Source organism: Serinus canaria, chromosome 2 (assembly GCF_022539315.1).
Source record: "Serinus canaria isolate serCan28SL12 chromosome 2, serCan2020, whole genome shotgun sequence".
Lineage (NCBI taxonomy): Eukaryota > Metazoa > Chordata > Aves > Passeriformes > Fringillidae > Serinus > Serinus canaria.
The window spans coordinates 984,991-1,119,452 of NC_066315.1; the positions used below are offsets into that span (position 1 = coordinate 984,991).

Sequence of the window (134,462 nt, forward strand, 5' to 3'; positions counted from 1 at the left end):
TGAGGAAACCTGTGTGAGTGTGCTGTGGGATCAAAGAGGGACCCATGGGCTCACAGGAGCCGGTCCCAGCTCAGGTAATGCTCAGCTGTGACTCCACACTGGTTCCTGGATGGGCATGCAAGGAAATTTCCTTACTAGCCACACATCCAGCAAGGGGAATCTTATCCCTAGAGCCAGAATAATGGCCTGGATATTCACATTCCAGCTGATTCTTGTCAACAATTAATAAAAATTTTTAATAGACACGGGTGCACAATATCCAGTATTAACATAGCAGCATGCTGGCGTAGGACCCGGAGGGCAAAGAGTTAAAAATCCCTGGAGCAAATCCCCCGGTGCCAAACGGCTCAGGGTAATTTATGGCTCCTGGGTGAGAAGCAGGAATCTGCCAACCTTAACCCCAAAAGAATTCCAGAGGCTACAGGGCACCGACTCCCCGCAGCACCTGCACTCCTTGATTTAAAATTAAAGTGCCACAATGGCAAATTCCAGACGTGGCAGGAATGGGAATTTCTGGAGCTGCAGCTGAACTGGCCCCAGTAAGAGTTGTGGGTTCCCAACACCTTGTGGGCAGTGCCCTGGGGTTCACCATCCCGGGCACCAAGGAGTTAAAGTGCTGCTGTGTCCCAAACCTGGGTAACAAGGGACAAACTGGAATAAGGTGTGGCTGCAGAGGGGGAACCTCTGAAATTTTCAGCCCCTCTGATTTTTCCAGTTTTGGGCTTGTCTTCCTCCTTTTCTTCCTTAACTCTGCAGTTGCTCAGTTTTCACTGACAGCAATAATTCATCTCTTTTCCTCCCTTTCATTTCCCCTCTGGGGTCTTTTTTCTCTCTACCATGCTTTTTCCTACCTAAACTCTCAAATAATTCTCTTTCCCTGCATTCTGCTGAAGCAAGTAGAGTCTGGTCATTTTTCAGGCCCAGGTTTATCACTTTGGATTCTGTAGAAGGCCAGGAGATAAAGAGCTGTGTCTCAGCTGTGGAGCCAACCAAGGACTGTTGTGTGAGACATTGAATGGGGAAGGACAGGATGTGGCTGGAAAAGGGGGGCACATGGAGCAGGGACAGCTCTTTTTGGGGACAAACACCCTTGTTCTGGCTCATGGAGATAAGCACAGCATGCACAGCACAGGGAGTGTCCAACAAAGGCTGATCAATCAGGGGGATCAAAACGTCCAGAGACCCCCGATCCACTTCTAAGAGGATCCAGCAGCATGGACTGTGTCTGCTGACTTGTTTGCATCAAAAGTGAAAAAAGTAGTCCCAGGGTGTGGAAAACTGGGAGGTAAAAGGGTGATCCAGGGCTCACAGGGCACCTCTGGTATCCTGAACACAGCTGGATTGCTGCTGGAGCCAGGACTGGTGATGTCCTTCCCCTTGTCTCTCTGATCTCCCTCTTTTCTTTAACCTTTCTATTTCTCTTCCTACCAGAAGATAAGGGCAAAAATACCAATTCCCATGCTGAGAGTGGAATTTGCTGTTAGAACTTTGTGAGCTTTTTTGGACTCTTCTGACACCTGTCATTCCTTTTTGACCATGGGCATCTACAAACCTTGGGAGGTTCTTTCCTCCCGGGAGTGGGGCACACAGAGCTGGGGAGGAGGCTGGAGGAGCAGAGCTGCCCTACCTCCACACAGCCTCCTCTCCAGCAGATCCTCTTATCAGTGCTTGGGACACAGCAGCTCATTAACTCTGTGTTTCCCAGGTTTCTGCAGCATCTCCATGTGCTGCTTTCAAAGGGTTTGGAAAACTGAACAAACACAGAAGTCTGAGAACAATGTGGGAAAAGAAATGCAACACAACTTTAAGGCTATGCAGAATTAAAACCATATTCCAGGCTCCCTGGCCATCTTACAACTCCCAGGAAGGATCTCAGCCTTCAAGAATTCTCCCTTGGGGCTCAGCAGAGAGGAGCCCCAGGATTTAAGAGCAGGAATAAGCTGCCTCCCAGCTGTGCAGCCTTCTTTCTGTTTGCCACAGAAGAAAGAGGCTTCCTCCTACAGCCACAGGGGCAACACTTCCTTTCCCAAAGCACCTCGCCCAAGTTGTGTTTCTTGACACGTTTCACTGGTTAGTAGACAATTAATACCTTTAACTCACTTGTTCCCAGCCCAGTCCAAGGACTCCGGATTCCTGGGATAACATTTTGGATACATTTTGGATAATTTCTCTCTATTCGGACAACTCTTCTTTGTAACACACATCACAAATTGTTCCATGTCAACGTGGTTTCTCTCCCACATGGACTCACGGCCAGCAGTACCTCCAAACCCCACCTCCCCAAATCCACAGGCACTGGTGAATGCTGTCTAACACAAAATAAGCCCCAGCCAGCTCCCTTTGCCTGGGAGGGGCTCGGGATGGCTGCACCACAGCCTCCTCCTGCCATCAGGGTCTGGCACAGAGCTGGGGGTGCTGCCCTGGGGGATGCCCAGGGGGGTGTGGGGGATGCCCTATATGGAATGCATCACAGAGTCCCTGATGTTCCTGCAGGGCCAGCTGACCAGCGGCATGTGGCTGTCCTGCATGTGCCCTTCCTGATGCTTCAGCAGGCTCCTCTTGAGCACAAATCTCTTGCTGCAGAGAGGACACTGGAAAAGCCTCTCTCCCGTGTGCCGGCGCTGGTGGTTCAGCAGGTAATCCTTCCTCCTGTAGGTTTTGTCACACTTGGAGCACTTGTAGGGCCTCTCTCCCGTGTGACTTGTCTGGTGCCTAACGAGCCACGAATGGCAAACAAAGTTTTTCCCACAGTCGCTGCAAATGTAGGATTTGCCCCGGCCCTGGCTCTGCTGCTGGGCAGGGCTGCCCCGGGCCAGGGGTGGCTCCCAGCAGGGGCTGGATCCCGATGTGTCCGTGGGGAAGCTCTCCTCGTTTTCAGCAGCTTCATCTGTGCCCAGGCTGTCCTGCTCACGGGGCCTGCCTGTGCCTGGGGGAGTCTCTCCACACTCAGAGTGGGGCCCTGGCCCCTCACAGGAGGGGGGAGCAGCTCCAGGGCCCATTCCCTTCTCTCCCAGACCCATTCCAGTCTCTCCTGGGTGTGGGTGCAGCAGAGGGAACATCCTCTCATATGTGGGGCCTGGAAACATGTCCCCTTCTCCCTGCAGTGCCTGCTGAGGCTGGTCCTGCTGTGGGCAATTTCTTTCACACTTGTACATACAGGGCCTCTTTTCCTGAGCACTAAAGAAATCATACTGAACATCACCCCCAAGGCTGTTCCCATTCCCCGTGGTGGCTGTTTCCATCATTTCTGAATTCCACTGACTGTCCCATGTCACTCCATGGCTGGGATCTTTGGGGAACACTTCTCCTGGCCTTCCTGGTACCTCTAAGTCACAGGTCTTGCTCTCCAAGGAATTTGCTGGATGGTCCCTCTTCAAATTTTCATCTGAAACAGAGATTTCAGAGATTTTTAAATTCAGGAGTCCTCTTAGGAATGTGCCTCCCAGCCCAAAGCCACATCTTTAATACTGAGGGAGGAACAAAGTACCAGCATCCACTGAAACAAAAGTTCTAGGAAAATAGAAGGACTTTTTTTCAACTGTATTTTTTAAAAAATGACTGCTGCAGTCTCAGATTCTCACTCAGATAACAGAGCAGACACTGTCCCACCTCAGTGTTCCCAGCTGCTCTCCAGACATTCTCCTGAGCATCTCCAGGAGCAGAGTCCAAGCAGGGCCCTGAGCTAGCTCAGCAAGTCACAGAACTGTGGGCTCTCCTGAGCTGGGAGACACCCACAAGGATGGAGTCCAACCCCTGGCTCTGCATGGACACACCAACAATCCCACCCCATTCCTGAGAGAGTTGTCCAAATGCTCCCTGAGCTCTGGCAGCCTTGGGCCGTGCCCATTCCTTGGGGAGCCTGTTTGGTGCCCAACCACCCTCTGGGGGAAGAACATCTTCCTGATATCCAACCTAAACCACCCCTCCTGAGCTTATCAGAAGCACTCTCCTCCCAGGAACTTGTGCTGTCCAATGAGCACCTTTTCTTTAGTGAACAGCCTCACAACCTATCTGTCTTGCCTAAATAACTACCCAAGGGGGAGTAACATTTTTGTTAGGGAACTTTCAAAGAAAGTCACTGACTTGAATTGCAGCAGGATGGAAAATCACTGATTAAAGCCCTGTGACCCTAAAAAATGAGGTCCAAAGTGAGATCCACTGAGCTCCAAATTCCCAGAAAACCAAGGAATGTGTGTCCCAAACACTGGTAACTAGATGGCCATGGAGCCATGAGAAAGAGCAAGATGTGGCTGGAGAAGGGGGTGCCATGTGGAGACAGGGCAGCAATTTCTGGGACAAACACCCTTGTTGTAGCTCCTGGAGAAAAGCACAATACAGACCAAAGGCAGGAATGAGATCAAGAAGTGGGAATGGATTACAGGGGTGGTGATCAAGACCACCAAAAATCCCCAAAGCCTCCAAACCATTTCCAGAAAGGCCTGGAAGAACTGATAGCACGGGAAGTCAGAAACTTGTCCTCAGGGTAGGGAATCCTGGCCATAAAAAGGACTGAGGGTGCCCTCCATCCCCTCATCCACACTGCTGATAAAGACATCAAACACAATGGCCCCAGTATGTCCCCAACCCTGGGGACACCACTGGCAACTGGCCACCAGCCCCACCAGCCGATGTCACTCCCTTGCCCAGCACTGTGGGCCCAGCCGTGAGCCAGGTTTTTATCCAGACAAAAGCAGCATAAACTTGATCCATGCAGCTCTGGGCTTGCCTCAACACAAGCCCAAGCCAGTGCCTCTGACAGCTTTTGGCCGGCTCAAGAGGGAAGGAGCCTCTTCAGCTGACAGAACCCAAAATTTTTGTGACATAACATTAACCAGCAAACTGAGGTTTGTCCCAGATCTCTCATGGTTAACATTGTAAGGTTGTGACATTTCATACAGTATTAAAAAATACTCTAAACTGGATTTACTGTCCCCAAAATCCCAGCTGAAATCCATTACTGACCTGTACTTGGATCTGCAGAGATTTCCTCTTTCTGCAAGTCTGGTTGTTCAGAGCAGGGTGGCTCCTCCTCTTGTTTAATCCATGATGAAACATCCCTTGCATAAGTCTGCAATCCTGTTCATTGAGGAGAATTTACACAACTGAGAAACACCAGGGGAAGACACCAAGCCTGGAAAATTTGGGAATGCACAACAGTAACAAAGCAGCAGGGAAGGCACAACAGGAAGAGCCATTGAGGGGTAATTCCTGCAGTGGAGCTTTTGGCAGATCCTCACCTGTGGCAGGATCTCTCTGGAGGTGCTCACTCTGTGTGCCTGGCAGCTCCCTGGCATCCACCTCGCTGCCTTTCCTGGTCTGACTGGATGCCTCAGGCTCGCAAGATCCTTGCTCTGCTGAGGGAGGAAGTCCAGGAGAAGTGTATCATACCTGCCTAAACTCAGGATTTCACAAGGCTGAAAACCTGCTCTGCTCTGGGCTTTCTTTCGAGGTTGTTACCCCAAGCCAAGCTCCCCTAAGCCCAGTTTCTTAAGGAAACCTTTGGAAAGGTCTAAAAATCCCAGCTGGCTACAAACACAGGAAGCCAAGTACAGTTCTAGTGGAGTCAACAGGCAGCACCACTACTTTTGTAAAGAATGAGGAAAATCTGCAAAGCAGAGCAGCTGATTTGTAAAACAAAGACCTTCCAAGTGAGAGGGTAAAGAACAGGGCCCTGGGCTCTGCAGCCTTTCAGAGGAGTCTGTGTGCTCCTCCCTACCTTAGAAAACCTCTGAAGGGAAGGGAGGAGGGAAAAGGCAACCTGAAGGAATTTAGGGAGAGCCACACTTGGATAAAAACCAGCCATGCAGCCACAAACTCCAAAATGTCCATGAGAAGGGAGAGGGGCAACACCAGCCCTCACCTGGGGGATCTGCTGGCAAGTCTGCTCAGAACTTCTTAAAGATTTGGAATACATGAGCAGAGGTGGGGAATTTAATCACACAACCTGAAATTTAATCCCTCTGTTTCATTTTCCCTCTGAGGTATGCAGTTACTCACCTGGGCAGGGCTCTCCAGGAGCTTCTGCAGCCTCCTCCTTCCGATCTGCAGCGCACAACTCTTCCTCTTGCTTAATCTGGATTATGCTGTCTTCTGTTAACAAGAACCAGTGGTATTTTAACACCATACAAAATTAATTCCAATTGTCAGCCCAGCCCAGGCAGATCTGCTCTGTTCTAGATCACATTCCAGAGAAAACCTTGTTCCAGTTCTAGTTCCTGCTGACCAAGGCCTCTTGAACAGACCTGAAATGTTGGTTACAAAACCCTCAGCAGATTTTTGAGCCTGAGAAATGCACAAAATTTTCATGCAAGTGGAAACACGTTCTCCATGGCCCCAGGAGAGGCCAGAGCCACTTGAATTCTTGTCCTTGAGTTTAGTTTCTCTTGGGGCTGCCAGAGTTCTGTTGTTTTCTTTTCAATCCCTCTCAGTCACACACCACTTCTCACCCATCAGAGAAACACTCATGAGAACAGAGTTCTTAAAGAAATTCATTCAAGTAATGAGAAAAGAAAAAAAGAAAACAAAAGTCTGTAGAGTAAATAAAGAAAAGTAGATGGGCCAGTGCTCTGCACCCTTACAGTGCAGATCTGGCCAAAGGACTGGAGGATTTCCCAGGAGAGGGAAAAGAAGGGTGTGATGGAAGGTCCTGGAAAGGCTGGTGGGGATGGAATGCCTGACAGCAGCAGTTGGAAGACCAAACTCAGCACAGTAAGTGCCTTGGAGAAATGCTGATCATAGAATTGTGGAATTGCTGAAGTTGGGAAAGCCCTTTAAGGTCATTGAGTCAAACCATTCCCCCAGCACTGCCAAGGCCATCCCGACCATGTCCCCAAGTGCCACAGCCACAGGGATTTTAAATCCCTCCAGGAATGGGGACTCTCCCCTGCCCTGGGCAGCTGAGCCAGGGCTGGACAGACTTTTTGGGGAAGGAATTTTCCCAATATCCACCCTGAGCCTGCCCTGGCCCAGCCTGAGGCCGTTCCCTCTCTCCTGTCCCTGTTCCCTGGAGCAGAGCCTGACCCCCCCGGCTGTCCCCTCCTGGCAGGAGCTGTGCAGAGCCACAAGGGCCCCCTGAGCCTCCTTTGCTCCAGGCCAAAACACCACCCACACCCCAGATGTCCCCAGATCCTGGCAGGTACTCAGTGTCCCCCATCCCTCTCCCACCACTGGCCCTGACACCACTCACCGGAGCTGGTCTCTGTAGGATTCCCTCTCACATCCCGGTCCTGGCAGCTCCGGGCCCCCGGCCGGTTCCCGCCCTCTGCCGGGGCCTGGGCCTTGTGTGCAGCGGCGTCCGGCCCTGCGCGGAATGGCGGCTGAGGGGCGGCCGGGGGCACCATGGGGCTCCTTTGCTGCCCACCGTGACCCCAGCCACCCTTACTGCATCCTGGCCACATGCACACCTGCACCTTGTCCACAGCACTCCATGAGGGAACAGGGTCCCCCTCAGAGCCGTGAGGGAACAGGGTTCACCCAGAGCCATGAGGGGACAGGACCTTCAGAGCTGTGAGGGATCGGGGTCCCCCTCAGAGCTGTGAGGGATCAGGGTCCACCCAGAGCAATGATGGAACACGATCCCCCTCAGAACCATGAGGGAACAGGGTTCAGCCAGAGCTGTGATGGAACACAATCCCCCTCAGAGCTGTGAGGGATCAGGGTCCACCCAGAGCCATGATGGAACACGATCCCCCTCAGAGCTGTGAGGGAACAGGATCCCCCTCAGAACCATGAGGGAACAGGGTCCACCCAGAGCTGTGATGGAACACAATCCCCCTCAGAGCTGTGAGGGAATGGGGTCCAGCCGGATCCATGAGGGAACAGGGTCCCCCTCAGAGCCATGAGGGAACAGGGTCCCCCTCAGAGCCATGAGGGAACAGGGCCCCCCTCAGAGCTGTGAGAGATTGAGGTTCCACCTGGAGCCATGAGGGGACAGGATCCTCAGAGAGCTGTGAGGGATCAGGGTCCACCCAGAGCCATGAGGGAACAGGATCCTCCTAAGAGCTGTGAGACATTGGGGTCCCCCCCAGAGCCACGAGGGGACAGGGTCCTCAGAGCCATGAGGGATCAGGGCTCCACCCAGAGCCATGACAGAACATGGTCTTCAAAGCCATCAGGGATCCTCTCAGAGCCAGGAGGGAACAGGGGCCCACTTAGAGCTGTGAGGGATCAGGGTCCCATCCGAACCGTGAGGGGATTGGGGATCCTCTCAGATCTGTGAGGGACTGAGGATCCTCTCGGAGCCATGAGGGAACAGGGTCTCCTCACAGCAGTGAAGTATCCCTTTCTGTGTCACTTCACATTTTGTCTTGAATTCAGGATTCTATTTTGCAATTCAAACAACACAAATCCCAAAATAGCTCAGAGATTTGCCACAAATACATGTATTTGTCTCTGAAATTCAGGAGAGCTGGGCTGGAACAGAGAAACTGTGACTGACTGTAAAATATTGCATCATCTCTGATATCAAAGGCAGCTTCAAAAAGTGATGAAACATGGAGCATGTAAGATACAGAAACAGCCCAGAAAGGGCACCTCAGGTTGTTTGTAGAATAATCCAGCAGTGCTGCTGAGATTATCCCAAACAGAACTCAGGATATTCTGGTCACAAGGGAATCACAAATTCCACTGCTTCACAGGGCCACAACTTTCCGTCTTTATCCCAGAACACATCCTGCTCTTATGGAATCCTGGAATGGTTTGGGTGAGACCTTAAAGCTCATCCAGTGCCACTCCCTGCCACGGGCAGGGACACCTCCCACCATCCCAGGCTGCTCCAAACCCTGTCCAACTTTTCCTTGAACACTTCCAGGGATCCAGGGGCAGCCACAGCTTCTCTGGGCACCCTGTGCCAGGGCCTGCTCACCCTCAGCCAGGAATTCCTTCCCAATAACCCACCTAACCCAGCCCTCTGCCAGCAGGAAGCCTTTGCCTCATTATTATCCTGCAATTTAGGGCACAAAGAATATTTTAAAAAATGAAGCTATAAAATGTTTTAATCCAAGTTCTAACTGGACCAAAACACAGAGTGTAATTTTCCCTCTTTCTGTACTAAACCAAAATTTTAGGGAGAGTTCTAAACTCATTTTTTCCTGAGTGAGATCTGACCAGGCACATTGTGACTGGAAGTTGGTTTCTGTCTCAAACCATTAAATCCACAGGAGATGAAATGCAGCAGGAACCCCAACAGCTCCATTGTCATGACACCATTGAGTCAAGAGTTTGATGTCTTCATGACATTTTTATGCAAGATGAACTGTTGATTTCATGGATTTCCTCAGGAGAGAAAAACTCCATTCAAATAATCTGGCAGTCCACAGAACCCATGGATTCTTGGATAAGAACAAGCTAAAAATGCTCTTCACAACTGAGCATTTTGACTGAAAGCCCTAATTTTATGCTGAACCAGAAAGCATAAACTTTTCCATGGGAAACTGATTTCTGTGTGACCTAAACAATAATGAGGTCATTATTATTTAGGTGTTTTGATTTGTTAGTTCTGTTTATTTTCAAGGTCTTTCTTCTCCACCCTCCATATTTGGGTCCAAATTTCTCTATAAATTGCAATATTCTACCACTCTTGTGACAGCACTCACAGGGACTGGAGGGCAACAACCCCCCTGAACTCATGCTCCAGAAAAACAGCTGCTATCAAAACACAAGTGAAATTCACCACGAAAAAAAAAAAAAAACAAACCAAACTCAAAACAAACCACAAACTAAACATTTTTTCTCTTCCTGGACTCAACCCATCACAACCACAACACTGAAAATGTTTTGCTGGCTGCAGGATTGACGTGATCTGGGTAAGAATTGTACTGTGAGCTTATTTACACCCTATTTTTAGACATTTTTACACTTCAAACCTGTTTGGATCTTGGTTACACACATGGAGAACCATTCTCCTGCTCAGGTTCCACCACAGTATTGAAAAGCAATTAAAAATTATTGAATACCATGGAATTTTTTTAGATTTGATGTCAACTTTTGTCTCTCCATCCATAAGGTACAATACTACAAACTACCATTTACAGCAGGTAAAATGATGTGAAAAATTAAAAAAAATTGAAAGAAAGCATTTAGAACTTCACAGGCTTACTGTTATTTTTATCAAAAATCAAGTCTTTACTGCTGCAAATTTAATCAACATTTTTTAAATAGACAGAAACAAGCTCCCTGCCCTGAACTCTTCTCAACTTAATGATTGCTTGTATTCCGAGGGATTCATTCCAGGTGTGCCAGAATCCTCACCTGCAGTGCCTCATCCTCCCAGCTCTTTCACCTTCCCAAAAATAAACCTCTCCCCAGGCTTCCTGCCCACTCCCCACCTCAGCAGGGCTCCTGCTCTCTCCCCACTGCCTCCCCTCAGCCCCCACATCCCAGCACACTGTCCCACAGCAGGAATGTCAGGGATTCCCACACCCCCAGCAGCACAGGACGCTGTGGGATCGCTCGGAACTCACCCAGACCAAGCTCAGAGAACTCCACACCCTCCATGGCTCCCTGCTCCTTTGCATATGGCTCTTCCTCCTCTTCCTGCTTCACTGTGACAGCAAAGCTCTGCTCTGGAATGCTGCAGTCTGCTGAGGAAAAGAGGAAACTCCTTTACTGGGAAAGAGGAAACCCCTTTACTGGTTATCACAGCCCCACTGGACTCCTCCCCTGCTGTCCCAGAAGTTTGTGCCCGCTCACCCACCCTGCTGCCACACACAGCCTCTCCAGCACCTTCCATTCCTGCTCCTGGGAGCTCTGCTCTGCCCTGCAGAGAAGTGGTTCCTCCTGTTCCCCCCAGTTCCAGAGGGTTCTCCACACCCTCGAGCCCAGTCCCTTCCACAACACTCACCAGGGCCAGGTTCAGCCAGCCCTGCTCTTCCCTCCTGGTTTTCCTGCGCTTCTCTGCTGTCCCAGCTGCTCACATTGAGGTCAAACAGCAGAGCCTCTGCCAATGCCAGAAATCATGGAATCAGATCACAGAATCCTAGGAAAGTTTGGGTTAAACTTGTTCCACCCTCTGCTGTGGACAGGGACACCTCCCACTATCCCAGATTGCTCCAAGCCTTATGCAACCTGGCCTTGGACATTTCCAGGGATCCAGGGGAAGCCACAGGGTAATGGGCCTCACCATCCTCACAGCCAAGAATTTCTTCCTGACTTGTAATCCTAAAAATCAAACCCATTACATTTTATTATCACCCTCTGTTTTTCCCCCTGACCCTGCTCCTTTTGAGATCCAAGAAGTTCCGTCCGAGCAAACCAGGACCATCACCTTGTGCCAGCCTCTGTCTGGTGACAGCACCACACGACCCTCACCCACAGGACCACATGACCCTCACCCTCAGGATTAAAGCTTTAATTCATCCCTGGCCTGCACCTGGTTCTGCTGGGATCTCTCCAGGAGCTGCCTCCTCCTCGCTGCAGGGTGCTTCTCCTCCCTGGAGCCGGGACAGGAGGGCAGGTTCGGAGATGACATCGTCTGACAAGGAACAGAGAAAGGAATGAATGTTTCTGTGCTGCATCCACAGGGAGGAACACACCCAGCAGCGCTCCCCAAACCAGCTCCAGCAGCTACAACACATGGCTGGGCAGCACACAGAGTCCTCAAACACAGGCAGAAGTCTCATTGTGTTCCCACAAATCTGCTTCCCAAGATTGGGAAAGACTCCCTAACCAGAAAGTGCTGATAACTGACGCAACAGCAACACTCACCCAGCAGGACCAGGGCTTCTCTCTTCCCTGTCAGCACCTTTCCATACAGCTCCCTCTGCCACTCCTCCAGGTTTTCCCACTCCTGAGTGGAAAAGCTGGGGGCATCGTTTTCCACCGGCACAGCTGGGGCCTGCAATCCCAAAAGTGACACTCAGCACCACTCCTGGAACACAGAGAATCCTACTCCCTACTTATCCTTGCTACCAGGTGTCAGGGAAAGAAAATTCCTGCCTTGGGGCATCCTCTGGACACTGAGAGTAACACTTTGGATCTTTGCTACACTTTAGGAGATGAACTGTGTATTCCACAATATTCTTACTTCCCCCTGGAGCCTGATCCCACTGGGGACCTCAGAGTGGGGAAGAACTTCCCGCTGTTGGTAAAAACGTGACAGCCCATCCTTTTGTAGGGAAAACCAGCTGAATCTAACAATACACAGGAGAACACTTCCTGGTTCGTGCCTTGGCACGACAGGCGACAGAAGAAATCTTGGCAGAGATTGTGGAATGATTTCCATGGTGGAAGGCTGCCGGGAGAGGTGAGGAGCGGAGGAACCTCTGCGCTGTCCCTGTCCCTCCCCCAGGCCCCTTAAAGACCCATCCGTTACCTTTGGGCCCTCCACCCCGGGGGGCAGCCTCAGGATCCAGAGATTCCTGTTCTTCAGCAGGTTCTCCATGTTCTCCAGGCGCCGCTGGAGCTGCCCGTACTCCTGGATGAGGGTGCCCAGCGCCGCGCACTTGCTCTCCAGCTGGTTCCCGAACTCCCCGACCATTTTCTCGCAGTCCAGGTGCTTCTTCTCGCTGTTCCCGGCGCGGTGTTCCAGGCTGAAGAGGCGGGACGCGTGTGCGGCCACGCTGCGCTCCAGCGCCTGCACGGCCGCCACCACGGTCCACAGCGAGATGGTGCTGCCGCCCGCCAGCTCCATCCCCGCACCGGGAGCGGCGGAGCGCAGGGACGGGCTGCGGCACCGGGGCTAGCGAAGGCACACGGCGGGCCAGGAGAGCCTCGCTTCGGCCGCCGCACACCGGGGCCGGCCCGCTCCTTCCCGTGCCTCCCGCACCGGAGCTGGAGCTCTCCGCTTGGACCAGCCCTTGCCCGCCGCCGCTCCTGCCCTGCCTCGCCGCCGCCTTTCCTTTCCTTGCCGCCAAGAAGCGCCGCTTCCTCTTCCTCCTCCGCTTCCGCCGCCGCCACAGCGGCCCCCGCCGGCCGGCAGCCCCCGCAGTGATTGACAGCTGTCAGTCACCGGGAAGGAGCTGATGCTGATCAGAGTGGCAGGAAACCCTCCCGAGGTTCCACCGCAGCAGCGCTTCCCCGCAGGACACAGAATTCCAGAATTCCTGAATGGAAGGGACCACAGTGCGTCACTGGTGGCATCTCCCTGCTCCAGCAGGGCCACCCCAGAGCATAGGGCACAGGATTACATCCTGACAGGTCCGGAATATCCCCGGTGAGGGAGATCCCACAGCCTCCCTGGTCTCTGCTCAGGGCTGGGCACTCTGCCCAGGGCAGAAGTTCTGCCTCCTGTGCCGGGGGAATTGCTGGGATCAGCCCCTGTCGGTGGCTCTGGTGCCATCGCTGGGCCCCGGAGCAGAGCCTGACCCTGCTCTGACCCTCCCTGCACACAGGGACACCCAGGGACACCCCACGGCTGAGGGCCCCTCTCAGCTGGGGCTCCTCTCCAGGCTGAGCAGCCCCAACTCCCTCAGCCTTTCCTGGGCACCGAGATGCTCCAGGCCCTTGCTCAGCTCCAGGAGCTCCTGTCCCTGCTGTGCTGAGATTCCAGAGCTGGACACAGCACCCAGAGGTGCCCCTAGGGCTGGGCACAGGGGCAGGATCATCCCTGACCTGCTGGGAATGCTCTTCCCAATGCACCCCAGGATCTCACTGGCCTCTTTTCCCCAGCACACTCTGTTGGCTCAGGGACAGCTCATTGTTACCCAGGACCCCCCAGTTCCTTTCCCACGGAGCTGCTCCAGCAGGTCACCCCCAGCCTGTGCAGGTACCTGGGGTTGTTCCTCCCCAGGTACAGCACCTGTGGTTGCCCTTGTTGAATTCCAGCAGTTTCCTCTCTGCCCACCACTCCAACTGCCGAGGTCCCTCTGAAGGGCCACACAGCCCTCGGGGTGATCAGCCACTCATCCCAGCTTTGAGCCTCAGCGACCCCTTCACCCAGCCAGTGATGAACCAGGCAAACAACATCGAGCTCAGCCGCACCCGTCCTGCAGCCACACCCCCTGCCATCGACCCCGACCCTCCGGGAGCTGCCACTCAGCCGCTTCCAACCCATCCCTCCATTCATCCAACCAACCAACCCATCCCTCCGGGAGCTCGGTGCCGCCCTCCCAACCCATCCCTCCGTCCATCCAAGCCAGCCCTCCGGGAGCTCGGTGCCGCCCCTCCGGCGGCGTGTCCGGTGCGGTCCCGCCCCGGCCGCGGCGGCGCGGGGCCATGGCGGAGCTCCAGGCGCGCCTCGAGGCGCTGGAGCGGCGGATGGAGCGGGCGGAGGCGGCGCTGCGGGAGCGGCCCCTCGCCGCCCTGCAGCTCCACGGGGTGAGCGCCGCGATGGGCGAACCGGGGGAGCCTCGGAGGGGGCGAGAGGGGATCGTTTGTGGGGCTGAGGGTGAGACTGAGGGCGCTTAGGGGAGTGATGCGGGGCGAGGAGGGCTGGGAGTGGCATGGGGGAGTCACTTATTGGGGTCATTGTGGGGCTAGAGGTTGGGAGTGAGCCTTGGGGGGCACTGAGGGGCTGGTGGGAGGTTGAAGGGGAGGCTGGGGGTCGCTTATGGGGCTGTTGGAAGGAGGGTTTGTGGCTGGGAGAGGGCCTAGGGATCTCCCATGGGGCTCTTGAGGGCTGGGAGCGTTTTGGGGGGCTCCTGAGGGGGCTGCGGTGGGTTTCAGGAGATGGGATGGGAATCCAGTGGATTCCCGGCTGGCCGGGAGCAGCTCTAGTGGCTCATCAGGGGGCAGCAGTGGGTTTCAGGCAACTGGGGATGAATCCGTTTGACTCCTGGGGATCTGGGAGCTGTTTGAGGGAGCTGTGGTGGGTTTCAGGAGACTGGGGATGAATCCAGTGGGGTGCTGGGAGCAGACTGGTTTAGGAGGCTGGGAATAAACAAGGGGGGTTTTGGAGCTATTGAAGGGCTGGGGGGTCTGAGGGTCTGGGAGTTGTTCGGGGTAGCTGCCCTGTCCCCCATCCCAGCCGGTGCTGCAGGTCCCGGTGCTGTTCGAGGATGTGGCAGTGCGGTTCAGCCAGCAGGAGTGGGCAATCCTGGACGAGGGACAGAAGGAAATGTACCGGAGCGTCATGGAAGGCAACTACGAGATGCTGGTGTCCCTGTGTAGGCTGCGTTTGCGCCGGTTTGGCAGCCCCAGGGAACTCTCTTGGGGTCATTTCTCTGCCTCTTTGCCTTTCGCTGCAATCTCCAGCTCTCAAATAATCCTCCCTTTCCCCTGTCCCATCCGGCAGCATTTGGAGCGTGGCAGGGAGTCGCAGGACAGGGTAGTAAGTGCTTGGTGTCTTTTCCTCGTGGAGAACAGGTACATTGTTGGTGTTATCATCTCCCTGGGTTGTCACCTCCAAAATTCTCTGCCTGGGACACCCCTTTCCATGAGAATTTTCCCTACAATCCAACCTCAGTTTCCCCTTGAAGCTGTTTCCTCTTGTCCTGTTCCCTGGGAGCAGGTCCTGATTCCCTCCTGGCTTCACCCTCCTGTCAGGGAGTTGTGGAGAGCCACAAGGTCCCCTCTGAGCGTCCCTTTCTCCAGGCTGAGTCCCCCAGCTCCTGGTGCTCTGTTCCCCTGGTCCCCAGGGTCCCTTCCCTGGACATGCTCCAGCCCCTCAATGTCTTCCTTGGCATGAGGGGCCCAGAATTGCCCCCAGGATTCAAGGTGCTCTCATGCAGTCAGGAGCCTCACAATTCCCTTCCCGTCATTCAGGGTATTTTCCTATCTGCAAGGTGAATTTCTGGGAGAACAGGGAATTCTAGCAGGGGCAGAGCAGGGATGAGGTTTCTTGCAGTTGTTCCCAGGGGACTGTCAGAGGCTGCTTTCCATATTCCCCTGTCAGCTCTGGCTGTTGTTTCCTGTCTGTATCCATAACTCCCGTCGTGGCTGCGGTTGGAGATGAAGTTTCCTGGGTTGGGACTGGCTCTGTTGCCCAGCTGTGGGTGCAGAGTCCCTGTCTCATCATATTCCTGATGTCTGTCCTGCTCTTGCCCAGACTCTGCCCTGTCCAAGCCTGAACTGTTACTGCAGCTGGAAAGAGAAGAGCTGAGCACACCCCTGGAATCGGAGCCAGAGGCAGCAGAGGTGTTCCCAGAGCTGGCTGTAGGTGGGTGACACTGGTGACACTGGGTTCCTTCTGTGCCACCAGCTTTCTGGCTGCTGGGACTGTGAATCCCAGAATCCCAGAATTTTGTGTTTGGGTTGAGAAGAATCTTAAAGCTCATCTCTTTCCAAGCTCCTGCCATGGGCAGGGACACCTTGCACTAGTGCAGGTTGCTCCAAGCCTTTTCCAACCTGGGACACTCCCAGGGATTGGGAGGTGTCCACTGTGAGGGAACACCTGCTGGGACACATGGATAGCCTGGAAGCCCCTGCCCCAGCAGCTGCTGGGTGTGAGAGACCCTGACACCCTCTGGAATGGGATTTTTCACTGGCTGATGGTGAATCCAAATGTCCTTGATCTCCACAGAGCCAGCCCTTCAGAACTGCACCAGCAATGATGCACCGCTGGAGACAGAGACAGTGGAGAGGGGCTGCAGGGAGCCAGAGGAAAGTGGGAATGTGGCAGAGAAAAGTGGGAACTTGGTAGAGGAAAGCGAGAACTTGCTGGAGGAAAGCTGGAGCCTAGTGGAGATAAGTGGGAACCTGATAAAGGAAATGTGGGATGTGACAGAAGAAAACAGGAGCTCGGCAGAGGAAAACAGGAGCCCAAGAGAGGAAAACAGGAGCACAGCAAAGGAAAGTGGGAACCCAGCAGAAGAAAGTGGGAACCTGGTGGAAGAAAGCAGGAGCCCAGCGGTCCCAGAGAACTGCAGCACACGTGAGTGCCTGGCAAATCCTGCTGCTGCTGTAAGGGGTCCTGGATCCCTGCCTGCCTGTTCCTTACCCACCTTCATCACTGCTCTTGCCCTCACAGCACCTGTCCCTCTGGAAGCCACCGCTGTCCTGGCGGATGTCAGCCAGCCGACCCCATCCCCTCCCCACCCGCTCTCTGTGCACTGCCAGGAAGCCGTGGGTCAGAACTGTTCTCCCCCTGCAGCAGGTACTGGGGCAGAACCCTTAGCCCTCCTTGGTGGGACCAGCAGCTTGGGGATGTCTATTGGGCCTTTCTCCAGGCTTGGGGCTTCCAGGAAAGGGAAGCAAATCCTGTTACCAGCCCTGAAACTGTTAGGGATATGGCATGGCATTGGTGCACCTGCCCAGACAAGCCCCAGGGAGTTTTGAGAGTCCCCTGTCCTCCTGGGTGATGTATTCCACCTCAAACTGCTCCTGGGATGTCTACAGGGATCAGCTGTGGCTGTTCCTGGCTTTTACACAGTCCAGAGACTGAACTGGAAGAGTAGAGTGGGGCCGGGATTTGTGCTGGGTGGGAAGTGAGGGAGGGAGGGTGGGAGCAAAGCCCTTTGCTGTTCATACCTTAAAACCATGTGGAAAGTGATGTTTGGATTCTAACAAATTCCCAGGAGATGCTGAAGTGGGGATCCCAATGGAGGTGCCGCAGGAGGAGGTTGCCTCAGAGAAGCTGTCAATGCCCAAAACACCCTCTAAGGGCCTGGAAGAGGACAAGGGTCAGGAAGAGGAGGCTGTGAAAGATTCACGGAATACTGGCCAAGATCTGGTGGCCGACATCCCTGAAGAGCCAGGAAAGGAGGTGACACCAAATGTCCACAAAATGACAGAACAGGCAGATTCCAGCCCAGAGGAGCCAGAGAAGGACTCCTGCGTGGGCCGGCCCATGGCCTGGCAGCGAAATTCTGCCCGGGAATTTTACTCCTGCCCCATCTGCAGGAAAACCTTCCTGCTGAAGATCAACCTTCTGATCCACCAGCGTGGCCACAACAACTGGGTGCCCTATGTCTGTGTCCACTGCGACCGCAAGTTCATGTCCAAGAAGAAAATCAGGCGGCACCTCCGTGCCTGGGCAGCCAACGGGACGTGCCAGCCCTCGGAGGTGGAGGTGTGTCCCAGCCAGATGCCATTCCCAGCATCCCATCCCCAAACCTGGCCAGCTAACGGGACGTACCAGGCCTCAAAGCCAGAGGAGTGTCCCAATAGGACGCCGTGCCCAACATCCCAGCCTCAAGCCTGGGTACCCAATGGCACCTGCCAGCCCTTGGATGCAAAGGCATGTCCCAGCCAAGGGACATCGTGCCCAACGTCCCAGCCCCAAACCTGGGCACCCAATGGCACCTGCCAGCCCTTGGATGCAAAGGCATGTCCCAGCCAAGGGACACCATGCCCAACGTCCCAGCCCCAAACCTGGGCACCCAATGGCACCTGCCAGCCCTTGGATGCAAAGGCATGTCCCAGCCAAGGGACATCGTGCCCAACATCCCAGCCCCAAACCTGGGCACCCAATGGCACCTGCCAGCCCTTGGATGCAAAGGCATGTCCCAGCCAAGGGACATCGTGCCCAACATCCCAGCCCCAAACCTGGGCACCCAATGGCAACTGCCAGCCCTTGGATGCAAAGGCATGTCCCAGCCAAGGGACATCGTGCCCAACGTCCCAGCCCCAAACCTGGGCACCCAATGGCACCTGCCAGCCCTTGGATGCAAAGGCATGTCCCAGCCAAGGGACATCGTGCCCAACATCCCAGCCCCAAACCTGGGCACCCAATGGCACCTGCCAGCCCTTGGATGCAAAGGCATGTCCCAGCCAAGGGACACCGTGCCCAACGTCCCAGCCCCAAACCTGGGCACCCAATGGCACCTGCCAGCCCTTGGATGCAAAGGCATGTCCCAGCCAGGGGCCATGCCCAACATCCCAGTGCCCAACATCCCAGCCCCAGACCTGGGAAGCCAATGGGACCTACCAGGCCTCGATGCCGGAGGAATGTCCCAGCCAGACCCTGTGCCCGTCCTCCCAGCCACAAGCCCCGAGCAGGGACTGTGGCACGGTGTGGCAGGAGCCTGGCCCCGCCAGGTGCTCGCTGCCACCTGGAAAAGTGATGTACACGTGCACCGAGTGCCCGGAAACCTTCTCCAACCAGGTCTTCCTGACGGTGCACCAGCGCCGGCACTCCGGCCACCACCTCATCCTGTGTCCCTGCTGCAACCGCAGCTTCACCTGGGTCTCGGACTTCGTCCGGCAGCACTGGATGCACATGGGCGTCCGGCCCCACCAGTGCGGCATCTGCCAGAAGACCTTCAAGAGGTTCTCCCACCTCAAGGCGCACCAGAGGATCCACAGGCGGCAGGAGCGGCCGTTCACCTGCGCCAACCCGGGGCCCGTCGTGGCGGCACCCGCAGCAGGAGACGGGGTGGGAAGCCAGGCTGTGACCCCCCAGGGATGGGGTGCTGCTGTCGGACCTTGAGGTGTCCTCCCGGGAATGGGGGGCTGCTGTTGGATTTCAGGGTGTACACCCAGGGGTGGGAAGCTGCTGCTGAAATTTGAGGTGACCTCCCAGAGATTTGAGGTGATCTCCCATGATGCTGCTGATGGACTTTGAGGTGATGCCCCGGACACAGGGTGCTGCTGATGGACTTTAGGTTGTCCTCCCTAGGATAGGAGGCTGCTGTCTGATCTTGAGGTGAAGAATGGGATGCTGCTGCTGATGGGCATTAAGGTGTCCTCTCAGGAATGGGATACATGATGAATTTTGAGGTGTCTTCCCAGAAATAAGATGGTGCTGTTGAACCTTGAGGTGACCTCCCGAGAACAGGATGGTGCTACTGGATCTTGAAGTGACTCCCAGGGATGCAATGCTGCTGCTGGATTTTGAAGTGACCTCCTGGGGACCGGAGGCCACTGTCAGACCTTCTCCCCTCTATCCCTCTCCAGATGAAGGCTGGAACATGGACAACATTTTCTGGCTCCCCTGCCCTGGTGTGGGGATGGGGGGCACCTGCCCAGCCCATGTGAGGGGCTCCTGGTTCCCAAGCCCTGGTGGGGTGGGTGGGATGCTGGGAGTGGGTCCCTTTTCTGGAGAGTGCCAATAGATGCTGTAGAAACCAGGATGCTGCACGTGGATTCCTTGAGGGGGCTCTGGGGGGGTTCTGCTGGGTCCAGCTGGGTGGGCAGCACCAGAAATGGGATCTGTGGAATGGAATGATGGAAGAGTGAGAACAGAACACTGGGTGGGGGGTGTCAGCTGCTGCTGGGGGGCTGCAGTCCCAGTCTGAGATGGGGTGGGATGGGACTGGGGGTCTGGATGGGCCTCTGGAATGGCACTGGGGATTGCTGGGCATTGGGGATTTGAGGGCTGTGGTCCTCATGCACGGGTGGGGATGGATGGGATGAGGATGGAATGGGTGGGATGAGGGTGAGAGGGGATACGGATGGATGGAATGGGGGTGGATAGGAATGGGATGGATGTAGGGATGGGATTGGGGTGGGGTGGGATGTGACAAATGGGATGGGGATGTGGATGTTATAGAAATTAGGATGGGGATGGAGATAGGATGGGACTGATAGAGCTTGGCTCTTTGCTGTGGGACCTGGCAACAGGACAAGAGGAACAGGCAGGAAACTGATGCTCAGGAAGTTCCACCTGGACAGGAGGAAGAACTTTCACCCTGGGCAGTGACTGAGCCCTGGAACAGATTGTCCAGAGAGGGAGTCTCCCTCACTGGAGATATTCCAGAATGGTCTGGACACAATCCTGTGCCATATCGTCTGGGTTAACCCTGACTGAACAGGGAGGTGAGCCCAGAGGAGCCACTGACCCATCCTGGGATGGGATGGGGATGGTGTGGGGTCTGGCTGTCGATGGGATGGGGCTGTAGATGGGCTGGGGCTGGGGCTGTAACCGGGCCGGGCCGGGGTCTCTCGGCGCAGCGCCGCGGGCGGGGCGGCGCGGGCTGCGCGGGGCCGGCAGGGGGCGCTGCGGCGGAGGCGGTGAGGGGCGGCCATGGCCCAGTGGGGCCGCGCGCAGGTACCGGCGGGACCCCCCGGCACCGGCACCCCCGTACCCCCCGCGGGACCCCGGGCCCGGCCGCCCCTCACCGCCCTCTTCCCCCCACAGCAGGACCCCGAGTGGGCGCCCGAGGCCTGGCAGAGCGCGGGCCCCGATCCCGGCGCGGGCCCCGGCGGGACGGCTCCGGCGGGGCTGTCGCTGCGGGCGGTGGCGGTGGCGGAGCGGCGGCTGGAGCGGAGCGTGGAGGCGGCGGAGCGGCGGCTGGAGCGGCTGGAGCGGCGCGTGGCGGGGCTGGAGCGCACGGTGCGGGCCGGCGGGGCCCGGCTGGCCGCGCTCCTCAGGGACAACTCCCGCCGCCTCCGCCGCATCCAGCGCCAGCTCCGCCGCTGCCGCTGCGGGGGCAACCGCACCGGCACCGGGACCGGCACCGGGACCGCCCGGGAGCGGACACAGGTAACCACCACGGGGTCGGGGCCCAGGGAACCGGGACGGACCCTCACGGGGGCAGGATGGGGCCGGGGGACGGGAACCAACCCCAGGGTATGAGGAAAGGAACGGGCACCGGGGAATGGGGATCGGGCTGAGCCCACGGGGACAGAGACAAGCCCTGAGGAGTGGGAACGGGGACGTGCCAGCGGTGGCAGGGACAAGTTCTGGGTAATGGGATGGGGATGAGCCCATGGTAATGAGTCCCAGGGAAAGAGATGTGATCTCAATGACAGGGATGGGGTGCAGGTAATTGGGACAAGCCCCAGCTGATGTGGACAAGCCCCAGATATCAGGGACATGCCAGCGGTGACAAACGGGGACAATCACCAGCTAATGGGAATGTGCCGAAGATGGTCAGGGATGTGTCCCAGCTTTCAGGGATGTGCTCAGTGTGACACGGACAGGCCACAGGTGACAGAGATGTGCCTAAAGCAGTGGGAAAGTGCCCCAGGTGACCATGTGGGAAATGCTGTTGGCTCTCAAGAGCTGCATGAAGCCAGATGGACATGGCTGGTCTGGTGCTTGTCCCTGTCCCCAGGGAAGAGGGGGCCAGGACACCTGCCCCAAGTGTTTCAGTCATATTTCAGGGCCCTGTTGAGGTGATGTAGGATGGTGCCATTGTCCCACTCCCACCTGAGGTGTCACTGGCTGCCAAGATGGATTCTGGCAAACTGCCCCTGCTCTGGGGAGGAACAGCTGAGCCTTGCTGGGATGTCTGGGGATGTCCCCCCTGTCATGGCTCTGTCCATAGGAGCTCCAGACCCCCAGGGGCTCAGGGAGGGGCTCAATGGGGACCCCCAGGTGGAGCCTCCTGTACTTCCAGGTGCCAGCGGCGGGCGAGGCTGAGGAGGCCACTCTGCTGGAGCAGGAGCTGGGGAGCGTGGGCAACCAGGAGCTCCGTGGGATTGCCAGGAAGGGGAACTACGAGGCCATGGTCCCTCCCGGTGAGGATCACTCAGATCATGTCAGAAACATCATCATCTCTGGGCTGATGCAGCCTCCAAACCCTCCACACATGGAACTTGGGGGATTCCAGGTGACATGTCCTGTGGCCAGTGTTCCTGCACTGTTTTTTCCTGGGATATGGCCTGTACATGGATCACCCTGCAGGGATTTGCTGGAGAGCATCCTCCATTTTAGTACTCATTCATTTTGGGCTGAAATTTTAGGGCTTGAGTGTCCATCAGGCACTTCCTGGGATAAGCAAAAATCCCGTGCCTGGTTTGGTTACCAGTGGCCTGTGTGATCAGATGTCCTGGAATTCCAGGACCCCGCTTTGGGCTGTCAGCAGTTCATCCCATTGCTCCCTCCTTCCCAGGGCCCGAGGATGCTGGTTCCAAACCTGCACTGCTGCCACCAGCCGAGGACAGGGAGGATCCAGGGAGCCCTGGGCTGCTGGAGAAGGGAGCGGTGCCAGGACAGCTTGGTGACAGTGAGTGACAGCGAGGGGGGCTGAGGATGGGCACTGACAACCTGCCCAGACTGGGCAGAGTTCTTAAGGAGGGAAAATGGGAAAACCTGTGGCAAGGTTCAGTGAGGGTGGCTCTGGAGCTAGGTACCTGCGGGTGGATGCTCCCTCCTGTTTTGGGGGGGCTTTGCTTTGATCCTTTTCCCTGGATTCATACTCTTAAACTCTGCCATTCCTGATGGGGTTCTTTCCAGGATGGAGGACTCTGCACCTCAGCTTTGCCTTCACATTCTCTCTGGTTTGGTTTTTTTGTGAGGATTGTATTGTCAGTCCATAGTGTCATTGAGTCCAGCATGCCCAGGGCAGTGGTGAAGTCTCCATTCCTGGAAGGACTTAAAAGCTGGGTGGATGTGGCTGTTGGGGACACGGGACAGTGGTGGCCTTGGGAGTGCTTGGTTGATGATTGGACTTGATGATCTTGAAGGGCTTTGCAAACCTCCCTAATTCCATGATTCCATTATGTCCCTGAGGTCCAACAAGCTGCCAGGTCAACCCCCTTCACCTCATCCCCTCCTGGGAATTCCTTCCCTGCTCCCTTTTGTTCTTTGCCAGTTCCTTTCTCCTCTGCTCCCGCTCCCACTCTGGAGCAGCAGGCACGGGAGGCCTTCCCTTCCCGGGAATGAACTCCGCTCTCTCCACAGGTGAGATGATCGTGATCAAGACGGAAGAGCAGCAGCCGCAGGAGGATGGAGCCGAGCTCCTGGCGCTGCCGATGGTGCCCGCGGTCAGGCTGGACGAGGAGGTTCCCCTCAGCCAGGAGCAGCCGGTTTCCTGGGAGAGCCACGGCGTGGCCGGGCCGAAGGCGGCCGGAGAGGGCTTGGGGGAATTCTGCCTGGGGGAATTCAAGCCGGTGGTGGTGCCGGTGGAGGCTCACCCTGCCCCGGGGCTGCCCTTCCCAACGGAGCACGCGCTGGGCGCGGGCACGGAGCAGCCGTTCGCGCTCGCCCAGGGAATGCCGCTGGGAGAAGACCCCGCGGCCGAGGTGGCGTCGCCGCGGCCCGGCTGGGAGCAGCCGAGTGCCCAGGACGATCCCCGGGCGCTGCCGCCGGGCTGGAAGAGCGTCCGGCTGACGCGGAACCTCCTGGCCCGGCAGCAGAGCCGGGAGAGGAAGAGCAACGGCTCCTTCATCTGCACATCCTGCGGGAAGAGCCTGGCCCACCACGCCGCGCTGCTGCGGCACCAGCGCCTGCACACGGGCGAGCGGCCCTTCCAGTGCCCGGCCTGCGGCAAGAGCTTCAACGAAAAGTCCAACCTCAACAAGCACTACCGGATCCACACCGGGGAGCGGCCGTACCGCTGCCCCGCCTGCGGCAAGGGCTTCGTGCAGAAGCACCACCTGCAGAAGCACCAGCGCATCCACGGGCCGCAACTCCGCAGCGCCTGGCCGGGCCGGCCGGCGCGGGGCAGCACCGCCGGGGAGCGGCTCTACCGCTGCATCGAGTGCGCTGAGAGCTTCCCCCAGAAAGCGTCGCTGGAGGAGCACCAGCGCCGGCACACGCAGCAGCGCCCCTTCCAGTGCCACGGCTGCACCAAGAGCTTCCGGCACCGGCAGTCGCTGAACCACCACCAGAAGGTGCACGCCGTGGCCGCCTCTCCGGCCGGCAGCTTGCCGGGACACGAGCCGGAGCTGGAGCCCTGCGAGGCTCTGAGCCAGGACAATCGGTAGCCAGAGGGCTGGAGAAGGCGAGGAACAGCGGTTCTTCAGCGAGGAACACACCGGGCAGCTGGGGCTTGTGGCAGCACCGGGAGTTTGTGCACGATGCTGTGGGACTTGTGGCACCACCTGGGTCTCGGGAGGAGGAGGAGGGAGCCTGCTGGGCTGTTCGGCGTGGAAGAGCTCAGGGTGGGATGGGACTGGCCCCGAGGCAGCAGAGGAGGGTCAGTGACTGTTGCTGACCCGGTGGTGCCGCTGCCCCGTGGATTCAGCAGAGAGTGACTGTGTCAGATCCCATGGTGGAACTCGGGTTGTTTGAACACCACCACTGTGCAGGGAGGGGGGCTGGGAGTGCTCAGTGGCCTGGGGGCAGCTGATAGCCCCGGGAAGGCTGTGCTGGCTGGGTGGCCGGACCAGAGAATCAGATAAAAGACTGAGCTGACTGGTCTCCTGTTGTGCTCCGGGGAAGCTGGGGGGTGACATCCCAGGCTCAACAGGGATGGGGCCATCAGGGGAGGAATGCAGAGCTACCTGCTGGGAATGTGGAGCAGTCCCACAGGAATCCCCCACAGGATTCTCAGTAGGATCTGGGCACGAGGGACTCCCTGGCAGTGCTGAGAGACATGTCCCACCCATGGTGGCCAGGGCTACTCCATCCCCTGCCCTTCCCTGCTTCCTTCCTGGCTGGCATTCCACAACTCTCCGATGGCTTGGGGGCTCTGCAGCTGCTGGCAGTGACTCCCGAAACCCTCCTGCTGAGAGCTGTCCTGGCTGATCCCAGTTCTGTGCCCACAAGCACCAGTGCAGCCCCCAAAGCAGCCAGACATAGAGACAAATACTTTATTGATTCCACAGCCTGAGAAAGGGATCGGGAATGTCGCACGAAACTGCTCCCAGTCACAGCAGATTTAGAAATGCCAGGCTGGGGCTGCTGGCCTGCTCTTCTGCTGGCCTTCAGCACCAGCACACCAGCTCAGCCATGCCCCTGGGATCAACTGGGGAGCACTGGGATCTCAACCTGGGCAGGGATAACAGGGATAACCAGCCACTGGCTCACTGCCAGATCCATGGTCATGTGTCTGCCAGTGGCACCCCTCCCAGCTCCTGCTGCAGGCTGGGAATGCTCCACACTGTAATCCCAGGGGCAGGAAGTGTGAGACACCAGCCCAGAGGAGCAGTGGGATGTTGTGTGTATTCTTATTGAGCAGCTCAGACGCTGCTGTCCATCCCATGGAGCAGGAGGTGGCTGAGGATCTCACCTGGATGTGGCACAGGTGTTCCCCCAGCTCCCAAAGCTTCCCCCAGCAGCACCATCACACCTTGGGAGTGACTCGGAATGGAAGATGGGAAAAGCCTACCAGTGCTCACTGCTCAAGGAGGGACAGAGATCTCACAATATCAAATAATTCCATTGAACAACTCGAAACAAAAACCCTGAAAAACAAAATGCAAGAGTCCCAACAGCTGCTCCACCGTGTCCGTGTGGCGCTGGCTCCGGGCGGGAGGTGCTCCCTGTGCACACCCAGCACGTGGGAGGCACGTGGGGCTCTGGCCACGGACACTGCTCTGGTGGCTCCAGGGGACACTGGGGCAGTGCCAGGCCTGGCTTCCACTGGCTGCCTCTGGGTAGGTCCCCTCTCCCTGACTGAGGTAGCTGCAGAACTGTTTTCCCATAGGATTCATTAAGGTGGGATTTTGGGCAAAAGGGGACAAGCTGCGGTTGGGAGAGTGGGAGTTTCCTCCAGAGCTGAGGGGCTGCTCCGTGCAGGCAGATCCACGGGGATCCAGGTGCTGCTGCAGCATGGGGCTGGCTGACCCGTCAAGTATTCCTAAAATCACTCTGCACCCGTGCAGGATGGTCCTGAGGGTGCCTGTGGCCTTCCTCATGGACCTGCCGGCATCCCTGGAATATGCCAGCACAGAATATTGGGGTTTGGTTTGTCATATGGATCTTCCAGTGCAAAGCTCCAGTGTTCCCAGTCTGCTGGAGGGGCTGTTGGCTGATCTCCTCTCCAGGGTGGGGGTGGCAATGATGGCCAGGACGCGGTGGGGTCTCAGAGATGTCACTCTCCATCTGGTGTCTCAGTCAGGACGCTTGTTCCATGGAGCAAAGGGCTGCACGGGAATGCTGCCAGCTCCATCCCCTTCTCCCTGCCCTCTTCAGTTGTGTTTCCGAATGCAAGGGATCAGCTCCAACATCAAAGAATGCAAAACCTCTGCTCCTGTTTGACCAGGATTCACCTGGTCATCTCCCAGGAATGTCAGCTTGGGAAAATTCCAAGTATCAGCCAACAGGAACAAGTCAGTGGAATGGTGAAGCATTATGGATCACTGGAGACTTCTGCAATTTGCTCTCTGTTGTGGTTTCCAAGCTTCCCATTCTTTCTACAACCAGGAAGCTCCTAAAACACAGCAGATTTCCATTCTCAGTGTCCCACCAGTTGCAAACCCAACAAACTCGCAGCTTCCTTCCAGGGACACGCACAGCTCAGATCTGTCCTGGCTTCTGCCATCTGTCATTTCTCTGTCATCTCCGAAGCCACTGCCCTGGATCCCAGCTGGACCACGGGCTGCACGGCTTTCCTGATGCAGTCAGGGAGCGGGGAGCCTTTGCCCGGGAGCCCCAGTGGCGTTGTCCCCAACAGCAGCACATTGGGCAGGCTCGCTTTTGCAGCCTCAGGGCTCCCATTCTCTTCGGAAGGCCTCCTCTGAGTCTCGGGAGCTTGCTGCTGCAGGGATGCCGGGATAGCAGCGGCGGGCTGGGCCTTGGCCTCCCGCTGGAGCGCGGCCAGAGCCCTCTCGTGGATCTTCTTGTGGCGCAGCAGGTGATTGCTGCGGGTGAAGCACTTGTTGCAGGAGCTGCAGCAGTAGGGCCGGTCCCGCGCGTGGGTCTGCAGGTGCCGCCGCATCGACGTGGTGCAGGACAGGAACTTCTTGCAGTGGGGGCACTTCTGCCTGGGGTTGGGCGGCTGCACGACCCCGGAGCCCGACAGGCCCTCTCTGTCTGGCTCCTCCTTGGGCTGGCCCAGCCAGGCCCCCCCGGCGTGGCCGGCGCCGCACAGGTCGCGGCGCGGGCGGACGCGCAGCTCGGGGTGCACGTTGCCCCAGACCTTGGCGCCGAAGGCTCTGTCCTTGATGTGGATGCTGCGGTGGAGGTCCAGGTGCCGTTTGGTGCTGAAGCCGATCTCGCACACCGGGCACTCGTAGGGCCCCTCCTTGGCGTGGCTGCGCTGGTGGATGATGAGGTTGATCTTGAGGCGGAAGCGCTTCCCGCACTCCGTGCAGGGGTGGGACCATTCCCGCACGTACCCGCGCCGGCAGTTGCCCATCAGGAGGTTGCTGGCCTCGCACCGGTTTGGCTTCTTCTTCATCTTGGCTTTCACCAGCTCGTTTTTGGGACACTTCTGGATCTCTGAGCCGGGAGAGGGTGTGGATTCCTCTGCCAGCAGCTCAGGCTCCTCTTCCTTCACCTTGATGTCCTCGGGAGAAGCGCCTTCGCACGGTGTTTCATCTTCCATGGATAAGGCTTCCTCTGGAACAGAGAGACACCGTGCTGGTGTCAGCACCAGTGTGACACAGCACCAGGGCCCCTCCCTGTGCTGGCACTGCCAGGGCACTTCCAGTCCCTGAGGCAGCTCTGGGCTTCTCATGACAAGAAAGACATTGAGGGGCTGGAGTGTGTCCAGGGAAGGGAACAGAACTGGGGAAAGGTCTGGAGCCCCAGGAGTGGCTGAGGGAGCTGGGAAGGGGTTCAGCCTGGAGGAGGCTCATGGGGGGCCCTTGTGGCTCTGCACAACTCCCTGACAGGAGGGGACAGCCGGGGGGTTCAGGCTCTGCTCCCACGGAACAGGGATAGGGCAAGGGGAAATGGCCTCAAGCTGTGCCAGGGGAAGTTCAGGTTGGATACTGGGAAAATTCCTTCCCCAAAAGGGTTGCCCAGCTGTGGCACAGTGGCCCAGGGCAGGGATGGAGTGCCCATCCCTGGAGGACTCCCAGGCTGAGCCCTCCGTGGGTGCCATTGGGACCAGTGCCACAAGGGACCCACCTCTAAACCCACGTGATGTTGCAGGAAAAAATAAAAAGAACCCCTGAAGCTTCATTTTTCCTCCCTATTTCAAGCCCATCAGCTCTGGAAGCTGCTTCCCACCCACCTGCCAAGCCCGTGCCCCCAGCACAAGGTGACTCACCAGTGTCAGGCTCTGCCAGGTCCTCCTCCATCTCCATGTCCTCCTCTGCCACCGTCCCCAGCTGATGGTCCCCCAGGGACATCACATTCATCATCAGGATTGGGAGCTCTGTTTGCAGGGAACAGGGATTTGAAAGACCCATGGGGACCTCCCAGGTCCCCACTCCAGCAGTATGAACCAGAGATTGCTGGGAGTGTGTGGAAAAGCTGGAGAAAGCTGCAGCTCAAGAGCCAGGATGTGGATCAGCTACCAGGAAAATTCCTTCTGGAAAGGGCTGTCCAGCCCTGGAACAGGCAGTGCTGGAGTCCCTGTTCTGCAGGATGTGTGGATGTGGCACCTGGGGACATGGGGCCTTGGCAGTGCTGGGGGACAGTTGGACCCAGTGATCTCAGAGGACTTTCCCAACCCCAGCAATTCTGTGGAAGGGCTGGAAGGTGTCAGGAGGAACTGGAGTGAAGCCACACATGGGCCAAAAGCAGAGGGAGGGCTGGGAGGGAAGGACACAAGGTGCCACATGCCACCACCTCACAGAGCAGCCTCACCCCACCAGCTCCACAGGCTGCATTCCTGTGTCCAGACCCTCTTCCACTGTCCTGTGACAGCATCCCAAGGCTCCCTGGCGATGCCTCTCCAAGCACCAGGGCCATGCACCTCTGCCCTGGACACTGCCAGAGCTCCAGAGAGCTGGGGAAGGGGAAGCACATCCTCTCTGGCACGCGTGGAACTCACCTGGGCCAGCTTCCATGGGCATGGGATCCTCTCCCAAAGCCTCTTCCTGCTGTTCCATCTCTCCTGCTGTCTGTGGGGGCTTCTGATTGTTGGGGACACCTGTCTGGAGGGGGTTCTGACTGTCCCCAGTCTGTGTCTGAGGCAGTGTCTGGCTGTCCCCACTGTGTGCCTGTGGGGACTTGGGGCTGTTCCCAGTCTGTGTCTGCAGGGGGTTTGGGCTGTTCCCACTCTGTGTCCTTGGGGACTTTGGGCCGTTCCCACTCTGTGTCCTTGAAGACTTTGGGCTATTCCCACTCTCTGTCCTTGGAGACTTTGGGCTATTCCCACTCTCTGTCCTTGAAGACTTTGGGCTATTCCCACTCTCTGTCCTTGGAGACTTTGGGCTATTCCCACTCCGTGTCCTTGGGGACTCTGGGCTGTTCCCACTTCGTGTCCATGAGGATTTTGAGCTGTCCCCAGTCTCTGTCTGTGGGGAGTTCCAGCTGTCCCCAGTCTGCATCTGTGGGGTTTTCTGGCTGTTCCCACTTCGTGTCCATGAGGATTTTGGGCTGTCCCCAGTCTCTATCTGTGATGGGTTCTGGCTGTCCAAATTCTGTGTTTGTGGGGTTTTCTGGCTGTTCCCACTTCGTGTCCATAAGGATTTTGGGCTGTCCCCAGTCTCTGTCTGTGGGAGGCTCTGGCTGTCCCCAGTCTGCATCTGTGGGGTTTTGTGGCTGTTCCCACTTCGTGTCCATGAGGATTTTGGGCTGTCCCCAGTCTCTGTCTGTGGGGGGTTCTGGCTGTCGCCATTCTGTGTCTGTGGGGTTTTCTGGCTGTTCCCACTTCGTGTCCATGAGGATTTTGGGCTGTCCCCAGTCTCTGTCTGTGGGGGGTTCTGGCTGTTCCCACTCCGTGTCCGTGGGGATTTCGGGCTGTTCCCAATCTGTGTCTCTGGGGGTTTCTGGCTGTCCCCACTCTGTATCTGTGAGGTTTTCTGGCTGTCCCCATTCTGTGTCCATGAGGGCTCAGGACCCTTTTCATTGCTGGGCTCTTCATCCCTCTCGCTGCAGGTTGGGCTGTTAGGCTTGGACTTGGCACCATCTGTTCCCAGGGCACAGAACAGGGGCTTTATTAGGATCTGCACTTTTATCCTGCCAGATTCCCAAAGTGAGCCTTGTCCCCTCTCCCAGCCCCAGCAGAGACACAAACACCTCCAAACCCAATGGCAGAGCTGCCTCCTTGGCCCTGGGCAGGATCCACAAGAGAGAAGCTCTGAGTAACAGAACATGAACCCCAAAGATGTCCCTCTGTGTCCCTTTTCCTCTCCTCCAGTCCAACTCCTAAACTCCCCCCTGGACTCCAGGTGAGTTTTCCCATGGGACAGCACCTGCCCAGCTTCTCCTGGCGTGTCTTTAAGCTTCCCAGCTCCTCAGTCCTGCAGGAAAGAGCCCTCAAACACGGCTCTTCCCACATCTCCGCTGCTCCCAGCTCTGTCTGGGTCTGTCCCTTTCCAGCACCTCCCACCTTCCGGCCCAGCCCTCCCACTCTAAATCCACGCCCCAGGGCTCCCCACACTCCTCTGTTCCCCCAGGACAAGCAGAGCAGCTCCAGCCTCCTCCTCCCACCTCAGCTCCCAGTTCCTCACTTCCCAGCACGTTTCCTGTCCCTCCACAGCAGGCAGGAATGTCCCTGGAAGCCCCACTCTTACAGGAGGCCTTTCCCACTGCTCCAGACCCTCCTGCAAGGCTCTGATCACTCTTCTCCACGGGATTCATCCCACCAAGCACAACCATTCCTCTCGGAATGAAGATTCAGGTGCTCTGGGGTGCTTTAGTCCATGGAGCAAGCCCTTCCTTCCTCAGGAAGGGGAGATCTCCAGGAACAGCCACCTCCTCCCGGCACCCACCTGGGGCAGCTCCCATGGGGCTTCCATCTCCTGCAGCCTTGTCTGCCTCGTCCCTCTCTTCTGCTGCCCAGAGGGGCTCCTGACCATCCCCAGTCTGTGCCCATGGGTGCTCCTGACCCTCTTTGTCACTGAGCTCTTCATCTCTCTCCATCTGGGACAGGATCTCGGGCTTGGACACGGCGTAGTCTGGTCGTGGGGCAGAGGATGGGGGGTTGATTAGGATTTGGCTGTGTCTTTAGTCTGGCACATTCCAACAGTGACCCTTGTCCCCTGTCCCAGTCCTGGGGAGACACAAACACCTCATCCCTACTCCAAACACCTCCTTGGCCCCAAGGCAAGACCCACCCCCAAGCACAGAGGCAGCTGAGGCGGAGAGGATCTTAACCAGCAGAACATGAACTAAAATCCCAAAGGAGGGAAAAGCTTTGGCTGGAACATTTCCCTCTAGTGGAAGTCAGGGAAACCTCCCACTATCCCAGGTTGCTTCAAGCCCCATCCAGCCTGGCTCTGGACCCTGCCAGCGATGTGGGCAACCTGGGCCAGGACCTCACAGCCTTCCAACCCAGGCTATTCCACGATTCCATGAGCTCCAGCTCCCCAAGCCTTACCCAGGGACACCAAGGTCTCATAGTTGCCCCTCATCACGGCCCTGTACAGATCCTTCTGCCAGCGCTCCAGCGTCTCCCACTCCAGCTCGTTGAAATACACCGAGATATCATCGAAGGTGAGCGGCACCTGGAATCACAGGGAACTCCCTGGAACCACGCCTGGCTCGGGACACATCCAGACCCGCTGTGGGGACACGCAGGAGCTCGGCCCCCAGCCCTTGCACGGTCCCAAGATCCCTCGGAAACGTCGCTGCTACCTTGGGGATCTCTCCGCCGGAGGCGGGGGGCAGGCGCAGGATCCAGAAGTTCCTGTTCTTGAGGATGTTCTCCAGGTTGAGCAGGCGCTGCTGCAGCTGCCCGTAGCCCTGCAGGAGGGTGCTCAGGGCGGCCAGGCCGCTGCCCAGCTCCCCGACCAGGTTCTCGCAGGCCAGCAGCCGCCGCTCCGCCCGCTCCGTGCGGCTCCGCAGCTCCTGCAGCTCCGACGGGGCCGTGCCCGGCGCCGCCTTCCGCCGGAGGCTGCCCGACACCTGCGGGGGATGCAGGGTCAGGGGCCTGGCCACGGCCCTGGCCACAGGGTGGTCAGGGAATGGGGACCGGCTCGGGACCCCCGGTAGCCCCGAGGGATGCCCCAGACCCCAAATCCGCAGGGATCTGCCAGAGCCTGGCCGCCACCCCTGCGACCCCGTCCCCACCTTCCCACGGAGCAAAGGGAGACCCCCTGAGCAGACACCCCAGGGGAACCCCCCCGGAGCAGCACCTTTGGGGGGTGCCCCCATTCCACCGGTCCCAGGAGCAGCGTCCCTGGGAGATCCCCTCACCCCCGTGACCGGCGTCCCCGAGGCAGCCCCATCCTCCCGAGCTGTCACCCACTGCCAGGATCCAGAGGGACACCCCTGGCTCCCAGACCCCGCACCCCTGGGGACTCCGCCAGCACCCCCCTCCCCTGGGGGACCCCTCAACCCCCAGAACCAGCTTTCCCGGAGACCCCCGAGCTGTCACCCCCCCAAGGACCGCCCCGTGCCACCTCCTTCCCCCCATCCCCAGGACCCTGAGGGACCCCCCTGACCCCCAGTGCCACTTCCCCCTGGGACCCCCGCACGCCCCTGACCCAGCACCGCTGCGGCCCGCCCCGTCCCGTGTCCCGTCGCGCATCCCGGCCCGTGGCCCGTGGCTCGGGCGGGCCCTGACCTGCGCGGGCCCCCGGCGGGACATGGCCGCGGCCGCCACCGCCGCCTCGGGCCCCGCGCCCGCGCCGCCACCGGGCCCGCAGAGGGCGCCGTCCGCCAGAGCGGCACCGCGCGGGGAGCGGCGCCCCCTGGCGGGCGGGAGGAGCAAGAGCGGGCGGGGCGGGGCCACGTTGGGGGCGGGACCGGAACAGGGGCGGGGTCGGGTAAGGGGTGGGGTCATGACTGGGGGCGGGGCCGGGCCCAGGGTCACCGAGGCGGGGGTCACCGGGGCCGGGGCCACCAAGGCCGGACCTCCGGCCACTCCCCGGGCCCTTAACTGGGAGCCCTGCGGGACCCCTGGACTAGCCCCACGTCCTCTGGGAGCAGCATTCCCGGGAGATCTCCCCATCCCTGTGATCCAGCATCCTTGGGGGTCCGCCATTTCCCTGAACTGGGAGCCCTGAGGGACCACCAGGGCCGGCACTGCTGGGGGATCCTCCAGCCCCACCTCCCCCGGGACCAGCATTCCTGGGGGATGTCCCCATCCCTGTGATCCAGTATTCCTGGGGAATCTCACCATCCCTGTGATCCAGCATTCTGAGGAACCTCCCATGCCCTTGGACTGACATTCCTGAGGGAGCCCCAGGACCAGCACCCCTGGGGTTCCCCCGCAGTCCCCCTGTGCAGACACCCCACGGGTTGGCTCCGACCCCCGGTGTCCCCGGTGCCCCCACACTGCCACCCTGCCCAGCCCAGCACCGGGCGGCTCTGTCGGGGCTCACCCACCCAGCGTGTGTCCCCCCCAAACGCATCCGCTCCCTCCGGTGTGCCGGCTTTATTTGGGGGCTTGGCAAGGCCGGGGCGGCTGCCCCAGAAGCATTTTGGGGGGTGGGAAGGGCGGGGGGCTCAGCGCAGAGGAGGGAGCGGGCGGCTGAGCTCTCTGCTGCCGTGGGGCTGCTCCTGCTGTCCAGCGGCATTCCCAGGTTCAGGCATCGCTCCCGCCGCGCTCTCGGCTGCTCGGGGACTCCTGCAACGCCCCGCGGGGGCTGTCGGGGGGTCCCTGCCGGGCCCGGGCTCCTGCCGGGGCTCCGTTGTCACCTGTCACAGCAGCGGGATGCGCCCGGGGTGTCCGGCGGGCTGGGCCGGCTCCGGGCTCTCCCTCCTGGCTCTGCCCTGCGGGAGTGAGCGCGGCGTCACACGGAGCCCGGGATACGGAGATCCCATCCCATCGCATCCCATTCAGACCCCGTCCCGTCGCGTCCCGTCCCACCCCGTCCCATCCCATTCAGACCCCGTCCTGTCCCGTCCCACCCCACCCCCATGCCATGCCATGCCATGCCATGCCATGCCATGCCATGCCATGCCATGCCATGCCATGCCATGCCATGCCATGCCAATCTCCATTCCCACCCCATTCCCGGGCAGCCCCGGGCACGCTCCGGTACCTCCAGTCCCTTCCCGCTCCGTGCCCGCCTGCCCGGCTGAGCAGCCTCCTCCTCCCGGGAATTCCAGGGCATCGACTGCGACTCCTGCGGGACACACGCGGGTGTGGGAGCCCCATCCCCCGACCCCATTCCCGCATTCCCGCATTCCCGCAACCCGGCTCACCTCGCTCAGCACGGAGAAGCAGCCGGAGCAGGGTCTGTGCGGCCGCCGCCGGCCCTGCGGGGGGAAGGCGGGATCGGCATCTCCCGGAGCGCAGCGGGGAATGCGGGCAGGACCGGGAATGCCGGTGAGCCCCTCGGTCCCGCCGTGCCCTCCCCGGGATCTCCCGCGGCTGCGGGGGGCCCGGGAGCGCCGAGCCCATCCCCGCATGGACGGGGAGTCTGGAAAAGCTGCACCCCGGGATTTGCCCGGGTTCGGTGCTGGAACAGCCCCGAAGGGCGGGAGGGGGCACGGGCTGCTGCCCGCCGAGCCAGGGCCGTGCCCAGCTCTGGCATTCCCGGCCGCGTTATTCCCAGTTTTACCCCTCTCCGCACACCACCGACCTCTCTCCCGCGTGCCGCCATCCCGGAGCCGCCGTGCTCAGCTCCGGCCACTCCGGCCACGGCCACGGCCACGGCGCAGAGCAGCCACAGCCTCATGGTGTCCCCGCGGCTGTGCCGGGCCCGCGGCCACTGCCCTGCCTGGACATTGGCCCCGATGTCACCACGGTGACCCCGGAAAGGTCACTCGGGGCCGAAGCTGCCGGACACAGGGAGAGGAAAGGGCCGGCTCTGGATAAGGGATGAGCTGGAGGAAACTTCTCCCCAAAACTCTGCCTTGGGGGTCCTGCTCTTGCTGCACCCCTCTCACAGGGTCCTGGAATCCTGGCATGGCCTGGGCTGGCAGGGGATTCAAGGATCATCCTGCCAACAGCAATTCCAGATCCTGCTGCTGTTGCTGCAATAACCCCACAATTCCAGGTTCTGGGATTGTTGTTAAACCAAACCAGGCTCACTGTATCCATTTAGTGATGAGCAATTAGTCCTGGCCACTCCTGAGAATCCCTAGGATACAATGGAATTTGATTAATTCCAAATTTCTGGCTTTTGGTGGTGCAGATGTGAAGAGCAGAGGAATTCCATAGGGAATTCCAGGGGGTAGATGGAGGTTGCTTGCAGGGGGTTGGTGGAAAGGGAATCATGGACAAGCTGCACACAGGAAATACAGAATCGTCGGGAAATTTACACAGAAGCAGGAAATCTGGAGGAGGCGAATTTGGGAGGCGGCAGGGAGGGAATGTGCGGGCAGCAGGGAACAAGAGCGCAGGCCTCAGGCAAGGCCATGGGAAATCCCGGAGTCGGGACCAGATCTGAGAGATCTCTGGTGGAAAACCTGAGGATTCTCACGCTAAATTTGGGATTTGGGGAGAATCGGTGACTCTGGAGACCAAACGGGATGCGAGCGGGCTGCATCCGGGAAGGGCTCGGCCTGCGCTCGCAGGGAACGGGGACAGGACGGGAGGGAACGGCTTCAGGGGAGGGACACCGGGACAATCCCTCCAGGGAAGGGCTGGGCCGCGTTCGCGTTCGCATTCCCGTTCCCGTTCCCGTTGCCATCTGACCCCGGCCCTGCCTCACGTGCCGGGGTCACCGCAGCGCTTCCGGGCGCCGCTTCCGGCTGGGCCATGGCGGCGCTTCCGCTGTGGGCGGGGCCTTTGCCGGAAGCGCGTGCGGGAGAGGCGGCGGGAGGCGCCGGGACCCCCCCGGAGCCCCCGGGCCCCCCGAGACCCACGGGGCACCCCGGCCGCCATGGCGGGGCAGGCGCAGGTAGGAGCCGGGAGCTGCCAGGGGGAGCCCCGGGCCGCCCTCGCCCTCGATGTGCGGACCCCCAACCCCCCTCCCCCCCCCGGATCCAGGGGGGTCCCGCAGCGCCCCCTCAGCAGCTGCTGGCGGGGCTCGGCCTCCAATGGCCAGAGACCCCCTACCCCCATCACCCCCCCAGCCCCATCCCGAAATCCCAAATCATCCCCCCAAATCACCCCCGATCCCACCCCATCACCCCCTCCATTGCCCCCATGAAATTCCGCCCTGAGGATCCCCCTCACCCCCACCCCATCCCTCCCCACCCCCCAAAATCCTCATCATTCCCCAAATCCCCACCAGCCCCTAAAAACCCCCATTCCATGCCCCCAATCCCACCCCCATCACCCCCAGCCCAAAACCCCTCTCACCCCCACATTCCCCCCACATCCCTCCCCTCCCTCTCTCTGCCCCTGTTCCCCCATCCCCACTGGGATTTCCTGGGATGGGCCCTGGGGGCCACAGGGGCCTCTGGGAATGTCCCCAGCCCAGCTCCAGGTGGCCTGGGGTCCTGGACTATCCCAGTCCCACAGGAATCCCGGAGTGCTCCTGGTAGGAATGGTAAAACACATCTCAAGGCGTTGGATTCCTGTGTTTGGCGCTGGATTCCAGCCTGTCCTTCTCCCAAATCCATAATTCCCACCCCAGTGGGGAACACACCTTCTTGGGACAGCCCCATCCGTGGCCTCACGTCCTGGGAGCTCCTTTGGGCGAGGAAAGGCTTCTCCTGCTGGGAGGGATGGGGTGATCCCTGTGGAGGGGGTGATCCCTGAGGGAGGATTAGATCTGTGAGGGAGGTTTAAATCCTGAGGGACGATTTGATCCCTGAGGAAGCTGTGATCCGTGAGGAGGGTGGGATCCCTGAGGGAGGATTAGATCCCTGAGGAGGGTATGAACCCTGAGGGAGGATTAGATCCCTGAGGGAGGATTAGATCTGAGAGAGAAGGTGTGATCTCTGATGGAGGATTTGATCCCTGAGGGGGTGTGTGATCCCTGAGGGACACTGTGTTCCCTGAGGATTTGATGCCTGAGGGAAGGTGTGATCCGTGAGGAGGGTGGGATCCCGGAGGGAGGATTAGATCCCCGAGGAGGGTGTGATCCCTGAGGGAGGATTAGATCTGTGAGGGAAGGTGTGATCTCTGAGGGAAGCTGTGATCCGTGAGGAGGGTGGGATCCCGGAGGAGGGTGTGATCCATGAGGGAAGCTGTGATCCCTGAGGGAAAATTTGATGCCTGAGGAGGATTTGATCCCTGAGGGAAGCTGTGATCCATGAGAGAAAGTGTGATCTCTGAGGAGGGTGCTGTCCCTGAGGGAAGATTAGATCCTGAGGAAGAATTGATCGCCAAGGTAAGCTGAGATCCCTGAGGGAGGATTAGATCCCTGAGGAGGATTTGATCTCTGAGGAGGGTGTGATCCCTGAGGGAGGATTAGATACTTGAAGGAGAATTAGATCCCTGAGGGAAGCTACGATCCCTGAGGAGGATTTGATCTGTGAGAAAGGATTAGATCCCTGAGGGAAGGTGTGATCCCTGAGGAGGGTGCTGTCCCTGAGGGAAGATTAGATCTTGAGGAAGAATTGATCGCCAAGGTAAGCTGTGATCCCTGAGGGAGGATTAGATCCCTGAGGAAGCTGTGATCCCTGAGGAGGATTTGATCTCTGAGGAGGGTGTGATCCCTGAGGGAGGATTTGATCTCTGAGGGAAGCTGCGATCCCTGAGGAGGATTTGATCTCTGAGGGAGGATTAGATCTGTGAGGGAAGGTGTGATCTCTGAGGGAGGATTTGATCCCTGAGAGATGATTAGATTCTTGAGGGAAGATTAGATCTCTGAGGGAGGGTGTGATCCCTGAGGGAGGTTTACATCACTGAGGGAAGCTGTGATCCCTGAGGGAGAATTAGATCCCTGAGGAGGGTGTTATCCCTGAAGGGAGAGTGTGATCCCTGAGGGAGGGTGTGATCCCTGAGGGAGGGTGTGATCCCCGAGGAAGGTGTGATCCCCGAGGAAGGTGTGATCCCTGAGGGAGGGGGTGATCCCTGAGGGAGGGTGTGATCCCCGAGGAAGGTGTGATCCCTGATGGAGGGGGTGATCCCTGAGGGAGGGTGTGATCCCTGAGGAAGGTGTGATCCCTGAGGGAGGGGGTGATCCCTGAGGGAGGATCAGATCCCTGAGGGAGGGTGTGATCCCTGAGGAAGCTGTGATCCCTGAGGGAGGGTGTAATCCCTGAGGGAGGGTGTGATCCCTGAGGGAGGGTGTGATCCCTGAGGAAGCAGTGATCCCTGAGGAAGGGTGTGATCCCTGAGGAAGCAGTGATCCCTGAGGAAGCTGTGATCCCTGGTCCCGTGGCAGGTGTCGATGGCCTTCGAGGACGTGGCGGTGTTGCTGAGCCGGGCCGAGTGGGACGCGCTCACGGCGGGGCAGCGGGAGCTGTACCGGGATGTTGTGTCCGACACCTACGAGCTGCTGACCTCTCTGGGTAATCCTGGGAACCACCCTAGCCAGGGCTGCCCTCAGATCCCACCCCAGCGCCTTCCAGAGTGCTGAATCCCAGAATCCCACAGTAGCTGAGGTTGGAACGGGCCTTGGAGATGGCAGAGTCCAACAATTCCCCAACACTGCTAAAGCCACTACTAATCCATGTCTCCAAGTGTCTCATCCTCACAGCTTTCCAATCCCTCCAGGGCTGGACAACCATTCCTGTGAGGAGTTTTCCCTTCCCTTCTGATCAGGGAGTTTAGTGCTAGAAAAGGTAGGATTTGGGTCTGGGTTTGAACACCCCTGGAAATGATTCCCTAAGATCAGGGAGCACGGTGGGATGTCCCACCCCTGGGATAAGCAGGAGACATTCCCTCCCTGGGAAAGCCTGTCAGTGGAACTGGGAAGCTGTGGAACTTCCCACACTTCCATCAGGGCTCTCAGGAATAAATCCCTCTCTGGCAGCAGCTCCGGTTTCTCCCCCGCTTTTCCCACATCCCAGAGGTGCTTCCATGCACGGTGAGGCATAGCTGAGGTGTCCCAGTCCTTGGTTTTCCTGTGATCAGGGACAGTCCAATGCTCTCTGTCCCATTCCCAGGTTATCCAGGCCCCAAACCTGACATCCTGCACCGGCTGGAGCGCGGGGAAGAGCCATGGATCTGCTCATCCCCAGGTGAGCAGCAACATCCTGACCCTGTGGGATGGAATCCACATGCAGGATGGGGTCAGGGCTTCCTGCTCCATCCCCATGGCTGTGGAGAAGTCAGGATTCCTGGTGGGGACAAGGACAGGGCTCTTCCTTCATTCTCATGGGTGTGGAGAGTCAGGATTCCAGCCTGGCCTGACATCTGCTGTTTTCCCTGCAGGACACGCTGGGAGCTGGCTGGAGGAGCCTTCCTCTGGCTGGTGGCCCAGTGCCAGCGGGTACCAGGGGTTGGAGACCTCTTGTCCAGGTGAGTCCTGCTCCTTCCTGCTCCAGCCCCATCCCTGAGCCACTCCCAGGGCTTCTCCCACTGCGGGGCTCCCCTGACGTCTGGCAGAGGTTGGGATGTGGAGCCCAGGCAGTCCCGGACTGGGAAGAATGGATGTTCCTCTCCCTGCTCCAGCCAGGAATGATCCAACCCCTTCCCACCTCTCTCTCAGCAGGATGGAGCACGTTGTGGTGTCTCCAGGACAAGAACTTCCAGAAGTTGTATGACTGTCACGAGGGAAGGAGTGAATTCCCGTCAGAAGCAGACAGTGGAGTGGGGAGCCAAGCCCAGCCATGGCCTGTGAAGGAGGAAGTGGAGGATAAACCTGGACCCATGGAAGACCTAACCCACAGCGGGACAATCCCGCTTCATTCTATGATGGAACAGCAGAGCCTGCATCCTTGGGAAGAGATGTCGGATGGCCCTGGGGAGAGGAATCACGGGAATGCCCAAAACCATGGACACAATGTCGGAGAGGCAACGCTTCTCCTGGGAACCCAGGGGCTGCGGGTGGAGGAGCGGCGAGCGGCAGTGGCGAAGGACCACGGCTACTGCCTCCGGAGTGAGCCGGGCACGCCCTGCACCCCCCGGCTCTGCTGCCTGTGGGAGCACAACTACTGCCAGCAGCGCTGGGATGGGGGCAGCCGCGAAGCCGCGGGCAGCCGCGAGGCTGGGGGCAGCCGTGAAGCCGCGGGCAGCCGCGAGGCTGGGGGCAGCCGTGAAGCCGCGGGCAGCCGCGAGGCCGGGGGGAGCCACAAGGCCGGGGGCAGCCGCGAGGCCGCGGGCAGCCGCGAGGCCGGGAGGAGCAGCGAGGGCAGCACCCTCCAGGCTGTGCGCCGCCGGCTGGCACGGCGGCAGTCCCACTGGCGCAGGACATTCCGGAGAGCCAGGGAGATCCTGCGGCACTACCAGCCCTATTGGAGGTTGGGGTTTCCCTGGAGAGACCGCTCCAGCTCCGGCGGTGCCACACAGGGGACAAAGCCCAGGGTTTGTCCTCCGACGGATGCTGCCGCGCCGCGCCAGCTCCAGCACGCCGGGAATGCTGAGGGGGTGACATTGGACGCACGACGTGCCCCGGAGGGGATTTTGGGAACTGGGAGTTCACCCCCTGCCCAGATCCTGGATGCAGGGGTGGGGAAGGAAGTGAAGCCTCTGGAGCATCCCGGTGCCAGGCAGGAGCTTGAAGGATATGCGGAACTCCAGAAATCACAGGAGGTGTCACTCCAGGATGTGTTCCGGAACGTGCTGAAGGCGGTCAGGTACATACTGGACTCCCTGTGCCAGAAGTTTGAGCTCCAGGGGGTCTCCCGAGGGAAGAGCATCTGGCCCATCATCATCCAGATTGACAACTTGACGGAGATCAGGAAGCTCTGACTCCCGGGGGGAAACTGGGATTGGATTCACTGAGGCACAGCACTCAATCCCCCCTAGTTCCGGGGGGTTCAGGAGGAGAAACGTGGCAGAGGTGGATTTGGGGAATGTAAAACTGGGAATGTGGGGCCTGCCCTGAACTGGGATTGATTGAGAGGCTTTGGAGAAAAGCAGTGGGAAAGGGGAGGATTTGTGTGGCTCAAAAGAGGAAGGAAGGAAAAGTGAGCATGGGATCCTGAAATCCTGGAATGGTTTGGGTTGGAAGGGATGTTAAATCCGTCTCTAAAAACCAACCAGAGGTCAGGCTGTGTTCCTGTCACCAAAACAATGGGAAAAACAAAACTCCAACAATGTTTTTATTGTTAGACAATATTTTATTGTTCCTCATTTCTGGCTGGGATTATTTCACCCACACGTGGCCTGGGTGTGCAGAGAAAATCATTCCATGACAGGCGAATTTTACTCAATTTTCTCCAAACTTTACCCAGTCCAAAACCCACAGAAGTCTATTGGTTCAATGCTCATTGGTTCCAAATTGCAGAGTTCTCAGAATTTGGTTTCTTATTGGACAGGGATTCTTTTGCCTCTGATGTTTATTAGGCCCTCACTAATTTATTCATCAGCCTTTTCCAGCCCCAGGGGTCTGGGGTAGATGTTCCTCGATGTTTGCTGATGGTTGTTATCTTTTTGGGTGTCTTTTGGGCTATTCCCAGTTTGTTGAGATGTTAAGCTTATCAAGCCTCACAGAGGGGAACAATACACCTAAAAAATATTCCTCTAATTCACTTCTCCAAGGCAAAGGCAAACTGAGCCTGACTAGAGAAATAAAATATATTTTAAATGTTGTGTAGTTGCCAACACTGCCAAGGAAAACGTACAGGATGAGGGGAAACAGCCTTGAGTTGTGCCAGGGAGGGTCGGGTTGGGTTGGGTGGAGGGGTGGATATAGGAGAGGACAAAGGAAAGTTTAGTTCCAGTCGTGTGGAAGCTTTTTCCTGGGAAATCCAGCCTGGCCTGAATTCCCAGCAGCTTTTGGAACCTCTGGAATTGGATTATGACAAGGAAAAGGTGATTTCTGGGATGTTCTCCAATGCCTTCCCAGGGGCCTGGTGCTGTTATGGGGAGAGAAGGAAGCTCCAACAAATTCAAGCAAACTGAGCCCATGGATCCATTCCCTTTCCCAGATCTCCATGGAACTGGGGCTGGCCTGGGGAAAATCTGGGATGCCTGAATTCGGGATGCTCCCACCATGGCTGGTGCTGGTTTTGGCAGGAGGATGTTCCTGACAGCTGGGGGGTGCTGACTTTGGGGCTTTCAGCATTCTCCTCCCAGATCCCAAATCCTTCTGAGGGAGCTGGAGGGGCTCATCCTGGAGAAGAAGAGGCTCAGGGGGCACCTTCTGGCTCCTGCAATTCCCTGGAGGGAAGTTGGAGCCAGGAGGGGTCAGGCTCTGCTCCCAGGGAACAGGACAAGAGGGAACGGCCTCAAGGGCAGGTTCAGGTGGATATTGGGAATGTTCCTCTTGGAAAGGGATCTCCAGCCCTGGCCCAGTTGCCCAGCTGCCCAGGGCATGGGTGGAGTCACCATTGCTGGAGGGATTGAAAAGCGCTGTGGATGTGGCACCTGGGGACACGGGGCAGTGCTGGGCTTGGACTCGGGATCTCTGAGGGCTTTGCCGATCTCAGCAATTCCATGACTCTGCAATTCCTGTAAGGACATTCCCGCCCTTCAGTGCTGGCGGATGGTGCAACGGGACTTTAAAGCCAATAAAACCGGTGAAATGTCTCGGGAGCCGCTGTGTCCCGGCTCCAGGCGCGTTTGAGGGCCGGGACTCCGCGTCACCTTACCCTCACCTTCCCCCATCCCGGGTTCGCCCCAGGACCCCCGACCCGCACCGCGCGGAAGCGGCGGCACCGCCCACCAATCGCGGTGCGAGCTTCACATCACATGCCACGCTCCGCCAATCACAGCACCCGCCGCGCTGCCCGGATGCTGTCCGGCCTCTCAACATGGCGGCGCCCTGTGAGCGCGGGAATCCGCAACTTCCGGGTCGATGCGCGAGGTTACGATGAGGGCGTGGCCTAACGCGGAAGCGCCCGTGCGTGTTGACCGAAGTGACCACGCCCCCTCCGGCGCGGTTGCCATGGAGACCAGGGAGGTGCCGTCGCCGTGGAAACCGGGGCCAGGCCCGGAGCGGGAAACGGGGACCGGGCAGGGACCGGGCAGGGACGGAGTCGCTGCAGAGATCCAGAGCAGGCCCCGGAGCTGCTGCAGGGCTAGAGCCAGGTTGGAGAGCTGGGAATGTTCCCCTGAAGAGGAGAAGGCTCCAGGGAGAGCTCAGAGCCCTGCCAGGGCCTGAGGGGGCTCCAGGAGAGCTGGAGAGGGACTGGGGACAAGGGATGGAGGGACAGGGCACAGGGAATGGCTCCCACTGCCAGAGGGCAGGGATGGATGGGAGACTGGGAATGAGGAATTCCTGGCTGGGATGGAATTCCCAGAGCGGCTGTGGCTACCCCTGGATCCCTCTCAGTGGCCAGGGTCAGGCTGAACGGGGCTTGGAGCAGTGGGATGTGTCCCTGCCCAGGGCAGGGGTGATGTGGAATGGGACTTGTGTTCCATTCCCACACAAACACCCCAGGATGATTCCATGATGGACCAGCTGTGCCCTCACTTCCGTATCCCAACATCCCAGACTCGCTGGGCTGGAAGGACCTTAAAGCCCATCCAGCCCCCACCTGGGACTGGGAACCTTCCAGAGCCCAGGTCGGATCAGGGTCTGGCTGTGGGAGCGGCTCCAAGACAAACCCGGGGCTGTTCCGGAATGAGGAGGGACAGCTCAATCCTGGGAAGGGCAAACAAACCCCGAGTCAGATTTATGAGCAGGGAATTTCCCCAGCTCAGGGCTCGGGGTTTGTTTTGATTTACTGTCCCTGTCAGAGGTGGGAGACGTCCTGGGAATCACAACTTCCCAAGGAAAACTCACTGAATTTTTCCTTTTTTATTCCTAAAATGGCCTCCAAGGATTTTGTGGCTTTTTGGAGCCTGCTCAGGGCTGGCACAGGCAGCTAAAAATGAAATTCAAATATTTCACATCTATTTTGAAACTCTCTTGCCGTTAAATCCTAGGTGGGATACATGGAGAAAATGGGAATAACTGAGGAGTTTGGAGGGGGCTGGGAGGATTTTGGAGGGAATTCAGAAGGAATTGAAGAATTTGGAGGGAGTCTGGGAAAGAACAGGGAAGAATTTGGAAGAAATTATAGAATTTAAAGGGAATTTGTGAGGAATGGGGGATAGTTTGGAAGGAATTGGGAAAGACTTGAAGGGAAGCAGTGAGACCAATCAATCCCTGGGGATGTGTTGGATCCCCATCCCTGGAGGTCAGCCTGGATGTGGTGCAGGATGATCCCACCCTTCTCCGTGGAAGGTTGGACCTGGCTGCACCTGGAATGTTCCGAGGTCAGGTGGGGTTTGCTGCAGGGCAGGGACTGACACCGTCCCTCCCTGGGCACTTCCCGGTGCCACTCCCGGTGTCGTTGTCCCCGTGTGATTTATGAGGATGTTTTCCACTGCTGGGTGTCTCCTGGGGGCCCGAGCCGAGGGTCACCCTCGGGGCAGGATCCTGGGTGTCCTCTGAGCTTCCTGCTGCCCTGTTTGCAGAGGGGACAGGCCACAAATCAACCCCGGGCTGGAAAACCCCGTCTGTCTGCAGAGAATCAAGGGGAAAAATCCTCGGAGGCCAAAAATCCCAACCATCCCCAGCACTGCCGGGGGCAACCACTGACACTGTCCCCAAGTGCCACATCCACAGGGATTTTAAATCCCTTCAGGAATGGGGACTCCCCCCTGCCCTGGGCAGCTGTGCCAGGGCTGGACAGGCTTTTTGAGGAAGGAATTTTCCCAAATCCAGCCTGAACCTCCCCTGGCCCAGCTGTTTCCCCTTGTCCTGTCCCTGTTCCCTGGGAGAAGAACTCGACCCTCACCTGGCTCGGACCTTTCATCCCCACCACGCTCTGGGCCATCCACGGCCAGTGTGGGAAATGGATTTGTAGGGAATTCTCCGAGCCTGACAGAAGGCTCACAGTGTGTGCATCTGTGTGCAAACTGAGATAAGAAATGCTGACTTAGAAAGGCCATGGAGTAGGTCAGACATTGCTGAGGGAGAAATGGGACTGGAAACAAGTTTTAAAGGATGGCCTTGCAAATAAGACGGGATACTTTGGAGAAGTAGAACTATGAAAGATTAAAAAGTGATTTTAGATGATTGACTTTAAAACATTTACAGCATGGTGTGGCAAAAGCTGATAGGTCAAGAAACAATTATAATGTGTTGTAATTAGGGAATGGTTGGGTTTTGATTGTGATGGTGTGAATTATAACATCTGTGTTGTCTCACCCTTCTCATGAGACTGAAAATGGAATAAAAAATTTTAAAACACCTCTCAGTTGCCCCATCTCTGGGTCAGAAAAGAGCTTAATCTGACAGTGTCTGTCACCACTGTCCCTGTCCTCGCTGTCACCCCTGGTCACACATGGCAGGGGGCCCCGGCCCTGTGGCCCTGCTGACCGCCGGTGACCAGCACACCCTGGGCACTGCAGCGCGCTGGGCTGGGCTCCTGGCCAGATTCATCCCCCTGGAACGTCCCTCCGTGCCAGCCCCTGGTACGCCCAGGGCAGCTCCCATAAAAGCGCTGCCGGCGCGCTGGGGAGCAGGAGCAGGATCCAGGATCCAGGAGCGCCATGGGGCCGTGCCGAGCGCTGCCACCGCTGCTGCTGCTGCTGCTGGGGCTGGGGCTGGCTGGAGCCTCCACGGCAGAGCCACGCGGATCCACGCTGGGACAGGATGGAGCCACGCTGGGACAGGATGGAGCCACGCAGGGACAGGGTGGAACCGCGGTGTCCTCGTCCCCGCCGCGGTCCCTGAGCTACGGGGACGTGGTGGCGGCGGCCGTGGAGCTGCTCAACGCCAGGGCCGTCAGTCCCTTCGTGCTGCGGCTGCGGGAGGCTCAGCCCCGGCCCGGCTGGGTGAGTGCTGAGCTCTCCCTTTCCAGGGGAAGCTCCAGGAGTGGGCACTGCTGGATCTGGCCCTGCTCAGGGGGGATCTGCCCCATTTTGGGGCTGAGCCCTGAGGGGCTGAGCCTGACCCATTCCAGGCTGGATGTGGCCCCTCTTGGGGCTGGTTCTGGCCCGTTGTGGGGCTGGGCACTGGGGGGAGGTGGATCCCTAATGGATCCTGTCCCTTTTCCCAGCCCTCGGACCTGCAGAGCCGGCAGGAGCTGAGCTTCACCCTGGAGGAAACCACGTGCAGGACACCGGGAATGACCACCAGCAACTGCAAGAGCCGCTGGCTCGGGGTGAGGCTTCGTCCCGTGGGAACCGGGAATTATCCAGTGGGGAAACTGAGGCACGAGGGGCTTGGGCTCTCCTGTGTCCCCTCTGTGCCCCACAGGTGGTGACCTGGTGCCAGGGCTCCGTGTTCCTGGAGGGGCAGCAGCCCACGGTGGAGCTCTCCTGTGAGAAGGCGCCGGCCGAGGTGAGAAGGGGCTGGAATGGCTCCGTGTCCCCCTGGCGGTCGGGGGTCCCCCAGGTCCCCTCCTCATCCCCCCCCGCCCCCCAAGTCTGACCCTGCTCTTTGTTTTCCCAGCTTGGCCACATCTGGAAATCCAAGATCAAGGATTTCTTTGGCAAGGTCAAGCAGCGTGTCCGGGGATTCTTCCAGTGCGGGCGGATCTGGATCCGGGACAGGCTCAACCTCAAGGCACCCAGACCCTGAGGGGTGACACTGCTGTGCCCCCACCCTCTGTCCCCACCCTGTGCCCCCTCCCCAGGTGCTTCACTTCAATAAAGGTCCCTGCATCACTCCCAGTGTCACCCTGATTGTCTCTGCACCCCAGTGGGGACCCCTGAGCACTCCCGGCCCCCCCAGATCCCCCCATGCCCAGCCAAGGAGCTGTGAGAGCTGGGAATACCATGGGGGTCATGAATGGGGGGGTGTCACGAGTGGGGGGCCCTGTCTGGGGCAGATCTGGGGTCCCTCCACCTCTCAAAGGCCGTGGAGAGGTAAAGGGGACCCCCCTGCAGGTGCTGCCACCTCGGGACCCCCCGACGGCCCCTCCCCACCTCCAGCTGCTTCCCGGCCCTGCCGTGCCGTTCCCTGCCACTGTCACCACAAGGGGGACACGAGGATGGGGACGGTGCTGGTGACTGAAGGTCCCGGGGGAGCAGGAGCAGCTCCCCAAAATGGGCACAACACGGGCACCACCGAGCTCTCCTCCTGGCACCGGCCCCCTGCAGCGACTTGGAGCCCTGGGATTGTCCTTCCCTGTCCCCAGGACACCCTTGGGGTCCCCCGGAGCCTGTGGGGTCCCCACAGAGGGTTTGTGGGGTACAGACCCGCAGGAATATTGGGGGGACAGGAGGGACACCCCCAGGGGGCTGCAGCCATGACGCTGCTCCAGACACTTTTGGGGCACGGGGGTCCCCGAGCCCCCCAAATCTGCACCCACAATGTCCCTGTCCCAAACCGGGTCCACCGTGGGGGTCCCCTCGGGACCTGAACCCCACCAGCCCCTCCCCTGCAGCTCCCTGGAGGGCTCACTGTGTCCCCTGCGTCCCCTCCCCACCTCTCTTTGCCATCACTGCTGGCTAGGGGGGACAAGATGCAGTGGGGACAATGCCACCACGGGGACAATGACTCTGTGGGGACAGTGACACCCTGGGGCTGACGGTGGCCCCTTTTTTGGGTGGGGTCCTGGGGGCTCCTCAGAGCGAACCCCTCCCTGTCTCCAGTCCGACTCCACGTCCCCTTGAGGACGGACAGCCCCGTGTCCCAGCCGCGCCTCAGTTTCCCCGTGTGACAGAGACAGGAGGACGCGGTGCCCGCACGGCCACTCCCGGTGGCTCCTTTATTGCTCAGCCCAGCCCCACGGAGCCCTTCAGGCGGACGTCGAACTTGACCCTGGGCCGGAAGCGCCGGACCTTCCTCAGGAAGCGCCCGAAGCGGCCGCGCTGGATCAGAACCGGCTGCCGGAGGGATGGGGGGGTCAGGGGGTGCGGGGGTGCGGGACTCTCCCTTGGGAGCACAGCCGGGACCCCTCCCAGGGCTCCCCGCAGCTGGAAACCCACCCAGGACCCCGCACCAGGGACCCCATCCCCAGGATCCCACCCAGGACCCCGCACCAGGGATCCCATCCCCAGGATCCCACCCAAGATCCCACACCAGGGACCCCCATCCCCAGGTCCCACTCCAGGGACACCACTCGTGTCCCCACCCCAGGGACCCCACACCTGGGACACTCTGCACCCCATATCCAGAATCCAACACTTGGGACCCCACGCACGTCCCCAAGCCCAGACCCCACCCAGGACGCCCCACCTGGGGCCCTGCACCCCACACCCAAAGCCAGGACCCCCCTCATGGGACTCTGCACCTGAAACCGCCCACCCAGGACCCCCCACCCTCCCGTGGAGCCATCGCGGGGGTGCGGAGCCCCCGGGTGTCCCTTTTGGGGGACGCGGGGCAGGCGGGGACCCTCAGGGACCCTCAGGGACCCTCCCCACCCCTCCCAGCCCCGGCTCCCCCCCACTCACGTCGGAGGAGGCGTCGGAGCAGCCCAGGTCGATCTCGGGGGAGTCCTGCCGGAACAGCACCGACCCCGAGCACTCCTTGATGACCTGGGGGGACACGCGGTGTCACCTGGGGATGGCAGCGGGCCCCCGTGCCCCCTTCCTCCCGCTCCTCCTCCTCCTCACCCCGTTCTCCTTGAAGTCGCAGTCGTCGGGGTTGGCGCGGGCGCTGGCGGCGCAGTCCGTCTCCATCATGCTGAAGTTGAGTCTCCGCAGCGAGCTCAGCTCCACGTCCTGGGGACACGCGTGGGTGGGAGGTGACAGGAGAGGGGTCAGCAATCGGGTGGCACTAGGAGGGGGTCACCAGTGGGGTGGCAATCCGGGCCAGCGCTGAGCAGTGGCAAGGGGGGGGATCATGAGGGGTGTGTGACAAATGGGGGGTCACGAGTGGGCGGCACTCACGAGTGGGGTCGGCACTGTGCGCCCCGAGTGGGGTACCACGAGTGGGGGAACAGAAAGAGGGGTCAAGGTCACAAATGAGGGGTCCCGAGCGGGGGGCACTCACCAGGGAGGACTCAAGGTCGGGCTGGGCAGCCCCAGTCAGGCACCACGAGTGGGGTGGGGGTGTCACCCGTGGGGGGTCCCGGGTGGGGAGCACTCACCGGGCCAGGCTCGGGCTCCGCGCTGAGCAGCCTGAAGGTGTTCTGCACCTCGGGCTGCTCGTTGTAGGCATCCACGGCCTGCGCCAGCGCCTCGGTGTAGGAGAGGGACGCCGGGGCGGGGAGGGCGCAGGCCCCCCCCAGCACCGCCAGCACCAGCACCCACGAGCTCGGCATCGCTGTCCCCACGGCCACCCCCGGGCCCCTTTTATCCCCCACGGGAGGTTGGGGACCCGCCCCGGGGCTGCCCCTTGGGAAACGCCCGGCCCCAAGCCGCAGAGTGGCCGTTCTTTCGGGGGGATGTGCGGGGCGGGGGGGTCCCCGTGATGGGCGGTGGCATCTGAACCCCTCGGGGTCCCCACCCTCGGGAGCCCCTTGGCTGGGCTCGGGGGGTTTGGGGGCCAGGACCCCTCGGGTGGTGACACGTTGTCCGTGTCAGGTCGGTGCCCGCGGGGTTGCACAACCCCAAAGTTGCTCCATCGCTGTTGCCCAAGGCCGAGGGTGCCCCCGGGTCCCCCGAACCGTCACCCGCACACACGCACACGTCCGACCCCGAAATCTCTTTATTGCAGCTCCGCTGGGGACAGGGAGCGGCGGGACGGTCCCTGCAGGGACGCACTGGGAGGGGGCCGAGGCCGCAGGGGGGGCCCCGAGGATGATGATGAGGATGAGGAGGACGAGTGACCTGGGTTGGTGCCAGGGGAACGGGGCAGGGCGCTGTCACCGAGCTGCTGCGGGGAGAAATAAAGGGGGAGGGGGTTTCACTCCAGAGACAAAAAAAACCCCCGAAGTGAGGGGGACGCGTGTCCCAGCCCCAGGATGCGCTCCCGGAGCCCTCACCGGCTCCCGGCCGCACTCCACCATCGACAGCGGCACGTCGGGCAGGAAGGTGAACACGGACACCTGGGCCGAGCAGCGCTGCACCTGCGGACAGAGCGGCCTCAGCACGCCGGGGACCCCCCGCGGCCCCGGGTTTGGGGGTCCCACCCCACGCTCACCCTGCCCGGGCGGCCCCGGCAGCCGCGGGGGTCCGGGGCGGGCTTGGGGCAGGGCGGCTGCCGGGCCGTGAAGTTGATGCTGAAGTGGGTCCCCCAGTCGAAGCTCTGTCGGGAGAAAAGCTCCGTGGGGCCCCGCACGGGATGGGTGCCGGAGCCGGGAGCACCCCCCGCACCCCTTTTCCTACCGTCCGGGCCACTCCCAGCAGCCGCAGCAGCCGCAGCTCCTGCCCGTGCGTCTCCAGCACGGAGCGCGCCAGCTCCCGGGGCGCGGGCATGGCCGGGGGCACGGCCGGGGCCAGGGCAGCGCCCGCCGCCAGCAGCACGGCCCCCAGCAGCAGCGCCATGCGGGCGGCACCCCGGCAATGAGCCCCCGCCTCGGCAGCAGCGCCGGGCTCGGGCTCGGCCCTCGGCTCGGGGCCCCCGGCTTCGGCTCCAGGATAAACAGCGGCCCCCGTGCCGCGGGAAGGGATCGGGTTGCCGGTGTTTTCCTTGGCCCGGTGCCGCGGGGGAGCGCGCCTGGACCTGCAGGGGATGCGGCGATGCTGGAGCTCGGCGGGGCCGATCCCCCTCCGCGGCCCCTTCCCTGTGCCTGCTCCCGGCTTCTGGGAGCACCGGTGCCACCGAGATCCTGCTCCTCCCGAGCTGGGAGCCACAGCATCCTCCTACTGCCCACAGAGAGAAGAACCAGGAGCCCCCTCCCCTCTTCCAGTTTCTTTACACGATTTGGGGTTTTAAAAATCCCTCTCACCCTGCTCAGATTCCTCCAAACACCCCAGGCCCAGGTTTTCCCTGGATTCAGGAACACTGTGTACCGAGGACTGCACTGTGTGTATCCTGCTCTCCCAGTTTGCCTTCCCTGGGTGAGCAACTCTCATTTCCCCAAAATTAAGGATTTTCCTGTTGCCGTTGGAGCTAGGAGCTCCCCTTTCTCCTCGCTTTATCCACAATGGAAAAGCAAAGAAATCCCTGGGGAAGGAATCCCGGGAAGCCCATCTGGGAGACACCTGAGCCTCCCGGGATCCCTGGGCCTGGGAACAGCGCTCTGGAAGCCCTGGGGCCACTGACAGCCCTGGGGTCAGGAGAGCTGCTGCTCTTCCAGAGGTATTTGTTCCAATATTCCCATTCCTACGGACACAAGCCCCAGGTGGGAGACGGTGGGAGGGAAAAGGGATAATGGAACACCAGGAGAGCAGCTCACCAGAGCTCCCTTTGCCCATGGAGACCATCGGGATGGGTCCTGGAGAAGAGAAGATGCTACAGGCAACAACTTCATTCTGATCGTGTTTTTTCTGATTTTTCCTTTTTAAAGTCTGAGCAGCACAGAAAAGTCCAAAGGATTCCCATTCCTGGGAAGCCAGCAGTGGATAGATGTGGGAGAAATGGATATGTCCTGATAGATCACATTGATAACCAGATATGCTCATTACAGACCCTAAAATATACACAGTACCCCAATATAGACATCCACATGTACAGCCAGAGTCAGTCCCAGGGATGCTGGCAGCAGGAGCAGACACCAGGAGTGGGGCTGGGGGGCACATCCCGCTCCTCCGAGCCCCTGAACACGGGGATGGGGACAGGCACGGGGGGAGATCCCAAATGTCTGGCAGCTGGGATGGGGTCACATTCCTGCTGCCTGGCCCTGCCTGCCCGGAGGAGGTATGGCTGTGCCCAGGGTGGCACGGGAAGAGCCGGGCACGGAGAGCTCCGGAGGGACGGCGGATCACGGATCATGCAGGACAGGGGCTGAAGGGCTGATGCAGGGAAGATGCTGCCAGGCAGCTCTTTGGCTCTGCCAGCATTCCAAAGTTTCCTGGCACAAAACCCATGGCAAAGACCTTTCCCAGCAGAGCACGACACACTCACCACGTATTTTCCTTGCCTCTCCTAAAATATCCCAGCCTTTCTGTTCCAGCTGCCTCTTAGGCTTGGAAAATACCTCAATAATTAATTTAAAGGACATCCTGATAATCTCTTTTCCATTTTGAAACCCTCAGGCTGTTGCCTTGGAGTCGTTTCCATCCATCCTTCTCCAGAGCTTGCCCAAACAACGATCCTGGTTTAACTGAACTTTTCCTCTTCCTGGTTTCTCCATCCTGTGGCTCTTGTGGAGAAGTTTTCCACATCAAGCTGAGGAAAGCACGAGAAACTGGGGGTGTCTTGTGTAAGAAGCTCCTGGAAGTGACAGTGCCGTGTTTGTCCTCTTTGGAGACCCCCTGTGCAACCAGGACCCCCCCAAATCGCTGCTGGTGCCCCTGGGAGGGCTCAGGGGGTTTTGCTGCTCCCAGAAAGTGCAGATGGATTTTCCAAGTCCTTGAAGTTGCCGTTTTTATGTCACAATGAAGCCTGGCCCCCTCCCCCAGCCCACAAGGGCACTTCCCAAAGATGCAACCGCAGGAAAACCGACGATGGGTGGATGGATCCGCTCGGCCTCGGCTCCGGAGAAGGCCGAGGGGGTCTCTGCTCGCACATAAACTCACCACATTTCACCCTTCAGGACCTTCAGCCCAAAAACTTTCAGGTGGGGATTACTCTCAAGTCAAGTTTGTGTTCGGATCGAGCACCTGGAATTCCTGGCACGCTCGCTGCAGACGAGACGCCCCCCAAACCCAACCCCAACCCCCCGTGTCAGATGGTGAGGAGCGGCACGCAGCCCACGCCCACGCCGCCCTCGTGGCACACCATGGGCGCCATGAACGTCCAGCGGTTGCTCTCGGGGTCGTACATCTCCACCGAGCTGAGGTTGGACTGTCCGTCGTAGCCGCCCACGGCGTAGAGCCGGCCGCAGTTGGCCACCAGGGAGACGCGGCTGCGCCGGGTGTTCATGGGCACGATCAGGTACCACTGCTCGGCCGCGGAGCTGTAGAGCTCGGCGGCGCTCAGGAAGCCGGAGCCGTCGTAGCCGCCGCAGACGAACATGCGGCTGCCCAGGGCGGCCGCGCCGTGCCGGCACCGCTTGTTCAGCATGGGCGGGACCGCGTGCCAGCTGGACGTGTGCGGGTTGTAGTACTCCACCTGCCAGGGGGCACGAGCGCGGTCAGGGATGCTGCTGCTGCCTTGGGAGTCACCCTGGGGTATCCCCCCCCCCCCCGGGGTGCTGGCACTGCTGGGGCACCTCCAAAGCAGGGGCAGTTTGGGGTTTGTTGTGTTAAATCAGCAGGAGCAGCTGAGGGAGCTGGGAGGACTGAACAGCCTTCAGTTAAAAGTTCGGCTGTTATGGGATCGGTGCCTGAAGGGTTTGGGTTGGAAGGGACCTTAAAGCTCATCCAGTGCCATCCCTGCTGTGGGCAGGGACGACCTCCACTGTCCCAGGCTGCTCCAAGCCCTGTCCAGCCTGGCCTTGGACACTTCCAGGGATCCAGGGGCAGCCACAGCTCCTGTGGGCAACCTGTGCCAGGGCTTCCCCACCCTCACAGACAGGAACTACTTCCCAATATCCCACCTAATCTCCCCTCCTTCAGCTCAAAGCCATTCCCTGTGTCCTGTCCCTTCATGCCTTGTCCCCAGTCCCTCTCCCCAACTCTCCTGGAGCCCCTTTAGGCCCTTCAAGGGGCTCTTTGGAGCCTTCTCTTCTCTCTCAGCCTGTCTCCAAGGGGCTGAGAGAGGGGCTCCAACCCTCAGAACATCTCCATGGCCCCAAATGGATAAATGAGGCACTTCTGTTCCCCCTCAGGTTTTTCTGTTATGGGTGGAAGTGACACAGTTTGGTGGCATGACCACTTGGGGCTGTTTGGATGCCCAGGGACAGGACATGGAGGCTTCCAGCCCCAGCTGAGTTGCAGGGGCTGAGCCCAGCCCAGGCCCTTACGCTGTTGAAGATCTGGAGTCCGTCGTGCCCTCCAGACACGTAGATCCGGCCCTCGAACACGGTGACTCCGGCAGCGCTGCGGTTGGAGCTCATGGGGGTCACTGCTGTCCACCTGGGAGGGAGAGGGGAGAGGTCAGCACGTCCCACAGATCATTCCAAGCTTTTCTAGTGCTGGATTCTACCATCTCTCCTTTGCCCACTCCTGCCCAGCAGTGCCAGGACACGGAACACCGGAGAGGAACCTTCTGGAAAAGCTCTGGGACCCCAAGGGCTCTTACTTGTTTGTTTCTGGAGAGTAGGACTCCACTGAGTTGAGGGATGAGTTTCCATCGTAGCCACCACACACGTAGATCTGTCCATCCAGCACCACTGTTCCCATGGCACTGCAAGGAACAGCAGGACCCTGTGAGGTGGCTGGAGGTGCTGTCATCCTGTCCCCAACGCTGTGACCCCAAACACTGTGCCTGTGGCATCCCAACAAACTGCTTTTTCCCCGGATTCACCTCCAAACTGCTCAGTCCCACTTGACCTCTGAGCTCACAAAGGGGAAAGGTGCTCATGGCAGGAACACCTCAAATCCTGGGTGTGGATTTGGGCTGCTCACAAGAGAAAAAGACATTGGGGGGCTGGAGTGTGTCCAGAGAAGGGAATGGAGCTGGGGAAGGGGCTGGAGCACCAGGAGTGGCTGAGGGGGCTCCAGAGAAACCTGGTGAGGGGCACGTACACCCTCCACCCCTGCCCTGGACAGCCTGGGCCAGGGCTGGACAACCCCTTCCAAGTGGAATTTTTCCTGTATCCAACCTGAACTCTCCTGGCACAGCTTGAGGCCATTTCCCTTGTCCTCTATCCCTGTTCCCTGGGACCAGAGCCCGGCTCCACTAACCAAGGAAATCCCAGCTGCCTCCACTCTGCCCCACTTCTCCTTTCCCATTTCCCACCCCACACATCCTGCCAGGTGCCCACCACCTGCCACCCCACTCTTCCTCCAAAATCGTTTCTCCTTGCCTTTCAAGAACCACTCTTCCTCACACCTCGTTTTCCCCTGCTTTTCCAGAAGTCTCCTCGCTGTGAGCTGCACCTACCTCCTCTTACTGTTCATGCTTTCCACTTTGGACCAGGAGTCGGTGTCGGGGTTGTAGACCTCCACGGTGCTGAGCCTCAGCTGGCCGTCGTAGCCGCCGATGGCGTAGAGCAGCCCGTTGAGCACGGCCACGCCGACGCGGCTGCGCGCCGTGCCCATGGGCTGGCACTTCTCCCAGCGGTTGGCAATGGGGTCAAACACCTCCACCACGTTCAGGGAGTCGCCTGCATAGAAATTTGCTACTCAAATTAAAAGAGGGAGACCTGATGAAGCCCTAGGATGGTGAGGGGGGTTTAGAGTGGTGCCTAAAGATGGGGTCGGCATGGGGAATTTGCCGGCTTTTCTTTGGGAAAATATCTGGGGAAAGATTCGACAAGACCAAGTGCAAAGTGCTGCACCTGGCTCCCTGGCAGTGTCCAAGGCCAGGCTGGACAGGGCTTGGAGCAGCCTGGGACAGTGGGAGGTGTCCCAGTGGAATGGGATGATTGTCGCTATAGGACACAAAATAAAACAATGTGGACACGCAGCTCTCCAAGGCAAAAAAGTGGGTGTTTAATTTCTGACTCTAACACTTATAGATTTCCAAAAGTGACAGTGGATTGGAGGGTGACAGTGCCACCTCTCCAATGACACTGGACAAACCAACAGTCCATCAAACTTCTCCTCCTCCATAAAAGAATGCAAACCAGTAAGTTATTTACACAAAGTGCATGAGAAAGTTCGTTACAAGAATGTAAACATCAGAAGGCTCAGAAAATCTTAAAAAACCAGGATGATAGGATGATCCTTAACGACCCTTCCAACCCAGACCATTCTGGGTTTCTCTGTCCTATCCTGGGCTCTCACATCCTATTCCAGCCTTCCTGCTCCCCAGAGACATTTCCCAGCCACATATCCCTGCTCGCCCCCAGAGATGCCACTCTGAACAATTCCCATTGTTCCCACACTCCAAAAGATCAGGGAACATCTCCAAGCTCTGCTGTGCTCTGCACGAGGAGCCTGGACAAGTTCCCTCTGTGGAAGTGGCACCTCCACTGTCCTCCAAGGGGCAGCAGAGACCTGCAAGTCCCATCTGTGGTGTCGCTGCTTCCGGGGAGGGCAGCTCCTCCATAGAAGTGTTTTCCTTGGTCACTTTCTGTTCCCTTTTTATGCCACCGTGAGGTTCATGCCAAAGTGCTGTGACCCCACAACCCCAACAACATTGTAAAGATCCCTGCAAGTCCTGCTTGGGGCTCCAGGCCCATCAAACTCTTTAGGAATATGTCCTAAGAAAGCCTCACCTGGACAGGATTTCAGAGGGAATATGTTAAACTATGGGCACAACCACCCTGAGGGTGTCACCGGAAGGGTCAAAGTGCTGCATGGAGGAGGAGAAACTGCTCCACGCTTCCACAGGAGGGAATTCCAGCATCCCATCATCTCACCCAGCCCCTGGTGGTCTTTCCACTGCAAGGTACCTGCTGAGTTGAGTCCCCCCACGGCGTAGATCAGCCCCGCGATGGACGTGCAGCACCGCGGCCGCGTCTTGAACGCCGGCAGGTGCGGCCGGCGCTCCGGCATCAGGTGGTAATCCTTGGCCTCGTCCACCAGATCCCTGAAATCCAACGGTGGAGTATTAGAGAGGAGATCTGGCTGGCTGGAGGCTGAGATTGCAGGCTCTGACTTTGCCTCCCTGCTGCCCCAGGCTCACCTGCACTTGTGGCAGCAGCGGACCAGGTCGTCCTGCTGCACGCGGTCGGTGAGGAACTGCGGCCGGCAGAGCGGCAGCCGGATCCGGGACAGCAGCTCGGGCAGGAAGGGCTCCCTCTGCTCTCGCTCGAACCTGATCCAGGCCAGGGCAGCTTCAAACACCTGCCAGGAGACAGCAGGGGCAAGGGGGACTGTGGGGGTTGTGCAAGTGGATGGGTGTTGGATTAAGCTCTTTTCTGACTCAGAGATGGGGTAACTGAGAGCTGTTTTGAAAACTTTTATTCCATTTTTAGTCTCATGTGAAGAGTGAGACAATACAGATGTTATAATTCATGCTATTACAATCAAAACCCAACTATTTCCTAATTACAATACATTAGAATGTGTCTTAGCTTATCAACTTTTACCACACTATAAATACTTTAAAGTTAATAATCTAAAACTACCCTTATGAGTAGTTTTATATTATTAACATCTTTCATAGCTCTATTTCTCCAAAATATCCACTATTTACAAAACTATCCTTTAAAACTTTTTTCTAGCTCCATTTCTCTCTCAACAATATCTGTTTTCTTCCATGGCATGTCTAAGCCAACATTTCTTATCTCAAAGTTTACATACAAATAGATACTATGTGAACCTTCTGTCAAACTTTAAAAATCCTCTACAAATTCATTTCTCACAGATGGGAATGAAATGACATGAAATCTTGGAATGGTTTGGGTTGGAAGAAACCTCAAGGATCATCCAGTACCACCCCCTGCCATGGGCAGGGACACCTTCCACTATCCCAGGCTGCTCCAAGCACCAGTGTCCAACCTGGACCTGGACACTTCCAGGGATCCAGGAGCAGCCACAGCTGCTCTGGGAATTCCATCCCAGCCCCTCCCCACCCTCCCAGCCAGGAATCCCTTCCCAATCTCTCATCCATCCCTGCCCTCTGGCAGTGGGAGCCATTCCCTGGGTCCTGTCCCTCCATCCCTTGTCCCCAGTCCCTCTCCAGCTCTCCTGGAGCCCCCTCAGGCCCTGGCAGGGCTCTGAGCTCTCCCTGGAGCCTTCTCCTCTCCAGGGGAATATTCCCAGCCTGGCTCCATGCAGGTTTCTTTCCCTGCCTTTGACAATCCCGATCTCCTGTCCCGTGGGATGGGACATTCAGCACAGAAGTTTGCAGGGAGATGAGGGAGCTGCAAGGAGGATTTTGGCCGAGGAGGTGGCACAGAACACAAAACTGTGTTGATTTAGTGAGAGAAATCTGCAAACTGGGAAAGAAGACTGGGAATGGTGCTGCTCCATGAGAAACCAGGAGACAGGTTTGATGGCAGGGCTCCATCTCTGAATGACTGCACTGGAGACACCTGGAGCTGAGCAGGTCCCTTCAGGCTCTGTCCCAGACACTGCAGGGGACAGTGAGGCCCCTCTCTGAAGCCCCACTGGATGACTCCAGCTACAAAAGGATCCTGGTGCCCCCTGGTCCCAGCCTAATTTGGGATCCACATTCCTGAGTTCACAGGACTCCCCACTGAAGTTACTGCAGCCTTTATGACTGACCAGAACAAAGTCATCAACTCTTCCTTGCATAGGGGCATCTGGACTTTCTCCCAACACAATTCCCAAACTTTCCATGCAAAAATGCTTCTCCAACAGCACCACAGGGTTAAAAACCCCAAACCAATTTTCTTCCTCTCTGCAGGGTGCTACTGGAATTTCTGAAGGGTGGGGCTGGCAGTTGCCAGGGCAAGGGGACATGTCCCCAGGATGGACTCTTTGGATTCTACCTGCTCTGGGAAAAATAGAGTGAGGAATTCTTGGTATGACACAGGAATGTGGCTGGAATGTGGGGCAGATTCCCCTCCCTCCCTTGGCCTGATTAAAGAAGCACATTTTTACCCTACAAGGAGAAGCTGGAGGTCTGCTCTGCCTTTGTCACCTCCTCAGGAACAGCAGGACAGATTTCCAGGCTCAAGGACAGGCTCTGCTTTCCCTGCTCACTGTCAGCCCACACTGATGGATTCTCAAGGCTGTGGGAACACCCTAAACTCCTCTCACTCCCACAAACTCCCTGACAGGAGGGTGCAGCCAGGTGGGATTCCAGCTCTTCTCTTGGGGAACAAGGGACAGGAGGAGAGGAAACAGACTTATGTTGTCCCAGCAGAGGTTTAGGTGGGAATTTGGAAAAATTTCCTCATGGGAAGGGCTGTCCAGATGTGGCACAGCTGCCCAGGGCATGGTGGAGTTCCCATCCCTGCAGGGATTTGAAAGCCATGTGGATGTGGCACCTGGGGACATGGCCAGTGGTGGCCTTGGCAGTGCTGGGGGAAGTGTTGGACTCGATGCTCTCTGAGGGCTTCACTGATTCTGTGATCCTAAAAAAGCCCTGCCTTCTGTTTCTTTAGGAACAGGTCAGTCTGGAGCAGGCACAGAAAACCATCACAGCTCTGTCCAGCACCTCTGAGTGTCCCCACTGTGCCAGGAGATCTCAGCTTCACTCAGCCCAGGAACAGGACAATTCCCATTCCCATTCCCGTTCCACTCCCAAGCAGCAAGAAACCCCTCAAGGTCAAACCTTCCTTGGCCAAGCCCTACCCCAGGTACCCACCTGCTCTTCAGACTTCACGTTGAGCTCATCCCTGGAAACGAGCTCCAGGACATCCTCGAAGGGCAGGGCCAGGAACTCCTCGGACATGGAGACCTCCACGAAGTGCTGGTGGATGAAGCTGTTGGCAGCGTCGTAGAGCACCGTGCACATCATGGTCTCGGCAAACTGCCGGACACCCAGGCAGTTCTTGGGATGGAGCCTGCAGCAGAAGGGAGCAGGAGAAAACAGGAATGTCAGGCTAATGGAGGAGAAGATGGCTGCTCTTGGATCCCTGGGAGTGTCCAAGGTCAGGTTGGACATTGGGGCTTGGAGCAGCCTGGGACAGTGGGAGGTGTCCATGCCACGGCAGGGGTGGAATGGATGGGATTTCAGGTCCCTTCCAACCCAAACCATTCCAGGATTCTGGGAAGCAGAGGAGGACACTCAGTGCAATGGCAGATGTGCCCTGTCCTCTCCAGTGATGGCCCATTCCAGCTCACCCAGGAGCTGCCCTGCACAGGGAGCTCCAGGTGAATCCAAGGCAGAGCCACAGGATGGAAACACAAATGTCCCCCTGTCCCTGGCAGAGAGGCATTGGATAGATCCAGGTGCCTCTGGGAGCATCCACAGCTTCCCTGGGCACCCTGTGCCAGATCCTCCCCATCCTCCCAGCCAGGATTCCCTTCCCAGTCTCCCATCCATCCCTGCCCTCTGGCAGTGGGAGCCATTCCCTGGGTCCTGTCCCTCCATCCCTTGTCCCCAGTCCCTCTCCAGCTCTCCTGGAGCCCCCTCAGGCCCTGGCAGGGCTCTGAGCTCTCCCTGGAGCCTTCTCCTCTCCAGGGGAGCATTCCCAGCTCTCCCAGCCTGGCTCCAGCCCTGGAGCAGCCCTGGGGCCTCCTGTGGATCTCTGCAGCAGCTCCAGGTCCCTGTGCTGTTGGGTGGGGAACTGTCACATGAGGGTGACTCTGAGGGCTTGGTTACAACACAGCTGCCTAAAAATATCCCAATTCTCAATTCCACTTGAGAAGGAGAGCTCAGTGTCCATGTCCCAGCTCTCCAGGGTGGCCAGAATCCACTAAGTTTTGGTTATTAACCAAACTGGCAGCTGTGCACTCAAAGCCAGGAGTTCACTTAGGACAGCTGGCTGCTCCTGGTGCGTTTGGGAGAATTTTGGTGGCCAATCCCTGTATTTGGTGAGCGTGCTTGACATCACACCACAGAATGCCCTGAGCAGCTGCAGAGAAGACAGGCTGGGAAAAGCGAACACATCAGACTCCCTGGCAGGGCTGAGAATCCATGTGGAATGTGGACAGAGTATCCCAGCTTTCCATTTCCACACTGTGCTGCTGGAACAGCCAAACACCAGTGAGGAAATTGAAGAACCTGGGACCAGTTTAGGGCTGTGCCACAGTTTCCTGTCCAGCTCCTGGGCTGAGGCACTGTGTTCCTCCCCTTTAGCACACATGGCAGCAGGAAGGGCAATTCCTGCCAGGATGGGCTCTCAAAAAGGGAAATGTCTCCTCAGTTTTGCTCTGAGTTTTGAATCTGTGGCTGGCCAAGGTCTCTCACTGAGTCCCCATAAAGGAGTGATGGGTTATTCTGAAGGAAATGAGAGTGGTAGGAGAAGGGGGCATGGCTTCCATTGCCAGAGGGCAGGGATGGATGGGAAGGAATTCCTGGCTGGGAGAGTGGGGAGGCCCTGGGGTGGAATTCCCAGAGCAGCTGTGGCTGCCCCTGGATCCCTGAAGTGTCCAAGGCCTGGTTGGATGGGGCTTGGAGTAGCCTGGGACAGTGGGAGGTGCCCCTGCCATGACAGGGGGGATTGGGATGGGCTTTAAGATCCCTCCCAACCCATTTAGTGTTCCATAACTCTACAGATGCCAAGTTTTGGGATGCACACTCCTCATCCTGCTAGAAGGACACATCCTGCTCCTCCCAAGCTGGACACAGTGACAGAATCTCACTGCTGCTGGGGAGCAGCTGGAATCCCCCCAGAATCTCCCTGGAATTCCCCCAGGATCCCCCCAGCCCCACTCACCTCTCCCTGAGGAAGGTGCAGCAAGCGTCCTTGATGTTCTGCAGCTGCAGGAAACTCGCCCCCATGAGCAGGGACTGCACATTCTGCTGGTCTATGGCCAGGTGACCGTTGTAGGCAAAGTTGATCAGAGCCTCCAGAGCACTGAAAAGAGGGAGAAAGGGCAGAAAATGCACTGGAGTCCAGCTGGGATAGCACTGCCAACAGCAGGATGCTCTGTGGGATCACTCCCACTGGGAACAGGCTTTGAGCCTTGCACACACAGCGAGGCAGGGCAGCTGTGGTCCCTGGGGTTTCCCCAGGCAGTTTTACCTGGGATCCATGCCCTGCATGACAATCTCATCCTGCTTGCACTCCATCATGTCGTTGGTGAACATGGCGTGGAAGTAGGGGATGGACGCTGCCAGCACGATCCGGTGAGCGCTGAACTTGTGGTCCCCCACCTAAAGCAGGGAGAGCAGGGAGGAGAAGGGATCAGCACCAGCCACTGCTCCAGGGAGTCCCTGCAGCTGGGACAATTCACCTGTGCAGAGCTTTGGAAGGAATTAGAGACAGGACCTCTGGGCTGTCTTTGATGTGATTTATTTTCCTGTCTTGCACACGGGCAGGAAGGGTGAGCTCGGCTCACACCTGCACTGCACGGCTCAGGAGGTCACAGCACCCTCGGTTAAAGACCTTTTAAGGATTTATTGACAATAAAACACTGCCAACAATGATATTTATGTTGTTGACCTTCGATATTATATCCTTAATTATATCCTAAATATTAACATTATATCCTTCAATCTTTTGTCTTATGCTAGAGTGTGAGCTTTCTTAGCCAGCCATGTTATGGCACACAAACCCACAGTACTGCATTCTAAACTCCTTGTTTACCTCTGTAACTGCTTTTATTTTTATATCTTGAACTCTAAAACTCTTCAAAACTCTAAACTTTCCTTTGCTTAGATCAACGTGTCTCTGCTTTAAACTACAAATCCACATTCTCCCTTCCAGCACCTCCGTTGGGAAACCTTTCCCAAGGTCTCAGATCAAATCCTGGGTTTAATTCTAAAATTTGGCTAACAGACCCAAAGTTCTGAGAGTTCCCTGCATTTTGGATTCCAACATGCAGCATCCCATGAGAGGATGGAGCTCCAGGCCACCTCCCTGGCCCTGGAGAGGAAGGAATGTTGGCAGAGCAGCTTCCCACCCTGACTTCACACAGAGAGCACAAACTCCAGTCTGGACAGAGCTTTAGAAACACAAAAATACAGCAAATTTCATAAGGCAAGGCCATAAAGGGAAGGGATTCCAGAACCTGGGAGCTGCCAGCCCCTCCCCACATCCCTGGGATTTTCCTTCCCTCCATCCCTGCCAGGTGAGGACTCTCTGTGTCCCCAGGTGCTGCTCAGGACAGGGAAGTCCCTCAGGACACTGCTGGAGCTCTGGGTTTGGGAATTCCCAGAGGGAAGGGCTGGCACAGTGTAGGTGTTGTTGTATTCATGGAAGGGATGGGATCATGACTAGATTAAGAACGATTTCTTGTTTAGATAACATCAGTCTCAAAGGGGATGAGATTTATAAGATAGCAAGCTGTCAGCCACAGTCTAAGATGGCAATAAATTCTTTCTTGTAACAGTATATAACTTTCTAATCCAATGGACAGTTGTTATACAGTATGTTTTGCTCTTTTAACTTATTATCTTTATATTTTCTACTGTAATGTGGATGCTTTTGTCTAATAAGATTTTATTATATATATATACATGTTTCTATTATGATATCTAAACTCTTATTCTATATAACCATATTACTACATTATTATATTATAAAACCATTACCTTATCTAATACAGTTTCTTACTTATTTAAGGCATATTCTTACTTATAACTATAGAAACATAACTTATAGAAAGTTAAATATAACTTATAGAAACATAACTAATAGAAGGTTATAGATATATAGAACTTATAGAAACATAACTAATAGAAGGTTATAGATATATAGAACTTATAGAAACATATGTTTATGATTTCTCTGTTCAGTGTCTGTGTACCTTGCTTCCACATCAATCTAGGCTTCTTCTAAGGCTGTAATTTTGTGTTTGTGAGGATTTCTATCTTTCTGATTCCCACAACACAGAAGCAGGCACAGCCTGGGTGACCACAGGGACAAATGTGCTGCTTGGCCTGTCCCCATTCCAGCCTGGAGGCTCAGGAACACCCTCCCTGCTCAGCACTTCCAGCCCATCCCTTGCCCATGGCTGAGGCCACTCCCTCAGCAGCTGCTCCTGGCCCAACCCAGTGATTTATCAATAATAAATCCCATTATTGATACCCCTCCATGCTGCAGGGAAATCCCTTCCCGTGTGCCTCAAACATCCCAACACACAGAAACACTCCAGTTTTCCTTCTGCTGCTTCTGAAAGGTGAGGGAACAAGGCCTCCTCTTATCTCTGAAATCCTGTAAGGAATTCACTCCAACTGGAGCAGTTCATTTGGTTTGTTTGGATGAGTGCTCCCATTCAGGCTGAGTGTGCAAGAAAAGCAACATTTTACTTGACTTTCATTTCCCCCTAAGCTCAAGCTGCCAAAAATCACAACTGTCCAAATCTCATTTCAGCTTTTTAATAAATGAAACGTGGTGCTAAAATTGAACAGGCACCTCTTAAAGTGAAACACCTGCTTCAAATACATACAGTGACCTCCTATTTATAGGCAAAATTATCTTTATAACTAAAGATAACAGGAATTTCAACACCAAGGTTATATTTACTCAAGCCCCAAGCCTGTAGTGTGACCCAAGGAGGAGAAAAAGGCCCTTATTTCAGAAAATAACTGTAATTTACAGAGCCCAGGTGGCAGCTCTGGGCCCCTCATGGCAAGAGTGACATTGAGGAGCTGGAGGGTGTCCAGGGAAGGGAACAGAGCTGAGAAGGGTCTGGAAAACTCCTGAGGGAGCTGGGAAGGGACTCAGCCTGGAGAAAAGGGGGGTCAGGAGGGACCTTGTGGCTCTGCACAGCTCCTGCCAGGAGGGGACAGCCAGGGGGGTCGGGCTGTGCTCCAGGGAACAGGGACAGGAGAGAGGGAATGGCCTCAGGCTGGGCCAGGGCAGGCTCAGGGTGGAAATTGGGAAAATTTCCTCATGGAATAAGGGGTGAAGCCTTGGAAGGGACAGCCCAGGGCAGTGGTGGCTCCCCATCCCTGGTGGGATGTGACATCCATGTGGATGTGGCACTTGGAGACACGGTCAGTGCTGGGTCATGGCTGGATCCAAGAGGGCTTTTCCAACATAAACCATTCCATGATTCCATGCCCCCAGTCCCTGGCCAAGGGTGGAAGGTTCCAGCAGGCTGCAGTTCCAGGGCTGCACCAGAGGAGCTGCCACCAAACAGCCTCATGATCTCCTACACAGCTGGGCTTTGCAGAGCAAACATCCCCAGGCATCCTGAAAGATTCCTGTGGGATAAGGACAGCTGGGATCAACCAGCACTGGGATGAAATCCCTTGGGTCTGGGATTGCCCAGTGCTGCCCCTCCAGGTGCTGCCAAACTGGGAATGGTCCCCGTGAGCAGGAGATCCTCAGAGCTGCAGCAGCAAAGAGCCTGGGAAATACTCCCTGGTGCTGGACAAGACAAAAGCTGGGATTCCTTCTCTTTGGAACTTGCTACTGGAATGGTGGAGAGCCCTTGGGGAGATGGAGAAATTGGGATCTCTGCTCTAAAAGCATCATTGTGTTCATTTCATCAGTGCTTCATGGAGAGTCCCCAAGGAACAGCTGCATTTCCTGCTGCAGGCAAAGGACGGGATTTTCCTGTGGAATATGGAAAATCCTTCCAAGGATGAGTCCATTCAGCTCATCCTCGTATCTTCTTTCTCAAAGTACTCCCTTCCTCCAGAGCCAAAGGCTCTCCCTTTTCCATGACTAAATTAATGCACTTTCCTGATGGAGTCACCTAAGGAGAAAGTGGGAAAGAGCTCATCCCCTTCCTGGTACTGATGCCTTGTGCAGGCTGCCCTGGAGCAGAGGCTGGGCAGAGCTAAAGAATAGAGCAGGGATTGATTCCAAGGATCTCCTCCATGGATGCACCTTGGGCAGCAGCAGAGCCCAGCCAGGGCTGCACCCAAGATGACCCAAAATGGCCCCAAAATGCACCAGCGCTCCCGGGGTCTCTCCCTGGGATCAGCTCTGCTCCATTCCCACCTTGCAGTTCATTGTCCCAGCCCAGCTTTAGCCCAGGCACTCCCACCCTGCTTGTTTTTCTCTCTCCAGCCCACGGGGTTTGTGCTCCTGGGCTGAGATTTGGCTCATTTGCCCTTGGTGCCCAGCTGGAGCAGGAATTGTTTTGTCTCCCTGCTCTGGGCACAGAGCTCACCATGCCCTGATGGGAAGCTCAGACCCACACACTAAAGCAGCACAGAATCTGAAAAATATAAAAGCAAAAACCTCAGGCATCAATACCATTCCAGGATGTTCTGTTTTACAATTTATAATTTTAGGTCCTTTGCTTTTAAGGCAAAAGATTCTGTTTTCCAGAAGAAGGAGCTTTGCAAGCATCCCTCCTGAGCCCAGGAATCCTGGAATTCCCTTCTGAGTGGGTGACAAAGGAATCTGGCCCTGGACACCCCCACAGCCCCCAAATGCTAACAAATTCCAGGGCACAAGGAGCCTTTCTCCAAGGAAAGGGTGTAGGTGGGAGAAAGGCATTTCTGTGCTCCTGACGTCACCACCCTGCAGAGCTGAGAACTCGCTGAGTTTTGTGCTGCAGAGGTCTCAGAAAACCCCAAATCCATCTTTTCTGTGGGATGCTGGCACTGAGAGCACAGAGAGGCCAGAGCAGAAGCAGAGCGGGTGTCCAATCCATCCCAGCCCTATTTTGCCAGGAAGAGGTAATGGGATGCAGCTGGATCAGGACAATCCCAAACACAAATCCAGGCTGGGGGGACAAAGGGGACAATGAGAAGGGAAGGATTTGGGGCTGTTGGTGGATAAGGAGCTCCACATTCCCTGGCCAGAACCCCTCCTGCCCTGGGCTGATCCCCCAGTGGGGGCAGCAGGAAAGAGGGAATTCTGAATGGCTTCCCACTGCCAGAGGGCAGGGATGGATGGGATATGGGGATGGAATTCCCAGAGCAGCTGTGGCTGCCCCTGGATCCCGGCAGTGTCCCAGTCCAGGTTGGACACTGGGGCTTGGAGCACCCTGGGATGGTGGGAGGTGTCCCTGCCATGGCAGGGGTAGGAATGGGATCATCCTGAGGGTCCCTCCAGCCCAGAGCATTCCAGGATTCCATGAGAATGGTGACCAATTCCTTTGCAGCAGAGGACACATCCCCTCTGGATATACAACAAAGCCACACTCCCAGAGAACTCCCTGCCAGCTCAGAGAAACCCAACTGTTTTTTTGGAACTCCAGTCCTTCCACTTCCCACAGGGACAGGGAGCATCCTGAGAGGATCAGCTCCAGCCCTGCCCTCCTCAGTGCTCCTGAAGGGACAGCAGAAAGGAATTTTGTGTTATCCTGGAACTAAAAATCCTCATATTTTCTTTAAGAGGAGAGCTGACGGCAGCCGAGAGCTCGGGGGAATCACATCCAGGCAGAATCCCAAAGAATCCCTGTCTGCTGGGGGACAAGGCTGGAATCACAGCCTCATCCTGCACAATGCTCTCCTGTGCACAATGCACCATCTGCTCCTCCAATCTCTCCCATAAAACAGATATTCCCTCTCTTTCTAGGCCTCTTTTCCTGGAGGATCTCCCAAACATGCTGCAACATCTGCAGCACAGCCAGGCACTGAGTTTTCAAGGATCCTGCTGGGATCAGGCAGGCAGCCTGAGCTGTCTGGAATTCCACTTATCCAGAGGCTCCTCCACCTCTGCATCAGCTCTCAGGGGTGCAACTGCTCCTGTCTGGGGGCTTGGAGTGAACAGTCTGCTCTGGAAAAACTGGGATCAGGGTGGGAGAGAAGCCACCAGGGCTATGACCCGTTGGTGGGGTTGCACACAAAGCAAATATTGTACCCTCTCCACAGCTGGGAATTATTTCAGTTTGCCAGACCTGGGTTATATTTTAGGAGACTTTTCTAATTAGTCCTGGAGTTAGTCATGGAAAAATGGCATTGGAGTGGCTCAGATCCACAGGAGGAGTTGCAGCAGCAACAGGAGCTCACACCAACTCTGTCCAAGGATTTGGGGAGGCACAACCCTTCCCTCCTGCTACAGTTTGGCCAGGATTTCTGGAGGTGCCAGCCTGGCACTTGGATCATTCTCCCCTGGCTCCAGTGGGAGCCAGCAGGAGCTGGGAAGGGATTTATTCCCTGTTAATCTGTAAGGAAGGAATAGGATGGATCCGTTTGCCCTGGTTTCTGCATTCCAGCAGCCTCTGATGTGTCCCTAGAGAGCGCTCGGACCTTGGCCTGGAGCACAGACAGCACATCCCAGAAAACAAAGCTGCCCAGGCTGCTTTCATCCTGCAAGGATGAAACAATTCCAGAAACAATGCTCAGGAAGAACACCAGCACTGTGCTGTTAAAGATCAGATCAGGATCTGCAGCTCAGGGAAGGATGGCCCCGAACGCGTGAGCCGGAATTCTCGGGGTTTTGCAGTGTTTAGTTGGGAGCTGTGAAGGGAAAAATACTGGAAATCCACTAAAAATAAGGAGGAGAGGTTCTGAGAGAGGAATTCTGCCCCTTGACTTGTCCACAGCTGGAGTTCAAAGCCTCAAACCTCACCACATTAGAAAAAAAAAGAGCTCAGAGCCTCATTTCTGCTCTGTCCATGATTATTCCAGGCCTGGTGTTTCCCTGCCCCTGTGGAACCTCCATCACCTTTCCCATCACCACCAGGACTGGATGAGGAGGAAAGCACAGCTTCCCCTCCCAGAACACAACTGGGATGGGGATCAGCTGGGGAGAAGGGCTGGCTTGGTTATTTTATGGCCACACCAATGCCCAGCCCAGTGAATCTCAGAGAAAGCAGAAATGTGGCTTTGCTAAGCAAAAATTCCCATTTTTTTTCCAAAGGAAAAGGACTAACCACAGCCTGAGGTGTGTCTCCTCCCTGCAGTCCATCCATGTGTGCTCCTAGCAAATGAATATTTAATTAAACATTTCGGAGAAGCTCCAAAGGGAGCTCTGAGGGAACATCAGGAGCAGCCCTGACCTGCAGCTGTTAAAGAGACAGGGAGAGAAAAGAACTTCCCAAATCCAGGAGCTGGAGCATTGGGCACATCAAGACCCAACTTCTGGGACAAAGGGGTGTTTGGAAGCTTTTTGGTTTAAAAATGGGACAGACAAAAAGTAGCAAGAGTGGAAAAAAGGGGAAGAAATTCACTGCAGTGGTATGGGAGCATCAGGATCCACCTGGAGGTTCCTCTGGAGTGGACCTGGAATATTTCTCAAAGCTTTTATCAGAGACTCCTGGAATGGGCTGGGCTGGGAGGGACCTTGAGGATCATCCAGTGCCACCCCTGCCATGGCAGGGACACCTCCCACTGTCCCAGGCTGCTCCAGCCTGGCTTTGGGCACTGCCAGGGATCCAGGGGCAGCCACAGCTGCTCTGGGAATTCCATGCCAGCCCCTCCCCACCCTCCCAGCCAGGAATTCCCAATTCCCAGTCTCCCATCCATCCCTGCCCTCTGGCAGTGGGAGCCATTCCCTGTGTCCTGTCCCTCCATCCCTTGTCCCCAGTCCCTCTCCAGCTCTCCTGGAGCCCCCTCAGGCCCTGGCAGGGCTCTGAGCTCTCCCTGGAGCCTTCTCCTCTCCAGGGGAACATTCCCAGCTCTCCCAGCCTGGCTCCAGCAGAGGGGCTCCAACCCTGGAGCAGCTCCATGACCTTCACATTCCTTCCTTATTCTGGGTAAGAATCACCCAAATTCTGTCCCTGCTGGAAACCCATCCTGGATTTCCAGTGGGAAAACATTCCTGAGGCAGGGCCAGTTTGTGCTGGCTGAGTTTGGGGGGCCTGAGTGATCCAAAGCCACCTCCAACTTCCAGCTGGGACAAACTCCTGCTTGAAGCCCCAGCAGCTGGAGCAGCCAGGCTGTCCTGGGAGGGGCTGCACTAATCCCAGAACCACCTGGGCACTGGGAGAGGGGATGGCCAGAGGCAGCACAAGGTGGGATATTTTCACAGCATGACTCAAGACAAATGAATGAAATGCTTGGAATTCCAAGCCCTGGGTGTAGGAGGGAAAGCTGGAATGCTTGAAACAACAGGGACAGAGGACTGACAACGAAGCAGGTGCTGCTGGCATCTGTCTTGGGGATTTTGGGAAGGAATTGCTCCCTGTGAGAGTGGGGAGGGGCTGGGATGGAATTCCCAGAGCAGCTGGGGCTGCCCCTGGATCCCTGGAAGCATCCAAGGCCAGGATGGGGCTTGGAGCAGCCTGGGACAGTGGGAGGTGTCCCTGCCCATGGCAGGTGGCACTGGATGATCCTTAAGGTTCTTTCCATCCCAAACTGGTCTGTAATGGTTTTGACCTTCCCTAATATGTTTTAAATCTCTGTAGGGATAAAGAGGATTTAAACAGCTCTTTGCTATGGAAACTCCACAGAAATGGATAATTATTCACAGGAATTTTAGAAACAATGGTGAGGAATTTATCCAAGATAAGACTGGGATCCTAAACCTCCTCCTATTGTCTCCCAGAAACGTGGGACTGCCAGGATCTGGTCATCTCCTGCCACACCAACACCCAGTTTAATCCTACAACCACTGCACTCTGCATCCCAAACCACCTTTGCCACAGAACTCGCCCAGGTTCCAGCCCAGACTGTCACCACCATCGCCCTGCAGAAGGAACGAGCTCTCCCAAGGAGGATCCCAGCCTCAGCCCCTCCTCCCGTGTCCATGGAATGCTCCCCTCCCCACACCCCGGCAGGCCCAGCCTCCCGGCAGGTTTCAGGAGGCTGAGTAGGCAGGCAGCACCTTCCCGGTTAATTAAAGCGCAGAGTTAATTGTGCAGTGACTCAGAGCTGCGTGTGGCTCCCAGCCCACCAGCTCCTGCCAGTCTGCAATCCTGAGGGATTCCAGCAGCTCCTGCCTGCACAGGACACCCTGCCAGCCCCCCCGGCAGAGCCAGGGACACGATCCTGAGCGGGGATTAATTCCTTGGAATGCTAAGAAGGGATGGTCCCATGAGGGAATGGTTTCCTAGGGAAAGGTACCCAGAGGTCGGTGCCTAAACCTGGATCCACAGCCCCTCCGAGACCCCGCGGGGCTGGGGAGCTCCCACACCCCTGGCACCACCGAGGGGCTTTGGGGGGGCTCAGCTCTGTCTCTGCTGCCAAAGCCGTGGGAAGGGAGGATCTCAGCTCCTGCTCCTGCCCCCTTCATCCCCCACCAGAGGGGTCTGGGGGAACTCCAGCTGCCTCCTTCCCGCTGGAAAAGAGACTGGGGGGGTCCCTCAGCCCCCGCTCTTGAGGGTTGGGGTCCCTCCTCAGGGGTCTGGGGGTTCCTCAAGAGCCCCCTCCAGAAGCTGAGGTCCCTCAGCACCCCCAGGAACGGGCATGGGGGGGTCCCTCAGCTCCCCCTTCCGAGGCTGGGGACCCTCAGCCCCCCTCAAAGGCTGTGGGGGTTCCTCAGCCCCCCTCAGGGTCCCCCAGATGCTTCCTCAGCCTCCCCCTCCCCAACACCCGTGACCTCCTCAGGGCTCCAGGTCCCCCCTCAGCGTCCCCTCAAGGACCGAGGTCCTCCCTCAGGAGCCGGGGGGGTCCCTCGAGGTCTCCGAGCCCCCTGAGGGGTCGGGGTCCCTCAGCCCCATCAGGGACCGGGGGTTCCTCAGTGTCCCTGGGAGCCCGAGCTCTCCCAGCCCCGCTCAGGCCCCTCCGGGCTCCGGGGCTCCCTCGCCCCCCCCGACCCCGGGGGCCCGGCCGCACCTTGAGCGTCACATCGCAGAGCTTTCCCTGCCGCCGGATCTCGCCCATCACTCCATACCCGCGGCTGGGCAGGTCTCCCACCGAGAAATGCACCAGATCCTCGGGATCCAGCTCCGGGTCCGCCACCGCCGCCGCTTCCAGCATCGTCCCGGCCACTCCCGTCCCGCTGCCGTCTCGCTTCGCCCCCGCCGCGCGCTGACCCCGCCCGGCCGCCGTATGGGGGGCCACTTCCGGGCTCTCCCGGAAGTAGCCGTTGCCATAGAGAAACCGGAAGTGGACGCTGCCATGGCGACCCCGGACGCCACGCCGGAATCGACTGCAGAGGGGTCGCAGGTGGGACAGGGCCGAGGGGATGCCCGGGGGGTCGCCCTCCCCTCCTCAAGGGGCCATCGGAGGTGGTATCCCCGCATAGGCGGCATCAGCCACCCCAGGCATCGCCCCCCACCCGCCTCGGGAGTTGCACTGGAGGGAAACACGGTGTGCTTCAGTTGGGAGGGACCCTAAGGATCATCCCATTCCGTCCTCTGCCACCGGCAGGGACACCTCCTACTGTCCCAGGGTGCTCCCAGCCCCAGTGTGCAGCCTGGCCTGGGGCACTGCCGGGGGTGCAGGGGCAGCCACAGCTTCCCCCGACAGGTCCCAGCCCTTCCAGATGGATTTTCCTCAAAATCCTGCCCAAATCTGAGCTGTGGGAGGGGGAGCCTCCGGCTGGCAAGGCTTTGGAGATGTGTGGATCATGCCCACGTGGGACTGGGGCTGTTTTTTCCTGGCAGGAGGAAGAGGAGCAGGAGAGCTCTCAGGGGCAGGAAAAGAGTGCAGGTTCTGCATCCAAGGCAGAAAATGAACAAGAGGTAATTCCAAGGGATCCTGGCGTGGTTGGGCAGGGGGAGGGACCTCAAACCCTCCCCCTGCCATGGCTGGGACACCTCCCACTGCCCCAGGCTGCTCCAAGGCTGTGAAAAACGCCAATCACTTGGTTGGAGATTTTAAAAGTTTAATGGTAATAAAATAGTTGTACAAATAGTAATACAAATTGGAGTAATAAGAATCTGGACAATCAGAGTTAGGACAATAAAAACAAAGACAGATGCACAGTCCAGGTGCCTTCCTGGGCAAGTTAACCCCCAGTGACAAAGGATTAACCCTTAAAAGCAATGGCCTCTTGCATACTCATATAGCTCATACACGGTGCAAACATTCTTTCCAAACAAAAGTGTTCTCTGGTTATTGTCAGCTCCTCCCCCTTCATCTTGTTGGCTCCTCCATGTCTGGAAGGAGGTGGAAGCAGCTTGTGTCTTTCCTGAGGAGGAGGCAATAATTCTTTTCTTGGGGATTTTGGTGTCTTGTTGCTGTTACCTCTGTGCAAAGAATTCCTTGATTAACTCATCCTTTTCCTGAGCTAGTTAAACAAGTCTCTTACATCTCATAGTTTCTATTTTAACGTTATATAATGTAAATATACATGTGTAATGTAAATATATAATATTTATTATATTTATATATAATATTTACTATTTAATAGATTGTAAATATATAATATAAATATATAAAAATATAATATTGTATAATGTAAATAAATAATATAAAATTATCTTTGGCACACTACTTTAAAAAAATTAATGCAGTACTACTAATGAATACAACACAACACATCTAGTATTCCTTTTAGTATCTGCAAAGAGCCTTCCACCATGCACTTTTCACACAGCCTGGCCTGGGACACTTGCAGGGCTGCTCTGGGAATTCCCTCCCCTCTCCTGGTGCTCACAACCCCTCCCAGCAAGGATTGCTGTTGTCCTCACCTGCCCAAACCCCACAAAGCTGCAGCAAGGAAAATGCCACTCATTTAGAATTTCTCCTCTCTCTGATTCTTACTGAAGTTCTTCCCCCCAAAAATGTTCCTTTCCTCATTCCCTGCTGTTTTTCTTGCTTTGGAGAATTAATTCCCAACTGCTCCACCACTGGGATTTGGGTTTTTTGGGACAGGTTTCTGTGAGCTCTGTGAAATTCCAGGAGCCGGAGCAGAAGCACAGCCAGGGCCCAGAGCAGGGGAGAAAGGAGAAGGATGAGGACCAGGAGAGCATCATCTCCTCACTGCTCTGTGACAGAGAGCACGAGGGTGACAGCCCCAGGTATGCCCCAAACGCCCCCCTCTGCAGTGCTTTGGATTTGTTCATTTAAGACTTTTTAAATTTAATTATTTTTAATCAATATGTTGATGAGTGTGGTGCTTAATTGGTTAATTATTAGTGTATTTATTTATTTTTTGTTGTGAGATAGGATTAGCAGAAAGGTAAAGTAGGTTTAAAACTTTTAAAAGGGTATAAAGAAAATTGTATTAATAGTGATTAAAAGGAAAAAAAAGTAGCGAGAATTTAAATAAACCTTTCAGAATACTTCTCTTTCCCCCCTCCACCATTTTTATTTTTTTTTTTACTGATAATGCAAAGAAATGATACCTAAAATTTTTATTTAGTTTATTATTTTTAGAATAGGGTTTTTTTTTAAGTTTATTTAGGGAGAGAAGTCTTTTTTGTTAAGGTTATGGAGATTTCTTTACAAGTAGAAAAAAACAGTTTTTTTGTGGTTTTTAATTTTGTTGTGAATAACAACTGCCCAGGGAACTTTGTTCCTGGCACCCTGCTTCAAACCCAACAAATCCTGGCTCAGCTCCAAGCCCCACAATTCATTTTACAGCAGGTGAAGTGTGAGAGGTCACAAAAATCCTGGATCTACCAGAAATCCCAAAGATTTTGTCCCACACCAGAAGCTGTCACTGCTTTTTGCACAATTATTGAGCAGGGGCTGTCTGCAGGAAGTGTTTGAGGGAAAATGTGGGATTTACACATTTCCAGGGATTTGAAAATCCTCAGTGCCTGGGCCTTCAGCAGCTGGATGATCCCTGAGCCCTCCTCGTGGGGGTTTTACTCAGCAGATCCTCCAGCCTTGGATATTTCCTCCAGCAAATTGCAAATCAGCTGTTCCCTGGGAATTGAAATTATTTTAAAAATAAAAGTCTGCCTGTGACAAAAGAAAACCCCTCTCCCATTCCTGTGAATATTTTGCTTCCCAAGGCTAGGAGGAAGAACACTGGTGTTCTCCAGCACTCCTGAGCCTGGTGCAGATGAGGAGATCAGGAAATCAGGATCAGTTTGGCCCTTCTCCTTTCACACCCTCACATTTCCAAGGCTGGAAGGAATTTTCAGCCACAGTTGCTTTTAATGGGGAATAAAACCTGCAGCTGAATAATTACCAAATTTTTGCTTTGAACTTTGAGTCCTCTGCCTCACCTTTTGCTGAGAAAGGATGTAACTTTCAGATTAGGGAGTGCAGGATGATTCTTGTCCTTGTTTTTCTCTGTCCTCAGAGCACCAAGGCGAGCCCTGGCGTTCGTGCGGGTCAGGCCAACTGCTCACTTTGCCCAAGACATGATCAGGCTGGGGGCAGACACCAAGGTACAGCCAAAGAAACTGCAGTGGGAAAGGTCTGGGGTTTGGCTTCAGCTTTTCCAGTGGAAACCCAGGATTTTTCCATCCCTTGAGCCCATGGATAACGTTTTGGGGGTGGCTGTGGTTTTGTCACAGCGAGGGTGAGGATGGAAAACACAATTGCTGTGGTACAATCAGCAGGAAAACCCTCCAGAGGACTGGGGCTGGCTGATCCATGAGGATTTCCCAGTGCTAACCACAAATTGGCACAGTCTGTTTCCATCCTCTCTTATGCAAATCCCTCCCTTTGCCTTCTCTTGCTTAATTAATTTCCCTGAGGCACAAAATCACTGAAAGTTAAACAGATGAGCTTAACCACATTTCCTTTTGTTTATAATACTTGTCACCAGAAATTTTGATTGCATTACCAGATATTTTTAGGACATCTAGACCCATCCAAGGCAGTCCAATAACTGTGTTATTTGTGCTCCCTTCTCTGCTTAACCCCAGGTCCTGAAGTGCTGAAAACCCTCAGGGCTGTTGAGTTGATCTCCCTCTCTTGTTGGCTTGCAGAGCATCGATATCTACATCCAGAAGAGTCCCAGGGGAGGAGTTGTGAATAACTCTCAGACTGACTGGTCCTTCAAGCTGGATGGAGTCCTGCACAACACTTCCCAGGAGATGGTTTATGAGACTGTGGCAAAGGACTTGGTGTGCAAAGCTCTGCAGGGCTACAACGGTGATTTCTTGCAATTCTTGTTCTTTTGGTCACAGCAAGAGGTTGGGTTTGAGCAGAGAGCTGTTTGCTGTTCTGTTGGAGGCTCCCTCCTGAGTTTTTCCTTTTGCTTTGGGATTTTTTCAGGCACCATCATGTGCTATGGGCAAACTGGAGCTGGCAAAACCTACACCATGACAGGAGCAGCCTCTGAGTACAGGAACAGAGGGATCATCCCCAGAGCTATCCAGCAGGTACTGACTGCAGCTGGCCGGGAGGAGAGGAGGGAGGGACACCAGGGAACACTCTTCTGTCACCTCTTGCTGATAGGAAAGTGTTTGAACACACTGAATGAGTTTTATGTGGGTTTTTTTTCCCCTTCATTTTAGCCCAGGGATGATGGTTAAAGAATAAAGGAGTTTATTGCCATTTTCAGAGGTTGCTCCCCTTTAGTTCCTGTTTGAATTCTTGCTGCTCCCCAGATGTCACTGAGCCTTCAAAAGAGGTGTGTTCCAAACTGTTGTTTTGGGAAATCAGGATAAAACTGATCATAAAATCATTGAAAAACACCTCTAAGGCACAGAGACACTGGCAGGGGGTGCCCAGAGCAGCTGGGGCTGCCCCGGGGTCCCTGGCAGTGCCCAAGGCCAGGCTGGGCAGAGCTTGGAGCAGCCTGGGACAGTGGGAGGTGTCCCTGCCATGGCAGGGGTGGATTGGGATGGGCTTCAGGGTCCCTTCCAACCCAAACCATTCCAGAATTCCATGATTCTATAAGATCATTAAATCCAAATCCAAGCTGAGCCCTCAGAGCTCAGATTTAGCCCCACACACCCCTAGATGCACTTGGAGCTGTTCAGAACTATTTCTCTATCAACATCTGTCTCTGTATTACAGAAATTGATATCTTGTACACACCTCAATGTATTTATTTCTATTTTATATCCATTTATATTTCACACCCTTCTCATTTCCCATTCTCACATTTCTAAGCAGGACAAGGGAAATATATCTTTTATATCTAATATATCTTTTTATATATTTTAATGGGAAATATATCTTTTTATATCTACTCTGTTTACATCTTACATCTACTCATACCACACCATTTGTATCTTATACCAACATCTGCCCAAATATCTCTGTTTATATCTTACATCCACATGTATTACACAGATTTTATATCTTATATCTTATATCTACTTATACTACCACAGATTTTATATCTTATACCAACATCTGCCCAAATATCTTCCCTGTTTATATCTTTACATCTACATATATTACACAGATTTTATATCTACTTATACCACTACAGATTTTATATCTTATATCAACATCTGCCCAAATATCTTCTCTGTTTACATCTTACATCTACTTATACCACACCAATTATATTTTATACCAACATGTACCCAAATATCTTCTCTGTTTTTTTCTTACATCTACTTATACCACACCCTTCATATCTTATACCAACATCTACCCAAATACCTTCTCTGAAAACCCACAAATAACTGAAAATCCTCCCTGTGAACGGACACAAACCCTTTGTCTCGGTGCAGGTCTTCAAATCAGCTGCATCATTCCTCAACATCCTGGTGACTGTCCGAATTTCCTACCTGGAGATCTACAACGAGGCCCTGTTTGACCTCCTGGCGCCGGCGCTGGGCCGGGGCTGCAAGGACACCCAGCTGGCTGTCATGGATGGTCCCCAGGGGGTCTATGTCAAGGGGCTCTCCATCCACCCTGTCAGCCACGAGGAGGAGGCTCTGCATCTCCTTTTTGAGGCAAGAGAACCCAAATGTTCCCTTCAGTCCCGTGGTTGTGGGTGCTGGCTGAAGGAGGAGGTGGGAAAGCAGGAGTGGGTGGCCGAGGGGGTGGAATGAGGTTCTGCCATTGAACCCCTCTTGGCTGTGGGGAGAAGAACTGGGAAAACTCTTGGTCTTGCAAGGAAAATGGCCCTGGCTCAGGGATTGTGGAAGATGCTCCAAGAAAAGGTGGTTTGGGGTGATGATGGCACTGTTGGAATTGACAGCAGGGCGGTTCAGGGTGAGAGGTTTGTAAGGGGATTTGATTACTGAGATCAGCATCTTTTCCTCATGGATGCTTCAGTTGGTGAGGAAAACAGGGATGAATAATTGGATCTGGCTGCAGGAGGTGGATCCTCACCCAGAGCCATCTGCTGTCCTTAAAATCTGTCTCTGGCCTTTTTAATAACCCAGTGGTGTCCTGAGCTCTGGAATGTGCAGGAGCCTCTTCCTTTTTAAAGAGCAGAAGGGTGATGACGGCTGGGAGAGCTGGGAATGCTCCCCTGGAGAGGAGAGGGATCTGGAGAGAGCTCAGAGCCCCTTCCAGTTCCTGGAGGGGCTCCAGGAGAGCTGGAAAGGGACTGGGGACAAGGATGGAGGGACAGGACCCAGGGAATGGCTCCCACTGCCAGAGGGCAGGGATGGATGGGAGATTGGGAATTGGGAATTCCTGGCTGAGAGGGTGGGGAGGGGCTGGGATGGAATTCCCAGAGCAGCTGTGGCTGCCCCTGGATCCCTGGCAGTGCCCAAGGCCAGGTTGGGCACTGGGGCTTGGAGCAGCCTGGGACAGTGGGAGGTGTCCCTGCCCATGGCAGGGGTTGGATGGGATGGACTTTAAGGCCCCTTCCAACTTCCCTTTGTGTTCCTGGCAGAGGTTCAGATCCCTGCCCATCACACCTGTGGGAATTTTCAGCACCATTTGAAGCTTGGGGAGCTCTTTGCTTTTCCAGTCATCAGGAAATGGAAAGAGCCACAGAGGTGTTGCCTGGCTTATCCTCAAAAAGCCACAGTTCCATGAGCTGAGCCTGGAATTTTCTCTCCATTGGCAGGGTGAGACCAACAGAGTGATAGGAGAGCACAGCCTGAATAAGAATTCCTCCAGATCCCACTGTATCTTCACCATGTACATCGAGGTGAGGGCTCCAGCCTGCTTCCTATGCACTGGCACAACTTTCTAGGGCTCCAGGAGGATCTTTGTTTTTTCCTGTATTCCAGTTTTGTCAGCCCCTAAGTGCAGTTTCTCTTCCTCTCTCCCTCAGTGTCGTTCCAGAGATTACACAAATCACAAATGCCTTAAATCTAAAATCACCTTAATTGACCTGGCAGGGTCTGAGAGGCTGAGCAAGACTGGGGTGAGTGCTGGGAGCTCCTTTGGGTCCCTTTGGATAAACAGGGAAGGGAACAGAGCTGGGGAGGGTCTGGAGCCCCAGGAGGGGCTGAGGGAGCTGGGAAGGGGCTCAGCCTGGAGAAAAGGGGAATCAGGGGGTCCTTGTGGCTCTGCACAGCTCCTGACAGGAGGGGACAGCTGGGGACACCTGGGCTTTACTCCTAGGGAGCAGGTACAGGAGGAAATGGCTTCAGGGAGAGGCTTCAGGTTGGATATTGGGAATATTTCTTTCTGGAAAGAGCTGTCCAACCCTGGCCCAGCTGCACAGGGCTGTGGTGGAGTCCCCATTGCTGGAGGGATTTAAATCCCTGTGGATGTGGCACTGGGGATGTGGTCAGGGCTGGCCTTGGCAGTGCTGGGGGATGGTTGGACTGATCTCAGAGACCTTTTCCAGCCTCAGCCATTCCCTGATTCTGTGCCATTCTGCACTGACCAGAACCAAAGCAGCATCAGCCCTGCAGAGTCCTCCCCTGCTGAGGAGCCCTCCCTGTGCTGCTGTGACCAGAACTGTCTCCTCTTGCTCTCCCTTGCAGTCCGAGGGCCAGGTGAGGGTGGAGGCCTCCTACATCAACAAGTCCCTGTCCTTCCTGGAGCAGCTGATCATCGCCCTGGCCGATCCCAAGAGGGAGCACATCCCCTTCAGGCAGAGCAAACTCACCCACGTCCTCAAGGACTCGCTGGGTAAGAGCTGCCACTGCCCCCAGCTCCTGCAAAACTGGGCAGGGCAAGTCCTGAGGCCATCGTTTATCAGGGAATCCTGGAATGGTTTGGGCTGCAAGGGACCTTAAGGATCATCCATTCCCCCCCCTGCCTGGCAGGGACACCTCCCACTGTCCCAGGCTGCTCCAAGTGTCCAGCCTTGGACACTTCCAGGGATCCAGGGGCAGCCACAGCTGCTCTGGCATCCTGAGAAACAGAATCTTTACCAGCACCAGGAATCAGAGTTTTTATTCCCATTCTCTTGCTGGAACTCAGAGATTTTATTCCCATTCTCTTCCTGCATCCTCCTTTCATGAGACACAAATTTCACCTTTTTAGCCACTCTGTGCCCCTGTTTCTGTTCCCTTTGGAGGGACAGTTACATCCTTTGTGCTTCTTTAAACTGAAAGAGCCCTGGGTGGGATCCTGAGCAGGAATTCCTGGCTGGGAGGGTGGGGAGGCCCTGGGATGGAATTCCCAGAGCAGCTGTGGCTGCCCCTGGAAGTGTCCAAGGTTGGACAGGCTGGGAGCAGCCTGGGACAGTGGGAGGTGTCCCTGCCCATGGCTGATCACCAAATCCCTCCCACCCCAAACCATTCTGGGATTCTGTTGGAACCCTGGCTACTGAAAATTTTAGGTTTTCTGTGTTAACAGACACTGACCCCCCAAGCAAACACTCCATTTAACCTAAAACTGTAGAGAAAACTTCCAAAAATAAATAATAAAACTAAAATTATATGTACATAATTTGAATAAAAGTGTGTAATATCACATAGCAGAAAACTCTTAAATTTTAAACTACAGTAATATATATAAAACAAGATAAAAGTTTTTAGACAAGATGGTCTTTCTTCTTTACCTTCCTCTTCATAAATTTAAATAATATTATGTAATTAAATTTTAAAAATCCACATTACGAGTCACAAGTAATTACTTATTAAGTTAAAAATAATTTAGGTATCATTTCTTAATTAAACAATTTATCCTTTAAAAACCTTGTTAAAAAAATACAACTCCATTTTTTACCTCTCCTCTGTTTTAATCAGCACATAATAAAATACAGTGCAGGAAAGGAATCAAAGCAATAAAAATCACCCCAAATGATGTTATTTGCTTTATTTTAATTCTGATTCTTTCCCAGGGGGAGGCTGCAACACTGTCCTGGTGACAAACATCTTTGGGGAGGCCGAGCACGTGGAAGAGACGGTGAGTGGGAGGAATTCCCAGCTCATCCCAAACTGAGGAGAGCTCAGGTGGTGGCTGGGAGAGCTGGGAGTGTTCACCTGGAGAGGAGAACAGCCCAGAGGCTCCAGTCCAGACTCCTGAGAGCCTCAGGCACAGCAGGACTGCCCAGACTGAGGCTCACTGGAGAGAAAATAATAATAATAATAATAATAATAATAATAATAATAATAATAATAATAATAATAATAATAATAATAATAATAATAATATAATAATAATGCTGCATTGTTATTATTAATACATAATCTGTAATAATACAGAATATACCATAACATATCAATTATTAATAGTATTATTAATAGTTAGTAATGAATATTATTAATTATTAATTTTAGCAATGTAATATCTATATTAATAATGATTTATTACTAAAAGTATATAATGTATAATAGTATATTAATTAGTATATATAATAGTATATTAATATTAACATAATATAAATAATATAATATAATATAATATAATATAATAGAATAGAATATAATATAATAGAATATAATTATATAATATAATAATATATAATAATAGTATTAATAATCATTATATATTTATATTTATATTATTATATAATATCGTATATTATGATATAATATAATAATAGTAATAATATATAATAATAACAATAATTATTTTATATTTATATTTTATATTTATATATAGAAGTATATATATTTATATTTATAGCTATATTTATATTATACTAATAAATGTTATTACACTGTGGTATTATCATTAATATATAATCTGTAATAATATAGACTATACCATAATATATTAATTTTATTAATATAGTTAATAATTAGTAATTATTACTAATAATGTATTAATTTTATTAATGTAATTATCTATAATAATAATTTAGTCATAAGAATATGTAATGCATTATAATTATATTATATTATATAATGTTATTATGATATAATATAACAATAGGATATATTAATAGTAATAATTATTATTCTATATTTGTATTATTATGTAATACAGTATAATATATGATATAATAATAGCAATAATATAATAATAGTATTTGCTATATATTTATATTTATAGTTATAGTTATAGTTATGTGTTAGATTATAATAATAAAATTTAAAATAATAATAACAATAACAACAACAATAATAATAATAATAATGCGTTATTATTAATACATAATCTGTAATAATACAGAATTTATTATTATTGTTATTGTTATTATTATTTCCATGGGACATGCCCTGCTGGTGTCCCTGGAATTGCCCAGCTCCCCGCAGAGCTGAGCTGCTGCAGCAGGAATGGGGAGGGAGCTCCCAGGGCTCGTTCTTCCACCTGTGAGTGACCAAATGGTGCAAATGCCCCTGGGTGAGCTGACCTGCAGCAAACAGGGAGGAACCCCCTGGAACAATTCACAGATTTGAGAGTTCCCTGCTCCTGGGTCTGACAGAATGGAGTAGAAAGATCAGGAAAATGGTATTTCTACCAAGATCTCTTTTATTTCCTTTAAACTTTTATTTTCCAGCTGTCCTCCCTCCGCTTTGCCACCAGGATGAACTGGGTGACGGCTGAGCCTGTCCCCAACGAGCCCTTCTACAGGGAGGTAGGGTCAGCAGGGGCCTGGGGAAGGGAAATGGTTTCATTTCATCATTCATAGTGAGGAAATAACCTGAAAAACCTGAGGAAACCCAAGCAGTTCCTGACCCTTCCTCAGCCAAGCTGGCACTGCTGATTTTGGGTTGGTGATAAAATGGATCAACATCAAACCCTTGTACAGGTTTGTAATTGGAGCTCCCTGGTCTAAGGCACAGCCATGCAGGTAGTCACAGCTCCCTGGGAATTCTTTCTTCTGCATATCCCACATTTTTCTGATGAGATTCAGCTCTCAACAGAGAGGTTTTGTGGTGAATTATTGCCCTGACGTGCAGGGAAATATCTCCAGTCCTGCTGCAGCTTTCCCCTGTTGCTGCTGGTAACAGAGCAGCTTCTCCTCAATTAAAAACTTGGGTAATTAAGGGAATCATTCAAAGGAAGGGACCACAGGATATCAGAGTGCATTTTCAGAGTGAAAACCAAACTGGAGGAGCTGAAATTGGAAGGTCCAGAGGTCCCTGCAAAGCTGCTCAGTGCCCACTTCTCCCTGAATCCCAAGATTTTGTGCTCACCTTTTTGGGAACACATTTTAAAAAGTGAATCCTTGAAGATATTCCATGTTGGGGAGAAATCCAGTCAGATCCAGCACAGGAAAGCCTCCCCTTTGTCCCAGTTACTGCCAGAGCTGCTGAGTTCAGGGCAGAGGTGAGCCCTGCACAATGCTTGGCTTCCAGGATCATATCCCAGATCCTGGAATTTGATGGTCCCTGCAATTCCAGACCAGGAAATCATCCCATTAAAAAGCAGTGATGGCTTGGGCAGGCTCTGCAGGCAGCACCCAGCACAAACTGTCCTGCAGGGAGTAATAATAAAATATAAATAATAATTAATCAAGGGAAAATCAAACTGATTCCCTGCTGCAGGCCCTGAGGGAGCTGGGGTCCAGCTGGGATATTCTCCAGCAGCCAATTTTATGCTGCTTTAGCAGTTTGTTGTTTTTCCAGTATAATTTAGTGGTTTTCTCACCCTTTTTTTCCTGTTAGCCATCAGTGAAGGCTCTGGAGGAGGAGATCCAGCTCCTGAAGCAAGAGCTGATCATGCAGGTCAACTTGGTGAGGAGCAGTGAGCTCATTGTCCAGTGGGGTTGTGTCCTTCCCTCTGCTGCCAGCGCCATCCTCTGGGCTTAGGGAAACCTCTGAAGGTCCCACTCGGTGGGATGGTCTTGGAATTTCAACCCCCAGCCACTGGAGATGGGGTTTGGGTGTTTTCCAGACTCTTCTCTTGGTTGGTTGCTCCCAAACCCCATCTCCTGCCAAGTCAGGTGATGAGAATGCCAAGCAGAAATGGGCACAGCAATTCCAGCTGTTTGCCAGAGCAGTGGAATCACAGAATTCCAGAATGGTTTGGGTTGGGAGGGACCTTAAATCCCATCCCATTCCCACCCCTGCCATGGCAGGGACACCTCCCATTGTCCCAGGCTGCTCCAAGCCCTGTCCAGCCTGGCCTGGGGCACTGCCAGGGATCCAAGGGCAGCCACAAATCTCTGGGAATTCATCCCAGCCCCTCCCCACCCTCCCAGGGAACAATTCCTTCCTTGAATTCATCCTGACTGTCCCTATTTCAGTTTAAAACCATCACTCCTTGTCCCACCACGGCAGGACCTGCCCAAAGCCCTGTCCCTGTCCTTCTCACAGGCTCCCTCAGCTGTTTGCAACTCCCTGATTCTCAGTTTTCCAATCTTTTGGGTTTTTTTTAGACAAGTCATTCCTTGATGACTTACAACCCCCTGACTACAGCTCAGAGAGCAGAAATCAGATCCCAAGTCCAGAAATACCTCAGAGGAGTCATTGAGGAAATCGATGTAAGTAGTGAAAAAAGGATTTAAACCCTGATTCCATCCTCTTTCCCTCCAAGAGAGGAGCAGTGACAATGTCTTTTGAAGAGGCTGGTTTTCACCCCAAACCCACTACAGAATTGTAATTTGATTTTTTTTTTCCTTTGTTAAGTCTGTTGCATGTTTTCATTCCATTTTTGCTGATTTGGAGGCTCTGGAAGTATTTCCCTTAATCTTAAAACCCCTTAAACTGATTTATTTGGAACTCCTTTATATAATTAATACCAAAATTGATGGCTTTGTTCTTCTCTTCCTCAGATTGTGAATGTCAGGCAGATCCAGGAGGTGTTTAGACAGTTCAAAGTGATTTTAAGGTAAGTCCAGAGATCCCAGAGTGGTGTGGGTTGGGAAGAACCTTAAGAACCATCCCATGGGCAGGGACACCTCCCACTATCCCAGGCTGCTCCAAGCCCCCTCCAACCTGGATTAAAGGTTCAGACAAGGAGATGGGACTGAGCAGAGTTAGCAAGGTTTGCTATGGACCATTAAAAGGTCCTGGAAAATATTAAAATAACCATCAAAAAGTTTTAATTAAGGAACCCTAAAGGAATGTCATGGAAAAGGAGAGGAAGAGAGTGGACCAAGGTTACCATGGGAGGGGTGTTGAGGGATAAAACCACAGGTAAAGGGGTTTATCTTTGGGAATGTGCCTTTGGCAGGGCTCACAGGTGGGAAAGGGCTCCTCAAGGGCTGTTTTTTCCTTAGCCAACAGGAGGAAGAGCTGGAGAACAGGCTCTGGAACAAGTACGGGCTGGGATACGTGGCTGGGGCTGGCCCTGAGTCCATCTCCAGCTCTGATCTGCGTCTGGAGGAGGCTGAGGAGGAGGAGGAGGAGGAGGAGGAGGAGGAGGAGAAGAGGAGGAGGAGGAGGGCACGGTAATGCCTGGGGCTGCCTGGCCCAGAATGCACCTGAGAGCTGGCTCCTCTGTGCCAAAGTGGGAGTTGTGTAGAGCAGATTTTTCCCTGCTGAAATCAAACTCAGAAATGTCACTGGGGCGAGTTTGTCAAAAAAGGTGTCCAGGGCAGAGATGCACCATGAACAAAGAGGAATTCCAGGCAGCAGGGGGATTAATTGGGCCCTTTGTCTGCACAGAATAATTTAGGAAATGGGAATTAGAGTCCCAGAAAGGTTTGGGTTGGAAGGAACATTCAGGATCATCCCATTCCATGGGCAGGGACACCTCCCACTGTCCTAGATTGCTTCAAACCAAACCCAACCTAGCCTTGGGCACTTCCAGGGATGCAGGGGCCACAGCTTCTCTGGGAATTCCATCCCAGGGCCTCCCCACCATCCCAGCCAGGAATTCCTCCCAATATCCCATTTAAACAGTGCCCTTTCAGTTTAAAGCCCCCTCAATGTCCTGTGCAATGCCATCTCCAAAGTGACCTGTGTGTCACCGGGCTGGAGAAGGTGAGGCCCTGCCTCTGCTGAGATCCCTTTTTTAATCCTTATCATGTCTGGAGCCAAGTGTGTAAATCCCACCTAAGCCATAAATCCTCCTGTGGGCTCTCACAGAGTTTTATTTCCCACATTAGGCTGTTCCAGGGGATGGAGGAGCTGCTGGGTGAGGTCTGGACAGCTTCCATGGAGTGCACAAATGGGATATTCCTTTGTGTTTCCATCTTTCCATGGTGTCCACAAATGGGATATTCCTCTGGGTTTCCATCTTTCCATGGTGTGCACAAATGGGATATTCCTTTGTGTTTCCATCTTTCCATGGTGTCCACAAATGGGATATTCCTTTGTGTTTCCATCTTTCCATGGTGTGCACAAATGGGATATTCCTCTGGGTTTCCATCTTTCCTTTCTGTGCTTCCAGGCTGTGCACAAATGGTTAATTCCTTTCTTTTCCAGGAAAGCACAGTTGACCAGGACCAGGACTCGGAGGCTGATGCAGGCACTGTTGAGATTGGAATTCCTCCTGCATCCCCCATTTCTGATGGGGAGAAGGAAGCTGATGAGTGAGTTAAGCAGTCACACACCTCTCCTCCACCTCTGATAATTGTGGAATCATGGAATTGTCAAGATTGGGAAAGCCCTCCCAGATCATCCAGTCCAACCATCCCCCAGCACTGCCAAGGCCACCCCTGACCCTGTCCCCAAGTGCCACATCCACAGGGATTTTAAATCCATCCAGGAATGGGGACTCCACCACGCACTGGGCAGCTCTGCCAGGGCTGGAGAGCCTATTTGGGGAAGGAATATTCCCAATATCCAACCTGAACTCCCCTGGCCCAGCTTGGGGATGTTTCCCCTTGTCCTGTCCCTGTCCCCTGGCACCTCCTGTCCCCCTCAGGGCCTTTCCCAGCTGTTGTCCCCAGTCCTTGTGGCTCCCAAGTGCAGGACCCAGCACTTCCCGGTGCCCAGCTCTGGTCAGGCAGGAATGTGCAGCCCATGGAAGAAGGAATGAAGGGATCTGCCAGAGGAGCAGCAGAGATTTGGGGAGGGAAGGGGAAGCAGCCAGTCCTGAGCAGAGGAAGAGCCTTCAGGGTACAGAAGTGAACCCTGCTTGGTTCCTCCCTGACACTTCCCCAAAGTCTCCATGGAGGGAGCAGAGGAACCAGCAAGGCCTTGGTGTCCACGTGGCCCCTGGGCTCTGCTGTGCTGTTTTGGTTTCAGGAGATGTGGCAAACACTCCTCTGCCTGTGTTCCAAATCCCACTCTCCTGGTCACACCTTTCCTTGGGAAGAAATCCCCTGGGAGGGAGGGCAGGCCCTGGCACAGGGTCACAGAGCAGCTGGGGCTGCCCCTGGATCCCTGGCACTGTCCCAGGCCAGGCTGGATTAGGTTTGGAGCATCCTGGGAGAGTGGGAGGTGTCCCTGCCATGGCAAGGGTGGATTTTAAGGTCCCTTCCAACTAAACCCATTCCATGATTCCATGATGATTCTCTTTCTATTCCCTGCAGTCGATGCTGGAGGGGTTTGTGGAGGGAAAGGAGCAGGGATCCAGGTTTGGTTTAACTGTGGGGTTGGATCAAATCCCTGGGGATTCCTTTTGGAGAGGGTTAACCTTTGTCCAGGTGTGCCCAAGGCTGGGCAGGGTGGGATGCTCTCCTTGGGATCCTTCTCAGGAGAGCTCCTCCAGCCTGGCCTGTACCCCACAGTATCCAGGGCACGTCCTCCACTCTGAGGATGAGGGATTTGTGGGAGCAAGGCTGATTTCATTCCTTGTCAGTGGATATTCCTCTGGAAACTTGGTGGAAGCTGTCTCAGATCAGTTTTGAACTCAGCAGAGGCAAACCCTCAGCGTGTTTTTGAAGAAATGAATGAATCTGGTTTGTCTTTGCCTCCCTGTCAGGAAGGAAAGAATTGGGAGCCCTCCTCCTGAGGCAGGTCAGGATGAATCCTCATCATCCAAAAGCCCCACCAAGGATCTGGAAGAGGAAGAGGAAGAAGAAGAGCAAGAAGAAGAAGAACAGGAAGAGAAAGGAGGTGACCGGGACAGTGATGAAGAGTCCTCAATCCGATCTTCAGAGGATTTCCAGAACCTCAAGTAGGTTTTCCCTGGGAGGGAGTGAATCCCCTTTTCCAGAGGGTGCTTTACACTGGATTGTGTTCCCTGAGTGCAGCTCCAGGGCAAAGGGGAGGGATTTGGAGATCTGCAGGAATACAGGACAGGAGTGGTGGTGGGAGCCCCCTGAGTTCCACGTGGTGGTGGTGGGGGTCACCTCTGTGCTTCCAGCTCTGCCCTGGCCACTTGCTCTTGAACATTTAAAAATTTAAATTTATTTAATTTCTTTAATTTCAATTTATATTTTATTTAAATTAATTTGGTTGTTTAATCTCTGAAAACTGCAGCATCCCTTTGGTGAGTGGGAAAACTGCAGGGAGACCTCACCTGCAGCCAGAAATCCCCACAGTCATGGAAATGGAGCTAAAGAATCCTGGAATTCCAGATTGGCTTGGGCTGGAAGGCAATTTAGGGAGTATCCCATTCCATCCCCTGCCTTGGCAGGGACACCTCCCACTGTCCCAGGCTGCTCCAGCCTGGCCTTGGGCACTGCCAGGGATCCAAGGGCAGCCACAGCTGCTCTGGTAATTCCATCCCAGCCCCTCACCACCCTGCCAGGGAACAATTCCTCATTCCCAATGTCCCATGCATCCCTGCCCTCTGGCAGTGGGAGCCTGTGTCCTGTGTCACAGGACATTCCCTGTGTCCTGTCCCTCCATCCCTTGTCCCCAGTCCCTCTCCAGCTCTCCTGGAGCCCCCTCAGGCCCTGGCAGGGCTCTGAGCTCTCCCTGGAGCCTTCTCCTCTCCAGGGGAGCATTCCCAGCTCTCCCAGCCTGGCTCCAGCCCTGCAGCAGCTCCCTGTGCTGTTGGCTCAGGGCTGGGGCAGCTCTGCAGATGGGCTCTCACCTGAGGGGCAGAATTCCCATTTCCTGCTGCCCAGGCTGGGATCAGCCCAGGATGTGGTTTCTGGGTTCCAGCAGGGCAGTGAAGCTGTTGCAGGATTCCCTCCTGGAGCTCCTCACCGTGTCTCCATCCCCTCTGTGCCCTCCACACGGGATTTGTGCCCTCTGGGGTTCCCAGGGCTGGCAGGACAGGCTGCTGCAGCTGCAGGAGGCACATCCCAGAGCCCTTCCAGCAGCTGGGAGCTGCCTCTGGGAGCTGGAGCTGTGGCACTTTGCCCAGGGGCTGTTGTTTACAGCCCTGTGCCAGCTCACACAGCCCTGGAGGAGCTGGAAAATGCCCTTAAGAGGTCACTCAGGGAAGGCAGGAGCTGCAGTTTGGAGTCAGGAATGTGGAGCCCTCTGGGCACCTGCCTTGGAACAAGACGAGCTTTAAGGTCCCCTCCCCCCCAAATCATTCCATGGTTTTCTGTCTCTGCCTTCTGCTCCCAAGCCCATCCTGCTCTCCAGGAATATCACCAGCACAGAGCAGCCCCTGTGCACTGTGACATTCTCCCTGTTTTGTCTGGGGTGGCTCATACTGGGACAACACCAGGTGTTCTCTGGGACACGCTGGCATCAGAGCCATTTCACAGAAAAGTCAGGAATGGCACTTGGAATTCTGACTTGGGAAACAGGCAGGACTGCCAAGGCATGGCAGCAGTGCTGTGGAGTGGCCAGAGCCTGGAGCTGTGGGGTTTGGCTCCAGAGGGGGCTGGTCCTGCTGGGAATGCAGCATGGGCAGAGCACAGGCTTTTGTTGAACAATAGGGAGGAACAATATCCATTATTTTGGTGAAAATTCAACCCAGGAAAGGCTGGCTTTCCAGGGAATACTCAGTTCTGAGGCATCTCCTGGGGAATATGGTGTCTGTGAGAAGAGCTTTGTTCTGGGGGACAGTGGGTGTTGGGGTTGGCATGGGAGCAGTGTCAGGGACCCCAAAGGAACCCACAGAAATCCCATCAGACCTCGGCTGTGGCTGTTCCCAAGGACTGGGGAGGCCACACCTCAAATCCTGAGAGTTCTGGGCCCCTCACCACCCTGAGGGGCTGGAGCATGTCCAGGGAATGGAGCTGGAGCCCCAGGAGAGGCTGAGGGAGCTGGGCAGGGCTCAGCCTGGAGCAAAGGAGGCTCAGGGGGGACCTTGTGGCTCTGCACAGCTCCTGCCAGGAGGGGACAGCCGGGGGGGTCGGGCTGTGCTCCAGGGAACAGGGACAGGAGAGAGGGAACGGCCTCAGGCTGGGCCAGGGCAGGTTTGGGTGGATATTGGGAATGTTCCTCCTGGAAAGGTTCTCCAGCCCTGGCCCAGCTGCCCAGGGCAGTGGTGGTTCCCCATCCCTGGAGGGATGTGACATCCCTGTGGATGTGGCACTTGGGGACATGGTCAGGGGTGGCCTTGGCAGTGCTGGGGATGCTTGGACTCGATCTTGGAGAGCTTTTCCAAGCTGAATCCTTCACTGCAGGGCAGGACAGAGTGAGCTCCTGTGTCTGTATCTGCTTTCAGGCCCCTTCTGTCCAAGCAACAGGCCTTTGAGGTGTTCAAGAAGGAGACTGGACGGGAGATCCACAGGATCTTCAGGGACAACAAGAGAATCCTCATTGCCAAGAAGAAGGGGAGCCATTCTGTGGCACAGAGGATCAACAGCCTCAAGGAGCAGATGGAGGCAACCAAGGAGGCTCTGGAGGCTCAGAAGAAGAAGCGGAGGCAGGAGGGTGAGGAGGCAGCAGGGGACAGGGGATGGAGCTCTCATGATCTCATCCTTGATTTGATTTAGTTTAATAGAGGTGGTGGTTAAGGAATTGCCCTGGGATAGGGCTTTGCCTCTGGATTCCCAATATTTCCTCTGTCCCCATGTGATTTCCAGGTTCCAGAGCAGTTTTGGGTGGTCACAGAACTCCAGAATGGTTTGGGTTGGAAGGGATGTTAAGGATCATCTCACTCCACCCCTGCCATGGGCAGGGACACCTTCCATTGTCCCAGGCTGCTCCAAACCAAATCCAACCTGGCCTTGGACACTGTCAGAGATCCAGGAGCAGCCACAGCTGCTCTGGACAGCCTGTGGCTCCCTCCCAGCCAGGAATTCCTTCCCAATATCCCGTCTAAGCAATCCCAGGGACTTTTCCCCTGGGAGCCACGTCAGACCCTCCATCAGGTGTGACATCTGCAGAGCCCTGCCCCTGCTCTCCACCCTCACCAGAACCTTCCCTTCCTTTTTTCCCTCTCCAGGAGAATACATGGATGAGAAAGGACAGGTGATCATTGATGAGACGGAGTTCTCCCTGATTGTGAAGCTGAAGGAGCTGAAGGAGGAGCACAGGGCTGGCTTTACTGAGCTGAAGGACCTGAAGGCAGAGATCCAGTACTGCCAGCACCTCGTGGATAAGTGCAGGAAAAGGCTCATCACAGGTACAGAGCACCAGGGGATAAATCCAGACTGGAACACTCCCAAACATCCTGGGATTCCACAGTGGTTTGGGTTGGAAGGGACCTGAAAGCTTATCCAGTTCCAATCCCCTCCCACTGTCCCAGGGTGCTCCAATGTCCAGCCTGGCCCTGGACACTTCAGCTGCTCTGGGAATTCCATCCCAGCCCCTCCCCACCCTCCCAGACAGAATCCCAGTATCCCACCCATCCCTGCCCTCTGGCAGTGGGAGCCATTCCCTGGGTCCTGTCCCTCCATCCCTTGCCAAATTACCATTCTCTGTTGTCCTTTGTCCTGCTGCCTTCCAGACTGGATTTTACCCATAATCAGGTGGGATTTTCTGACCTTACCTCGAATTGCTGCAGATTCTCTCTCCCAGATAATGTCCCTCTACTCCCTGGCCCCACCCCTACATGGGGAAAAAGCCTCCCACAAGGAATCTTACACTGCTGACCCCGATCTCATCCTTGATTTGATTTAATTTAACAGAGGTGGTGGTTAAGGAATAGCCCTGGGACAGGGCTTTGCCTCTGGATTCCCAATGTTTCCTCTGCCCCTATGCGATTCCCAGCTTCCAGAGTTGCAGCCTTATCAGGAAAAGGAGCTTGGCCAAAGCTTTGCCTGGGAAATCCCTGCAAATTCCTGCTGGGCTCCACCTTGAAGTCTGTGGGTTCCAACTGGCCCTGCTGTATCCCTGGATCTGCCCCTCTGAGGGAAGCCAGTCCCTGTAGGAATTCCAGAGCCCCAAACATTTGGATGCTGAGCACATGGCAGGTTTTGCAGGGGACAGCTTGGATCCATCAGAGCATCCCACGCAGGAAGCAATGGGATAATCATTCCCATCATTCCCAACATTCCAGGGATAAACAGGACCCAGTCACAGCTGTGCCACTGCTTCCTGCTGGAGCTGCCTTTGGCATTTTTGGGTGCTCCAGATGTTTGCAGTTTGTTCAAACACCCAGGACTCTCCCAGATCAGGAGTGGAGTGCCCTGGGAAATGCCCAGGATTAATGAGGACATAATTCCCACCTGCTGTGTGTTCTCACTGCCTATTATGGGATGGCAAATGGCTGTGCTTGAGTGTGTGGGATTGAAATCTGAGCCCCAGCCGCGCTGCCCATTCCAAAGGGATTCTGGGGGCTGCAGGAGTGGTGGCTTCTCATGGCCAGGGGACTGTCCCCAGAGCTGGCCACCACCTCCTGGCCACCTCAGCACAGCCAACAGCCTCCTTAAATTCACTTCTCCAATCGTTTAAACTCCAAATCCTGGAGTTCTGGGCTCCTGTCTGAGGGGTTAGGAGCACTGAGATGCTGCCTGATCCATAGGGACAAGCAATCCATGCTGTCTTTGGGTCATTAATTACAGCCATTAATTGGCCCTCTTGGCTCTGCAGAGTTTGAGATCTGGTACAACGAAAACTACCGTCTCCCTAAAGATGTGAAGGAAGCTCTGGAACCTGGTGGGAACATCAGACCTGGAATGATTCCCATAAACAGAGTCATGTGCCTGGTGAGTTATCCCAGAGTTCTGCTGATTCTCCTCAGGAGCCACGTGGGGGGTGGTGAGGGAATGAGGGAGCCTGTGGAGGGAGGAGCAGGAGGAGAAAAAGGAGGAGGAGGAGGAATGAGGCACAAAGGGAATATCTGGAGCCACATCCTGCTGTCACATTCCCTTCACTGTTCAGAGGCTAAATCAGGACAGTGACTGAGGCACCTGGGCATCTGTGGAACACCAGGAACTGGGCAAAGTGCCCGGGGGTGCAGGGAGTTTGGATTCCCAGCCTGTGGGATCCCAGCTTTGCAGCCAAACTCTGGGGCACTTGTCAGTACCAGTCCTGTGGTAGGAGCCATGTGGGGAGCTGCGTCTTTTCTCATCCTGGAAAGCACATTTCTGCTCAACTCCCCATTTCCCAGAATTCTTGCATCTAAAAAAGTGTGACCAGAAGGGGGGAATTCTGCACCTCTGAGCCCCAGGACCAACAGCACAAGGACCTGGAGCTGCTGGAGAGATCCAGAGGAGGCCCTGGAGCTGCTGCAGGGCTGGAGCTAGGCTGGGAGAGCTGGGAATGTTCATTTTTCCTGTGGGAAAATCCCAAGCCTTGCAGGTTTTTGCCCAAAGCTGCTCCTCCAAGGTGTGGAAAGGGGAACCTCTCACTTGCAGGGTTTTCCTGGCTGAGTGGGAGTTCGGTGCCACAAAAGGGATGGCTGTCCCAGGTGCCCAGGGGTGTTCCTGCACATGGAATGGGGAATGCTTTTCCCTGGCAGGATGAAGATCAGGACCAGTTTGAGCAGGTGCAGGAGAAGGTGCTGCCAGACTGCCCAGGCTCCGTGTCCTTCTACAGGGCCAGGATGAAGAGAGATCAAAAGGTAACCCCAGGGAGAATCCCAGAAGGGATTGGGATGGAAGGGACCTTCAGGACCATCCAGTCCCAGCCCCTGCCACAGGCAGAGACACCTCCCACTATCCCAGGGTGCTCCAAGCCCTGTCCAACCTGGCCAGAACAAACTACCCCAGAGAGAGCTGGGAATGATCACCTGGAGAAGGCTCCAGAGACACCTCAGAGCCCTTCCAGGCCCTAAAGAGCTGGAGAGGGACAAGGGATGGAGGAACAGGACACAGGGAATGGCTTCCCACTGCCAGAGGGCAGGAAGGGATGGGATGTTGGGAAAGAATTCCTGGCTGGGAGGGTGGGGAGACACTGGAATAAAATTCCCAGAGCAGCTGTGGCTGCCCCTGGATTCTTGGGAGTGTCCAAGGCCAGGCTGGATGGAGCTTGGAGCCTGGAATGGTGGAAGGTGTCCCTGTCCATGGAATGGGGTGGATTGGGATAAACCTTAAGGTCCTTTCCAACTGAAATAATTCTTGGATTCCATGAAAACATCTCAAACATCTTTTCAGTGCTCTGGAGAATTTCCTAGGGATTCCTGTCCTCTCCTTGGAGCCTGCTGGGATCTGCTCTCAGCAGAGCAATGCTGGTGTGATGGGGATTCTCCCAGCTCTTTCCAGCACCACGTGGAAAGTCTGAGAAGGGATTTGGTTTCATTTTTCAGGAAAAAAGTTTTTAGAGGTGAGAACTGTGCTCTGAGAGCCGAGCTGAGCTCAGTGATCCCTTTGTGTTCCCTGTTCCCAGCAATCCTTCAGCAGCACCATGGCGACTCTCCGGAAGATTCACAGGAAAGCCGGACTGGTGCCGGCTGCTGGCAAGAAGAAAGCCCTGTCCCTCCTGCCCATCACATAGCCTGGATCCCAGCATTCCCCTCAGGAAGTGCCTCCTGCTCGCGTCCACCATCGATCTGTGAAAATAAACAGCAGGAAAAGTGAACCATGCAACCTTTGGGCAGGCAGGAGTTCCTGGGGATCGAGGCTGCTGTTTGCCCAGGACACGAGCCAGGCACCTCCAACAGCACCACTTGTGTTCCCGAGCCTCTGGAAAAGGCAGGATCACAGCACAGAGCTTGCTGGGGGTAACCCAGGCTGCTCCTGATTCCCACTCTCCTGGTGCTGGAGCTGCAGCTCTCCTGGGCTTGTTCCCATTGGAGCAGCAAGTCATGGCTTGGCCTGTTGGATCTGCCTGGAGAAGGGAATGAAACAAAAATTAATTTCTGGGGAATCATGAAATGGTTTTGGTTGGAAAAGCTTTCCACTCCAAGATCAAGTCCAACCATTCCTCAGCACTGCCAAGACCAACCCTGACCATGTCCCCAGGTGCCACATCCACAGGGCTTGTCCCTCCAGCAATGGGGACTCCACCATGCCCTGGGCAGCTGGGCCAGGGCTGGAGATCCCTTTCCAAGAGGAACATTCCCAATATCCACCTGAACCTGCCCTTGAGGCCGTTCCCTCTTGTCCTGTTCCCTGGGAGCAGAGCCTGACCCCTCCTGGCTCCAACTTCCCTCCAGGGAATTGCAGGTGCCAGAAGGTGCCCCCTGAGCCTCTTCTTCTCCAGGATGAGCCCCTCCAGCTCCCTCAGAAGGATTTGGGATCTGGGAGGAGAATGCTGAAAGCCCCAAAGTCAGCACCCCCCAGCTGTCAGGAACATCCTCCTGCCAAAACCAGCACCAGCCATGGTGGGAGCATCCCGAATTCAGGCATCCCAGATTTTCCCCAGGCCAGCCCCAGTTCCATGGAGATCTGGGAAAGGGAATGGATCCATGGGCTCAGTTTGCTTGAATTTGTTGGAGCTTCCTTCTGTCCCCATAACAGCACCTGGCCCCTGGGAGGGTATTGGAGAACATCCCAGAAATCACCTTTTCCTTGTCATGATCCAATTCCAGAGGTTCCAAAAGCTGCTGGGAATTCAGGCCAGGCTGGATTTCCCAGGAAAACGCTTCCACACAACTGGAACGAAACCTTCCTTTGTCCTCCCCTATATCCACCCCTCCTCTGCTTCTCACCTCATCCCTGTGGGTCCCTCCTGCCCACACCATGTTCCCAAATCTGGGAAAATCCCAAAAATCTCAATATTGGAAGCTGTAAATGTGGTTTGGAGGGTTCCACGTGAACAGGCATCCCAGAAGCAGCTGGGTCTCCTGAAGTGCTCCGGCACCATTCCATGGAGGAGCTCTCCCAGGGAAGATAGGAAATGACCTGGGAAAGCAAAAAAGGGAATTTTAGTGATTTTTAGGGCAAATGGGGCCTGGAACAGCCCCAGGGATCTGGTGCCAAGGGGTGCTGGTGTCCAGGAGTGATCTCAGGGTGTGGTCCAGGGGGTGATCCCAGTGTGACACTGAGAGATCCCGGGAAGTTCCTGCCGGTCCTGTGAGTGATCCAGGTGTAGCCCTGGTGATCCTGGCAGTCCTGCAGCTCACCCGGGTGTGGCCCTGGCGATCTCCATCTGCTCCTGGGGAGATCCTGGGGATCCCAGGGGTGATCCCAAGGAGATCCTGCAGCTAATCCTGGTGTGGCCCCAGGGGAATTGCGCTGAGATCCAGGGAATAGCGGGGCTGAACCTGGTGTGGCCCTGGTGATCCCAGGGGTCAGCCTGGTAAAGTCCTGGTGATCCTGGGGAGATTTAGTGATCCCACACTTGATCCTGGTGATCCTGGGAGTGACCCAGGCGTGACCCTGAGGAGATCCTGGAGGTGCAGGGCCGGCCTGGAGGAGATCCTGGAGGTGCAGGGCTGGCCTGGAGGAGATCCTGGTGGTGCAGGGCTGGCCTGGAGGAGATCCTGGAGGTGCAGGGCTGGCCTGGAGGAGATCCTGGAGGGGCAGGGCTGGCCTGGAGGAGATCCTGGTGGTGCAGGGCTGGCCTGGAGGAGATCCTGGAGGTGCAGGGCCGGCCTGGAGGAGATCCTGGAGGTGCAGGGCTGGCCTGGAGGAGATCCTGGTGGTGCAGGGCTGGCCTGGAGGAGATCCTGGTGCTGCAGGGCTGACCTGGAGGAGATCCTGGTGGGGCAGGGCTGACCTGGAGGAGATCCTGGAGGTGCAGGGCTGGCCTGGAGGAGATCCTGGAGGGGCAGGGCTGGCCTGGAGGAGATCCTGGTGGTGCAGGGCTGACCTGGAGGAGATCCTGGTGGTGCAGGGCTGACCTGGAGGAGATCCTGGAGGTGCAGGGCTGACCTGGAGGAGATCCTCGCAATCCCGCGGCTGATCCCGGTGCGCCCCGCTGACCCCTTCATGGATCCCGGTGGGATCCCGGTGACCCCCAGGCTGATTCTGGCGTGCCCCCGACGATCCCTGCAATGATCCCAGTACAGTCCCAAGAAAGTGCCGGCGGTGCTGCGGCTGGTCCCGGTGGGATCCCGGCGGCACCGCGGCTGATGCCGGTGCCGGAGCCGGTGCCCGCCGTGGCCGCGGCGGTCCCGGGGGCGATCCCGCTGTGTGCCGAGCGAATTCCCGGCGGGGCCGCGGCTGATCGCGGCCCCATCCCGGGCCCGATGCCGGCGTGTCCCGGGGCTCGGCGGCCGCTCCCGGAGGGATCCCGGCGCTGCGCGGTGCCGCGGGAGGAGGAGCCGGCGGCCGGGGCGGATCGCGGCGGGGCCGGGCCGGGCTGGGCGCGGGTGGCGGGGGGGCCCCGCCGGACCATGTGAGGAGCCCCGACGGGGCGAGCGGGGCCTCCCCGGCCAGGGGGCACTTGCGGAGCCCCGCGCCCGCCCACCCACCATGGGGGATTTCTACGACCCGGAGCACCCCACGCCGGAGTAAGCGCGGGCCCTCCGCGGCCTCGGGCCCGCCGGCACCGCGCGACCGCCGGCAGCCGGGCCGCTGCCCCTTCCCCTTCCCGTTCCCCTTCCCAACCCCGTTCTTTTGCCCCTGCCCTTTCCCTGTCCCGCCGCCCTTCCCCTTCCCGCCGTCCTCCCGCCGGTCCGGGGTAGGCCGCGCATCCCCGGCCTTGCGTGATGGCCGCGGCCGGGGCGGGCGCGGGGAGGGCGGGCAGGGAGCGCGGGGAGGGCGGAGAGCGGGCGGCGGGAGCGGCGGGAGCGGCCGCGCCGGGAGTGGCGGGTCGGCCCGGGGGCTGTGTCCCCCCTGCCCCTGCCCGTGTCCCTTTCCCTGTCCCGTCCCTGCCCGGGGGTGCGCGGGGGGAGCCGGGCGGAGCGTGCGGACGTGTCCCGGCCTCCCCGCGGGGCCATTTTTCTGTACCTTCTTTATTATTATTATTGTTATTAATGCTGTTTTTCCTAGTTACCGAGCCTCGTCTTGCTTTTACCCCTGGAATTCTCTCCCCCCGGGCGGCCCTTGCCCTGACCCCATTTTCTGCCAGGAGGAAGGAGCCAGGGAAGGGGGAGCAGTCTAATGGCCGGGAACTCTGGTTCTCCTTTGGATGGGGAATTTCACCAACCCACCCCCTTGATCCCGCCAGGGCCTCCGGCTTTATCGCCTCTCCTGAGAAGTCACTCTGTCCCTGCTGGGTTTCTCCCCCCGCACCCGTTTCCCGCTGGTTCTCAACGCTATTTTTACATTTTTAGACTTCCTTGGCGAAGGATTCAGGGGCTCCATAAACTTTGCCAGCTCTGGGGTGGAAGGAGGAGACATCTGGCACAGAGCACCCCCCAAGCAACGGCCGGATTGGAGGCAAAGCTAAACATGGTGGTTTTTTTTTTTTTGAGCAGGGACAACAGAGCAAACCTTTTTTGAGCGAGTTCTGCCTGTGCCCACCTGGAGCAGCTGAGGAACAGCTTCCCCTTGTTGCAGCTGAAACAGTGCTGGTGGCTGAGCCTTCTAAAATTAGTGAGGAATGGAGGATTTCCTTTGGAGTTCAGGTTGTGTTTTGCCAGACGTGGCTCCCAGGATGGGAGTAAATCCTGGTTTACTTCAGCTTAACTCTGGTGGGATGATCCCTTCCCGGGAGACCCTCTGGGTCCAAAGGACTCTTGGTCATCCAAAGACTTTTAGGCTAATTCAGGTGTTTTACCTTTGGCTCCAGTTTGGAGCCTGTGGAGGGACCCTCGTGCCCGGGATTGTCCTGGCACTTGGAATTTGGTGTCCAAAAGTGTCCAGGTTGTCTCATGTCGTTGTTTGTTGTCTAAAAATGTCCCGTGGCGCCAGCCTGGGCTCTTGGAAGGAGCGGGAGTGGCTCCTCTAACGACTTTTTAATGGAATTATGGATTAATTGGCCTGATTTTGGGGTTTCCTGTGTTGGGACTCAGAATGTTTTTGGGACACCTCCCAGCTTTTCCTAGGAGGTGTCCTGGTGTTTTTAGAGTTGTTGTTTCCCCATCCCCACCTCGAATCCCGGCGTTCCCTCCGCGTCCGAGTCGTGTTCGTTAGTGGCGTGCCTGAATTTGGATGTGCTTTTCCCGGCACAGAGCTTTTACCTGGAGCAAAGGATCGTTTGGGATAATGGCTGAAGGTTCTTAGGAACATCTTGAGGATCTGTTGGGTGTTTGGGAAGAGTGGAATCCACACGGAGCCGTGCTGGCTGTGGGATGTTTGTGGCTTCCCCCATTCCGCACCCGGCGTGGGGTGGGATGAGGAGGGACGTGCAGGGCTGGTGTTTTGGGATGAGTTGCTTTTGGAGCTGGGAACGTTGGGATTGTTCTGCTTGGAGAGGTTTGATCAGAGCCCCGTGAATCCTCAGGCTCAGCCTTACTTTTCCTGGGAATTATTCACTGGATGGTTTGGGTGGGAAGGGACCCTAAGGATCATCTCATTCCACCCTGGACAACTTCCACTGTCCCAGGGTGCTCCAAGCCTGGCCTTGGACACTTCCAGGGATGCTGCTGAGCCGGAGCTCCAGGCTGGCTGCAGGAGGTGGATGCTGAGCTGGGAGCTGAACGATGGCGTGTCCGGGCCCATGGCTTTGACTGGAATTTCCCTGTAGGGAAGGAACTCTGGCTCACTTTTACCTCGTGGGTCACTCTCCATGTCCACTTGTCAGCCAGAGCTCGCATTCCTGGGAGCTTCGGTGTCCAGCAGAACCAGGTCTCCTTGATCTTTGGATGCTTAAATTTGGAACAACGCAATTCCCAGAGCTCAGAGCTGCCACCACGTTCCACATGGAGCTTCTCCATGGAGCTGCCCATGCCAGCGTGGACCAGCTTAGAATCCCGGACTGGTTTGGGTTGGAAGGAACCTCAAAGCCCATCCAGTGCCACCCCTTCCATGGCAGGGACACCTCCCACTGTCCCAGGCTGCTCCAAGCCCTGTCCAGCCTGGCCTGGGACACTGCCAGGGATCCAGGGGCAGCCATGGTTTCTCTGGACAAGCTGTTCCTGATGGACATGGATGGATGTTTGTACCCTGCTGTGAGCAGAAGCCTCTTCATCTCTTGGTGCTGCTGTTTCCTGGAGGAAGATTCCAAGCTCATCCCCATCCTGAGGGTGCAGGAACCTCTTGGACCAGTGACACCGCTGTGACAGAACGGAATTCAGACTCCAAGGATTTCTTTTCCTCATGCCCTTCTGTCATTATGGAAACTCCATTTCTCCATCTGCTTCTGGAGACCTCCCCAGCAGGAATTCAGCTCTCTTTTGGGGGAAGAAGCTTTTCCAGCCATCCTGGTGATCCTGGTGGGGCTTGCTGGGTGGTTTGGAGGGTTGGGATTTGGGATCAGGGTATGGAATATTCCGTTGGTTTTGTTGACGTGACCCCATATGGATTCAGACAGGAACTCCAGGTTTTTGGTTGTGGCTGTTCCCAAGGATTTTTTTTTTTTTTTTAATGTTCATTGGAACTGTAGAATCTCCGGGCCTGTTCCATGCTGCTGTCACTTTGGGATGGTATTTTCTGGGAATCTAGATTCTGTTTTCTGCCATTCCCTAAGGAAAACCATCCATGAGATTGGTTCCCTCAGCACAAGCTGCTGGCAAGAGAGCTGTGGTCAAACAGCCACATCTGGATCCTGGAGCACGTTCCAACCCACCTGGGAGGTGCTGAGGGGAGGGAAAGGCTGAGTTTCCCACCTGCATTTCCCTTGGAATGCTCCTCCCCTTTATTAAGGTGATTTATGATGGTCCCAGGGGCTGTGGGATGGGGAGAGGGAGAAACTTGACTCTGTTTTCCTGAGCGTATCCTTGGGTTTTCCAGCTTTAATGTGTCTGGGAAGTTGGATTATTTAAGGAAAATTCACTTTGTGTGTTTGGCTTTGGGAGCCTGAATGGGATATTTGGGGTCCTGACCTGGGACATTTCCAGGAATGGGGCAGCTGGAGCTTCTTGGGGCAGCCTGTTCCCAGATCTGCTGGAATTTTGAATATGCTTTGTTTGGATATTTAGAAGGGAAGAGAGGATTTATCAGCACCTGTTTTTAATGGGCATTTTTCCTTCCAGAATTTTAGAACTCCCCGAGGAAAAGTCTTGAGGATGTCCAGGTGTGGCTCTGGTTGATGGAATGTTGGTAGAACAGGTTCTTTTCTTTTTCCTTGATTTTTTTTCCCTGACTTTTCCCATTTTTTGGAGGCAAACTTCCCTAAAAATGCTCCCTCCCTGCAGCTTCACCTCTCCTGTGAGCTTCAGCTTTTTGGGATCCACCCCAGAATCCCTGGGAATGATGTGGAGCTGGAACCTAAAATTCAGGAGAATAGGAGCCAGGAGTCAAAATTTGATCCCTAAATATTGATGTGAGGAAGAGGCTGGATCAGGAAGGAGCTGGGGCTCCTTGTGGAGCCTCATTTCCAGTGGATTCCCTCTGGATTGCTGCAAGATTTTAGAGCTTCCCCAGCATCTTTGTAATGAATTTTCCCCTTCCTGTTTGAAATGCACCAGTGGAAGTTTTCCAGCTGGAAATCCAAAGTGTGTCATTCCCAGGTAGCAGGAAATAATTATAATTTCCAGCTGGAAATCCACCAGGGACAATCTCCAGAGCCTGGTGCTTGGTGTTCACCTGCACAACCCATTCCCAGTTTGGAATTTTATGGCAAATTTCTGGTGTAAAGGAGCATGAAAGGGATTTATTCTCTCCTGTGGAATTGAGAGCAATTCCCAAGGTGTCCCTGCTCCTGCTGGGCAAAATCCCAGGACATCAGCCTTCAGCTATAATTAGGTGAGAAATAAATCCTTGGAGAGTTTCTATTTATTTCTATTTATTTTTATTTATTTCTGTTTACTTCCATTTATTTCTATTTATTTCTGTCAAAGGAGTGACTCTGAGCTCAGCCAGGGCCTTGCAGCGTCCTGGTTTGTATTTTTTGGGTTGCAGGTTGCAGCTGCTCCCCTTTGGAATGGGATTTTAGGGTCACCTCATGATTGGGAATTGCCTTCCTGTTAAATTTGGGATGAGCTTGGACTCGGAATGGGATACCTGGCCCTTTGATCTGGTGAATTTTGGGACTGTTTGGTGTTGCACGTGTGTGGAGTAGGAGGTGGTGACACTGAAATTTCCTGGTTTTGCCTCAGGGTGAATCTTGGCAGGGAGGGGACAGGGTGGCTTCTATTTTTGGGGGATGTTGGGAGTGGGTGCCAGCATCCATCTGTGTCCCAAAGAGAGAATTCCTTGTTTTCCAGGCTTTTTGGGAGACAAAGGTGCCGTGCAGTGCCTGGGGGCTGATGTCATTCAGGCTCCATAAAATCCCAGTTGGAATTTGCTGCCCCATTCAGGGAAAATGCCCCGGGATGGGATGGGGATACCTGATAGGGGAGGGAGGGCTGGAAATCCCTGGATTTCCCGGGAGAGCAGCACGTGCTGGGTGCTGGGGGCCATTCCTAAACCTGCCCCTCTGAGGGAGGGGCTTGCTCTGCTGCTCCAGAGTTCTCTCCCTGACTTTTAGCACAAATCCCAAATTCTTTGCTGGGCTCAGGTGGATCCTCAGCACCTCTGCATGTCCAGGTGCTGGGAATGAATCCCAGTCCCTGGGAATGAATCCTCATCCTTGGGAATCAGTCCCTGGTAGCAACAATTGTAAGTAACCTGGGGTTTTCCTGATTATTTATTTTATTTTGAAATTCCAAAATTCCTCAAGTTTTCAGGTTCCAGGACTCCCTCCTGAAATCCTTTTCCTGCTCAAACCCGTTTTAACTTAAATTGAGGAATTTACAAAGAGCAATTTAAAAAAAGCAACTTAAACATAGGAACTTTATCTGGGCACAGATAATTTTGGAATTTGAGCAAAATGATAAAAACAGGGTTTTTTTCCTTACTTTTCTCACTAATTCCTGTATTTTCAGTCCTGGAAGTGGCTTTGTGCTGGTAGGGGAAATGCTTTGGTGGTGGAACTGAGCCTGAGCTTTAAATCTGGCCTGACTTTGGCTTTAGGGCAGTTTTAACTTGAATCAGGAATTGTTAATAAGGGGGGAAAGTCTGGAATGAAAGGATGCCCTTGGCTGCTCTGATCCCAGGAATGCCCCTCACCTGTGTCCAAAGTTTCCATGGAATTTTGGATGTAATGTGGATTTTGGGGTTCTTTGTACAGCTGGGTTTTAATGTGGATTTTGGGGTTCTTGGTGCAGTTCCTGCCTGTCCATCCCTGGTATTCCACAGGGAGAGATCCATGGGAGCCCAGCCTGGAGGAGCTGAGCTGATTTTGTGTGTGGATCCAGGCCCATCCTTCCCTCTGCACCCTGGATGCACTCAGGGATGTGCTCAATTTTGGGATTTAAGTTGGGAAAATGCTTTTCCAGCTCCCTTTTCCCTTTTTGTGGGATTTTTCCTTGGAAGGCTCTGTGTGCCCCAGGGGGATGTGGGGCAGGGATTACCTGGGAAGTGACCCCGTGGCCAGGTGATTTTTGGGAAGGTGCTGACTCCCAGAGCTGCTGCTGGAATCTCCTTCCCTGCTCCCAGAGGAGGAGGGGAAAGTTTTCCAAGAGCCATGCTTTGAATTCCAGTGGGGATTTGTGCCTCTATTTTGGGTCCCATCCCACTTCCACCCCCATCCTCATCCTCACCCTTCCATCCTCCTCCTCTCCCTCCCTGTGCCAGGTGAATCCCTTTCCCATCCTCCGTGGGAGCAGCTTTGTTTTTCCTGATTCCTGGCAGGATTTCAAGTGGAATTTCTTCCTTAGGTGTGCCCCGAGCAGAAAGGGAAAAGCAGGATTTGGGGGGAGTTTGGGAATTCTCAGGCACTTGGGGGAAGGAGCAGAGAAACTGGATATTTTCGTCTTTACTGGATTTTTTTCCTGGAGCACATCTTAACTCCTCCAAAATCCTAGAATTATTCATAATTCCATTGTGGAATAAATCCTGGATAAATTAAGGAATAATTATTAAATGAAGTCACTCAGCCCCTTCTCATTTTTATAAATGAAGGGATAAATCCCTCTTTTCAATATATTTGTCTCCTCCTTTCCCTGGAATATCCAATCCTCCCTGTTCTTTCCTGTTCCAGCACAGGAGAAACGGTGTCACCTCCCTTGCTCCAAACTTCCAGCTCCAAACCCTCAGTGGGAATGTCTAAACCAGGAGATGGGGATTTTGGGCAGCAGGACAGCTGGATTTGGGGATTTTGGGAGGTACTTTGACCTCATTTTCCAGGAAACTCAGCTGGATTCCACCCCCTGGTTAACCAATACTTTTTTCCAGGGATTTTCCCTCCTCACGCGAGTGCTTCTGCCTTTCCATTTTCCATGGGGTTTTTTTGTGGGGGGAAGGAGTAGGATTGCTTGGTACCTTCTCAACTCTTTTTCCTGCTGTCCATTCTCCATTTGCACTGTGATGTTTTTGGGATATGAAAAGCCCAGTGCTCTGCACAAAAGCCTTCCCAGGAATTCCTCCCAATATTCCATTAATATTCCATTGAACACAGGGACAGCTGCACTTCCGTCCTTGGTTTTTATCCCACCTTAGGGATTCATAAACAGAGGAGCAAAGGCACTTCAGGCCTGGGAGTGTTCCAGCAAATCCTTCAGTCTGGAGGATGGAAATTGAGGGGAAATTTGGGATAGACATGTGGAAGGAATTCCTGGCTGTGGGGGGAGTGAGGCACTGGAGCTGTTTTCCCAGAGAAACTGTGGATGTTCCATCCCTGGAGGTGTCCAAGGGCTGGGAACAGCCTGGGGTAGTGGAAGGAGCTCCTGGCAGGGCTGGGAATGGGATGAGCTTGAGGGTCCCTTCCATTCTGGAATTCTGGGATTCTGTTAATGAGAGCAGCAGAGAGGGAATTTCCTCCCCAGCTTCCAGGGAATTGCATTCCCAGCAGAAACCCATGGGTGCAGCTCTCCATCAGCATCCAGGGAAAATGGTCAAAAATTCCTTTTGGGCTTCAGGATCCTGCTGGAATCCCAAATTTCCACCTGAGGTGTTGGTTTGGTGTTGTTGCCTCCCAGTTTCCTTAGCCCTGCTGTGGATGAGGGTGATGATCCATGGAATTCCAGCTGCATCCAGGGTATTTCTGACTAACCCAGCCTGAACAAAACAGGTTAAATCCCAATTTCCTGAGCTGAGCTTCCCTTTCTTTGGACATTGTGGTGGCTTTCAGATGGATCTCTGTGAATTCCTGAGCTGAATTCCTGCTGGGAATGGGCCTTTTCAGCTCCCAGGGCTGTTGGGCTGCTGATGCTCAGATAAGAAAAGCCCCAAGCTTCCAGATTTTCCTCTTTTAAAGGGAAGAAAAGAAAAAAAACCTCAGGATTTAGGGGAGGTGAGGCTCCTAAAGTTTTGTCTTTTAAACTTCAGAAGCCTGAGGGCATTTTTTGGGCTCCTTTTGCATAAGGAAAACCAGGATAAAATTCCAATTATTGTGTGGGTTGCACTTAAAAAAGAGAAAAATCTTCAGCTCAACCTGTTGAAGCACCAAGAAATGCTGGAGCTGCTGAACCCTGGAATTGAAATAAAATTTTACTTTTTATCCTCACTCCCGTGACAAAATCGGGATATTTCCATCAGGAGAGAAACTGATAAAGTTTAAATGTAAAAAGTTTTGGTCAAGGTGTATGTAAGGAAAATTCCATGTAAGGAATTTTGGTGGAAATGTGGCCTCAGATAAATAATTTTGGTTGAAATGTGAGTCCATATGAAAAAAAGCTGATAGAAATGTGACCCATGTAAAGGATTTTGATATAAATGTGGTTCTGTAGCCTTGGAAAAGCTTTTCCTGGGATTTAATTGGTGCTTAGTCTTTGTTTTTTAGCAAAATTAGTGCATCAGGCTGCTGGAAACAGATCAGAGGTGGCGAAGCTTCCTGGTGGTGGGGTTATTTTATTTTTTTGTTCTTTGGTTGACTTTTTGGTTCTTTAGGTTATTTTTAAAATTTATTCAGCACTTCTCGGGGTGTTCAGTTTTATTTTGGGTTTTCCCAACTCTTTTCTCCTGCCTTTCCCAGGAAGGAGCCACAAAAGTGCAGGAATTCCGTGCTCACTTTGGTCCCAGTTGTGCTTTTGGTGCCTGCAGGGAGCAAGGTGCAGCTGAGGGAATTGTTCCAGACCTGTGGAGCTGGGAAAGTGCTGGAGAAGCCCTGGCTGATGTGTTGGGAAGGATCCCGAGCTTGGAGCAGGGGGATTTTATGTAACCTCATCCCAGCGTGGGAGGAACTTGGCACAAGGTTCCTGAGGGAACGGCAGTGCCTTCCCTAAGTTTGGAATTCTATTTTTATGTTTTTCTTGTTTTTTTTTTTTTTTTTTATTTGGGGAGAAGGAAGAGGCTGGGAAGGAAATGGGATCCATAACCCTGCTTTTAGGAAGGTCAGCACCTTTTATTTGAATTGCTGGAATCTCAGACTCCCAAATGGTTTGGGTTGGAATGGGATCATCCTGTCCCACCCAGGGACACCTTCCACTATCCCAGACTGCTCCAAGCCTTGTCCAACCTGGCCTTGGACACTTCCAGGCATGGGGACACCTGTTTCCTCTCTTTTTCCTGCAGGATTTTTCTGGGATTTGAAGGATCCCGACTCTCTTTTCTCCTTATCATTAATTATCCTTGTTAATTATAAATATCGAATTTAATTACCTCTCTCCCAGTATACAGCTGATTAAAGAGGGATTTTTGTGTATAAAGAGAGTTATTTTTGCCTTAGAACCCTCAGCTTCCACCTGGTGGTCATAATTCTCTGCTGAGTCTGCTTAGGATGTCTGGGAAATCTCCCTGGAATGGCTGAGGTTGGGAAAGGTCCTTCACTCACCAAATGCAAGGTTTTTGTGGAGTGTTGACCCCACAAAACCTCAAACCCAAACCACGTGACACTTCCTGAAAGCCCCAAACTCCTCTCTTGGTGATCCTGAAATTGAAAGCTCCTTTTAGGCCTTAATTCCAGTGGAAGTGGTGCCCTTGGAGAGCTCCTGCACCTGCAGGGTTTGGAATTCCTGCCTTGCCCGACCCCATGGGATCGGAGCTCCTGCCTCGGCCTTCCCTGATGGAATCCAAGCCCATTGGTGCTGCTCTGGGAATAATTTATGGTCTTCTAACAAGCTGGATCGATTGGATGGGAGCCTTTGGAGGGCCAGGAGAATATTCCTGAGGGGAAGTTCTTCCCAGCACTTCCCTTTGCTCGCAGTTCCCAGCTGGGGATGGTTTCAGTGGGGATCTGGGTGGTTCCTGTGCCGTCACCGCGTCCGCGTGGCTCCAAAACGAAAATTTTGACTTTTTCTTCCAGAATTGGGTGTTTCTCATTGAGCTGATGCTTGAGGTGGAATCTGGGAACTTTTCTGCGGGGAATCTTTGGCTTTGTCACCACAACAGTGCTGACTAAAAGAGGGTAAAATGTAGGAGAATTCCAGCTGTGGGCTGTGCCGGAGCGCTGGAGAGGGGTTTGGGATCTCTGGTAGATCCATGACAGAGGAACTGTCGATGTCTTGGCTGAGGTTGGGTGTTGGTAGGGCTGAGAAATTCCCTGACACTCTCCAAGGAATTGAGCGAAGCAAGGAGAGGGAGGTGTGTTCCTGTTCCTTCTCCTTCCCTGAGGAGAAACTACTTCCCTGTGGGATTGGGGCAGAGAACTTGGGAAGAGTGGAAAGCTGGGAAAACCCAACTTTCCTGTTGGCTCAGCATGGAGAATGATCCTAATTAATTAATTAAGCTGCCAAAATAGGGATTAATTATGCAAATAGCCAGGGCAGATGCACAGCAGTCAGACCTTCATTAATAGCTTTAATTTCTGTCAATGAGAGGCAGAAACTTTCGGTTATTCAGGGAAGTGTTCAAATGGAAACAATCCCAAATCCACCTTTTTCTGTCACATTTTTGAGGCTTTTATTCCTGCAGCATGTTGGAATAACTGGAGACACCACCAAGCCAGAAGTTCTCTCCAAAAAGGTTTGCTCTGTCCTGATCCATGTGGGTTTTCCAGGGAATTTTGGAGCCTCCCAGCTGTGCCGTGCTCCCCTCAGAGCTGGGTTTGTGTCCGGTGCCGTCGGTGTTTCCCTCACTCCATGTCCCAAGTCCTTCCCATTCCAAATCCAGATGTCCAATGTTCCATTTCTTGTTCCTACCTGCTGTTCACACCTTCTTTTCCTGTTTTTTTTTTTCCATGTTTCCCCGGCTGGATTGCAATAGAGAAGAAGAAAATGAGGTGAGTAAAGCCAATTCCAACATTCCTGGATCTCCTGTGAACCCAGCTTGGGTTGGTTTGACTGAGGCATTCCGTGAATCCAGAGCCACTGAGGGGCTGGATGGAGCAAATGGGTGCTTTTCTGGGATCCACTGGTTCAGTTTGGGAAGGAGGGGACAGTAATTCCCATTGAATTTGGGATGGAGGGGCAATAATTCCCATTAAATTTGGGATGGAGGGGCAGTAATTCCCATTAAATTTGGGATGGAGGGGCAGTAATTCCCATTAAATTTGGGATGGAGGGACAGTAATTCCCATTAAATTTGGGAAGGAGGGGCAATAATTCCCATTAAATTTGGGATGGAGGGGCAATAATTCCCATTAAATTTGGGAAGGAGGGGCAGTAATTCCCATTAAATTTGGGAAGGAGGGGCATAATTCCCATTAAATTTGGGAGAGGAAAGGGGCAGGAGGGCCGTAATTCCATTAAATTTGGGAAGGAGGGGCAGTAATTCCCATTAAATTTGGGAAGGAGGGGCAGTAATTCCAGTACCACTCGTGCCACAAGCACACGGGAGGTGATGGCACAGCTTGGTGTGGGTTGGTGCTGATTATTTAAAGACTTAATTTGTAAAAATAATGAGCTTTGCTGCCTGTGACTCAATGAATTTGTTGGGAAAAGAGAAAACTTGGAGGCCTGGGATGGATTTTATTCTGGCTTTGGAATGAGGGCTGTTAACCAGTTTGGATGTGCCTTTTTTCTTTTTTCCCATTTTGTGTAATGTTCCCTTTCTGTAAAACAGGAGAGGAAGGAGAGTTCCTCCTCTCCTGGAGAGCTTTCCAGTAATTCCCACCTTTTTCATTTACCAAGTTACCTGTGGAGTGTGTTTCAAATTCTGGGAATCATGTTTTGTTCAAGTTGCTGTTATTTAAGGAAGAAAATCCCTGGAAGGGTGAACTCGTGAGGGGAAATATCCTGGAATGTGTCAGCTCTGCTGGATTGGCTGTGGGAAGGGGAGGAATGGAAATGTGGCAGCTCTTTTTGCCTGCACATCCCATATTTGGGAAAAGTGGATCTATCCAAACCCCCTTATTCCCTTTATTTCAGAGCTGTTGTGTGCTTGAAATTAGAAGGATTTTGATCAAAACATTGACATTTAAAATAATGGCACCAAAGTTGTAGCAAGAAGGGAAACTCTGAAGTGCTGATTCCCTGAATTTCCCTGGTAGCATTTTTACCTATATATTTCTTAATTTATTATTTATTATTTATAGTTGATGTGATTAAAAAATCCTGTCCCTGATAAGAATTTGGGTTCAGACCTGTGGAGATCCTTCAGGATGTGGTTGGAGAGGAGCCTGCTCCCTTCTTTTGTCCCAGGTTGGAGTAAAAAAATTGGGAATTTCTGGTTGTAAGGATAACAGTTGATCCAGGAATCCCCCAAAATGCTGTTCCCTCACTCTTCAGGAGGCTGAACTCCTACAGGAGGGTGGTCTCAGAAGTGTTCATTTTGTCCTTCATTCTTCCATGGATTAATCCCAGGATCACTTGTGATGTGTGGATTCTCTGGACAACAGGGATGGCATTTCCAGCTGGACTCTGTGGAGATGGTTGTGAGTTGTGGTGAGAGGAGCCCATTTCAGAGCTGGAGATTCTCCTTTTTTCCAAAGTCAGCGTTTTGGGTTCCCTTTTAGCCATGAAACTCCTTTAAAATCGTCCCTGAAATGTCCCCTCATAAAAACCATGGATTTCAAGGAAATGCTTTTGGGTTTTGCTCCCAGTTTTCCCACAGTGAAGGGAATTTGCTGCTGCAGATCCAGATCCAGATGCTGGGTTGGGTCACCAGGATGAGTCATGGATTGACCATTAACAGGGGCTCACAATGAAACCCCCAAAGTGTTGGAAAAGAGCAATTTTGGGATATGTGATGTCCCAGGGTGCAGAAAACACAGGATTTCCAATCCACCAGTGTCTCATTTAATCATTTACTGTGGTGCCTTGATCCTGGGCAGCGCCGCGTTGTTTTTCCATGAGTTAAAGGATAACAAAATCCTTAATAATTCACAGAGGGCTGCAGGAAACTGCTGCTCCTGCCAGAAATGTGCTGTGGCACAGCTACAGCAGCAAAACCCTGCTCTGGACAGTTTGGAAACGACTCTTTCCATTGGAATTAGGGTTAACCCAAAAAATGTGATTTCCAGAGCAGCTGTGGCTGCCCCTGGATCCTTGGAAGTGTCCAAGGCCAGGTTGGACAGGGCTTGGATCACCCTGGGATAGTGGAAGGTGTCCCTGCCATGGCAGGATTAAAGCAGGATAATCCCGAGGGTCCCTTCAACCCAAACCATTCTGGAATTCCATGATTCTGATGCAGTTTGGATTTTTGGGGTTGTTGACAACAAAGCCCTTTTCCCACTTTATCTTATCCAGGATTTTATTTCTGGGACACAGATGAGCTCTAAGATTTAGAACAGAGGCAGAAATGCCCAAATGGGTGAATATAGGGTGCTGTGTGCTCTGAAAATTCCTGGGTTTGGGCTTGGGAGGTGCTGAGCCAGCTCCTGGGCAGGAGGCAGCCAGAAGCTCCTGGTGGGAAGGACATGGAGCGTGGAGCGGTTGGTTGATCCAGAGGTGACGGAGTCATCATGCACCACTGGGTCCTGATGGGAATTCTTGAGGAGTTGTTAATTAATGCTGGTCTAGGCCTGAGCCTGGGAACTTGCAGGAATTAGTGATGAGCAGGAGAAGGCTGTTGGAGGGAGGTGGGAAAGGATGGGGTTCAAATTCCTGATGTAATTGTTGTTGGTCTGGTTTATGCTGGGACCAAATTCCAGAATCCCAGAATGGTTTAGGTGGGAAGGAACCCTCAGGATCATCCAGTGCCACCTCTGCCATGGCAGGGACACCTTCCACTGTCCCAGGCTCCTCCAAGCCCCAATGCCCAGCCTGGCCTTGGGCACTGCCAGGGATCCAGGGGCAGCCCCAGCTGCTCTGGGAATTCCATCCCAGTCCTTCCCCACTCTCCCAGCCAGGAATTCCTAATTTCCAGTATCTCACCCATCCCTGCCCTCTGGCAGTGGGAGCCATTCCCTGTGTCCTATCCCTCAATCCCTTGTCCCCAGTCCCTCTCCAGCTCTCCTGGGGCCCCTTCAAACCCTGGCAGGGGCTCTGAGCTCTCCCTGGAGCCTTTTCCAGTACTGGAAGGCTGCATCCAGGTGGATTCACTTGAACAAATGCACTTTGAGCTTTAAACCCAGGATCTTTTGTAGCCTGGGACCACAGAAACAGCATTAAAAAAGCAGATTTTTGCCCTCAATTAACTTTGTAAGCTGAACTCTATTTTTTAAAAAATAAGAATTAAATGATAAAAGGACTTTGAGCTTGGTCATTAATAAGTCAGATAAAAAGCCTCAGCCCAAACCTCAGAGGAGGCTTAGTTTCAAGCTGGAGAAGTCTGAGGAATTGATTTTTTCAGGGCAGAGCCAAGCAATAAAGACAGACCCAGGATATGCATTTCTCTTTTATCGTCATGAAAAATTCACCAGGTGAAAGAAAATGCTGCAGAACTGAGTTCAAACCCCGCAAAATCCAATTCCTCCAACTCCATCTTCTTTTTCTTCCACAGGGCAAACCTGAAACGGTGCCGAGAGCCGGTTTTATCAAAGGCCCCGTGTTCAAAGGCGTCGCCTCGAGCCGTTTTTTGCCCAAAGGCACCAAAACCAAGGTTAACCTTGAGGAGCAGGGAAGACAAAAAGTGTCTTTCAGCTTTAGCTTAACCAAGAAAACTTTACCCAATCGATTCCTGACTGCTCTGGGAAACGAGAAACAAAATGAAACTCCCACCCCTCCGGCAGTTCCCCTTCCAGCTGATTTTAACCCCAAAAATAAACTGGACCTGGGGGACACCGCCAGTTCAGCCGAGGAATCTTCACCTCCAAAACCGAAGGTAGAATTGGGGAAGATTCATTTTAAAAAACATTTACTGAACGTCACGGCAAAGCCGCCCCCGGCTCCAGTGGCACCGCTAACGGAACCGGTGGCCTTGGCCGTGGATTTCCCCCCCACGCCACCGCCGCCCCCGCCGCCACTGCCGGCGTCACCGATGCCGGTTCCCGGACCCACGGCCCCGCCGCCGCCGCCGGTGACACCGATGCCGGCGCTGCTGCTGTCGCCGCCCGGTGAAGCCGAGGCCCCCGTGCCGAGGGAGCCGAGCCAGGTGCTGCCCAGGGAGGCCTCGGAGCCGGACGCCAAGCAGGATCCGGCGTCGCGCGGCTCGGACGAACGCGGGGCTCAACCCGCGCCCGAGCGGACGGAGATAACCCCGCCGAAGGAGGATTCCCATATTGGGAAGGAGGATGAGGTTTCCGACGGCTCGAAGGGCGCTCCCGCGTGCTCCCGGAGGCAGGGGGCCAAGAGGAAGTTCTCCCAGTCGGACGGCGCGCCGCAGGGCTCCGAGTCCGACGAGGATTCTGTGAGGACCTCCTCCAGCCAGCGGTCGCACGAGCAGAAGATCTCCAGCACGGAAAAGGAGAAAGATTCCAGACGGAGCTCCGCGTCCCTCCGGGGTGATGACCTGGGCAAGTCCTCATCGCGCTCCAGGTCGGACAGGGATGAGAAGTACTCGAGCTATTCCAAATCGGAGAGAGACTCGCGGTACTCGTCCTCCCGCTCCCGCTCGGACAGAGAGAGGAGGCGAAGCCGGTCTCATTCCCGTTCCCGCTCCGATCGCAGCTCCCGAACCAGCTCCTCCTACTCGAGGTCGGAGCGCTCGCATTACTACGACTCCGACCGCCGGTACCACCGGAGCTCCCCGTACCGGGAACGGTCACGCTATTCCCGGTCGTACGCGGACAGCCGGGCGCGGGAGAGCTCGGACTCGGAGGACGAGTACAGGAGGACACATTCCAGGTCCAGCGACTCCCGGCGTACGTCCTCCCATTCCTCCTCCTCCTACAGAGACTCGAGATCCTCTTACTCCAAGTCGGACAGGGACAGCAAAGTGGAGTCGTCTCACGCCGACGTGGACAGGCGAGGGAGGTCGTCTTCGAAAGCGGATCGAGATTCCAAAAGGACTTCTGAAAGTGAAGTATCCAAAAGGTGCTCTCCCCTCGATGAACTGGGCTATCGGAAGGGGACGTCCCATTCCAAGCCCGACAGTAATGTGAATTCCTCCCGCTATAAATCCACCCCTTCCAAGGCCCCCGCACCAAAGCCTGATAAATTTAAGAGTTCTTTCTGTTGTACAGAATCGATCGAAGAAATCAAGTCCAAGTCTAATTCTCTAGATTTAGAGACCTCTTGTGTAAAGAACAATGAGATCAGGGTGTCCAGTGTGAAAAAGTTGGAAAGGGAAAAGACACTTTCTCCGTTAAATCAGTTCAACGATTCTCCCGCTTTGCCGAAGGCTGATGAGTCCAAGGCAGGTTTGACAAACTCAAAATCCGAGGAACTTACAGCAAAAGAAAGCCACGACAGTGTTAAGGAGCAGGAAGCGTTCTTAAAGGCAAAGCACGATCCCTTAAGAGCATGTTTCCCCACGGAATCGAGCGTGAACGGCTCCCCGGAGGGTCAGGATGAGGGTCTGGCAACCTCCAGTGCCTGCAAAGCAGAGGATGTCGCTGCGTCCTCTGACCACGGCCCCGGTCCGTCGGAAGCATCGCCTGCCGTCAAGACCAGCCCATCATATCCGTTGCCATCCAATGGGTTTGGGATCACGGATGTGTCCCAAGAACAAGAGCTGGATGATTCCCGGGTCCAGTCCAGCGAGTGCAACAGCCTGTTCCAGGAAGCGGAGGCTCCGGAGCCGCAGCAGCCGGAGGAAGCCGCCCCTCTCCCTGCCGTGAATGTAGATGCCACTAACACTGTCCTTAAGAAGCTGGATGAGGAGGTGACTCCGTGTGACAAAACCAAAGAACATGTTTTTTGCTACATTTCCGATGATGCCACCCCTGGTTTGTACCACTCGGAAGTGGAAATCGAAGCGGAACCTGCGGATTTGAAAGTGACATCCGAGACTTTTCTGGACGTGCAGGTGGAGCCGCAGACGGTGACGTGCGATTACGACAGCACGGAGGATTCCCATTCCAAGTCTGCTGGGGAGGATGAACTCGGCCATCCTTCCCATAAAATCAGCCTGGCAGCAGAAAGCTCTAGTAGGGATTCCTCCCAGGATGGCTGTTCCCAGAGGCTCCAGTCAGATCATCCCATGCCAGAGGAAAGTGTCTCTTCCAAATGGGATGTGCCCCCGCCGGGTGTGTGCCAGGAGCCGCTCCAGCATTCGGAAGCTGAAGAGATGGTGGAGTTGGATGCTCAGCAGGTTGATCTTGGCTCAGCAAAAGGCAAGTCGTTGTTCCAGAATGAACATTCCTACTATTCGGAAATGCCGCTGGAGCACCGCAGCAGAGAGGTTGTGGAAGAAAGTGCTGTTTCCACCGAGGGAGCTGAGCTGGATGAGCTGAGGGTTCCGTGTCCTGGCGTATCGGTCGAGAGGGATGAGGGAAGCGAGCCCTTGGTGGCCTCGGCTTTTCCAGACGCTTTGTATCCCTCCTCTGATGTCATCGTCACCGCAGAGGACACGGAGATGGTGACCCAAGCCCCAACATGTGACAGCAGCGGCAACGCCTCGGAATTCATTCCCGCCAGCCACGACGATTATTCTGACACGGGGGACAGTGACAGCGAGGGGGGCAGCGAGGACAGCGACACGGAGGACTCGGATTCCGATGATGGGACGCCGCGGAAGAGGCTCCAGTCGGTCGTGGTGGTTCCCAAGAACTCCACCATAGCCATGGAGGAGAACAGCCCGGGCTCCTCCCGGAGCAACCGGCGCTTCTCCGACCACTGGGATGATGAGCGGCCAGAGCCCAGCAGGCCCTACTATGAGGAGAGGTCAGAAAATATGGGAAGTAAAGGTGGTCCCCAGGTGGAGAGCAGGTGTTCTCCCAGAGGGATGGAGAAGAGTCCGGCAACCTCCACGGAGCTGAGCAGGAAGGAGCCGGAGGAGCTGCGGGCGGATCCGTGCCAGGCCCAGAGCGACGGCGTGGACAGCACGAGCCAGGCGGATCTGACGGCCGATTGCCACGGCAAAGCCGGCACGGAGGAGAGGATGGCGCTGCCCGACGTGGTGGCCGTGGGGAGGCCCGTGGGCCGGCCGGAGGAGCAGCCCTTCTGCGTCCCGGAGAGTTTGGAAAGCACCGACACATCCCGGCACCAGATGAGCTCTTCCAAGCCTGACAGTCGGCAAGGGCAGGGCGGGCTGAACCAGTCCGGCCTCGGAGACTACTCCAGGCTGGATGGTTTCCGTGCCCCGGAGGAGATGGGTGCTGCGGGCTGGGACTTCTCCCAGCCGGAGAAACCCAGCAGCACCTACCAGCAGCCGGACAGCAGCTTTGGGATGTACTCGGGCTACGTTTACCAGCCAGGACCAGGAGCCTATCCCAGCTCCCAGAGCTACTGGCAAGGCAACGGTTACTGGGATGCGAGGGCAGCCAGCAGAGCCTCCGTGGTTAACTACGAACGCGGCCAAGGGCAGGTGCCGGATTCCCTGACGGAAGACCACGAGGAGTATGAAGAGGATGAGCGTTGGGATGAGGAGTGCAAGCCCCGCTTTCCCAGCCCCTCTGGAAAATCCCAGGTGCCCTTGCAGAAGGAGAAGGGCTCGGTGCAGGCACACGAGATCAGCAGCAATTCCACCAAGGAGCCGGTGCCGGGCGGGGAGAAGAAGGACGAGGTGAAAGCTTTGGAGAAGAACGACGTGAAGGAACGAGGCCCACCGAAAAAGAGGCGGCCGGAGTTGGAGAGCGACTCGGAGAGCGATGGGGACTCCGGGGAGAAGAGGAAGGGGAAGCTGGAGGGGGAGCAGGTGGAGCCAGCGCCGCAGGATTCCTCCATGGTGGGCAGGTTATGCATCATGGATGACTTCAGGGACCCCCAGCGCTGGAAGGAGTTTGCCAAGCAGGGGAAGATGCCCTGTTACTTCGACCTCATCGAGGAGAACGTCTACTTGACAGAGAGGTAACTGCTGCTTTATCCTTGTTTTAATTGGGATCTAGCTTCCGTTTGGCTCCAGGATGGTTGGGTTTTTATGGCCAAATTGGCATCCTTTGGAGGGAGGGGCAGGGATGTTGCATTCCCCACATTTGGCAAAGCCACCCCAGGCTCTCTTCTCCTAAAGGGAATCGCCCAGTTTGCCCCAGACAGTCCCAAGTGCTGAGAAGAGTTGGAATTTGGGAGGATCAGAGGGATTTATTTGTACTCTTTTTTTATAGCTTTACCAGATCCTGCCTGTTTAATGTCCCCATATGCCAGCTCGCTCCCTTTCTCTTGGCACAGGGAATTCTGTCTGGGTGTGGAAAAGCTTTTGGACAAACAAGGCGCTTTTCCAAAGGCTTTGGTTACTTCCATGTCTTCATTTATCATCTCAGAGGAGCTTTTTAAAATTTACTAGCCATAATTTGATTTTTTTTTTCTTACAGTTTTTTTGCCTTGTTGGGATCCATTCTCCAGAGCATTCCCCAAATCCTTCATGGAAGCTAAAATACGAATTAGTGGATGCCCTGCTTTTTGTCTACTTCTGATTTTCTCCTCTTTCTTATCCTCTCACTTGACAAAGCAGAAGCTGAAGTAACCAAACCCTCCAATTTGCCTTATTAAAATATGGGTGTCCAAATAAACATAGACAGGGAAAACAGCTAAATATCCTGGGAATTCTCTTTAGGAAATCACCTTTGGTCATCACAGTCATCACCAAGCCAAGTGTCCTTGGGTGTTCCTGCCTCTAGGGTTATCAATCCATACATTTATTTTCCGTTTTTTCCAAAAACCACTGATCAGGATTGAGGAGGAGTTTCTGCACCTGGCTGCTGTCTCACCTGTATTTCCATGCCTTGGTTTCCCAGGAAGAAGAACAAGTCCCACCGGGATATCAAGCGGATGCTGTGTGAGTGTCCCCCCCTGTCCAAGGAGGAGCGGGCGCAGGGCGAGGTGGCCTGTGGAGAGGATTGTCTCAATCGCCTGCTCATGATCGAGTGGTGAGCTGGGGTCCATGGACTGGCTCTCCTGGGAATCCCTCAAATACCTTGGAATTCCTGGGAGGTGGCAGTGAGGTGTCTGTGCTGGTCTGGAGTGACCTTTGGAGCTGCCAGCGGAAGCTGTGGCTGCTCCATCCCTGGAAGGTTTCAGGGTTTGGATGGGGCTTGGAGGTGTCCCTGCCCATGGCAAGGGGTTGGAATGAGATGATCCTCAGGGTCCCTTCCCACCCAAACCATTCCATGGTTTAAATCTTTGGATGATCTGCAGGAGATCAGCCCTCACAACCTCCTGGATCTCCTTTCCCCAGAGCCTCTCCAGCCTCTGGCTGATGTCTCCTTCTCCCTTTGGAAGAGGTTTGCTGCTCCATGGGAGCTAGAGGCAGGGACAGGGTGCTTGGTGGGATTCCCCCCTGGCACGAGGATTGTGGAAGGATTGGAATTACCTGGCAGAATCCCAATTTTTGTTCTTATCTCATAGGCCAGATGTAGGGCAGGGAATATCTTGAAGAAATAACCCCCAGAACAAAGGGAGAAGAGCCCAGTTCTCCCCACTGGGATGCCCTGATACAGAAATACAGCGGGATCAGCATTCCAAATGTTTTTATCTCTCCAGAAATAAACGATCTGCATTTGCACGCTGGCAGTCACGTGGTGGTGCTTTTTATAGCAAACCACATTTGAAGGTTTCACACGGAATTTCTCGTGATTATTTGGGGTTTATTTCCCATCTGAGCCCTTCCTGCTGGGAATTGATTTGCTCCCTTCCCTCCCCTCAGCTCCTCCCGGTGTCCGAACGGTGACTACTGCTCCAACCGGCGCTTCCAGAAGAAGCAGCACGCGGATGTGGAGGTGATCCTGACTGAGAAGAAGGGCTGGGGGCTCAGAGCTGCCAAGGACCTGCCTTCGTAAGCCTTCCCTCTTCCCACAGCCTTTTCCCACCCTCTCACTCCCTCCTGAAGGGAACAGGGCCTGTGGGGTCTGGGTTTCCCTGACAGGAGATGGGCTGAGGTTCTTCCAGCTCGTCCTTGTCCCTGCTGGGTGTCCCTCTTCCTCTTTGGCATCTGCCCATTTATTCTTTGATCTCCCACTCTGCTTTTGCTCTTCCTGGTTTTCCATGGCTTATTCTTGGGATGAATCTGCCTCCCCTTTCTCTGTCCCTGTTTCACTCCAGTTGTGTCCATCCTTCTCTTCCCATCTCTGCAAAACTTCTCATCCTGAGTCCTCCTCCTCTTCCTCCCCTTGGGACAATAAGAGGATCCAGAGGGGATCTTTCCTGCTGTTGTTAATTCAGGATTGTAATTCCAAGTGCTGGGTTAGGTGAGGCTGGAAGGGAGAGAGGAGTGAGGACCTTGAAGTCTCCTGAGGCACAAGGGAGGATCAGGATGGGGAGACCAGGATGAGGTTTACTGGGAGAAGGGAGCATCCTGGAGTGTGTCCAGGGCAGGGAACAGAGCTGGGAAGGGGCTGGAGAATCCTGAGGGAGCTGGGAAGGGGCTCAACCTGGAGCAGAGGAGGCTCAGGGGGACCCTGTGGCTCTGCACAGCTCCTGCCAGGAGGGGACAGCCAGGGGGGTTGGGCTGTGCTCCAGGGAACAGGGACAGGAGGAGAGGGAATGGCCTCAGGCTGGGCCAGGGGAGCTCAGGGTGGAAATTGGGGAAATTCCTTCCAGAAAAGTGTTTTCCAGCCTAGAGCAGCTGTAGCTGCCCCTGGATTCCTGGAAGTGTCCAAGGCCAGGTTGGACAGGCCTGGGAGCACCCTGGGATAGTGGAAGGTGTCCCTGCCCATGGAATGGTGTTGGAATGGGACAAGCTCAAAGTTCCCTTCCAACCCAAGCCATCCTGTAATTCTGTGAATATATTGAATTTATAGAACAAACCCTGCTCCAAGGGGAGCTTCATCCTTCTGTCACCTTCCCATGTGACAGCAGGAAATCCCAAATTAATCAGAATTCCCTGAGATTAAAGCATATCATCATTGCTGCACCACCAGGATGGCCAGGCTGGGAGTTGTGTTCAGAGAATCCACCTGAACAGGGATTATTTTGTGTTTAGTAGTGGGTTTCTTGCTAAGAAAATTGCTGTTTTCCCCTCTTGCAGCAACACTTTTGTCTTGGAATACTGTGGGGAGGTGCTGGATCACAAGGAATTCAAGGCTCGGGTGAAGGAATATGCCCGGAACAAGAACATCCACTATTATTTCATGGCCCTGAAGAATGATGAGGTGAGCAGTGGGATTGCTGGGATGGGATTGCTTTGGGAAAGGCTGGATTTAGCTGTTACAGCACCAGCTCCTTGGGAACCCGTGGAGCATCATCCTGAATCCATTGGGAATGCTTTCCTGAGGAAAGGAAACTTCAAGCCTCAGGATTTTTTAACCCATTGCTCAGTTCCAACAGAATTCTGGCAGCTGAAATTATCCCAGTGTCCTTAGGGAGGGAAAAGTGTCTTTCCAAAAGGAGAAGATGGAGCATGGCTCATTGTTCCATGGGAGAGAAGTTTGGGAACATGCTCCAAGCCAAACTTGCCCTTTTTGGGTGCCCAGATGTACCAAAAATCCACATTTTCTTTCACATTAAACTCCATGAAATTGGGATATTTAAATCTGGCAGAGTCCCTCTGTGCAGGATTGCCACTGGAATATTTCCATTTGGGATATCTTTAATTATTTATGGCTGCTTCAGCTCCAAGGGATGTGGAGCTGTTCTCTCTGCCTGAGAACAAGGGGGATAAATAGAAATTCCATCTCTTATTCTCCTTGTCTCTCCTGTCAGGACTTTTTGGGTCTGGGGAGCTTGAGAGAAAAGGAGCTAAAAATACTCAGAGTGGTTTTTCCTGGGTGTTTTTCCTCCTAAAATAAGGATTTTTGAGATTGTTGTGTGATTTTAAGTGTCACAAAGGAGCATTTCCAGTTATAAAAGGAGTTTGTATTTCTGGGATGACTTTCCCTTGGAGCATGAGGCGTGTGGGAGAAAAATTCACTGTCCCAGCCCCTCAAGGCTGTATCAGAAACAAAATCCAGGATCTGCATCCAGCTGGAGAACTTTGGAAAATGAGGAGCTATGTACCTAAGTGCTCTTTTTCTGGGGATTTAATGTCCTACAAATCCCAGTCCCTAAAATAAGGATGGGGAATATCCAAAGAAGAGTGGGAAAGGAGGTGATTCCCACGAGGGTTGTGTTTGCAGCTTTTTCCCATCCCAAGGAATGAACTTTTTCCCATGCCAAGGAATGAGCCTTTTCCCTGCACTTCTTGTCCCTTTTCAGATCATCGATGCCACCCAGAAAGGAAACTGCTCCAGGTTCATGAACCACAGCTGTGAGCCAAACTGTGAGACCCAAAAGGTAAAATGCTGCCTCAGACCCAGCAGCCCCTCCCTCCCTCTGCAGAGCTCACAGTGAAACCTTTTCCTGCTTTATTTCCGGCATTTTCCTTGCTGTGGAATCAGTGACATGAAAACACCTGGATTTCACCCGGGCACTTTGCCTGGTTTTAACCTCCCCAGTGCTGCTTTTCCAAGGGTTGGGGGTGTTCAGGGAAAGCAGCCCTGGAGCTGAGGCTGGAATAACTCCTGGCATCCTTCTTCCACAGTGGACTGTGAACGGGCAGCTGCGGGTTGGGTTTTTCACCACCAAGCTGGTCCCGTCGGGCTCGGAGCTGACCTTTGATTACCAGTTCCAGAGATATGGGTACGTCCCCTTTCCTGGCCCAGGAATTCCTGCTCTTCCCCTCTCCATCCCTTCCCCAGATGATTCCCTCCCCTGCTTCTTCCTGTCTGGTTATTTATTAGATTTTGCAATATTCCTTGGGAGTTCCTGTTCTTCCCTTCCCACTCCTGTTTTATGGCTTTGAAGCACCTGAGGAGCTGTAAAACCCCCTGGATAGCTCATCCCCTCTTCCTGGCCTAATCCAGGGCTCAGGGAAAGCTCCAGCCTGGAATTGGGATCCCGTTGCTAAACCTGAGCCTCAGATTCCTCCATTTCTCTTTGGTGAAGTATAACTTGAGGAACATCCCTTCCTTTTCCTTCTGGATCCTTCTCCAGGCCCTTCCTGTAAGCAGGAATGAGTTTTAAGTTGCATTTTAAGATTATTCCTCATTCCTAGAAATTCCTGGAATTGAGCTTCCCTGCTTCTTACCCCACTGCAGGGCCACGTTCCTCCAGGGTTTTATTTAAAATAAAGCCCTACCATTTTCCCAAGAAATTGTGGAATGGAGTTTAAAATGGATGGTGTGTCAAGTGGGAAACACAGAGGCTTGGTAGAAATATTCCTTGGGAACTATATTTATTGCATTTATTGTATTTATTTTATTTATTATATATATTGTATTTATTATCCATGGCTGAACATCCAAACCAGATTTTCCATGTGGATTTTGCTGCTTCCATGAATGCTGAGCTCATTCTTTATTCTGTTTTGAGCTCTCAAATTCAATATGTGAGCTATAAAATGCTATGAAATGCAAGCTTTTCCTAATGGATGTATAATCCTGAGGCTAAATTCCTTAGGAAAATTAGGATGTTGATGGCAGTGTGGGATAAGAAGTTGTCAGTCCCACCAGCTCCACCTTTTCCTCTCTGATTCCTGGTTCTTGGCCTGTGGAGAGCCTGGAGGTGAGGCAGGCTTGGCTTTCCAGCTGCCACAGCTGGGGATCATGGCAGCTGTGTTGGGAATAAAGATTTCATTTGGGTTTTCAGAGGCTTTTCCATGCAGAGCCATTCCCATTCCTGGCTTTGGAAGGTGCAGAGCTGGCTGTGGCTGGGCTTGGGCCGTTGTTGACCCTCCCTTTGTGTCCCCCCACAGCAAAGAGGCCCAGAAATGTTTCTGTGGCTCCTCCAACTGCCGGGGGTACCTGGGGGGGGAGAACAGGGTCAGCATCCGCGCGGCCGGAGGGAAGATGAAGAAGGAGCGCTCCCGCAAAAAGGACTCGGTGAGTTTGGGATGGAGCCCCTGGCACTGAGCCCAGCCATTCCCCAGCACTGCCAGCACCCACGTGGCTTTAAATCCCTCCAGGAGTGGCGACTCCACCACCACCACCAGCCCTGTCCATGCAGGAATTTCCCCAATATCTGACCTGAGCCCGTTTCCTCTCATCCCATCTCTGTTCCTTTGGGAGAAGTTTTCTCCTGGTGACCTCAGGGTTCAGTGTCATCAGAGCTTGGATTGGTGATCTTGGAGGTCTTTTCCAACTCCAATGATTTTATTTCACAAGGTCCCTCAAGATTTGTGTTTTCTTGGATCTTCAGTTAAATCCAATTTCCCTTCTCCTGGCTATTTAAAGTCACCAGAGAGTGACTTTCCCAGGTCCAGTATTTACTCATCCATAACTAAACCCCACCATAAATTTCATTTAAAAATGTGGGTTGCTTCCCATGATTTTTAAACACTGATGAAAGATGAACAATATTGGCTTTGCCATTAGGGGCATCACCTGAAATCTGGCAGCTCCAAGGGCTGAGTTCCACCATTTCCAGGTTGGGAGGTGGAATTTTAGAGACAACACATGGAATTGCAGGGAAGGGTTCATGCCGTGTGGAAAAAGTGCAGAGAATCCAGAGTAAGAGGAATTTTTTTGGGGTGAAATCTTCTGCAAGAACCAGCCCATGCTCTTCTTTAATTCCTAAAAATTGTAATTATTCCATCCTTGAAGGGACAAACCTATGTTCCTATGGAGAAGATTTATTCCTAATTCTTTTGGGAAGTTTAAAAATGCCAGTTTCATTTTAGTGTGCTGTATCAGAGAGGGAGGAAACCAAGAAATAATTCCTAAATCATTTATAGGGTGTTTTAAAACACCAGTTAGTCACTAAATGAGAGGGAGATATTTCAGTGTCCGTGTGGAGAGGGAATCTCTGGTTGTAAGGATTATAAATCTCTTACAGTTTATAATCCGTTAATCATTTCGGATTTATAAACAATTTATACTACTCAGAATATAAAGAATAAGTTTTACCTGCAATTAAAGATAATTTCTTAGTTTGTTTTCCTGCATGAAAAGAGAAACTCAGGGCCGGGAGGGTTTTGGTGCAACCACCTGGAATTTCCAGCAGAGCTGGAAGGTTTTCCTTAGGGAAAAGGGAGCTTGGAGTCAGGAATTGCCTGGCCTGAGCCTGAGGGTGTTGTGCTGTGGCTCTGCAGGTGGATGGGGAGCTGGAGGCGCTGCTGGAGAACGGGGAGGGTCTCTCTGATAAAAACCAGGTGCTGAGCTTGTCCCGGCTGATGGTGCGGATCGAAACCCTGGAGCAGAAACTCACCTGCCTCAAACTCATCCAGGTGAGGAGCGGCCTGGGAAGGGGAGGGATCCACGTCCTGTTCCATGGCACCCTCAGAGGAACAGGGGGGTGTGGGAGGCAGGTCCTGCCCCCGTTGCTGCATCCCAAGCTCAGCTGAGCAGCTCCAGGATCCGTTATTCCCTGGTATGAGCTGTAGTGGTTGGAGTGGTCCTGCTGCTGGATCCCTGCTCCACTCCCAGCAGTTCCAGCCACTCAGCCTGGGCTGCTCAGGTGCCAAGTTCTGGCTCTGTCATGGCTTTGACCATGATCCCAGTGGGGCAGTTTTCCATGGAAGTGTCTGACTGTTCCCATGTCTGGCTCTCCAGAACACGCACTCGCAGTCCTGCCTCAAGTCCTTCCTGGAGTGTCACGGCTTGTCCCTGCTCTGGATCTGGATGACGGAGCTGGGCGATGGCAGAGGAAGCACGGCCAACAACCTGAAGCTGCAGCTGGAGGTCAGTGATTCCCTGGCACTGGGAGCTCTCACGGAATCCTCGAGGTGGCAAAAGCCCTTTAAGATCGGGTCCAGCCCTTCCCCAGCACTGCTGAGGCCACCACTCACCCATGTCCCCGAGTGCCACATCCAGGGCCCTTAAATCCCACCAGGAATGGTGACTCCAGCCTGTGCCAGGGCTGGCCAGCCTTTTCTGGGGAAAAGGATTTTGGCAGCTTTGCTGAGTGCTCAGGATCACGAGGGTTTTCTTTTCCTTCTCTTTTTTAAAATACAAATCTGTGCCAAGTGTTTGTGGAAAACAACCTCAGGTGCCTCAGAAGTACAGGCCTGAAAGTTCTGCCCTCAGGCAGATCCTTAATAAACGGAAGGAATTTGCTCCTGTGGTTTTCCTTAGATTCCTGACATAGATTCCATGAGCCAGACTTGAAGGTTGTTGCTGTTGCTGTTTATTCCGTGCTGCAGCACAGAGAATTTGAGATCCTGACAGTCCAAAGTGGGGCTGGAATGTTTCAGTTTTCCATAAACAATTTGGGATTGGATGCCCAAAGACTTCTGGAAGTTCAAGGTCATTGTGTCCAAGCCGTGCCTGATCCCCGCCTTGTCCCCAGCCCAGAGCACTGAGTGCCACCTCCAGGTGTTCCTTGGACACCTCCAGGGAACCTCCCTGAGAGCCCATTCCAATGTTTACCAGCCCTTTCCATGAAAAAACTCTTCCCAAAATCCATCACCCACGACCTGTGACCGTCATTAAATAGAAGAGTTCAGATATTTAGATTTTAGATCTTGGGATATTGGGAAGGAATTCTCGGAAAGATTTAAATCAGTGGTTAAGAAAGAATTAATGCCTCCTGTGAGGGTGGTGAGGTCCTGGCACAGGTTGTCCAGAGAGGTTTTGGACTTCCCATCCCTGGAAGTGTCCAAGGCCAGGTTGGACAGGGCTTGGAGCAGCCTGGGGTGGCGGAAGGTGCCACTGCCCATGGCAGGGAGAACTGAATGAGCTTTAAGGTCCCTTCCCACCCAAACCAGGATTTTACGATCACTTTGATAATTCCAGAGTTAATTCTTCCTGAGAAAAGTGAGTGATTCCAGCTTTAAATCCTGCTGGCTCTGACAACGCCCTGCTTGTCCTCGCCCTTAGATCATGAAGACCCTGGAGCTGCTGCCCATCCCCACCAAGAACATGCTGGAGGAGAGCAAGGTGCTGCCCGTCATCCAGCGCTGGGCTCAGACCAAGACGGCGGTGCCGCAGCTCAGCGAGGGCGACGGCTACTCCAGCGAGAACACGTCCCGGGCCCACACCCCCCTCAACACCCCCGAGCTCTCGGCCAAGCAGGGCGGGGAAGGCGACACGGACACCCCCAAGAAGTTGGTGTTCCGCAGGCTGAAGATCATCAGTGAGAACAGCATGGACAGCGCCATCTCGGACACCACCAGCGAGCTGGAAGGGAAGGAGGGCAAGGAGGACCTGGACCAGCTGGAGGCTGCCCCAATGGAGGTGACAGAGGAGCAGCAGCAGCAGCAGCAGCCCCAGCCCGAGACCAAAACTGCTGTGGAGGCACCGGTGGAGAGCAGCAAATCCCAGCCTGCAGAGCTGGAGGCCGAGCCCGAGGCAGAGGCCAAGGAGAGCAATGGAGCGAAGCTGGAGGAGCCCATGGCCATGGAGACACCATCACAGGATGAGGAGGAAGGAGTTTCTGACGTGGAGAGCGAGAGGAGCCAGGAGCAGACGGATAAAATCATGGATGTGAGCGACTTGGCCACCAGGCTGCTCGACAGCTGGAAGGAGCTCAAGGTAAGAGGCAGCTCCGTGCAGCTCCAGCACCTGGAGCTAAGGAAAACCTGGATTTGGTGGGGGTGTGGTGCAGATGGGGCTGGTTTGACGTCTTTTGGTCAATATTTGGTAACTAAATGGCCTTTTCCACACAAAAAGTGCTTTCTGTGTAAATCCTCTGGTGGCAGCTGCCCTGGGTGTGACCTGAGAAATGTCCAGGTGCTGGTGAAACCCGTTGGGTTTGGGCACTCAAGGACACCTCTGTCATCCCCTTAGACTTCCAGGGAAAGGGCAGCTCTGAGGGACTGAGATTCCCATGAGCATTTTGGGTGGAAGCGACCCACATCCCTAAGTGTGGAAACAGATGGATGGACTGTCTGCTCCTGAATTCCACCCTTGGAAGTGTTCAAGGCTGCTCCTAAATGGCCCATCCCTGGAGATGTCCAAGGTTGGACAGGGCTTGGAGCAGCCTGGGATAGTGGAAGGTGTCCCTGCCCATGACAGGGAGTGGAATTGGATGATCCTTAAGATTCCCCCCAACCCGATCATTCTGGGATTCTCTGAATTGAGTTATCCCAACATTCCCAGCTTTTCCTGTCCTTTCAACCTCTGCTTTTGATCTGCACCGTGTGGAGCCTCCAGAGAAGGCTCTGTTGGCCATGCCAAGTTCTCTCAAAGGCAGTGTTGGGTCATCCCCTGGGTGTTCACACTTGGAAGTGCCCAGATTTGGGTGTTCTTTGGGACTTCAGTGCTTTCACTCCCATCAAGGTCTTCTGGAGCAGAAAACCTCTTCAAGAGAAGGGCTTGGTGGCTCCTTCTGTCCTCTGGAGTTGTGTCCTGGTTCCATAGGTGGCCAATGGCATCTGCAGCCAACAGCTTCTTTTTGGTGGGATGTAGGATGACATTCCAGTAATTGTTCTGATTTAAAAGAGGAAAGATTTAGCTCAGGGGTTAAGAAAGAATGAATTCCTCCTGTGAGGGTGGGCAGGCCCTGGCACACGGTGCCCAGAGCAGCTGTGGCTGCCCCTGGATCCCTGGATCCAAGGCCAGGCTGGAGCTTGGATCACCTTGGAATAGTGGAAGGTGTCCCTGCCATGGCAGGGGTGTCCCTGGATGTCCTTTAAGGTCCCTCCCCATCCAAACCTTTCCATGGCTCTGTGGATCTCACTCTTCACTCAACACTTCAGCCATTCCTTGGGTTTCTTTAGATCTTTGGAAACTCCTCATGGATCCGCTGCTCCTGCAGGATTCCATGTATTATTTCATATTCCTTACATTCAGGGGCAGCAGGGCTGGGAGCCTCTTTAGTAAGTCCAAACCCAGCGATTCCTGAGGATCCAGCAGGAATTGATGGCACTGCCACAATTCCAGCTTCTTGTGGGCTTGGTGGGACTTGGAGGCTCTTCTGCCCTTCTTTATTCAACCACCAGCCCAACTTTAATCACTGGGAGTAGTTTTAAGCAAACTCATGTTTTCTGATGCATCGTGGAGCTGAGGAGTTTATTTACCCATTGACTTTGATAATGAGCAATGATTGAAAGAGGTTAATTAAAATAATGGGTGTTAATTGTACTGCAGCACCAGCACAGGTGGAGGAGATCTCACCTTAAGCTTTGCTTGTGCCATTTTTGGAGCTGCAAGCACCAGGATTTAGAAATGCAGAGATTCCCAGGAGAATTCAGGGACATTTTACCTCAGTCTGAATTTTTTGGGAGGATCAGATACTCCTGAACCTGCACGGATTTTGGGCACAGTCATTTGTGGCACAGATCCTGGAGGGGAAGGAGTGGGGGTCAAACATATTTCTGTAGAGAGTCTGGGTCGTGGTTTGGTGTTGTCCTTCCTTTTTTCCAAGTGGATCTGATCATTTACCAGGTTTGAATTTGCAGACTTGGTGTGGTTTTCCTCTCGAAGCGACACCGTCAGGTTGAATTTGTGGTTCGGTTGGGAAAAGTCCTTTCCCATTGTTGCCAAGAGAATTAAGGTTGGAAAAGACCTCCCAGATCATGTCCAACCTGTTTTAAACTAAAAGTTAAGTCAGGCCCTAGTCCTGCTCTGCTTTGGAGACTTGTTTTGGGTGTCCAGACTGAGTTTTCCCTTTGGAATAGCTGTGCTCCCTTCCTCACTCATGTACACAGAACAGTGCAGAGAAAATGATAAAATATTAATACAATGTGTGAAATTTCACAAAACTCCCCCAAAACGTTGGTTTAAGACCAAATCTGATCTGATGGTGTTGTTTTATGCCCAGGATTTGTGTTTTCTTTGGAGCTTGGAGAAGCTCAGCTTGGGAATCTACAGAATGTTGTTGGAGTTGTGGTGGGACCATGGAGTCCCGACACATTCCCATATTTTAGGTGTGGATTCTCATCCTCTCTGTGTGTTTATTAATGAACCTCAGGTCGTGCTCTGGTTGTAGGGATGGGGTTGGATCTCATGAGCTTGGAATGATCCCAGCAAATCCACCCCAAAAAAGCAGGATCGTGACACGGGGCTGTGACAATTCATTTCTCTCAATAAAACAATTGTAGGGAAACTGGGAGCTGGGAATTTCTCCTGTCCTGGACTTTTTCATGGCTCCAGGAGTTAACTGCCTCTGTCCAACTCTCACCTCATAAGGTGCCACCAAAGCCCACCCCGGATGTCTAAAAGACGAATCCAAGCTAAAGGGGGATGGATAATTCACCCCCAGGTGCCTTTCCCAGCACATCCAAGCTCTGGAAAAGCCGGGATTTTGGAGTGGTGGAGCACCTGGCCCTGTCTGGGGGGTGGGAGGGTCGGAAACGTGGTGACTTGAGCGCTGTCCTCTCCAGCCTTGCTGATGACCCCCTTGTAATTTCCACCGTTTCCATCCAGCTTCTCCGGGCAGCCAGAGCTGACCAAGGGGCTCCTTTTCTCCAACTCCGTGCGGAAGAAGGGAGAGGACATAGCGCCAAGAGCCGGGAAGATGGTTGGGAAGCTGGCTGATGCATGAGCAGTGTGATAGGTGAAAGGAGGACAGAGGTGGTTAACTCGGGGATGCCGACGTTATTTTGGTGCGTCCATTGCCGGCAATGGACGTCGCTCCGGGGAAATCCCAGCTCCTGGCCTGAGAGGATTAAGTGAGCTTGATTTTTTTCTCTACCTCTACACACAGGACTTGTAAGTCCTTCCAGGGCTCCGTGAGGAGTGCTGGCCACGGCCACACCCCTGGCACGACACACACTCACATTCCCGGCGGGATGAGTTTTCAGCCCGGGCTCGTGGGCGCCGTTCCCGCTCTCCGAGGAAGCGCTGCATGGCTTCTCCCGGGCTGAAAACTCCCTCCCAGGGCCAGAACACCTGCAAGGGCACAGGCCGAGGTTCCACCTGGCGCTTCCAGGTGGATTGTGCTCAGGTAAGGCTCCGTGGCCCGACCCGTGCTGGAGGTGACACGTGGTGTGATGGCCGACAGACCTCTTGGAATGACAGGAACACGCCGTAGGGACGAGCTTGGGAAGCTCTTCCCAACGTCCTCTTGAGGGCTGAGGTGGAGTAGCTGAGCTGAGGGGCAGAGGTGATGTTTTGGTGCTGCTCTGCCTCACGTGGGACCGAGCTTTGGGAATCTTCCCCCACCCCAGAGGAGGCTCTCACCTTCTGGGAAAGGGCAGATGGGAGTTGTGGCTCTGAGGATCCACAGGTCCTTTCCTTGTGACTTGGAGAAGGTCTTGGTTTTAGGAAAAATCTTTTGGAAGAGCCAGTCTTGGGTTTAAAAGGTTTTAGTTGGATACTTCTGGCCTTGCGAGTGTTTGTGGTGACTTGGAGCTCAAGGCTGAGTCCTCACCCTGACCTGGGCCAAAGTGGACTTTTATTTGCACTTAATAATCATGGAATCAGGGAATTGGTGGGGTTGGGAAAGCCCTCAGAGATGTTTGAGTCCAACCATCCCCCAGCACTGCCAAGGCCACCACTGCCCCTGTCCCCGAGTGCCACATCCACAGGGATTTTGAATCCCTCCAGGAATGGGGACTCCCCCTGCCCTGGGCAGCCTGTTCACTGCTGGACAGCCCTTTCCATAAGGAATTTCCCCAGTATCCCACCTGAGCCTCCCTGGAGGCCATTTCACCCTGCATGGGACATCTTGGGTGACCAAAGGCTGCTGAGCTTCCATCTTCCCCTGGGATGATCTTTCCAAGTCTCCTCTGTTTTATCCTGGTAAAGCCCTTGAAGCTGCTCTTGCCTGTCCCTCTCCCAGTGAAGCCATCCTGGAGTGCCTGGATCCGACTCCGTCACACACATCCCGTGCTTTAATCAGGAATTTTATAATTTGTTCTAACTTGGAGCAAGGAATAGCTGGGGAGAACAGTGGGATTGGGGAGCAGCCAGGCCCTGCTTTGCTGTGGGATCCTCTGGCCTTCAGGCAGGGATTTGTGGTGTTGGTCCTTCCTCTTGCCCTGCTCCATCCCTTGGGGTCACGTTGGAGCTGCAGGGGAAAAGGAGGAGAGGAGAGAGGAAGGGAGGGAAGAGGATCCAGCCTGGAAGGGGATGGATTTGGTTGCATTGTTCCTTCAGCAAGTCAGCGGAAGTTCATGGAATCTTAGGATAAACTCATGGAATCATTAAGGTTGGAAAAGACCTCCAAGGTCATCGAGTCCAGCTGTTAGTTCAGGAATGACTGGCAGCTGAGGGACAGATTTGTGGAGGAGGTTCCATCCAGACACAATCTGCCTCTCCCATGTGGAATCCTTTGAGCCGTGACTCCATCCTGCAGCTCCCTTCCCTTTCCCAAGCCAAGGATGGGTCCTGCCTGAGGCGGGACAGCCTCAATCCCATTTTCCCCCCCTCTTTTGTGTCGAACAGACCCGTGTCACTTTTCCTTCTGCATTTAATTTTGCCTGCAGTCCCTTCCAAGTTGTGCTGGGAGCTCGGGAGCCGTTTGGAGCCCGTTGGGGGCGGCCGCGCTGATTGGGGAATTCTGCAGCTCCGAGCCGGCAGATTCCCTTTCCAAAAATAAAATCGGCTTTTCTTGAGAGTTTCCCCAGCCTGGTCTGACCACCATCTGCTTTTCATGGAGCAATTTGGACAAATCCCTCCGTTTGTTCCTGGTTCAAAGCCTTTGCTGCCTCCATCTTCCCACATGGAGTGGATGCTGGAGGCTCCGTGGAGCGGAGCCGGAGTTTCTCTCCAGCAGCACGGAGCTCGCTCCCTGCTCATCATCACCTCGGATTTGGGGCTTCCTGGGCTTTGTAGGGCTGGCCAGTTTGTTGGGGTGGATCTGGAGTGGGCTCCCCACTGTCCTGGTGAAGCTAGAGCAAGGCGTGTTCCAGGATTGCCAAGTCCCCTTGCTCCAGGTGCTCCGTATCCTCCTTCTCTTCCCACTGAGCCTTTTCCCAGTGATTTCCATTCCCCATCCTGCTCTTAACTGGGACAGGTCTTCTTTAGGAGCTTTTTTAGGGACTTGGTGTAGTTTAGCTCTTCCCAGCACTTGCGTTGTCCTGGGCATCCCTGGTGTTCATCCGTGATCCCATTCTGCTCCAGTTCATCCATGATCCCATTCCTTGGTGGCTCCTCATTCCCCCCAGGGCATCCCTGATCCCATTCCTTGGTGGCTCCTCATTCCCCCCAGGACATCCCTGATGTTCATCCATGATCCCGTTCCTTGGTGGCTCCTCATTCCCTCTGGGAACAGCCAGGGCAGATTTTGGGGGATTTTTTGGGATGTGCTGCTCTGAAAATGAACATTTTTAGGAGTTTAACCTGGGAAAGAAAGAAAGAAAAGAAACCTGGCAGAACCCATTGGTGGAAGAGGATTTTGGGCCTTCAGATCCTGCCCCTGTGGTCACCTCTGTCCCACACGAGGGAGGGAGAGGCAAAGTCATCCCTGCCATCCATAGCTGTGGAATTCTGTAGGAAAAAAATAAAATTAAATCCATGGATGATGGCTGGATGGGGCTTGGAGCACCCTGGCCTGGTGGGAGGTTCCCTGCACGAGGGGAGGGTTGGAATTGGATGAGCTCCAAGGTCCTTCCAGCCCAAACCATTCCATGATTCCATGATCAGACGTTATATGGATTACATCATTTATAAATGTATAAATTCTGTATAATTATGGGTTCATCCTGCATCCCTCCCCACCCCAAACATGGAGCTGCTGTTTTGTTTCTTTACATTTCATCTGAGAAAACTGGATTTGGAGTATTGTAGCCCATAGCAAACACATAAATAAATGTTAAAAAATTTTATTTGAAGGGCATTTTCCAGGAATTTCAGTGCCTCTCTTTTTTTTTGTAGAGGCTTCAAACTCCATGTGGTGTGTTTGAGCTCCACAGAAAAGCAAAAATATCTTTAAAAACCTAAAAATCTTGGCCCAAATCCCTTTTTTTGAGCCAGCAGCAGCACTTTTGAAGTGGTTTTGCCTCGTGGACAAACCACAACAGGGTTTCTTCTCCTTCCCTTTTTTTTTTTTTTGCTGAAGGAAATTCTCATTTTTAGCCCATCCAGTGCTGGGGGTGCACACGTTGCTAATGAGCCCCCTGAGCCACCCCTTAATTAATTCCCAAACAGCTTCAAAAACTCGAGGAATTTAAATAAAAGAGGATATTCTGTGAAATCTGAGAGTCAAGTCAAGGTAAACTCCACATTTCTGAGCATGTGGAAGCTTTAAATTCCCAGCTGGAGCAGCCTTCACCCCCCAGGAAATGTCAAATCCATCTTTTTTCCCACTCTGCCTCTTCCAGGGCCTAAATGAAAGGATATTTTAGGGAAGGTGCTCTGGGAAAGCTGGAATGTCAGCACAGCTCCCCAGAACAATTCATTTGTGTTAAACTGAGCATCTCCTTTAGGATTTAATGTTTGGGGTTTTTTTTGGGATGCAGCTGCTGCTCCAGCAGGGATGTTCCATCAGGCACCAACCAGCTGGTTCATCACATCCTGCTGGAAATTACTGGGAATTCTTGGGAATACTGTATTCCTTCAGGGAAGGAACAGAGCAAGGGCTTGATAGAAGCTGGAATTAAACAAAAATCAGCTTTCTTCCCCAGCCTTCCAGTGCTTGGAGAGTCAGGAATGCTGTAAAACCTCTGTAGGATCATGGACATCACAGAGGTAAAATGGGATTTACCCTGGGAATGACAGAATATTCCAATTAAAAATACAATGGAGCATGGGAAGGGGCTAATAAACCTCATTTCTTACTTGGGGGGATGCACAGTTGGTTCCAGTGACATGGGAAGGGCTGTTCCTGCCCAGTCCAGGGGGTTTAACAAGGACATTGTGCTAAGCCTGGACCTTAGGGAAGTTCTGGTCCTCATTCCCAGCTCTTCTTCCCTCTTTTCCCACGCTGCCATCTCCACCTGGAGTTGCCAGGACCTTTGGGACCATCCAGTGCCACCCCTGCCATGGCAGGGACACCTCCCACTGTCCCAGGCTGCTCCAGCCTGGCCTTGGGCACTGCCAGGGATCCAGGGGCAGCCACAGCTGCTCTGGGAATTTCATCCCAGCCCCTCCCCACCAGGAATTCCCAGTTCCCAATCTCCCATCCATCCCTGCCCTCTGGCAGTGGGAGCCATTCCCTGTGTCCTGTCCCTCCATCCCTTGTCCCCAGTCCCTCTCCAGCTCTCCTGGAGCCCCCTCAGGCCCTGGCAGGGCTCTGAGCTCTCCCTGGAGCCTTCTCCTCTCCAGGGGAACATTCCCAGCTCTCCCAGCCTGGCTCCAGCCCTGCAGCAGCCCCAGGTGTGCCCTGTGCTGAGGAGGGGCTGGGTGAGCAGAGGTTTGGGCTTTGCTGCAGGCTCTGAGCTCAGCAGCTTCAGCAGCCCCTCGGTCACAGAGGTCACTCAGAGCTGCTCCTGCTCATTTCCCTTGGGATGCTCCCCCATCAGTCATCAGACCTTGGGAAGATGATGGAAATGGGACCCTGTCCCCAGGGAGGCTCTGGGAGAAGCCCAGGGGTGTCCATGAGCGGGGGAGCAGAGCCATGGAGTGTCTCCAGGCAGAAGGGATCTGTTGGGATCACCCAGCCCAACTCCCTGCTCCTTGCTGGGCCAGCTCAGGACAGGGACAGCAGGAGCTGCTGCTGGGACACTCTTCCATCCCCTTGGAAGGTGTAGGATCCTATAGCTCTTTGCCCAGAATTCACTGAAATCCATCAAAAATCAAACGCTGAGCAGAGGAAATATATGGAAAGTGCCACAAAAATTCCAGAACTTTCCTTCAAGAGACCCTTTTCTGGTGGTTTATTGTTGATGTGTGATTTATGGGATTCTTGGCTGTTTGGGGTGGTTTTGGGAGCAGCTGGAATTCTGACCCTGCTGGTGGCTTTTCCACAGGAGGTCTATCGCATCCCGAAGAAGAGCCAGGCAGAGAAGGAAAGCAGTGGTAAGTGCTCCCCTCCTCCATGGTTTCCTCTGCTCCCATGAAACTGCTTCCTTTTCCCAGGTGGGAATGTCAGGGGGTGTTCTGCCTCCATAGCTCCAACTCCTGGAAAACAGCTCCTGGGAATAGGGAGGATAATCTGAGCGGTGGGTGAGGAGAGATGGGGCCCTGAGGGTGACAGGGAACAACCTGGAATCAAAATCATGGAATTGGTGAGCTTGGAAAAGCCCTCCAGGTCTGAGTCCAGCCATCCCCCAGCACTGCCAAGGCCACCACTGATCCATGTCCCCAAGTGTCACCTCCACATGGCTTTTCAATCCCTTCAGGGATGGGGACTCCACCTTTGCCCTGCCCCTGGCCATCCTTTTCCATGAGAAATATTCCCAGTATCCAGCCTGAACCTCCCCTGGCGCCACTTGAGGCCGTTTCTAAGAGAGGGGAGCTCTTAGCACCCAAATGACAAAAATTCCCTCCCTTCTTTCCCGTTCTCCCAACAGCTGACCGTGGGAGAGAGCCGGCCGGGCTCCGGGATCAGACCCCCACTCCCAAGAACCCCATCCTGAGCCGGGAGCGGGATCCGGAGCGGCAGAGCCAGAGCAAGGAGAGGAAGAGACGCAGAGATTCCCTGTCCCCTCCGTCCTCAGCCTACGAGAGGGGGACAAAGAGGCCAGAGGACAGGCAAGTGGTGGCAGGGAGCTGCCATATTCCAGGGATCTGCCACGTTCCTGGGTAAAACCTCCAGGAAAAACGGGCCTGGAGATCTTTTGGAATCTCCCCGGGAAGGGGATGGGAGTTTTGTCCTGGAGGAATCCTGGTGGTGAGATTCAGTCCTGGTGGGAGTTGGGTGGTTCCTTGGTGTTGGTGGCTTCTCTGGGATAACCTGCACCTCCATCCTCAGGTGTGTTTTGGGAATGAGGTGGGAAATGA

At 54.5% G+C, this 134,462-nt stretch overlaps 11 protein-coding genes across 17 annotated transcripts in view; 6 read left to right on the plus strand and 5 right to left on the minus strand.

The window, feature by feature from the left end:
• Positions 1-202: 202 nt before the first annotated feature.
• Positions 203-12,874, minus strand: LOC103813028 (zinc finger protein 746-like). 3 transcript variants are annotated; one of them, XM_018909100.3, is made up of 10 exons: positions 12,311-12,874; positions 11,704-11,833; positions 11,369-11,470; positions 10,841-10,936; positions 10,461-10,580; positions 7,187-7,300; positions 5,998-6,090; positions 5,238-5,351; positions 4,963-5,076; positions 203-3,385 (listed from the first exon to the last, which is right to left on the minus strand). In XM_018909100.3, exons 1-10 carry the CDS (start codon positions 12,626-12,628, stop codon positions 2,454-2,456), a joined length of 2,133 nt encoding a protein of 710 aa, XP_018764645.2. In that variant the 5' UTR covers positions 12,629-12,874; the 3' UTR covers positions 203-2,453. The 3 variants fall into 3 exon arrangements, with proteins under 3 accessions (XP_018764645.2, XP_018764643.2, XP_018764644.2); XM_018909098.3 differs by having other exon boundaries at positions 5,238-5,354; XM_018909099.3 differs by having other exon boundaries at positions 204-3,385; positions 5,238-5,354; positions 10,461-10,577; positions 12,311-12,873.
• A 1,305-nt stretch (positions 12,875-14,179) lies between these two features.
• On the plus strand, positions 14,180-19,856 carry LOC103813029 (zinc finger protein 709-like). Its single transcript, XM_050971639.1, has 6 exons — positions 14,180-14,253; positions 14,915-15,041; positions 15,923-16,033; positions 16,397-16,747; positions 16,844-16,969; positions 17,391-19,856. The coding sequence occupies exons 1-6, from the start codon at positions 14,194-14,196 to the stop codon at positions 19,241-19,243; spliced, it is 2,628 nt and encodes an 875-aa protein (XP_050827596.1). The 5' UTR covers positions 14,180-14,193; the 3' UTR covers positions 19,244-19,856.
• Positions 19,857-20,779: 923 nt separating this feature from the next.
• Positions 20,780-24,844, plus strand: LOC108961508 (zinc finger protein 777-like). Its single transcript, XM_050970394.1, has 4 exons — positions 20,780-21,238; positions 22,098-22,218; positions 22,593-22,706; positions 23,384-24,844. Exons 1-4 carry the CDS (start codon positions 20,780-20,782, stop codon positions 24,406-24,408), a joined length of 1,719 nt encoding a protein of 572 aa, XP_050826351.1. The 3' UTR covers positions 24,409-24,844.
• Positions 24,845-25,222: 378 nt separating this feature from the next.
• LOC103813030 (zinc finger protein 777-like) lies at positions 25,223-33,094 on the minus strand. 2 transcript variants are annotated; one of them, XM_050971638.1, is made up of 7 exons: positions 32,994-33,094; positions 32,063-32,332; positions 31,806-31,932; positions 31,198-31,383; positions 29,313-30,392; positions 28,584-28,691; positions 25,223-27,928 (listed from the first exon to the last, which is right to left on the minus strand). In XM_050971638.1, exons 1-7 carry the CDS (start codon positions 33,015-33,017, stop codon positions 26,913-26,915), a joined length of 2,811 nt encoding a protein of 936 aa, XP_050827595.1. In that variant the 5' UTR covers positions 33,018-33,094; the 3' UTR covers positions 25,223-26,912. The 2 variants fall into 2 exon arrangements, with proteins under 2 accessions (XP_050827595.1, XP_050827593.1); XM_050971636.1 differs by lacking the exon at positions 32,994-33,094 and having other exon boundaries at positions 32,063-32,825.
• A 2,757-nt stretch (positions 33,095-35,851) lies between these two features.
• LOC108961509 (uncharacterized) lies at positions 35,852-41,072 on the plus strand. The gene is made up of 6 exons (XM_050970395.1): positions 35,852-35,980; positions 36,052-36,222; positions 38,602-38,728; positions 39,326-39,400; positions 39,594-39,680; positions 39,871-41,072. Exons 1-6 carry the CDS (start codon positions 35,852-35,854, stop codon positions 41,070-41,072), a joined length of 1,791 nt encoding a protein of 596 aa, XP_050826352.1.
• Positions 41,073-45,809: 4,737 nt separating this feature from the next.
• On the plus strand, positions 45,810-46,842 carry LOC103813032 (cathelicidin-B1-like). Its single transcript, XM_009086242.2, has 4 exons — positions 45,810-46,094; positions 46,319-46,423; positions 46,519-46,602; positions 46,714-46,842. Exons 1-4 carry the CDS (start codon positions 45,810-45,812, stop codon positions 46,840-46,842), a joined length of 603 nt encoding a protein of 200 aa, XP_009084490.2.
• A 1,103-nt stretch (positions 46,843-47,945) lies between these two features.
• CAMP (cathelicidin antimicrobial peptide) lies at positions 47,946-49,502 on the minus strand. The gene is made up of 4 exons (XM_009085744.4): positions 49,298-49,502; positions 48,822-48,929; positions 48,660-48,743; positions 47,946-48,092 (listed from the first exon to the last, which is right to left on the minus strand). The coding sequence occupies exons 1-4, from the start codon at positions 49,469-49,471 to the stop codon at positions 47,982-47,984; spliced, it is 477 nt and encodes a 158-aa protein (XP_009083992.3). The 5' UTR covers positions 49,472-49,502; the 3' UTR covers positions 47,946-47,981.
• On the minus strand, positions 49,503-50,950 carry LOC127059173 (basic proline-rich protein-like). The gene is made up of 4 exons (XM_050970408.1): positions 50,478-50,950; positions 50,293-50,397; positions 50,135-50,218; positions 49,503-50,025 (listed from the first exon to the last, which is right to left on the minus strand). The coding sequence occupies exons 1-4, from the start codon at positions 50,948-50,950 to the stop codon at positions 49,503-49,505; spliced, it is 1,185 nt and encodes a 394-aa protein (XP_050826365.1).
• A 610-nt stretch (positions 50,951-51,560) lies between these two features.
• Positions 51,561-71,549, minus strand: KLHL18 (kelch like family member 18). 2 transcript variants are annotated; one of them, XM_030238779.2, is made up of 10 exons: positions 71,338-71,549; positions 61,793-61,923; positions 61,484-61,624; positions 59,467-59,665; positions 56,872-57,032; positions 56,639-56,775; positions 55,183-55,405; positions 54,379-54,483; positions 54,101-54,212; positions 51,561-53,307 (listed from the first exon to the last, which is right to left on the minus strand). In XM_030238779.2, the coding sequence occupies exons 1-10, from the start codon at positions 71,479-71,481 to the stop codon at positions 52,921-52,923; spliced, it is 1,740 nt and encodes a 579-aa protein (XP_030094639.2). In that variant the 5' UTR covers positions 71,482-71,549; the 3' UTR covers positions 51,561-52,920. The 2 variants fall into 2 exon arrangements, with proteins under 2 accessions (XP_030094639.2, XP_050827170.1); XM_050971213.1 differs by having other exon boundaries at positions 55,183-55,420.
• Positions 71,550-71,598: 49 nt separating this feature from the next.
• On the plus strand, positions 71,599-90,862 carry KIF9 (kinesin family member 9). Its single transcript, XM_050971212.1, has 20 exons — positions 71,599-71,670; positions 72,111-72,188; positions 73,351-73,469; positions 74,705-74,792; positions 75,339-75,504; positions 75,628-75,734; positions 77,043-77,267; positions 78,338-78,421; positions 78,548-78,640; positions 79,209-79,356; positions 80,516-80,580; positions 82,121-82,198; positions 83,232-83,300; positions 83,945-84,049; positions 84,341-84,396; positions 84,788-84,958; positions 85,938-86,044; positions 87,382-87,576; positions 89,977-90,185; positions 90,700-90,862. The coding sequence occupies exons 1-20, from the start codon at positions 71,623-71,625 to the stop codon at positions 90,727-90,729; spliced, it is 2,241 nt and encodes a 746-aa protein (XP_050827169.1). The 5' UTR covers positions 71,599-71,622; the 3' UTR covers positions 90,730-90,862.
• Positions 90,863-96,888: 6,026 nt separating this feature from the next.
• SETD2 (SET domain containing 2, histone lysine methyltransferase) overlaps positions 96,889-134,462 on the plus strand; it is a 50,520-nt gene continuing 12,946 nt past the window's right edge. The window contains exons 1-14 of one of the 3 annotated variants that reach the window (XM_050971668.1): positions 96,889-97,035; positions 107,693-107,708; positions 111,311-115,698; positions 116,583-116,714; positions 117,491-117,619; positions 118,811-118,934; positions 119,977-120,054; positions 120,302-120,399; positions 121,514-121,640; positions 122,849-122,983; positions 123,309-123,437; positions 124,575-125,228; positions 133,490-133,538; positions 134,033-134,213. In XM_050971668.1, coding sequence (XP_050827625.1) covers positions 96,998-97,035; positions 107,693-107,708; positions 111,311-115,698; positions 116,583-116,714; positions 117,491-117,619; positions 118,811-118,934; positions 119,977-120,054; positions 120,302-120,399; positions 121,514-121,640; positions 122,849-122,983; positions 123,309-123,437; positions 124,575-125,228; positions 133,490-133,538; positions 134,033-134,213 — 6,278 coding nt within the window. In that variant the 5' untranslated portion in view covers positions 96,889-96,997. Of the gene's footprint in view, positions 97,036-107,491; positions 107,709-111,310; positions 115,699-116,582; positions 116,715-117,490; positions 117,620-118,810; positions 118,935-119,976; positions 120,055-120,301; positions 120,400-121,513; positions 121,641-122,848; positions 122,984-123,308; positions 123,438-124,574; positions 125,229-128,063; positions 128,309-133,489; positions 133,539-134,032; positions 134,214-134,462 lie in introns of those variants that run through there. The other 2 variants (XR_007777014.1, XM_018909103.3) reach the window with 2 other exon arrangements.

Coding starts and splice junctions, on each gene's coding strand:
- CAMP (XM_009085744.4), bottom strand. CDS start 49,471: ATGCCGAGCTCGTGGGTGCTGGTGCTGGCGGTGCTGGGGGGGGCCTGC. Junction 48,930..49,297: donor CGGAGCCCGAGCCTGGCCCG/GTGAGTGCTCCC, acceptor GCGTGTCCCCAG/GACGTGGAGCTGAGCTCGCT. Junction 48,744..48,821: donor GCGACTTCAAGGAGAACGGG/GTGAGGAGGAGG, acceptor GTGTCCCCCCAG/GTCATCAAGGAGTGCTCGGG.
- KLHL18 (XM_050971213.1), bottom strand. CDS start 71,481: ATGCTGGAAGCGGCGGCGGTGGCGGACCCGGAGCTGGATCCCGAGGAT. Junction 54,213..54,378: donor TACTCTCCAGAAACAAACAA/GTAAGAGCCCTT, acceptor TCTCCCTCCCAG/GTGGACAGCAGTGACCCCCA. Junction 53,308..54,100: donor GACTCCAGATCTTCAACAGC/GTAAGGGCCTGG, acceptor GCCCCCTGGCAG/GTGGAGTACTACAACCCGCA.
- LOC108961508 (XM_050970394.1), top strand. CDS start 20,780: ATGGCCCAGTGGGGCCGCGCGCAGGTACCGGCGGGACCCCCCGGCACC. Junction 21,239..22,097: donor CCGCCCGGGAGCGGACACAG/GTAACCACCACG, acceptor CTGTACTTCCAG/GTGCCAGCGGCGGGCGAGGC. Junction 22,219..22,592: donor CGAGGCCATGGTCCCTCCCG/GTGAGGATCACT, acceptor CCTCCTTCCCAG/GGCCCGAGGATGCTGGTTCC.
- KIF9 (XM_050971212.1), top strand. CDS start 71,623: ATGGCGACCCCGGACGCCACGCCGGAATCGACTGCAGAGGGGTCGCAG. Junction 86,045..87,381: donor GGGGAGAAGGAAGCTGATGA/GTGAGTTAAGCA, acceptor CCTCCCTGTCAG/GAAGGAAAGAATTGGGAGCC. Junction 90,186..90,699: donor GAAGAAGCGGAGGCAGGAGG/GTGAGGAGGCAG, acceptor TTCCCTCTCCAG/GAGAATACATGGATGAGAAA.
- LOC103813030 (XM_050971636.1), bottom strand. CDS start 32,581: ATGGGGGCACCCCCCAAAGGTGCTGCTCCGGGGGGGTTCCCCTGGGGT. Junction 31,384..31,805: donor TGAGACCTTGGTGTCCCTGG/GTAAGGCTTGGG, acceptor CCCCACGACCAG/ACTACGCCGTGTCCAAGCCC. Junction 28,692..29,312: donor GCCCATGGAAGCTGGCCCAG/GTGAGTTCCACG, acceptor CCCTGCAAACAG/AGCTCCCAATCCTGATGATG.
- LOC103813029 (XM_050971639.1), top strand. CDS start 14,194: ATGGAGCGGGCGGAGGCGGCGCTGCGGGAGCGGCCCCTCGCCGCCCTG. Junction 14,254..14,914: donor CCGCCCTGCAGCTCCACGGG/GTGAGCGCCGCG, acceptor CCGGTGCTGCAG/GTCCCGGTGCTGTTCGAGGA. Junction 16,748..16,843: donor CCCAGAGAACTGCAGCACAC/GTGAGTGCCTGG, acceptor TTGCCCTCACAG/CACCTGTCCCTCTGGAAGCC.
- LOC108961509 (XM_050970395.1), top strand. CDS start 35,852: ATGCGAGCGGGCTGCATCCGGGAAGGGCTCGGCCTGCGCTCGCAGGGA. Junction 35,981..36,051: donor AAGGGCTGGGCCGCGTTCGC/GTTCGCATTCCC, acceptor GGGTCACCGCAG/CGCTTCCGGGCGCCGCTTCC. Junction 36,223..38,601: donor CCATGGCGGGGCAGGCGCAG/GTAGGAGCCGGG, acceptor GTCCCGTGGCAG/GTGTCGATGGCCTTCGAGGA.
- LOC103813032 (XM_009086242.2), top strand. CDS start 45,810: ATGGGGCCGTGCCGAGCGCTGCCACCGCTGCTGCTGCTGCTGCTGGGG. Junction 46,424..46,518: donor GCAAGAGCCGCTGGCTCGGG/GTGAGGCTTCGT, acceptor TGTGCCCCACAG/GTGGTGACCTGGTGCCAGGG. Junction 46,603..46,713: donor GTGAGAAGGCGCCGGCCGAG/GTGAGAAGGGGC, acceptor TTGTTTTCCCAG/CTTGGCCACATCTGGAAATC.
- LOC127059173 (XM_050970408.1), bottom strand. CDS start 50,950: ATGCTGTGGCTCCCAGCTCGGGAGGAGCAGGATCTCGGTGGCACCGGT. Junction 50,398..50,477: donor TGCTGGGAGTGGCCCGGACG/GTAGGAAAAGGG, acceptor TTCTCCCGACAG/AGCTTCGACTGGGGGACCCA. Junction 50,026..50,134: donor TGGAGTGCGGCCGGGAGCCG/GTGAGGGCTCCG, acceptor TTCTCCCCGCAG/CAGCTCGGTGACAGCGCCCT.
- LOC103813028 (XM_018909098.3), bottom strand. CDS start 12,628: ATGGAGCTGGCGGGCGGCAGCACCATCTCGCTGTGGACCGTGGTGGCG. Junction 10,937..11,368: donor AGAGATCCCAGCAGAACCAG/GTGCAGGCCAGG, acceptor TGGCATTGGCAG/AGGCTCTGCTGTTTGACCTC. Junction 5,355..5,997: donor TCCTGGAGAGCCCTGCCCAG/GTGAGTAACTGC, acceptor TTCCTCCCTCAG/CAGAGCAAGGATCTTGCGAG.